The 143962-nt window shown below is 39.7% G+C and overlaps 2 protein-coding genes across 2 annotated transcripts; one reads left to right on the top strand and one right to left on the bottom strand.

Moving 5' to 3' along the window:
- Nucleotides 1–64060: 64060 nt before the first annotated feature.
- ACOX3 (acyl-CoA oxidase 3, pristanoyl) lies at nucleotides 64061–101997 on the bottom strand. Its single transcript, XM_068402981.1, has 18 exons — nucleotides 101972–101997; nucleotides 98371–98549; nucleotides 96515–96748; nucleotides 95389–95460; nucleotides 93828–93917; nucleotides 91689–91832; nucleotides 91387–91475; nucleotides 81739–81835; nucleotides 81142–81324; nucleotides 79625–79747; nucleotides 77874–77994; nucleotides 77252–77371; nucleotides 76468–76581; nucleotides 74669–74784; nucleotides 71828–72002; nucleotides 71281–71348; nucleotides 70501–70587; nucleotides 64061–66370 (listed from the first exon to the last, which is right to left on the bottom strand). Exons 2-18 carry the CDS (start codon nucleotides 98536–98538, stop codon nucleotides 66251–66253), a joined length of 2121 nt encoding a protein of 706 aa, XP_068259082.1. The 5' UTR covers nucleotides 98539–98549; nucleotides 101972–101997; the 3' UTR covers nucleotides 64061–66250.
- Nucleotides 101998–102052: 55 nt separating this feature from the next.
- On the top strand, nucleotides 102053–120720 carry TRMT44 (tRNA methyltransferase 44 homolog). Its single transcript, XM_068403572.1, has 11 exons — nucleotides 102053–102509; nucleotides 105433–105550; nucleotides 106388–106607; nucleotides 107875–107943; nucleotides 110725–110832; nucleotides 112314–112385; nucleotides 115094–115200; nucleotides 115822–116005; nucleotides 116663–117050; nucleotides 117960–118076; nucleotides 120464–120720. The coding sequence occupies exons 1-11, from the start codon at nucleotides 102071–102073 to the stop codon at nucleotides 120694–120696; spliced, it is 2055 nt and encodes a 684-aa protein (XP_068259673.1). The 5' UTR covers nucleotides 102053–102070; the 3' UTR covers nucleotides 120697–120720.
- The last annotated feature ends 23242 nt before the right edge of the window (nucleotides 120721–143962 follow it).

Here is a 143962-nt window from a genome sequence, read left to right as displayed (position 1 = left end):
GCACCTTTCGGCCAGGCATGCCGAAAAGAGCAATGTGCGCATGACTTGCTGGCTGTCTGTGGCTGCAACTATACAGTTGAAAGGTGGATGGGGTATATTCCTCCTAAAAATGAATACTGTTTCTTTCCATCACGTGATTGCCCATGTCTTTAATAACGGTGTGAAACCCATGCTGTCACTAAAAGAAGAGCTGTTTTCACCCCTCCAACAAAAGATGCTTAGTTGTACCTGTTAAGTATTCCATATTCAGAGAGATCAGCTCCTTTCCATTAAGATGCAACCTTAGCATCCAAGCTTGCAGAAAGCAAAAGCATATTCTGAACTTAGGGTAGCCGTGACATGCAGAAGGATGCTGTCATGACTGAAGTCAAGCCTATCCATACATGTGTACCATGTTATGACTACCATTTTACATTTTGTGAGGGGTGTTTGACTCTCTGTGTCTATTGATTAATAATAGACAAGTTAAAATATTGCCATGGGTTTGTTGCTAATTTTTCAGATTTTTGCCCAACAAATTGGTAAGAAGACTCACAGAGTGATTAGCTTCTCTTATTGTGAGAGAAGCTTTTTGGCTTCTAGATAACACTGTAATGATTTTGAAATAAATTGCATAACAACTGTTATTGCAAGAATACTGAATAGAGTCTCAAAGTGACATAGCAGCATTCGAATTAAAGCAATACACTGTTGTTTGTGCTGGCCAAGTGCCTTGGCCTTTTAATTGTGATACTGCATGGAGAGGAAAAAGGCTGTTTCCTTACTCATCAAAAACTGTTGTGTTCTACCAACAGTTCCTTTTTTCTAAGCTTTGTCTGAAAATCTTGTGGAGCTCGCACATCTCAAGAGTCTGCAAGCGCTGTTGCATTGTAGGAGATTTCACTCTGAGGGTCTAAAGGTCAGATGAGGTTCTTTTACAAAGAAAGCATTGTCACTTCCTTTGGCTGCAGGAGTGGCTGTGTCATTTCAGCTGTGGTGTGACCCTTAAGTGCTGAGATACAAGAGTAGACTTTATTAATTGCCACTCATCCCTCTCACATCAGACAGAGCTACAAAGGTTAATTGCTTGGTCTTAAGATAGAGTCAGTATCTACTAGTGCCAGCAGTTATAAGTCTATAACACAACCTTGTTATCTTTTTTTCTTGGCTAAGATAAAATAAAATGGCAGCTGGTGTCCAAAACAAAACATTCAGGCAACTTTTCTGTTATAAGCAGTTATTGGCTGTGTCTCTCAGGCAAAAAAGAAGTAACAGAAGTGTGATCTTGATCTCTCAAAGAAACTGGCAGCTGCAGCTGTTCCAAGTCAAGGTTGGTTCAACAAGATGAATGTTCTTCATATTCATTAGTCTGACCACTCTTTTATTACCACAAAGATTTCTAAAACCTCTTTGTTATTTCTGGAAGGCCTAATCAGCAAAATAAGGAAAGAGATTGCTCAGCAATGACAATACAAAAGATGTGAACATTTCAGGGTGCTTCTACACTGCAGCCCAGCAAGGTCTGCAGTGGGAGCTGTGCAGCTCTGCCAGCAAGCTAACCCCTGCGGGGGAGCTCCCTCTTGCCTGTCCTGCCCACTGGTGCCTGCTGTGGGGCTGAGCATGTTAAAGACAACTTTTTAGGCCCAGTGTTCAGTAGAAGACAGAAATGAGATAACACCATGTGTAATACAGTACCATTCATAAACAGAGATGGTGGCTGTTAGGAAGAAAAGCTATGGGTGAAGCAGAAAACAAGAAAGGGAAACAGCACAGAATAACAAGAAAAATGATATTCTTATGAGATTTTTTTTTAAAGAAGAGAAGATATTTCTATTAGTTTCTTTTGTATAATTAGTTGGGCATGACAATGGGCCAGATTACTGTACAGCTGCTCGAACCAGGTACTTGAAGACCCCTTTCTGCAGGAATGTCATCTTATATTTGTCTCTGTACCCTCAGAGCAGTTTGGGATAGGAGGGATGGGTAAAATCCCAAAACACCAGTGATACTGCGAAAGAGGAATAGGTAATGGAGAGCGAGCCTTTAGGCTGCAGTCAGTGTGGCACCTGATCACCTTCCCTGAGCACCACGTAGCAGCTCCTATGGCTGATTATTTGTGGCTATTTGCTCCACCACTACACAAGTGCTCCGGTAATTGTACCTCTGACACCAGTTCAAAAATATGATGTCACTGGAAAGAGAAGTACTTTCTATTTGCAAGCAAGGAAAACAAAGAAAGATAATTCCTTCCCTTAGAGGGGACCTTGTAAGTTCTGTTGAGGAACTGGACACGAGAGGTGCATGAGTCTTGGTGCTTGCCTACGTGTAAACGGCTGGCAGAGCAAGCCGGTGATTTGCAGGCCATGGCTGTCATGCTGCACAGAGCACGCTCACGGTCCAGCAGTCGTACCTGCTGCAGCTCCAGGAATTTTGGCCTGTGGGGATCTGAAAAGGCTTGAAAAGGCAGCAGAAATCTGAGTTACTGAGGAGTTTCAGTGGTCACACAGAAAATGAGCGCACAGCAGCTCTTCTGTATAACCTGTTCTCTGCCTGCTGTTCTGTATGTTCTGCACAAGCTACTCTGGACAACCACATACCAACCAGCAGGCCCTCCTTTCTGTACATCTCTTGTGACTGCCTCTGCACCAGCTATTCTGTGCAAAGCTCTTCTGCTTGGCTTCTTCCACAGGGGCTGTTTCACGCTTCTGCATTTTGTCCTCCACAGCAGCTGCTCTGTTTGCTCTTCTCCACCGGTTTTGCACCAGCTATTCTACACCACCATATATCCCAGACAGCAGTCTCACACTCTTTTAGTTTTGTTTTGACTGTTTCTTGCTTGAGGCTTTGTTGGTTTAGCAGAAATCCGGAAGAAAGAGGAATTTTTTTTTCTTCCCAGGCTCTGAAGTCTGGAGTGCTGTGCTGAGCATTTCAAGTCCATAGCATAATACTAGGGCAGTGGGTTGATGAAAAGTTTATTTAACCGCAAGACACTGAAGGATATAGAAGGTGGTGCCGCCTCTGTTTAGGCACCACCAGCCAGGAACTGGTGTTCAAAGACATGCAAGATTGAGAGCTTACCCCAGAGGGGGTGTGTATGGATAGTAAGGGTATGCTTTCTGTACCCACACATAGGACTAAAGTCTGAGGATTGCTTTGAAGTAGAAGGAAGACTTAAAAAGGGAAGGGAAAGGGGGTGTAGCATGTTTATTTTATTTTATTCCCCTTATTTACTTGGGTTTCTGTAATCTTCATTTAATTGGACATGCCTGGGGAAAGCATCCAGGTCTGTGTTTGTTCCCATCCCTCTTCCCACAGTAGCAGACTATTTTTGCAACTTTGGTGTTCTGAAAATAGTAGATTTGGTCTTTTATCCAGACCTTCCCAGTGCTTGTGTCAGCAGACACAGCTTGGTGGGGCTTTGCTGTAGAACTTTTCAGGTCATGCCATGGGCTGTAAACCAAGACAGAAAGAACCACCAACAGTTAAGGCAGAGCTGCTTAGAAGACCTTGCTGGCTGGTCCAATTCTCTGTCTTCTGGCAAGCATGCAAGGCAATGTTATATTACATTTTTCTACTAAAAAAATGCTCAACAGTATATTCACTAGCAGTGAACAAATGTTTGGGGAGCACAGAGCGTGGATACAGGAGTGGAGCTTCAGGCTGCAACAGTCACAAACCAAAAAAAAAAAAGAGGAAAAATATATTTATTTTTTCTCTTTTGATTTTTATCCTCTGGGGAGAAAGGTCAGACAGAGCAGGTCTCCCCCCATCCTCCCTTCCTCTTCCCCTCCCTTTCTGTCAAAAGGTTCCCCCGGAGACTGTGAGAATATGTCAATATTAAAAAGCATTTCCCTATAAAGATCTCTGGAGAATAACAGAAGCAACTGCTTGCTCTTTCTTTCTTCAGCAAACACTGGCCAGGCCTTCACAAACAGCCAACTGAGGTATAGTCAGGAAAAAACAAGTTCTTAGAGGAAGAAGTTGCCAAGGAAAATAATTGGGCAGCACGAGAGGTTTGGTGATGCAGCTGCACAGCTGCTAAGTTCAATGACTTCTCGATTGCCTCCATCTGAAGTTGTGTTCCACTATGAAATGATCTTCTCCCTTCGTAACTATAAATAGCCGGGCACAATGATTTGCTGCTTGAAATCCCAGAAGCAGATTGGGAAAAATGCGAAAACCAAACCCTAACAACTAACAAGAAAACAAGAAGCCTTCAACTGTCTTCTCAGTAAGATCCTAAATGTCAAAAAGAGACAGTGAAGCTAGAGATTATAGTGCTAATGCTTTTGAAGATGTCTTTCTAACATCTCAATTGATCAAGATGTGCAGCACTACAGCAGTAGTGCCAACTGGTCTGTTCTGTGGAAGGAAGTCCACCTCAGGGTTGGTGTCGCATAGACTGCTGGTTGTTTCATCTGAGCTAGCTGGCTACACGTCCCTTAGCATCAAGGCGAAGAAACAGTAGCTTTCCTCTTCTCAGAAAACAGAGATTCAAAACAGGTCCAAAAAGTTGTATCCTAAAAATATTTACTATAAAGCCTCCTTCCTGTAAAGAGAGCCTCAGATGACCAGAACTGATGTACACGTCTGCGTTGTACAAATCCCAAGTTAGGTGAGATGACTTTCAACCCTACAATCTTAATCCACTTTCAGAATAATGAAGGTTTTGCCTTTGGTTACTAGCTAAATTTCAATCCTAATTTGGAATAAATGAAAAAAATCTCAACTTTGTCTCATGTCCAGCAGAAATAAGCTATAAAGTTGTGGGGCAGGGGGAGAAATTAACTTTTTTTGAGTGTAGTAATACGTGATATTTCATGGTATTGTCTAGGTTTATCTAGAAAAGCATGGGGTATTTTTTTTCAATTGAAGGTAGCAAAATTATGGATCCCACCTCACTCAAGTGTCAGGGTCACTACACCATGACGTGCCTACCACAGACACCTACCAAAAGTTATCTGGTCAGAGTTTGAAATGCATTAATTACACTTGCCTTTCTAGCTGTTTTACCTCTAAAGCTGTTTCTTTCCTGTCTATAAATCCAGATGCAAGGAACGTAGGAAAATACACCCAAACCACAAAACATGCTCCCAAATACCTTTTTTATGTACATAAAACTATCTGAGCTTGAAAGTCCATCATGTTGGTAGTCTTTGTGGTTAGACACCAGTGCTCTGTTTCCCATTGCAAGTTATGCAGGTCACCTCCTGCAAGCTGTTATATCCTGCTGGAAAACTAGCTATTGCTTACACTAGGGGCACAAAGCTGCCAGTTGTGCCTCTACAGAAAGACTTCGACATCTGAAATATGTTACTCCTCTGGCATTAAATATCGCCATTCTGGTGTACTAAAATACTGCCATTCTGGCCCATAAATCTTACAATGAAATCCCCCATTTAGGGAAAAGCAGAGAAAATTTTGTGGCAGGTTAAGGGAGTCATGATGCTTTCAAAAGCCCTTTGCAGCTTCGCAGTGGTTTGGGATGTTATATGAAGAGGAGAAATCAGTAGGCAGAATCTGAGGAAGTGATGAGAAGTGCAATGAGAAATATATACCATTGTTTCACATTTTTTTCCCCGAAAGGTCTGTACATATGGTCTACGTTTTTGCTGGGTTTGTTGCAGTAAATTTTCTGAGTGCTTCTGAGATTTTTTAAGGAAAAGTTCTCCAATTTCTTGCTAATCAGTGTCATTAGTGTTATGGTATGAGGTTAAACAACCACGAACAGAAATCGAACGTGGTATGAAAGCTGAGGGAGCTGCTTTGGTTGGTTGTTTTTTTTTTTTCTGCACATCTGTAACGGCAGCCGCAAAAAAAGACAGACACATGAGCAAATCCTGACAAACTGAAAAATAGTAGCCTCTGAAAGCAGCCTGGCAAACTTCTGTAACTCACCACCGCCCCTTTAAAATAAAGCAAGCTTTTCTACAGATTAGTTATACCACTGAAGCAATTTAATATTTGTGTTGAAAAGAAAAATAGTAATCTTTACACATTTTGCATTGGTAGGCATTACAGATTTGCCTTAACTTGGAACAATATTTGCAAAACTTACTTTTTGAGCTGTTTTACCCTAAAAGATGGTAGGTAATTAAATAAAATCAGTATTTGCTTAAGAGAAATGTGAACCTTGACTGAGATTATTTTTTAAATGGGCAGTATTTTCATAACACAACATTTATTTGGCATAGTAGTGAGGAAATTTGACCCAACAGAGTCAACTGCTAATACAGTCAACCCTCATGGCATGGAGTCAGGCTCTGAAATCAAAGACTATGGCGAAGAAGCTCTATAAAGGATACCTGAAAGTTAGCTTGTCAGCTAGCAAAGCCCTTCCGTGGTCTTTGGGGAGGTTTCTGTAATTCTGCAGGCTGCTGCGGGTCAGGCATAATTTGTTTCTGTATGTAACTGTGAAGGCTGTGAGAGTTTGCAGCAATTGCTATTAATTACAACAGCTGGGGAGAAGTTATCTCCCGCAGCTTGCTGATAGCGAAGACCTTCCTTATTTACCTCCATCTGACCAGGTTTGAGAATGTGCTTCTGCAGATGATACATCAGCATAAAATATAGGATTTTCTTTTCTGCAGAAAACTCTGATTCCTGTTTAATGTCACCTACATTCTTCTAACACATAAAGTTTTGCTACAGTTATCATCCTGTTCAGGTCAATGAAGTTTGGTGGGTATCATCCTGTTCAGGTCAATGAAGTTTGGTGGGTAAATGCAAAGAGATGCTTAAGCTTCAGATTGTCAGTGAGGTAGCAAGGACTTGTGCAGTCAAAAAACCCTTAGATTTTGAACAAAAAGAACTGTTGGCATATTTTGATTTTGCATGTGCAGCATGGGTTTGTAGTCACAGATGCACCCTCTGTGAAATCAAGCCCCTGTGGTCCTCTTTTTTTTACAGAAAAAAAGAAAGGAAGAAGTCAAAGAATGAAAAATGAGCTACACGCCATCCCGCTTTCTCTATTAGTATGGAGGAAGAAGAAGCAGAAGTGAAAGGCAATTGCAACCTGAAGCATCAGCTAGCTCTTCCTGGGGTTAGGAGTGGCTGGATGATGCAGAGGTTCATTTAACTGTCTATGTCTTTATACAGTCCCATTCCCATGGCATTTGAGGTCCAGATTCTCCAGAAGGTGTAGGTGGTATGCCATGAATACCTTATAGATTACATGATTCGCTGTGTGTGGCTCATGGGTACTATATTTCCTAGAGACTGACCACAAGACGAAATGTATATGTGTGTGGCAATTTCTGACACCAGAGCACTGGTTTGTGTCCTGATTTAGGGAAGAACAAATTAGAATGTAAACATCTTTCTTGGAGGAAAGATATCCTGCAAGTTCATCTCGACACTTCCAATGACAGTGATACATTTTGATATTCATTTATCTCCCTAAAAACACAGCAATAGCTTAGCCAGAAAGAAAATAATTTACATCACAGAGTACACAGAGAACCTGGATTGAATGTAGGGTGAGAGCAGACATTTTTATTTCACATATTATAAAGTGCAGAAATTTGTTAGTAAGAGGATGATATATCCCGAATCTCACACGCTATGTGAGTATTAGGTAAAGAAATCTTCCCAACATCTGTCAAGCAAAAGACAACCATCACAATCATATTTTGACACTGTACACAATTTTACAGATTTTTAATGGCAGCTATATATATTAATAATAAAGAAAAAAAATTGGGCTTCGCTCTGTAGTAAGAATCTTAAGCTAAAATTGCACCATTTTGAGAATCTGCTTCATGTTCAGGTTTTAAATTTGTACAAAATAGGAAAGAGCTGCATGAAATTAAAGCTTACTGCCTAATGATGTGTAGCAGCAGTCTTTCTGCTGTTAGTACCAAAAATACTTCAGCTCATTCTCACTGATAATTCCCCACCTCTATTTTTGCCAACATTAATAAATAGAAAGTCATATTGATTGTAATGTACTACACAGGGTAGGTTTGGTTTAGATTGTAGTTCTCCCCTAAAAACAGAAAAGAAAAACCCAGTCAGTGTGCTATTTAACTGTCTTGTTGTGTGTGTGTGTGCAGAGATTAGAAGGATTAGAAAAGAGGGTCTTAGCGGTTTAGAGGGTGTTTTTGGGTGAAACCCAAGATCTAATCCCATGGCTGTAGCAATAGTATTTTGAAAAATAATTTTTCAGCTGCTATGGTAAATGTTTCTAAAAACAGAGGAGAGGTTTACAATCTGTTACAACAATGAATCAAAATAACAGCTCATTTTCCATGTTAAGTCTCAAGAGCCTTGGTAAACACCACGTTGGCTCATTGGAAACAGAAGAATGATTGACAAGATAATGCAACCAAAAACCTGAAAGAGAAAACAGGTGATTAATTATCCATTAAATTAATACTCATCTGCTCCTCAGAGTTCTAGTCACCAGAGCTGGGTCTGCTTAACAAATAAACTGTCCATGGGTCCAGCACAAGCAAACCATAGAAACCTAGGGCCTTGTCCTAAAATCTGTGAAGCAAAACATATGTTTGAAGTTAAGCATGTCATTAATACATTGGTGAACATTGAAACCTGGTCTCAACTGGAATTTCTCATGATGTGAATATTAAAACATCCCTCCAGATCTCTGCAAGTTAGTGATCACAAGTAGCCAGTCCAACATGTATTTCATGTGCTATTGGTAGCAACTCCATAGTAGCCCTGATCTTACCAGTGATGATGACATAGCACACAAACCTAATTAACCCCACGTTATATATACTGTAAAGCATACATGATGCATTCACATGTATTCAATTTGCATGCACATATGCAGTCTATATACTTATATCATAGAAAAAGAGAAGTGAATATAAATAATATAAGAATTGTAGAAGTATTCATCAGGGAAATGTGAAGATGAAAGGTTAATTCTGTGGCTAGCAGACGTTAAAAAATCTGACACTGGGAACTTCAAAAGAGCTGCCCTTACTCTTGATCAGTTAAGAACACTGGTGGAAGTATTGGCAATAATGCTTAAAATGTCGTCTAACAGATATTTCCTTCTGTGATACAGAGGTATTATCAAATGAGATAACACCAAATGTGGCAGTCAATTCATGTGATAATGATAACATACTTTCCAGTATAACAGTAGCTCAGGATGAAGTTAGACAGCTGTAGCTAGAGCTAGGCTTTGTTTTTTTCCTCTTTTTTTTCTTTTTTTTCTTTTTTTTTCTTCTTATTTTATCAGGAGGTTCAGATAACTTGTAGCTGTTCTAAAAACTGTCTAAACTGTCTAATAGTTCATATTAGCTTTTGTAAACGTTAGAACAGTGGTGATGCTCCATGAATAGCTTCAAGTGAGACTGGAAGATCTCTGACGTTTTTAAGGTCTTCTAATTTATAAACATGTAAATAAGCATCAAAGGGTAGATTTTGATGGGATTTTTAAGTCCGACTAATAACTTTGCAGCTGATAAAATAAACTGAAATTGGAAATGATAAATGTCTGGAAAAAAAAGAATGATTTTGATTGCATTTTGTGCAAACCACAGGAATGAGAGTCACATGGCAGTAACGGGGTGAGGGAGGAGGTGGCTGTGGTAAATAAGCTCTGACTTTAATACAGATAAAATGTTTTCTGCAACGTATTTGAAAAGTAGGGTGTTTGCAGTTCACATCTGTTCCAGACTGTGATTGATGCTGGACTAGTTGTTCAACTCCTCTGCTTCAGTTCCTGCATCCATTAGATGTAACTAATAGCATTTCCTAACATGGAGCACTGAAATTTCAGTCAAGTAAGACTATACTATCAAATTACAAACACTGTCTCTATGTGATTAAAAATAAATGAGACTCAATGAGCCCATGTGGTCTGCAAGAAGGTAGATATCTAAATGGATATTGCCTCCTCTCTCATGTTCAGCCTCTTCACTGAAACCTTAGTTCATGACTGTGAATATGTGCTTTTATAGATGTCTGAATTCAGTGTCTCAGCAGGGTAAAGGCAACGTGCCCAATTACTCAGGTTGATGTCTCTAAGCATCCTAATGTTTAATTTGGACTGAATTTCAGCTGACAGTTTAAATTTCAATGATTTCTTTTTTTTTTTTTTTTAATCTTGATACATCACCATGCATTCTCCAACATGTTTTGTTTTCCTGGCTCAAATTCATACTCTGTTTCCCCTTTATCAGAATGAATGAGTTTTGGAGGTTTGTTTTTCTTCTTTTATATATGTTTTCTTTGTGTGGCAATTCTCAAATAGAAAATTCCAGTAGGATATTAGGGTTCTTATAATTTAAAGACAGAATAGTAAAAATAAAATTAAAGTATCCCTTAAAACATTTCTTTTTTAACCTCTGTAAAGTAATGCCATACTTTGTATCACAGGAAAAACTCAAAGCTAATATGTCAAACAAGATTAATTCAGCCTTGGCAGAAAATCTTCCACTTTCTTGTAACTTTTTGAGATTAAATGTCCAGTGCTTGAATCAAAACTGGGAGAAGTCAGAGGGCAAGGATGCTCTCTGTATTTATAGGATTTAGAGAGAAAAAAATATCCCAAATTAAATTTGCTTCCAATGGAAAACACTTTGTGAAATGTGACCTGCTGCTCTCTTCATTATAGCATATGAAATATTTGAAGTAACTTATGAAAGATATTTGCATTAATACCTAGGCATATAGGCTCATTAATTTGAAGTGTTATCTTCCAAGACAAAAAAAAAAAAGGCAGCAAGTAAGGGCAGGTTCTTGAAGTCCATGGTATTACTCATGTCTATAAGCTGTATCCAGTTCTTGAAAGGTGATATATCTCCCAAACTGTGTTCAACCAGGTAGAAGTCAGCCCATGGCCAGTAGCTAACTGGCCTGACTGACTCTGCTGTGGAGTAATGCGTTATCGTGCAAAAATTGTGTCTGTGTTGACAGATCTTATCTGCACGATGACAGCAGGAATTTGTCTGAAATGGTCAGTTTTTTGGGAAAAAGCCATCATTATCCACCAGCTGCAATGTAACTCAACATTTGAACAACCAGGAACAGGAAACATCCCCATAAATGTCTTTGCACGTTAACAATGCATTTCATTCTGGAAGGTTTGACACATCTGGGAGCTGTTGGATTGTTTCTGCTATGAAAACCAGCTGAGGGTTTTAAGGTGCGCTAGAAGTGGCTAATTACGAGTCACCTGTCAGCCTCCTTGTACATCTGTTAGAAAGCAGAATATACATAGACTGGCTGGTATTCTCTATTTTTATGCATGGAATAATATAGCAGCAGGTGACTTTAATATAAGGCAAGTTATTTGCGCACATTATACAGCATAAACTCATCAGGCAGCTATTTTGATACTGGCAAGAGTTCTGAGCAAGCCAGTTTTGAGGAGGAAAATAGAAGACAAGATTTATAACAGAAGACAAGAGGTCTCACCACAGTCAGAAAAACCTATCAGGCATATAGCAACCTCTTCCACAAGGAAGAAGAGAAGAGTTTTAGTTGTTGGAGACTTGCTCCTAAAGGGAACTGAGGGCCCCATATGCAGAGCTGACCCTCATCACAGAGAGGTCTTCAGTCTACCTGGAGCCCGAATCAGGGATATCACCAGAAAACTCCCCAACCTGGTGCAGTCGAAAGACTACTACCTGCTGCTGATCTTCCAGACAGGTGGGGAAGAAGCTGCATCCCGTAGTCTGAAAGGGATGAAGAAAGACTTCAAGCCCTTAGGATGGTTGGTGAAAGAGTCTGGGGTGCAAGTTGTTTTCTCCTCCCTCCTCCCATTTTCGGGTGATGACGTGGGATGGAATAGTAGGATTCTCTCTATTAATGCCTGGCTACAAGACTGGTGCTGCAGGCAGGGCTTTGGGTTCTTTGATAATAGCTGGTTTTATAAGACACCAGACCTGACAGTAATACATGGGAAAGGCTTATGTTGTAGGGGCAAAAGGGTTCTGGGACAGGAATTAGCAGGGCTCATTCAGAGAGCTTTAAACTAGATTCGAAGGGGGATGGGGTTGTAGCTGGGCTTGCACCACTGGGGCAACGCTCTAGTATTGATGAAGACCAGGAGGCCTCCCATCCCTCTAGGGTGAAATCGGTGTGCTCAGCTCGCTCCCTGAAATGCCTGTACACCAATGCACGCAGCATGGGGAATAAACAGGAGGAGTTAGAAATCCGTGTTCGGTCGGGGGGCTATGATCTAGTGGCAATTACAGAGACTTGGTGGGACACCTCACATGACTGGAATGTGGTCATGGATGGCTATGTCCTGTTCAGGAAAGACAGGCCACTAAGGAGAGGTGGTGGAGTTGCTCTTTATGTGAGTGAGCAGCTAGAATGTATTGAGTTCTGTCCAGGGGCGGATCAGGAGCGAGTTGAGAGTTTGTGGGTGCGAATTAAGGGGCAGGCTGGCAGGGGTGATACTGTTGTGGGTGTCTATTACAGGCCACCGGATCAGGATGAGGAGGGTGATGAGGCCTTCTACAGGCAGCTGAGAGCAGTCTCGCAATTACAGGACTTCGTTGTCATGGGGGACTTCGACTACCCTGATATTTGCTGGGAGGCCTACTCAGCCAGCCATCCTCAGTCCAGGAGGTTCCTCCAGTGCATTGATGATAACTTTCTGATGCAAATGGTGGATGAGCCAACTAGGAGAGGAGCATTGCTGGATCTTGTTCTCACTAACAAGGAGGGTCTGGTTGAAGAGGTGAAGGTTGAGGGCAGCCTTGGTTGTAGTGACCATGAGATGGTAGAGTTCAGGATGTCATGTGGCAGGAACAGAATAGCTAGCAGAATCACAACCCTGAACTTCAGGAGGGCCAACTTTGGCCTTTTCAAGCAATTGCTAGGGGAAATCCCATGGGACAGGGTACTAGAAGGTAAGGGGGCCCAAGATAGTTGGTTAGCATTCAAGGACTGCTTCTTCCAAGATCAGAGCATCCCAACAGGTAGGAAGTCAAGGAAGGGTACCAGGAGACCTGCATGGTTAAACAGGGAACTGCTGGGCAAACTCAAGTGGAAGAAAAGAGTGTACAGATCATGGAAGGAGGGGCTGGCCACTTGGGAGGAATATAAGTCTGTTGTCAGAGGATGTAGGGAGGCAACTAGGAAAGCTAAGGCCTCCTTGGAATTAAACCTTGCAAGAGAGGTCAAGGACAACAGAAAGGGCTTCTTCAAATACATTGCAGGTAAAACCAACACTAGAGGCAATGTAGACCCACTGATGAATGAGGTGGGTGCCCTGGAGACAGAGGATAGAAAGAAGGCGGAGTTACTGAATGCCTTCTTTGCCTCTGTCTATACTGCTGCAGGCTGCCCTGAGGAGCCCTGGACCCCTGAGGCCCCAGAGGAAGTCAGGATAGAGGAGGAGTCTGTCTTGGTTGATAAGGGCTGGGTCAGGGACCAATTAAGCAATCTGGATGTCCATAAATCCATGGGCCCTGATGGGATGCACCCGCGGGTGCTGAGGGAGCTGGCGGAAGTCATTGCTAGGCCACTCTCCATCATCTTTGCTAAGTCGTGGACAACGGGAGAGGTGCCTGAGGACTGGAGGAAAGTGAATGTCACTCCAGTCTTCAAAAAGGGCAAGAAGGAGGACCGGGGTAACTATAGACCAGTCAGCCTCACCTCCATCCCCAGAAAGGTGATGGAACAACTTGTTCTTGGTGCTGTCTCTAGGCACATCAAGGATAGGGGGATCATTAGGGGCAGTCAACATGGCTTCACCAAGGGGAAGTCATGCTTAACCAACTTGATAGCCTTTTATGAGGACATAACCCGGTGGATAGATGATGGTAGAGCTGTGGATGTGGTCTGTCTCAATTTCAGTGAAGCGTTTGACATAGTCTCCCACAGCATCCTCGCAGCTAAACTGGGGAAGTGTGGTCTGGATGATCGGGTAGTGAGGTGGATTGTGAACTGGAAAGAAGCCAGAGAGCGTGGTGGTCAATGGGACAGAGTCCAGTTGGAGGCCTGTATCTAGCGGAGTCCCTCAAGGGTCAGTACTGGGACCAGTACTATTCAATATATTCATTAATGACTTGGATGAGGGAATACAGTGCACTGTCAGCAAGTTTACTGATGACACCAAACTAGGAGGAGTGGCTGACACACCAGAAGGCTGCGCAGCCATTCAGAGAGACCTAGACAGGCTGGAGAGTTGGGCGGGGAGAAATTTAATGAAATATAAAAAGGGCAAGTGTAGAGTCCTGCATCTGGGCAAGAACAACCCCATGTATGAGTACAAGTTGGGGAAAGACCTGTTGGAGACCAGTGTAGGGTAAAGGGACCTGGGGGTCCTAGTGGACAACAGGATGACCATGAGCCAGCAATGTGCCCTTGTGGCCAAGAAGGCCAATGGCATCCTGGGGTGTATTAGAAGGGGTGTGGTCAGCAGGTCGAGAGAGGTTCTCCTCCCCCTCTACTCTGCCCTGGTGAGGCCGCATCTGGAATATTGTGTCCAGTTCTGGGCCCCTCAGTTCAAGAAGGACAGGGAACTGCTAGAGAGAGTCCAGCGCAGAGCCACGAAGATGATTAAGGGAGTGGAACATCTCCTTTATGAGGAGAGGCTGAGGGAGCTGGGTCTCTTTAGCTTAGAGAAGAGGAGACTGAGGGGTGACCTCATTAATGTTTATAAATATGTAAAGGGCAAGTGTCATGAGGTTGGAGCCAGGCTCTTCTCAGTGACATCTATTGACAGGACAAGGGGCAATGGGTGCAAGCTGGAACACAGGAGGTTCCACATAAATATGAGGAAAAACTTCTTTACGGTGAGGGTGACTGAACACTGGAACAGGCTTCCCAGAGAGGTTGTGGAGTCTCCTTCTCTGGAGACATTCAAAACCCGCCTGGACGCGTTCCTGTGTGATATGGTCTAGGCAATCCTGCTCCAGCAGGGGGATTGGACTAGATGATCTTTCGAGGTCCCTTCCAATCCCTAACATTCTGTGATTCTGTGATTCTCTGATTTATTCCATTTTCTTTGATTCCTCAAGATGCAAGAAGGCATACAGCCTTTTTGCTACTAAAGCATTCAGAAGACCCATTAGGGATCATACTAGAGCTGTATATTATGTGCTTCACCACTCAGGTTAGGTTGTCAAATTAAATAACCTCTAGCTTTGTGATCCCTGTCTTTCTACTCCCACCGATTGCTTTTTGCCAAACTGTCTTTTCCAAATAGTTGCAGCAGACAAGCTTGGGGAAATGTCAGGCAAAGAAAGGGAGGATTTATGAACAGAAAAATCTGAGAAATGCTAACTTTTTAACAAGAGTTCCTACACTGTTACGATCTATATACAATATTGTAAATCAGATGGGGGGATGTAGTGAGACAAGATTTATTCATTAGCTTATCATGAAGTGAAGCTAAATAAGAAATCTTCATTATAGCATGGAAAATAGTAATTTCCTCAAAATAAACTTTTATTTTTTTGTGGAAAAAAAACCCATTATCTGATAAATATTGATGAACTCTATTTCCAGTGGTGACACTGAGAAGCAATATGAAGAAGGCAAAGAGCAAATCCAGACACCAGTCAATCACTTCCATCTTTGTTGCAAATACAGACGAGGTACTAGTCTTTGTGATTACAATTACAAACTGCTGAGAACTGGACTAAGAGCAACGAAGTCCTTTTGCATTTGTCATGAAACAGCTATAATTTTATGTGAAGGAGTGACCTGGATTTGAGCCAAGTGACCAGCTGGAAAATATACAGCCAGTTTTAGGATCTGTATAAATTACTACGTTGACCCCTTCTGAAGACACAAAGCTAAAAGAGTTCAGATCCCTTTGAAACTTTGCAAGAATCAAACTGCAGATACATCAAACCAAATGGAGGAGTCTAGTCCTGTCCTGTCCTGTGCTGTCCTGCCCTTAATGCTGTAATAAATATAAATGTGACTAGGCAGTCGCGAGGTGTTACTCTCTCATGCTCTTCTCAGGGAGTGCATACAGTCAGTAAAAGTAATACAATTATGTAATGGTCTGTAGTTTTTAGCTAAATAAAACAGAGTAAGTTTAACCTCTAGGAAAATGTTGCCCTCAAATCAGAGGAGTTTCACCCTGATGAGGATGAATTCTGGAACAGCTTAGGTGTATCCTGAATTGTAAATATACTTAGGTCAGATATTGACAATTTTGGAGTAAAGGGATTGGGACCTTGAGCTTCATTGAAGTGTGTGATAAGTCAGAGTTGCATCCAAGTTGTCACTGAATAGATGGGCTACAGTATTTTGCACTCCTAAATGAAGAAGGCTTTTAGACTAAATAGATAGCCATTGCTGCTGTTGAAGTGAGAAATATAAAGGCACAAGTAACTGTGGTTACTTGAAAGAGAAACAGAACACACAGTTCCACAGAAATAGCCTAGATGTCATCTTACTTTTTGCCTTGGCTAATGAAGGGGTATCTCAATAATCAAAATCATTACCTTTCTATTAAAATACCAGATCCAATGTAGAATTAGAATAAGAAGCAATAGCAAAATCTGGTCCTAGTCTCTAACACTGTGAGAGTTTGTCGGTCTCCCCCAGATGTATAAATACAGAACTAATAAATTGTCTTTTCAGTACTGATACTGAAGGAGGATAAAATTTGAATCAACGCTAAAGCCAGTTTCATGTTTGTTGTGGAGCTGGATATACTGATAGAAAGATTCAACTTCAGCAATTGCCCTTAGTCTCTTACAGCCTGGAGACACATTTTTTGGTACACAATGAAATTATTCTCCTGACATCTCTTGCAACAGTATCTTATTGTTCAAACAGGATTTGAATATAAGAGATATCTTTTTAACTCTACAAGTTGTGGTAACCATTTCCTTAGAACAGATGTTTTGTTCCTCTGGGAGAATCTCCCGATTAGTGGTGGCCTTCTGTAAGAATGCTTTTTTAAATGAGGCTTCTTACATCTGTGGCTGAAAACTGAAAAAATAACCCATAGCATCTTATTATTGCCTTGAATCTTGAGGCTGTACTTACTTGTGCAATTAGATCAGCTCTTTTTCCATTTACTTTTCTAAATCCATTTATGGTGATGCAGAAGGTAATATGACCAATAATGGAAGATTAAGAAGACTCACATAGAATAGCTTTAATCCGATCCTCAATAGTGTGTAATAAAATTCTATCCTTTAGTAAAGAGTTATCAGATCTCAGAAAATAACCTTTACAGCCCTACTTTCCAGCTCTAAATAAAGTAGACATAGTTCTGATAAGACTATTATTAGGATTTTCCTTTCTGGGGCATAAATGAATTCAAATTCCCCTTTTGAAAACTAGACATCTAACTGCTGCATGTACTGCAGTGCATTGGGTCTCCTTTCCTACTGCGGACTGGAACAACTTCAGAGCAACAACTGACTTCACTCTGTGCATGCACAGCCTGAAGCTTACAGTCAGAGCCCAGCTACTACCGAACTCTAAATAAGTGCATTGACTCACACACTTGCTCTGACTTCACCTGGGTTTGTGGTTTGATAGATTTCCCAAAAGCTTCGAGAATTTAGTCGGAGATTTTTTGCGTGCCTGGCATATGGCTTAACGCACAAGCAAAACTGTGGGAATACACTTTTTTTTCCTACTTCTCCTTCATCAATAGTAAAAGACTTCATCTGTGAAATTTTCTAATGTAGACCAGTGTGCAACAGTGGAGCCACAGAGGTAGAAGTCAGTGAACACAAGTAGTCATGGTCTGAGCAGTTCTGCGATCAGTCCTATGGCTTGCATATAAGCCCTCATCTCCATCTCAGCTTCCCCGATGTTCTGCTGAAGATCTTATCCCAATGTGGGCTAAGAGCAGTATCTGTCAGTCCACCCCATACAGCAGATGTGCTGCAGTCAGCAATGTTCTTACTCACTAAGAGCAAGAAGGGACAGCAATTGCCTCACTTTTGTACTTACTGGAACTCAAACTTTATGGAAAGGGGTTTTTGTTGGTTGGTTGTTTTTTTCCACGTCTTTTATTTCTTCCTTTCCACATAGGAGATGGATTTAGTTCCATTCAGACCAGGTGAGCTTTAAGCTCTCAACAGATCCGTTTCATGAATCACAATAAATATCTTAGATAATTGCACTGGAAGTAAGAATGGGAAAAACTGGAATTTCTTACTCAGTGTCCTGTGAGTAAGGGGAAAAACAAAGACCTGATTGGATTAGATTATGATGACTAGGGTCTGAGAAGCTATCTCAAATAAGTCTTGACTGAGACTGGGTACTGATGTCCAGTATTGCAATATTGAAATGTCTCTCCTCAAGTACCATTGAAGCTAAAAAACATCTAAACTCCAAAGATGTGCATACCTACAGCTGCATCTCTGCATCTATCCTATGTCAGGTGCAGTTGTGATGAGACTAAGTATTGCAGTTAAGCCAAAATCTATGTAGGATGTCGGCGGCTCTGCTCCACAGCTTGCTTTTGTAGGTGTTCCTGAAGGGGTGCTATGCTATGTTATTTTCTGGCTCCTTGTGGTGGTTTCCTCTTTCTTTAAAAAAAACCCAAACAACAAAGACATGTTTAGGAGGGAATATACCCTTCCAAGACAGCATACTTGTGACTCTGCCATTTGCCCAGGAAATGTGGAATCAGGCTTTGATTCTATTCATTGGTTAAGACAGTTCAAACTAACATCTCTCATCTCCTAGTAAATTGGCTTAACTAAGTCACTGTTGGGGAAAATGGCAAAAACTGTACTTCTGTGAGAAAAAGGATTTAAGAGTTGTAATTTCTGAACACGGGCATAGCAACAAGCATGACCTTAGCTTAGTTAGCAGAGTGACCTAGGCTTGGTCCTTGGGTCTTAATGAATAATCTCTATTATCTACCGGCAGTCCTGGTTAACTGGAGAAGTTCCAGCTGACTGGAAATTAACAAATGTAACGCCCATTTACAAGAAGGGTCGGAAGGATGATCCAGGGAACTATAGGCCTGTCAGCCTGACCTCACCAGGCAAGGTGATGGAACGGATCATCCTGAGTGCCATTACACGGCACATGCAGGACAATCGGGGCATCGGGGCCAGCCAACATGGATTCATGAAAGTCAGGTCCTGCTCGACCAACCTGGTCTCCTTCTATGACAAAGTGACCTGCTTAGTAGATGAGGGCAGGTCTGTGGATGTAGTCTATCTAGACTTCAGTAAGGCATTCGACACTGTCTCCCACAGCATCCTCCTAGACAAACTGGCTGCCCGGGGCTTGGATGGGTGGACTCTTAAATGGGTTAAAAACTGGCTGGATGGCCGAGCCCAGAGAGTGGTGGTGAATGGGGCAAAGTCCAACTGGCGGCCGGTCACTAGCGGTGTTCCCCAGGGCTCAGTTCTGGGGCCGGTGCTGTTCAATATCTTTATAGATGATCTAGACATAGGGATTGAGTGCACCCTCAGTAAATTTGCAGATGACACCAAGCTGGGTGGGAGTGTCGATCTGCTGGATGGTAGGAAGGCCCTACAGAGGCATCTGGACAGGTTAGATAGATGGGCCGAGACCAATGGCATGAAGTTCAACAAGAACAAGTGCCGGGTCTTACACTTCGGCCACAACAACCCCATGCAGCGCTACAGGCTGGGGGAAGAGTGGTTAGAGAGCGGCCTGGCAGAAAGAGACCTGGGGGTGCTGATCGACAGCCGGCTAAACATGAGCCAGCAGTGTGCCCAGGTGGCCAAGAAGGCCAATGGCATCCTGGCCTCTATTAGGAATAGTGTAGCCAGCCGGTCTAGGGAAGTGATCGTCCCTCTGTACTCGGCACTGGTGAGGCCGCATCTTGAGTACTGTGTCCAGTTCTGGGCCCCGCACTTCAAGAAAGATGTTGAGGTGTTGGAGTGAGTCCAGAGGAGGGCGACCAAGCTGGTGAAGGGTCTGGAGGGTTTGACGTATGAGGAACGGCTGAGGGAGCTGGGGTTGTTTAGCCCGGAGAAGAGGAGGCTCAGAGGTGACCTTATTGCAGTCTACAACTACCTGAAGGGAGGTTGTAGTGGAGTAGCAGTCGGCCTCTTCTCCTGGGCAACTAGCGCTAGGACAAGAGGGCACAGCCTCAAGCTTCGCCAGGGGAGGTTCAGGTTGGACATTAGGAAGAATTTCTTTTCAGAAAGGGTTATTAGACATTGGAATGGGCTGCCCACGGCGGTGGTGGAGTCACCATCTCTGGATGTGTTTAAGAAAAGACTGGACATGGCATTTAGTGCCATGATCTAGTTGACAGGGTGGTGTCAGGGCAACGGTTAGACTCGATGATCCCTGAGGTCTCTTCCAACCTGGCTGATTCTGTGATGCTGTGATTCTGTAATTTCATCCAAAGACAGTTTTAATGAGATGCTCCTCAGGTGCTTGGGACCCAGCACAGAGTTCTGGACTTGGCTGTGGGAGCAGGTACTGCACAGCAGGTCACCTGGACACAAAGTCCCTGTATTATTGTCAGCTTTAGAGTTCTTTTCCTTTCACCTGATTTTTTTTTTTATTTGTGCTTAGTTATTGGCCATTTTTAGAGAGCCTTCTCTAAAAGCAGTGGAAGTGAGCCCTGAATGGATCAAAGTCTTAAATCAATGTGAAATGCTCTCAGAAAGAGGTTGTTCGTACACATCCTTTCTTCTTTGTGGGTGGCTCCAGAGAATAATGATCCTATTTCTTATACAGAGGCAAAAGAGGAAGACAGGGGAAAAAAGCTGACCCAACTGTAAGCATCACTGTAAGCAGCTCAGGGGGATGAGAGTAATGCAAATACAGTTCCAGAAGATGGAAGTCACTTTATTAAAAGCATCTGGCATGGAGAGAAATAGGATATTTTGGCACCATCAGAAACTTTATCAAGACTTTGCCATGTAAGGCTTCATTGATTGTTATTTATAGCATCAGCTTAGAGGGGGTATGGAAATTATACCAGGAACCTCATTAGTATCAGCATGAGAGCCGTGGCCAATCTCGCTGCTCTAGTGATTGTATTCATTCCATAGCACAGATACAGCAAGGAGCCAGGGAGAAATCTCAGTGCCTTTCAGCCTTATTATGGAGGAAACTTGTAAAAATGGAGAGCAACTACAATACCGACTGGGCAAGACATTTCTGGGACTGTTACCCGTCTTTTATAGAGTCACAGACATATACCAACACCCCACCTGCCTTCCTCTCCAGTGGAAAGCAGATTTCTGTTTTCTTTGGAAATTAAGCCATTGGAAAGGGGAATGTTTCTAGGGATAAAGCTTTAAAAATCAGTGATTGTTTTTTTCAGAGGAGAGTGTAATATAAACTGAAACAGTCAAGGAGTGACATATGCCATTAGCAGATGTGCAAGTTATCTACTGCAAGCATTCAGTGTGGTGAAATCTGGCATGAAACGGGTTTAATTGTAAACCTCTTATCACTTTGAGAACCTTTCAGTCTTGCAGACACTTATTTTCTTTAACTAGGTCACCTGATAGTGAGCTAAGTCAGAGAGATGGCTGATTTATTGTTTAAACTTGGTTTAAACAATTGCTGCCAATTACTAATATTGCCTGTATAATACAAATACCACTATAGGTGTCACAGCTCTGACTTATCCCTAATTTTCAGGCAGTATGTATCTGCTACAGTCTCATTTTGAATGTTTGGTGTGCTCATGGGTTTTGCTTCAAAAAGCCTTTTTCAGGTCTGAGCAGCTAGTATGTCTGTCACACTAGTTCTTGTCAAGGGAAAAGCTGAAAACGGCTTGTTTTTCAAAGGGTTTGAAGTACCGATAAGTATATTTGAGGGCTTTGGTACTCAGCATGTTTGCAGACTGTATCACCAGAGAATTGCAGAGGGGACAGACTGAACTTGAGGGTCTCAGTCTCTATAAAAAACAGAGCTGCAAAAATGTTATTGAAAAGAAAAATCATGGCTTGAAGTGTAGACTTTTCCCTGTGTGCTTACTACTGCTTGTTGTCTGCATTTAATAACATATCCAGATTTTTTAAATTCAAACTCCTATGCAATCTGACTTTAATCTACTAGTTTTATATCAGGTAGATGAGTGGGAAAAGACATGCAACAGCACTATTTTGAACTTCTGCATTCCTGTGGGAGTCTGTTAATTTTCAGAGGTTGCAGTTCAGGCTCTAACTGAACAACTGGGACAGAAGTTAACAGTCTGAGAGTTTTAAGTATTATGCCTTAGCTGAATTGAATTTAAAGGGTTTTTTTAATCAAGGCTTAAATTCTGTGTTGGCCTTAATTGTTTAATTTACTAGATTCTTTATTGATAGTAAACTGAGTGATAAAGCGCACATGAAATACAGCCATGTCAGTAATTGAAAAATATGATTTAACTTGTCTCTCCAGTTTGATGCAGTCATTCCTCTGAACTTTTCTTCTCTGTGGATTAATTACACAGGAAAACTTATCCTGACAGCCTCACTCATATCTGGAGTTACATTACGTTCAACCAGTGCATCCATCCAAATTTTTTCCCTTGGGCTGAATGTCAGTTTAGTACATTCTTTTGTCTTACACTTTGGATATTACAGGAGAATCTGAAATGTCTAGGCCTTGGATATGCTATTTTCAGGTGGGATTTTTATATGCAAATTTGTTTTCTGCTTTTTAGTAATGTTCTAATCTGATCTACCCTTTGCAACAGTTTCCTTCAAGTCCTTATAAGGGCTAATTAGTTCACTACAACATATGTACATCTGAATTGGCACTTTAAAATCTATTCTTCTTAATTCTTTCCCCTCATTGTTAAAAATCAGGTGGAGTAACATCACATATTTTCAAATGACTAAATGGTACCATTTTTCTCATTGCCAGCGCAAAGATCCTTCTTTGTCATTTATCTATGACACTGCTTCCTCTCCTGGATATTATTACATTTGCAGACAAACTTGAGGATTCCTAGTAGGCATTTTTACTGAGAAATTACCTGCAATATGCATTTGTCTGCAACTGAAAGAATGTCTCTTATTTCCTGATAATGTTTTATGCTTCTTCGTTTGAGATTAGGCTTCTGCAATCAGAAACTTCCAAACCCCCAAAGACCTTTTTAACTTATTCTCTTGTAAACTGTCAATTGGTGATTGAAGTTATGTAATCTTGTGTTTTCTGGGCCACAACTGTTGAAAAGGGAATCACCCTGTTATTCTCAAATGAGCTATTAAATAATGATAGAGGATTGCATGGTTTCTGGTAACTGCACTTGAAATGTAGCAGACAGACATTAAACATCCTGTGCCTCCCGTTTATATAAACATTGGTTTGGAAATCACTAGGTTCAGTAGTCTTCAAAATCCTCAGTAACCACCTGGCTACCGTTAGAAATTAAATGTAGAAGCCTAACTTCAGGAGATGAGTGACCACTTGGGAGATGTGAGTTCAGGATCATGCCCAGGCTATGACTAACACCTGAGTTGGTGTGACAGCTGGCAGCCAAAGGGATGCTCTTCACACATCACTTGATAAGGGTAGAGGGAGGGGAGCAAAGCATCAAAAAGTCCAATCACAAGGATCAATGGCAGTGTATTGATACCTTACAAGTCATCACTCCTTTTAGTTCCTTAAAAATTTAGCTGGAATACAGAACTACAAAATAAAGTTTTCTGCTTTCCTAGAAGGAAAGTATGTTTCCTACATGAATGCTTCTAAGGCCTCTGTGTCACATATTTAGGATTGTTTAAGGGTATTCACTATGCCTAGTACCTCTGCCTAAGTTAGAAAAAGCATTATTCTCCACGGACTCTACGGGAAATGAGAGCTTCCTAAGATAGGTACTGATGGCTGAGATATGAATATCTCCCTTTGTAACTTGTTGTTGGGTACCCATTCAAGTGTGGTCATGGAGAAAGCAGCATTATGCTTTAACTTTGGAGTCCAGAAGTAGGAGTTATGGATATGAAATAATTTTAAATATTATGTATAGATTCCCACAGGGATGATGAGAGCCAAGGAGAGAATTTGATAAAGTAGGTAGGGGAGGAAATGCTATTAGGCAAATTGGAAATCTGGGGTAATGTGGTGAAAAGGAACAGCCTGAAGAATAGAGGAGTGTCTGGCAAATGTTATATAACTGAAATTATTCTGGCCAGCTTTGGGTAGAGAAGAGCCAAAACCCAGAGCAGGCTCTGGTAAGGACCGCCCAGAAAGAAGAACTGGAATGGAAAAAACTTGCGAAGCACTTTCCAACTGTCCCAAATTCCTTTGTAAGTAACGCGAAGTGCTCTTTACCGGTTGCCTTGGATGGGGCTGGAGGTGGTGAGGTAGTGTCTAAGCTTTAGCATGTACCTAGAAGCTTTCGTGCATGCGCAAGCTGAACTGCAGGAGAGGAAAGATGAGTCTCCAATATTTCTGCAGAGAAAAAAAGAAGTTCTATTTAATTGCTGAATTTTGCCCAGTTTGCCTACCAGCACTAAGCCATTGTAAGAACACTCAGCTCATTGTCTCCAGAAAAGACGTTACCAGCAGAGCAGCTGTGGTGTTTCAATGAAGCATCTAAAATTAAATCACATGAAGCTGTCTAATTTCTTGTTTTCCCATTCCAGTAAAGCCTGTTTTCTGTTTCAAAAACATATTGAGAGCCCTCAGCTTTTCATGACCTACATTCCATGCATTAGACAGTCTCACCCTGCCCCCACCAGTGACAGACATCCGAGGACAAAATGTCAATAATATTTTCCCAGAAATAGAGATGATGCCTGTCTGAGTCAGGGACAGAGAAACCAAAGGGTGTATAAACAATACAAGCACAGAAAGATGAAAATTATGCAAGAGAATCTGCCGGAATTTGTCGTTTTCATAATTTTACATGAACACCCAGTATATTCAGTATCAAAGTGGTGTTATTTGCCTTTCAAAGTCTTGGAGGTGAAATAATTATTGCTTCGCCATTTTAAAGATATTGTTAATTTAGGCATCTTGGTTTTGTTCTATAATTATCTATCTATCGTGTGAACTGATCTAGGCAATTGTTTTTAATGTGTATACCTCAAATGTGTGATGATGCAATTATAATTTTTTGCCTGGATACTTATTAATGGCATCTATTAGCATGACATATGAGTGTTTTAACTATATATTAGGTATATATTCTTGAAACATGTCTAACCAGTGTTATTACTGAAGTTGTGAAGCAGAGACTCAGAGAGGTTTAAAGAGAACCCAGAACAACCAACAATGTAGTAGCTTGAAGCTGATGACAGCCGGTAAATATGTAGCCTCCTTAAATGACTAAGCCTCCTGTTCTGTTTTGATCCATATGATTAAGATCTCATACTTTGGAATGTTTAGCTTTCTTGATAGTATGGGATTAAAGACTGTGATCCAAATGGGGGTGGGGGTTAATCTGTTGGTTTTTAGAACAAGAACACAGGCGATGAACTTTAAAGGGTACAGAAAAAACAAAGGTCTTTTTAGCCAAGTATCCTGTATTTTTGAGTAGCCAGTAACATCTTATAAAGAAAGAGAGTAAAAACAGGACAAGTAATCAGTGATATGTAGTGCTTGTATTATTTTTCCAGCAAAATATTCCCCTGTGACTTTGGGAATTTGAGCTTCAGGTTGTATCTGCATTTTTGTGTGGAATAATGTTCCCAAAAAGACTTCCCTTTCATTAATTTATCTGATTGCTGTAAGAGGATCAGTCTACATACTCCCTGTTTTAATATATTCCCCCTAAGCATCTGCGGAGTATTCTCGAAGACAAAATGCTAGATTACACAACCAGAGCTGATTCTCCCTTTGGGATGGTGCCTTCCATTCAGCCTTAAGTTGCTTGGCTTCTTTGGTTAGATAGACTCATGGTTGCACAGTTGTAGTCTTCATTCTTGGAGATTTTTAAGACCAGGCTGGACAAAATTACAGGTGGCTTGATCCAGCATTGGTGACCATCCTGCTTTCAGTGGGTGGCTGGACAAGATGACCTCCAGAGTTCCTTTCCAGTTGACATTTCTATGATTTCTATGATTCTGTGATAACTGATGTGGTTGGGGGAGTCTGAAATAGAAATTTCAGTTCTTGCGGTGAGGCATTTGTAACACTTAGGACAGTAATTGGAAAATGTGGATGAAGCCAGTGTAATAGTATTTGTCTCTGTAGTCCTTTTCACATTAAGCAGAAGTGATTATAGATTGAGCTAGTTCATCCACTTGTATTAGCATATCAGTCGGACAGACTTCAGCAGAATATGCTGGATGGCTTCAGTGGTTGGATGGAAAAGTGTTTAATCAGAATTGCAAAGTGGCATCACTCCAGCCAGTGGTTTGCTGTGACTCTGCTACAGAGTGCCTTTATGCCTCCATTTCTGTGTCAAAAAAAATTGTTGTTTCGATTCTGTAATAGGCTTTGTAAATATTCTGCTTGTCACACTAATAAATTGTTTTTCTGTTTTGAGGGAAAGTCTGTGGGCTGTGGATGTTTCGGATAGCCCAAGTAAATGGAGATACCAAATTTTCTTACATACACAGACAGGAAATTTGATGATGTGAGCCTGTCCCATAGGTCTCTGACTTGGTTTTCTAAGAGGACTTTGATGCCTTTAGACACCAGCATTTTTAGTTCATTGACCCTCTGAGTGCAAAAAATAAGTGTGTATGAAGTACATAGGCTCCCTTTGAACAGCAGGGGGAAAATGAGACATCTTGGAAAATACATAACACATGTATTAAGCGAGGAGAAGATTAATGCTAACCAATAGGAAAACCTAAGAACAGGGTTTTATATGTTATGAATACTATCCCTCTCCAGAGCATAGACTCTGGATTGAAGCCTACAGAATGGTGTATCCATCCATTTTAGAGCCTAGGGTGTTCTGTGGCTAGACATTTACATCTGGTTTTTGAAAGAATAATGCTCATGCTTTTCTTTAAAAATAGGACTCCTGAAGATGGAAGCGGTACCCTTGTTTTATATAATATAAATACCCTTGTTTTATATAATATAATATATATTCTTAACCTTTAAGAATGATTTACCAGGGAAAGAGCTGGTCCAGACAGGCACTGAATGTAAGGCATTCAACCATGTTTTTCATACTAGATACCAGTGCCCTGGCCTCCTGGGCTATGCTGTGGAGAACTGGAGCTCTCTCTCTCCACTGTGCCAAAAGGAATCCAAGATCCATCAGGGAACAAAGGCAAAAGGGGTATGCAACTTGTGGCTCATGTGGAGAGGGGAGTCTTGGGTTTTGGTCTGCTCTAGCCCAGCTAAAATTTTCACTGAAAATTCTTTGAACAGAATACGGGAAGAAAACTTGTACTATATATACAAACAATATTCTGTCTTCTTCAGGATTAGGATTTTCTTTAGATTAGGAATCTCTCTAAGTTAGCTGCTTGGACCTCTTTGGGCACAACTGGAGGAATGGTTTGTTCCTGTGTCCTAGGTGGGCACAGGGCAGGCAGCATCCAGCTTGACACATTTGGGCATCGGTACCTTTATTCCACCAAAATCCTCTCTTCATGGTCCAAAAGTTCCTCATTGGCTGTAGCTCTCAGTGGCTTACTTAAATCTATACTGTTTAAACCAAGGACTGAATCCAGATCACCTCAGTCTAGCCTACAGTCTTACTACAAAGCCATTGCTCCTCAAATGCGTAGTACTGCTTTAATAAGCAGCCTGCGGGCTCTTAAGTTTGTGGATGATTTCCTCCTCTGATAATTGTTCTCATATTTCCTCATTTCAGGAAGGTGAAAAGGCTTTCCTAAGAAAACTCCAAACCAGCAGCGCTTCATCAGAATCCTAGCAAGTCATTGAAACCTTTCTGTTGAGGCTTGCAGTATGAAGTCTTGGAAAGCAAAGACAAAATATAAGCTGCTTTAGCTCAAGGTAAGCTTCAACATTTCTGCTGTAGACAAGAGGAAGAATTTAATTCCATGGAGCTGAGTTTTCTGTGTTTGATGCTGAATGAAAAGGAAAGCTTTGCTGGCACTGGTGGACACAAAGTAAAACTGTACAAAGTTAGATGCCAAGCCAAACAGTGGAAAAAAGTGTCTGACTCTTCTTCAGCTCAGCTGAAGGTAAACTAGCACCTTAGGTTTTTCCAACCAAAAAGTCAGAAACCTCTGGTTTTTTTTGGTGTAGTATACAAAACTCAGAAAAAGTATCCAGAACGGTCTGTAATTTTCTACTTTGGTTTCATTAATAAATAACTGAACACTGAACTGAACTCTGGACAGCATAAATTCTGGTACCCAGAATAAAATTTCTTATACCAAGATGAGAGATAAGGAAATCTGGTGTGATGAAAAAAATAATGCACAAGGATCAAATCATATTTTAGGGAATTATATGTGTTGGCACATGCAGAGTCTTTTAAAATGTCACAGGTAAATTTAGAGATCAAAATCGGGCACTGAAATCTTACAAAATAATTCTTCGAGCACAAACATTTTTCTTCCATTGATACCATGCAGCATTTTCCACAGGCCCACTACATCATCATGATACCAAATGAATTAACAAAAGCCTATTTATTATTTTCCACTGACTTCTGAGTTTTGGACTATGTACTATCCAAATACTTTTGTTATTCATTGTGGTTTAGGCCATGTCCTAGCTGGAGATTACTGTTGTTAGGAGTTAAGTGACCAGATTGTGTGAATATTCGTTGTCTGGTTCAGTGCAACATCAGTCAAGTCTGAGCATCTTTCAGCAAAAAGTCACCAGAATTCAAACTGATATGGAGGGGACATTTTTAATCACTTCATCTGGTGATGATGCAGCCACAGGGACAGTTAAATCCACCAGACCAACAATAATCAACTTTTTGTCATAGAGGGCAGTGCCATCTTAAACTACGGTACTAATTTCATTCCTGATTTTCTATTTCTTTTCTTGTAAAGCAAATAGAGGTATTTCATCATATGTCATTGCTGAACTCAGTAGGGTGCTGTCAAGAAGTTAAATAATTTATAGTAGAACTAAATTGACATAATTTATAGAGACCAACTGTGAAAGAGAAAAATGAGCATAGATCACCAACGGGTTTCACAGCTTCTATCTGGCAACAGCAAATGATGAGAATTAGGAAGCTGGGTATCTGTTATGGGCTAAAAAAAGTATGTTATGACTCCCAACTTTTCACTTTGTGTCTCACCTTCTCCAACGTGTTCCTATAACTGCATTGATTCTCCTGGGCTTCTTATTCCATGTAATTCAGCCAGCCCCAGTTCCCATCCTCGAACAAATGTTTAAATCTTTGTTGACTCATTTTCAGAGCATCATTCCCTTCACTGATCTGTCTTTGTCCCCTCTCCCATTCTTAATAGACCATTTCTCCTCTCTGCTTCCTCAAATCCAAGTCCATGTTTCATCTGCATTTACATTGCCTAGTTTTCTGTACCAAAATATCTGTGCCCCAAAAAGGGGGGAATCTGGGAGAGACAGATATCCTATTTCTCATTCTGAAAGTCCAGCACTACAAGAGATGTGAGAAGCTTAAGACTGTTCAGTGAGGATAGAATTGGCGCTGTTTAGCTTTTAAAACAGAAGCTGTTTCTGCTGAGCCCATTTACTCTGTGATTTCATAGAAGTTTATCTTGTAAAACTTTGTCTACATTTGGTGGCAAACAGTGAAAGCATGTTCCCTGTAAGAAACAGTTATTTTAATTGTTTCCAATATGTGTTGTAGCGCAGGCTTCTAGCTTCTCCAAGAAAATGTCTGTGTACTTTTAACATTGAAAAAAAAAGTTTAATTTTCCCAGTTTTGTTCTTGGAGAAAGCTGATCACTTGCACAATTTTGGCTGATACTTTTGTCTCGGTTTAACCCCAGCCGGCAACTAAGCTCCACACAGCCACTCGCTCTCTCCCCCTTGGTGGGATGTGGAGAGAATCAGAAGAGTAAAAGTGAGAAAACTCATGGGTCGAGACAAAGACGGTTTAACAGGTAAAGCAAAAGCTGCGTGCGCAAGCAAAGCAAAACAAGGAATTCATTCACCACTTCCCATCCCCAGGCAGGTGTTCAGCCATCCCCAGGAAAGCAGGGCTCCATCACACGCAACGGTTACTTGGGAAGACAAACGCCATCACTCTGAACATTCCCCCTTCCTTCTTCTTCTCCCAGCGTTATATGCTGAGCATGACATCATATGGTGTGGGATATCCCTTTGGTCAGTTGGGGTCAGCTGTCCCAGCTGTATCCCCTCCCAACTTCTTGTGCACCCCCAGCCTACTCACTGGTGGGGTGATGGGAGAAGTAGAAAAGGCCTTGACTCTGTGTAAGCACTGCTCAGCATAACTAAAACATCCCTGTGCTATCAACACTGTTTCCAGCACAAATCCAAAACACGGCCCCATACCAGCTACTATAAAGAAAAATAACTCGATCCCAGCCAAAACCAGCACAACTTGCCAGTAAAATTCAGCCTAAGGCTAAATTTTCTGAGCAACATGTAAGATTTCAGCCCAAATGGTTCAGGTCTGGCAAAGCTATAAGCTGTTGAATACAGAGTCTTGTAAGATACAGAGTGGATGTGTTAGGAAAGTTTAATAGTAGGCAGCGCTACCAACTCAACCTATAGTATATCTCAAATCTACTATTAGGTCTATAAAGTAGATCGTGCTAAAAGTAATACTAAAACAACAGCAAACTTTTTTTATCAAACCTGAAATGTCATAAAAAGCTTTACAGCCTTAAGCTGAAATATAAATGTAGGTTCTGATCTTGCAATATATCCTAAGCAGAGGCAGAAGTCAATGCTTTTCAGTTGTTGGGTCAGTATTCCCACAACAGTCTATTGGCAAAGCTTCGCTACCTTGATCTGCTAAATAAAATATCTGTGGGAGTTCCTGTACTCTGCAGTTCATGCCCTGAAATCTCTGCTCAGTCATTATAGGGACCAACTCCCACTCAAGTCAAGTTTCCCCAAGAGAGTATTGAGCAATGACTGAATAAGGACCTCTGTGTGTAGAAACATTTTTACTGTAACTCTATCCATGTAGCGTAGTTTCTGTGATGTTTTTATGATAAGGGACAGCAGGATCAGGGTGTACATATAGAGGTGGGAGTAAGAGAGCAGTGTAACAATTAACATCTAGCAGACCTAAATTCCTTCTCAGTTGCTGGAAAGCAGCTGTTAAAGGGATGAAAACAAAGAAGAAAGAGCACAGTTGTTTCAGACAAATAGGTCCACTAATGTTTTCCAACGTTTATGTTGAAACTGTGGTGGGCAAGCAAATGGAGAATGGAATGAAAAGTCAAGGATCAAAATGGTTTTTTTTTGGCAGATAAAGCTGGTGGACGAACGGATGAAAGGATGGGCTTCTCTCTCTCTCTCTTTCTCCCTCCCCTTCTTCTCCCCTCCCTCTCTTTCTTTCTGTCTCCCTCTTTCTTCAAGTCTGGAATTCTCAAAAAAAAGAGATGGAACAAAGAGAATTAAATGTCTTGAAATGCCCATATTATAACCCAGCTCTCATAGCTTCCACGATCAACCAAGATACCCTCCCAACTCTCGTTGCCCCAGGCCTAAAGGAGCCATGTAAAATTGTTACTTCTACCAACTTTAGCTAATCCCCAACCGTCTCTTGAATTCCTAATGTCTTTTCCTCTCTCATGTACCTTCTCCCTTTCCACCTTATGTCCTTGCATAACATTTTTGGTTGCTTTATAAGAATTTATTTTGCCTGCCTAAGGCTCCTGTACTACTTCTGTTATTGCACACAGACAGCTGTAAGCACCAGCTATAAGGTCACAGCAGAAGTATCAGTTTGTTGGATCAAAGTGTATCTATCTGATGAAATTTTGTGCTCGAGATACCCTGGAGTGAGATGACAACTAAGCGTTAGTAACTGAAACAGTTGCTCTTCTTTACCTCTTGCCACTGGTATGGGTTTATTCTGCAGAATCAAAGTTAGAAAATGCAAGAACTCTCCAGCCCCAACATTTGTTGATAACTATTTTTCTCCCCGAAGAAGCTGATTACTGTATTTAGCACTATCTAAAGACTGTCAAACAGCGTGCTTATCCTGTGCAACAACGCTCACAGAAACTGAGGGTAGAAGGAAAGAAGAATACCATTAAGCAGAAAACTTTGCTTGCTAATTTATTCTTATCCTTAGTTATATTTTTTTTTCTTTAAGAAATTACAAGAGATTTCTAATTGCAGTTGTTGTTGGTGACTAGCAGGCTGCTATATGTGCTTTTACTGTAATGCTGCACATCACCAAGATCATGTTAATGTATTTGGGACTCTGGTTCTAGTTCTTCATATCAGTTAGCAGACACTGATTCCTTTTCCTTCCTAAGAGTTGGAGAAAATTTCCCCCTTCTTACTGGTTTAGGGAAGAAGCACATTGATTTGATGGAAATAATTTCTGCCACTGCATTGCACTTTAGACGCTCTTCTGTGGGGTGATGGGTTGTTTGCCCCACTGCAGAGAGGAGGCTTTTTCTTGTCTAGATTCAGAGTTCCTGCACATATGAATCAGATTTTCAGTTGCCTCCACTCCTCTATCAGTAAAGACGAAGGTGGGAAGAAATCAAGGAGAGATGAATTTTCAGTGTGGAGAAGCTCGACCACCTCTCTCGCTGATTATTAGAGTAAGCCTTTTGAGAACAAACACTATTTTAAAAGAAACTTCTGAAAAAGAGGAGGACTTATTCCTTAGAGTACAATGAGACTGTATTGAATAAATCAAGGATAATCATACTAAACTAATTCCCTCTCAGAATGCCAACTTTCCTGAAGGTATTTAGGACACAAATACCGACAGAAGTGAACTATGTTTCTAATAATGCAGATGGATGGAGCCCAGGCTTATGAATTCTTGAGGAAAATGAATAAAGGCAATTTCATGCTGGCTCCTTGGCATAATGATAAAATAGAAGGTCTGTACTGCTGTACATAAAAGGCATATGAGTATTCCTGAAATCTAGAGTAATCTCTTCAACCTGTCAGACCTATTTCCCCTATTCTTGCTGTGCTGGGAATGCTGGTTCTTAACACTCCTTAGGCTTTGTGTTCTCAAAATGACATCTCTGGTAAAATGGAGTGGCAGGATTAATATACAACAGGAATTCAGAACATTTGCTGAATCTGGACTTTATAATAACATGGCATGGAGTCTCATTTCAGAAATGAATTAAAAATGACTTGGATAACTACACTTTCAAGTAGGCTGGCAAGCAGACAAGGGACCATAAATCAAGGTTAATGATAATGGCAATGTACCAATTTGGAAGGGAAGATGAACATAAGGAGCATTGCAAGAATTGGTGCTAGGCCCAGCTTTACTAAAAGCCATTATTTATTTTGTTAATGGAAACTAAAGAACACTGAAGTCAAAGCAGTTGCCAAAAATCTATGGAGGATGGAGAAGACATCTTGCCTAACTTCAGCTCAGTATTACTTGCTTAGAACATTTTAGCTCTCTAAATTCTCCTGAAAAAAATGAAGAGAAAAAGGTAGCTCAAAAAGAAGTGACAAGGCTAAGCGGAAGGATGTACTGTCTAGAAGCACCTTTCTATAGGTTTGGAAAAAGCCCATATGAGCATACTAGTTAAATGACTGAAGTACTTTCAGGACAAATAAATACGATTAAATCTGGAAAAAGGTTAAATTATGTTCCCCATTGGATTTGCTTTGGACTGAGATATACAGCTGGAGAAAGATGTTTTGAAATCTTAGTGTCAATAAAGAAGTTTTAACAGAGATCAAGAAGTAAAAATCAGCTTTTAATATTAAATAGTTCCAGAGTCAAGTGTTTTAGTGCTTCATATGTAAAGCTCAGATAGGCATTAAATAATTTAATTGCAACAATAACAAAGAAAAGTATATTGAATTTGAAGAGTAACAGTATAGAGTGAGAAGTCAAAGGGTTAGTTCAACAAATCATATATTGAAAGTTCAAAAAAAAAAGAATCAAGTTTGGCCAAACGATGACTAAGAAGGAAAAGGAAACCTGCTAGAAGTATTTATTTAAAGATGAAAACAGCAAGGGGAGTGATAGCCCAAGGGGCATGAGTCAGGAGGATGAACTCAGTGTAACTATAAGCTGAGTATTAAAACTATTGCTTAATACTAAATTTCTTCAGTCTCTGAAATATTTTGCAAGAAAGATGATGGAAGCCCAATAACATCAGAGTTGTGCTTTTATTTTTGTTGTTGGTTTGATTATTTTTGATTAGTTTTATAAAACAATGAGAGCAGCTGTGGAGTGTCTTGCTAAGCTAATTATGGCATGGCTAAATTAGAAGTGAAGTGAAATATGAATGTGGCCCTCTAAAGACAGAAGAAAAGAGAGTCTATCAATGGTACTGTTTTGATCACACTCTTAAGGCTTGCCCCAGGAAAAACGAATGAGACAGAAGAAGCAATGAAATCAACACTAATCTAGTGGTTGGGTCCTTTCCCTGAAAGATGCAAACACGCTATTCCAATTTTACTGCATTTAGGAAGTGTGCATCCTATTTCTACAGTATCCATAGTAATTGGACAAGATATTTAAACAGGTCTTGCAAGAAGGACTGGAACCCAAGTCCACACTCGCAAAGGAATTCTTTAAACTGAAAAAAAGAACGTTTATCTCTTGGCCTTGTGAATCTTTTATAAATCCAGGAAATTTGGCTATCTAGAAGGGTGTATGAAGTCATCCTCCAACAGTTCAATGTTTAGATCCCATTCCTGAGACACGTATATTTGATATTCTTTAGGCTAAGAAAACAATCGGAAATACAGGCTGCATGAGTGTTCTGCCCGCTGCATTAGTGGATGACAAACCAGCACTACAACCCCCAAAACCTTTGCTGGCATTTCCATGAAGAACCTTGCTCTGTAATCATGCTGTAAAAATCTTTAATATATAAGAGAGACAGGAGGATATTCATTGTCTTCTGATGTAACTGATGTTCTGGACTTTTCTGCATTGTCAGTGCTAGAGCATATGTGGCTGGTGTGGACTGGGTACATAAGTTACTGGTGAAAATGGAGACATCAAAGGGCCACCATTTTGCAGTTAAGCAGCCTGTGTCACACATCTGAATTTATATTGCTGATTCTGAAAAATATAATATGCTGACAGCAGCAACCGCCTGGAAATTCACTGGAAAGAACAGTCACACAGTCAATAAAAGCTCCAGAGCTGACTTTCAGAAAGCAGGAGTGGAGGACTGGTATCTCTGAAAGCTACCTACTTGCACTACATCACCTCTGTTATTAATCCTGAAAACCTTGTCATTGTCTGGAAACAATTTGCTTTGAATATATCCAGGAGTTCTGGACCTTGTTTCCACCTGCCCCAAAGCAATTCCCTTCATTGCAGGTAGTCCATTAAACAATACAGAATTCCTGTTTAGGGTTTAAAAAAAAAAGGCTTTTGCTTTTTGCAGCTCCATTTGGATTTTTACTGACTGGATGTAGTAGACTATTATGTCACTTGCCCTGTAAAAATACACAAGCCATGAATAACGTCAGTGTCAGAGACAAAAAGGAAAGGCCAAAGTCTGCAAAGGAGCTCAAGGTACTTAAATCCAAAACATAGATCCTTGGAACTTTTTCATACCTTTCAAAGAAAATGAATTCCCATCAGTGCAGATTTCTAGATGTCTACATTTTTAGTGTTGGAAATACAGATTTCCTTCAAAATCCTGATAGTAGATCAGTATCTAAGTTCTCTCAGGGTTCCTAGGCTCCATATGTTTTGTCAGTCATCCTCATGACATCCCTGTCCTCTGGGGCATGCTCTCAGGACATGTTCCAGTTCTGCCCAGAGCAAAGCTTGGAGGAGGAGGTGTAACCTCTCTTTAATCTTTGAGAGAGCAGTGATTAAGATACTCCATGGATGAAAATTCTTCCAGTGTCTAGTCTGGCCCAGACGTTTTTGCTGAGATCTGTATATTTTCACGTAGGTCAATGAAGCCTCTCGCGTCTGTAGCTCCCCTCAGTCCTTGGTGAACACTTTCTATAGAAGAGCAAGTGCATGTCTAAGTGCCCACCAGTCTGCTAGGAGAGGATTCAAACCATTGGGCTGTTGGTGGACAGACTGACTTGGGTGCTCTTGAGGTTTCTTGATGGATTATTTCACTCTGCATAAGCTGTTGAATAATCGCTAAGTCGTGGAGGAAAGTGGTGAAAACTCTCCCTTTTATCATTGGTAAGGCGCTGTGCCCAGTGTGTAGGCAACACAAACCTAGCTCCCCTACCTAGATGAGTGCCCTGATCATGTGGACATTTGGCAGTGAGAGAGATCTGCATCTTTGTTTAAGGTTCTTTGTGAGAAAAGCGCTGGGCTAAACTGGGGCCTTATTCTAGGCAAAAGTTATCCTGGGTCCTAAGAAAGAGGATCAAAACCCTGCATTTTCTGCAACATGGCAAGCAATCCATAGGCCAATGATGGAATAGAAAGCAGAAGATCTGATCTAGGTTCTCTGAAGTTTGGGAAGTTTCAGATCCATGGGACTGAGCAGGATTCACTAACCACCAGTCTAGGGGCTATGCTAGACTGAGTTAAAGCACCCACACAATAGGTTGTGATGCAGAAAAAAATTGGGTCTCTGAGGAGGCTCAGAGCATGGCTCTTACTGATCAGGGAACATGGATGCCTGGGTGGCAATCGCATGAAAACCATCGGGAACATCATAGAAGCAGTTTTCTTGTTTCTTAACTAAGTATACCATTACCTGTATCATAGGTCAGGCCGGGATAGATATTTAGAAAGCCCTTATGCAGGCTTAGATAGCACCTGATAGCTTCAAAATGCTGCAAGCAGACCTTCCACTGTCTGCAGGGTGTGTTGAAAGTGAGGCTGAAGAAGTGGGAATTGAAACCGCATTCTTTGGGTGGGCAGATCTGCTGGTCACCAGCTATTGGCAACGTAGGTGCTGTGTCAGGGCTGTGCTTGCCTTCAAGTTTGCATTTTTAGACAATGTGTTCTCGTCTCAGATCTTCAGATATCCCTGATGTTTCAGGTCATTACTAATGATAAAAATGTCTCTGTCTTTTTTTTTTTTTTTTTTATTAAAGACCTGCTGTCTAGCTCAAACCAGATCTTTGCTTTTCTGAACACTCGCTAAAATCTACCTGGACTACCGTTAAAGTAAAAATCCATTTGCTTCTCTTTAAGTAATGCTGTTCAGATATGGTCTCTGCAAAATGTAATTTCCATCTAATGCTTGAACTAGACCTCATGAAATAAGATGCTGAGAAAGATTTACAAGTCACCAAGGCTCAAGCTAATGTGCCGATAGCTGTGGAATTTCAGATGTTCAAATAGAAGTACTCACAGCTGCAGCAGGAATTTCCTAATTTTCCAAAAGTCCTTAGAAAATAACCCTCCAAACAATGGTAACTGAAGGTTTAAATTATATGTGCGCACTTGATTTTTTAAAAATTTAAATTGTTCTTACAAACAGTAAAAAATAATTATGGAATCATCTTCATATGCAAAAATACTTCTGAGAATGGAACAAGCAAGGAAGAATGAGATGGACCTTTCTGACTGCTCTGCCCCTGGGAATTCTCCTGGGTGCATACACCTGACGGTGCCTGCCCTGCAGATTAGCTGCCGACACATCCAAGGTCCTCTGGGAAGTCTCTTACCGACTCACATTTGATTGAGACTTTCCTCATCTTCGAAACACAACATATACAGCTCCTGCCTTGAATACTAATTTGAAATATTCAGTGATATTAAATGAATGTTTTACTTAGGTAAAGGCTGCAACATCGATTTCATTATTAAAAATAATGGAGGATTTGATGCAATGGAGAGCTGATTTACGAATACATCATATGCTAAATCCAACTTTCAGGTTTTTTTGGTTCGCTTAATGTTATTTCAAGACATTAAATGGACCATACGCTATGTTGTTTTCTGCAGGAAAGATAGAGTGCAATCCACTTTTATATGTTTCATCCTTAAAGTAAGTGTTCAGAAGAGGCATAAAAAGCTGTTTGAGGAGACAGGCGGTGCTTATAATCATGTAGCTGGGATTGCTTAAGAGTGTTATTATTTTTTCCAGTGTATATATGCTGGCATAATGCTGGTTTGGACACAGTTATGAATGTATATTAATAAAAAGTTTTTTACGAGTATAATTCCTTCTCTGGCCAAAATCAGCTATACAAGTGTAAGCGCATGTATGTAAGCGCAACTATGTTTATACCATTACCAGGCACAGCTGAAGCAGGATAGCCTTTTGTCTAGGAGAGCCCAAGTCCTTCATCTCTTCAGAATACACCAAAATGGCACCAACCTTAATGTTTAGAGATTTTTGTGAACAAATTATAAGACATTTTACCCTCCTCTGCATTTGGGGAACAGTCCTTAAGCGAACACGTTTAAAGAGATGTCGTGCTTCCAATAGAGGCATTGGAAACATTCAATTTTTTTGTAGTGTCTTTCAAAAGCTAGTTGCGTCAAGCGTGCCAAGTGTTTGATGTTGGTAGTTGGACACAAGCATGGAGAAATGTGTCGTTTGTGATCTGATTTTGGATAACACAAGCACCGCTGTGCTTTGATGAATCCTTGATGTTTTACTTCTTTAGGGGAAAGACAACAACATCAAACTTCAGCCAAGAAACCTCTATTCTATTTCAGTTGCAGCCAGATATCCAGCTGCAGGGTAATGAAAGCCTAGGACATTTAGATAAAAAACCAAACAACCTGGATGTGGACTGGCTAGCACACACTTTGACTGTTGGTGAGTACCATGCTATGAAAGCACGTTATAAACCCAGTAGTACTTCTGTACTAATACATGAGGTTTATTTAGGACCAGAACCAACAGTTTGTCCAAACTAGTAAAGATACACAGCGGAGAGATGCAGCACAGAGACATCTCAGAAGAATCTGTGTTGATTGAGCTCATTGCCTGTCCATCCATGGCATTAGTTGCAACTCAGATGATCCACTAATGGTTAAGGGAAGTTGACTATGAATGCGTTTATTGGTGAAGAAATACATCTTCTAAAGCAGTGGGAATTTCACTCTTAGTATAGCAAATGATCTTACTTCTGTGCTCAGAAGTGAACGTAAGTTAGATGTAAACGCAGCTAATTGCTTTTTAATTTGTGGGTCATTGGAGAAGAAAAAAGGTAGTACTTTTCAAGGTCTGACCCAAAGTTCATTGAAGTCTGTGGATGCTTCTCTGTTGTTTTTCATGGCCTTTTCTCCAGCCTCTTAGTAAGTCTGTATGTGCAATGCCTGGGCTTCCATGATTCATTATATTGCTCGGATTTCACACTGAGATGGAATGAATGCATGATATCAGTTTGAGGAGAATAAAAGTCATTAGATAATTGTTCCAAAGCCATTTGGGACAACCTATCATAAAATGAGGTTATATATTTTCAGTACTTCTTAATGTAGCCAGTCAGTACGTGTCATTCCGAGAAGAAGCAGTTGAGTTAGGATGATTTCCAGTTCACTGTATGTTTTCAGGAAATTGCTGCAACAAATGAAAAATCAGCCTGTCCTAGGAGGAAGAAGGAGCCTGCTAGACATCACTGGGTGTGTGGACTTGGATGAGCTCTACAAAACAAATATCCTCCAAGGGATCAGCAACATCAGATGCTATTTGAACACTGATAAAACAAACGTGCTAGACACTGGCAGTTTAGAACAGACTAGAGCAAATTTTATACTTTGCAAAACAAGTGTCTTTGCAAGTGCAAATTCAGCATTCAGTCAAAGCGTGTGGTCACAAGGAAGTCATCGGTTTTGTTTTCCCTCGTTCCTTTTTTTTTTCTTGTTAGTTGCATTTATTGAAAACGTCTTTGATATTTTCTAGGAGAGTCTGCTCATTTTCTTGCTATTTTTAAGAAGTATGCTGGTGCAAAAATATTGCTGTGCAAAATGATCTCCTACAGTGTCAAACTTCTATTAATTTTCAATTTGTTTTAAAAATAGTTCTATATTTAAACATTGTCTAGCATAGAAGCACTTAACTATTTTTGTTAACATGGCCTGTATGTGACATAGTGATATATAGGGCTTTATATTTTAATCATTAATTTTATTTCAGAGAGTAGCTGTTTGACGTGCAGCTATTTCAAGCCAATTCTACTTTCTAAAATCCATCTAATCAAATTGGATAATCTTCTGCTATAAATATTTAATTAAAAAAAATCACACTTGTGATAATTTTTATATGTGTTGTAAGTTTCAAACTGTTCTTACATGCACGAAGAAACTGCTGTTACTCTCATATAAACACAAAGACATTAACATTTATCTTCCACCTCCTAGACAGTTTGTGTATACATGCTCTACTACAGTTAAGTAGTTTACTGTTTAGTACTGAGTTTGGATATATGACAATGCTATGTCTGCTCCTGTCTGTAGCTCTAGTAGGAGATTTAAGCCCATATGTAAGAGTAGCTAAATTAAGTCTGAAATCTCAGACTTCCCAATGAATTTATCAAATTTTGGCCATCGCAAAGAGAGAAGCATGGCATTGCCTGTCTCTTAGGGGCTGGGGTCCAACCTCCAGGCATCCCACCTGCTCAGGCATTGACATGTTAGTTAAACGCCTTTGTGTCCAGGACAGGGCTGGAGATGGCGTGCGTTGGGCTGGCACAGCCGAGTGGGGCTCACGATGTGTGACATGTGCCCAGTGCCACAGCCAGGCACCAGGAACTGCTGAGCACCAGAGCCCTTACACGCGGCCTTTCTTGGGAGCCGCACCGGGGCCACCTGGATGTGCTGTCATCCTGTTAGGATGCATCATCTAGACTTCAGACACCCACTCTTTCAAAGACTCAACACAGAGATGGCTTTTAAAGAATAGTTACAGGTAGAGAAGGTTGAGCCAACACTAACTGTTTAGGTCATATCCTAATGATTACATATTGGGATAGGAAATGAGAAAAGTGGGCTGATTTTCTCTTTTCTTTTTTTATTTGCTTGAGGGTTTCCAACTATTCCCGCATCCTAAGAGGGCTCCTGGCTGGGCTTTGCCTCAGGGCTGTTGTGGTGAGGCAAGCATGGATGTGCACATGGGAGACTTTACAGAGAAAAGTGAGCTACCAGTAAAACTTAGCTATTTCCAGGATTAAGAGCAGCTGAACTAGAGTTTTCCAAATCACACATGATTTTAGATTATTAGTCAGTTATAGCTGACTGTTTTGGAGCTAGCCTTTAACCTCTCTGCTGGCCTTTTTATCTGTACTGGGGATATATACCTCCCTCCTTGTACTTCAAAGAGGGGTTTGATATCTATCTTATATTACCACATTCCTTTCATCTTCCCACTAGTGGATGATTGTTCCTGGGAGAAGTACTTAGGATTTTGTGTGGTCCAGCTTCGACAGATTTTGGACACAAGAATCAGCCTCTTTCCTTATGGGACTGCTTCACATCCCACTTTGTTTTAGTGGTAGAAATTGTATTCCAGTTCAAATTTGCCTTTTTCATAACTTCATCTTATGAGAGCCTGTCTAATTATACCAGGCAACTAAGCCAAATTTGGTTCAGCCAAATTGACACTGGCTAAGTTCAGGTTTGATGAGTCTAACTACCCTTCACCATGCACGTGACAGAGTGGTAAAGCAAAGATATTCTTTTAATAGTGTTAATTGGGGTTCCTAAGACCTGAACAACTTCACATCTTGGCATGAGCCTGAGTGAATGGTGACAGCCTGGGCCCACATCTCCACTGTCCATCCAGATTTTCCATCAATTTGGTTTCTTTTTGTACAAGCTGCTAAAACGATTTTTCTACTTACAGAGATAAAATAAATAAAAAAACTGTTTTTCAGCCCACTTCTATTTATCACAAGTGGGACTGAGTCTTATTTCTGTGTTTCCCCTCCCTATTTCACTTCCTGAGTCCAGGCTACAGGTAAATTTGAAATCCTCTGTGGCAGACTGCAGGCCACATGCAACATATGCTCAGCATTTTGAAGGGATTCTGGAAAGAAGTTTAGAGTTTATTAGAAGATGGAAACACATTTGTTTCTAATGTGCAATTAGGGAATTGCAAATCTTTCATGAAAATCTGAATACTTGGGATAAAAAATTCCAACAGCCTAATACTACTTGTAGTGTCCAGGCCTGGCATTTAAATTAAACATCTCTCTCTTTCAAGGTGTGACCCTCTTCACTCTCCCCTCCACGGCCACAAAGCAGCATTTAATGTCAGGTGACTACCACGAAAATTTGCTGCTTCTGCTCTACCAAGGGTTCATGCACCCTTTTCTCCTACCCTTCCCAAAAGCAGGGAAATGGTTGCTTAAGATCTGACAATTAGCTTTGTAAGATAAATTGTTTGATGGGAGTTGGGCCAGGTTTGGATTGCTTCCAAAGCAATTTCTAGAGCAGCAACTGTGAAGGTCCTGTAAAAACACCAGCCTGAATCATTTACTTGCTGTCCTTTGCCATTCCCTTATCTGTGAGCAAACTAAAAATAGAGATGAATTATGGGGCTCCAAGCAACTATGTTGAGTGGAGCATTTGAGATGATGGTGTGTATTTAACAAGAAATGTTTTATAATTGAAACAGAAATAGAAGGAGCTAAATATAGACTTCTTAATTCATTTGGAATCTGCAGTTGGCAGTTCTGTCTTTATGGTATTTGTCCTGATTTCCTTATTTGAACCAATATGAAGTGCCTTTTTTTTTTCCACACTCCAAGCATTTCAGTGATCCAACATTTTTGGTACACATCAGCATGGAATATCTGATAATTACAAGTCAAAATTTAAAATCAGATTTTTTCCCCCTAGACAAAGTTCCTGTGAAGAAGATGTCAAACTGGGCATTAGTGAACCCTCAAAGGGTGACAGAGGGAAACTAAACATTTTTGTCAGATCTACTATTCTTGTTTAACTTTGATAAACAAGTCCGGGGTGGTATTACTTTCACTGTGTTGTAGAGGTACACAAGTTGCTTCCTGCCACACTCATCCCAAGCCAGAAGTGCTCAGAGACACCTGAGTCTGGTGTGCACTATTTATTGCTGCCCAGCCAAGCTAGAAAGTCCTCCTGAGTGATTTCGCTCTTGAAAAGCTCCTGCAGAAATGTCTGTACCACACTTCCCCGCATGTTGTAGATGTTCTCTAAGGTCTCCTTGGCAAATGGGAAGCAGTCTCCTTTTCTGTAGGACAGATGTTGCATACTCAACAAAACGCAAAAGCACGTTGTGTGAGGCATTGCCCATGGATAGCTGGCTATTACTGGGCAATACGATGTGTGGCAGAAAAGCAACCAGTGGAATACAAAGAAAAATACCAAGGTTTCTCAGTCCTTTAATTGGCCAGTAAATGGGCAGTAAGCCACCATGAGCAGTTCTCTCACTTAACTGTAGCTGCCTAATAGTTAGGAGTCTGGTTTCAGTTAATTGTCTCCCTCTATGATCAGGGAGAAAGAGGATTCATTCCATCTTAACACATGATCAGTGCTGCCCATTGGAAGTGTGATACTCTACTGACTACTGAAAAGGCCCAGATGCCAGCTCAGAGTTAAAGAATCCTATCCTAATAACAGAATTACCCACAAAAACTCAAAGATCAATGTGGGCCAATAATTAACTTGAAGGCATCCCTTTATGAGAGATTTTATCCAACTTTTTTTCTTTCCAAAACAAATTATTTGGCTAAAAATACCAGCTCTGCTTCAGTTCAATCTCAACAGAAATACACAAACAAACAAAAAAAGTTTTTCATTAAGGACTGCAATTACTGAATAACAGGATATGACTTTACACCACATCCTATTTCTAGATGCAGGCTTTTTAAAAATGCACCAGCATCCCAGTCGCAGAAGTGGCATTGTTGACTGAGCTTGCTGGTGATGGAGCTTTCCAACGACAGCAAGTTTCATCTTCACCTCTCCATCAGGTCTGCCAGTGGGTGAGTTCAGAATTAAGTCAGGAGGGGCAAAGACATCACTGCATCATTTTTCAGCCCTTCGAAAAAAACAAAGAGCACATACTTGGCAGCACTTTAATTTCTATGGTTACTGATGAATAACAGCACAGCTGGGGAACTGTTGCTACAACCCACTAGCAGAGATAATTTAAGAGGTCACACTCAAGCAGACCCATTACTAAAGCACTGTTTTTTTCAGGAATAATAAAACTGAAGACCGTAGGTTGTACTTTTTGGATTAGTATCAAGTGGACTACCCCGCTAGTCATAAATTTGCCCTCATTACTGTCATTGTTTAGAAAGCAATAAGAGGAAGGATGGCTCTTCATTTCGGACACCAAACAAGGGCTGGTGGATTTGGGACAAAATCTTGACCAGGAACAGGATTTGCTTGGATTTTGTCACAGTCTCAGATGTTGATGCCTTCCATGCTAATGCACGAAAATGCTCCACACAGCTTGGAGAGCCTTTCTGGCCAGGGAGACCTGTATCAAGGCTTTGCTTTCTACCAAGGGGATATTGATACAATTTTCCAGCAAAGTCCGGAAAAAATAATTAAGTAACCATGAATCAGAATGGTTTGGGAGATCTGACACAGACTTCTTGCATGACCTGGGTGAAATGGCTGGTTTGTGATTTCAGTTTTGATCTATACTTCCTTTCTTATCTATTAGGGTACCAGTCATGAAGCCCTGGTAACTTCACTGCAATACAATATATCTTTAAATACTTGATGGAACAGGCTTTAAAAGCCTTTTAGGCAGGGAAAGCCTATTGCTTTGTTTTACACAGTGCCCTATTTAGGAGGGAAGTGAAGGCAAAATTTACCCTTCTTTTTGCCTGCCATGCTCTACCTGTGGGCTCCTCTGAAGAAAATCCATTCCTAAAACAGCCAGGGAAAACAAAGACTTTCAGATTTTTTTTTGAATTTTGCAAATTCAAAAAAGTAGCATGTAGTCAAGGAACGGAACAACTTATTTTTTACGATTGTGGGTAGAATGGTAAAGGATACTGTTAGAAATATAAAACAATTACTAATGTGCTGAACCTGTCAGTTGGCCCACAGAAACAGAATCATAGAATGGTTTGGGTTGGAAGGGACCTTAAAGATCATCTAGTTCCAACCTTCAATGCACTGTTGCTGTCAATGTAAATGTTGTGATTTTACATTTTATTCAGTGTAATGCAGGATTAGTATCAGAAAAGACAAATGAAATCCATGTAAGTCCTTTTGCGAGGCTCTTCTTTCTACATATTGTCTCTACACACACTGGAACAAGCACATAGAGAACAAAACCATTGACATCAGTAGAGCTTCACCTGGGACGGATTTGGCTTACTTTTGCTAATTGCATCATTACCCTCAAGCTACGCTGAACAATTCATTATTGGCAGACAGCTGAATTTCTAAAAGTGTGTGTAACCTAACTCTAAACACCAGCACAGTAGAAATTACTCTCAGTAGCTCCTCTGGGCAACCAAGGACACCATGAGATTGAATAAATAAATATAAACAAAGAATGTTTTTCAATTTGCTCTCCATCTGGAGTACTGGATATTTTTCCAGCTCTGAAACTGAGGCACGTTTGCACACTGTTAAAGACAGTCCTCTTTACCTTCTGCCATGTCTGATGATCCCACTGAATTTAAGAGCTTTTCCATAGATTAGATTTTCCTTACTTTTCACCGCTTTCAAAGAATAATCCAATATGCCATGGGTTGCTTCATTTTTGAAAATTCCTGTTTAAATATTTTTTTTTTTGTAGTCTAAGGCAAATCTGAAAGTCTGATTTTTATTTTTCTTTCTTTCTTCCTAAATGCTTATTTTCACCTACTGGTTACCTTCCTACAAACAATTAGGCAATGCCAGGCGCTACTCCTGGCCATTGGAGCTGAGGTGGCTGTTTGTGGTGTTGAGCTGCCAGAGCCGTGGCTGGGGTGGCCAGGGAGAGCCAGCTCTCCCCAGCAGTTCTCAGGGCCATTCCCCATGGGTGGTGGCCACACACAGCTGCCCTGTCTCGAAGGAGGTGAGCTTGCTAGCAGACAGCTGGCTTGAGTGCCTGACAGCCCTTCTGAACTTGCTCAATTTACCAGCTGAGCTTAACCTCGGAGTCTGCAGAGGTACCCTTCACTGGCAGGTACAGGCTGGGTTCCTTTTTTACTTTTGTCTATACCATCACTTAAAAAGGAATGGTATTGATTCATCCCACTTGTGTTAGACTCAGGATCTGTTCTGTTTCCTACAGAACTTGCAGTTTAACTGATGTGTCCAATATCCAATACAGGATTTAAGTGAATAAATGCCTGCCACCCAAACAATCTTAGATGTCAACTAAAGTTTCATTTCTTGAGACACAAAAAATGAACAGATCTGAAATCTCTCATCTTCTTTCTCTCTCTCTGCCTCATGGTCATTTTTTTTTTGCAGTAACAGTGCTTCAGGAGCGGAGGGACCAGCACTCCATCAGTGGGATACTCTTCCTTCCCCCCATGACGGCTGAAAAGGGCAGAGGCTGTAGGTGGATATTCATGGGTGTGTTTCTGGATCTCACCAGAGCTGGTTGGGTGCAAGTGCAGCAGATCTGGGGACATGTGAATCTAGACTTAAAGGTATCTCCCCTAACAAATATTCCAGTCTGGAAATGAATACCTTTGTGAGTGTCAGCAGAGAATGCTGCTCATCTCACCCTGCCGTAGACCTCTGAAACAGCTGTTATGAACCCTACCCTGTAAGTGCCTGTTTCTATTCAGTGATTGTAAAGGGATTCAAGATGATCACCCCAGCTACACCATTCGGTCAGTATCTAAGGCCAGGAGAGGCTGGTTCAGACATGAACCACCTGTGTTAAATGTAGGTCCAGATGGAGGGTCGCTCATCGTAGCTTGATGAAGTATCACAGATTGTAAGTAATTTCCTCACTCGGGTACTATACACAGAGTAAAAATCTGAGATTAAATCTTCTGTTTCTCCTACATGTCCCTCCACACCCCAATGTATTCAAGGCCCTTTGGCTAATGTCCAGCTTGTAGACTGAGCCCAAGTTTTCCTCCCACCCTGCCTGACTTGTACTTGAGGAAGACCTATTTGTTCATGTCACAGAATTGGCAGTTTTGCATTTTTTTGGGAGCTGGGGATGTGCCCAGTGAAGCACACTGGGGATTGCGTTTGTGAATATTCCTGGTAGATGCTGACTAATGTGCACCTGTGGCTCAAATATGTCCCAGTCAACACACTGGTTGTGGTCTGGGTTTGCTGTTGTCTCAGATGTGCTGATTCATTAGAGCCTCTCCCGTTGCGTGCTGGTGCCGTCTTCCCCTTTCTCCTGGAACTGAGTCCAAACCCTATCAGCTCTAATAGCACAAGGTTCCCAGGAAAACACATCACCCTTCGTAAATCACCTCATAAGGCAGGCATTTAATAGTCCTCCACCTCTGGTGATCTACAGAGGTTCTGTGTAAATAGAGGAACTGAATCATAATTTTCACAAATGTTTAACTCTACCTAGTCTTTTAAAAAAAAAGAGTAATAGTAGAAAAAGATTTTTATAAATATACTGTACATGGCCAGTTTGTCCTGCTGTAGCAAAGTGTAGCCAAAGACTGGAGAGGTGCTGATCAGTAGGTGGAAGAAAGTTTGTTCATTATATGTATCAGTGTGTTCATACATTCTATGTATCTACATTGCTGGTCGAGCAGTTAAGTTTGGGGGCAAAGAAAAGTTCGTTAAGGGCTAAATTAAGCAGCCAGCAGTCTAAAATTTAATTGAGTCCATAAGCAGGTAAGTATGAAGGCAGCTATTGCACAGGAGAGTGTTGTAAATCCCTGCCAAACTTTCTGTGGTGTACCTTTTTCACCAAATGTTATATCTTCATTTAATTAGTGCAATAAATTACGAGTAAAAGTTAATTTGACTCTTGTTTTCTCATCTTCTTTATCTCTATTTCCTTACTTTTCTTGTCCAAAGAATAAAATTGCTGGTGCAAAAGAAGAAACTGCAATGGAAGTTTCTCACTTGGTCTGATTCTAGGAATAAAGACAAACCCATGTCTGATGCTGTCCTTCACCTCCTGCCTGTCCATTCAAACCAGCTGCTCCAAGTCCATCCATTTTAATGCTTTGCTGCATTTAATACCCCTTTGCTAATTTTTAAGCTCTCAAGCAATGTATTACTTTACAGGTGATTAATGAAATGCACAAACCAATATCAGACAGACTGTTCTAACTTTTCTTTTAAACACAAAAACTATCCAGTCTGGTGAATACAAACTGATAGCACTTTGAATTGCAGAAACTGGTGGAGACCCTGGTCAGAAGCGTAGCCTCACTGAAGATGTGATGCAATTATGCAGATGACCACACTCCTGCTCAGCTTCAGCCAAGCAAATCAAGGAAGGTTATGTGCTGGGGGCTTTGCTGGACAGTTTAGATCGGGACAGCAAATGGTTGTCCCACTTAAAGCAGATTTCTTGCTATAACTATTTCAAGGAAATATGTTTGTCTTGTGTGAAACGGCTAAAAGATTTTAGGGCCCATTTAAAAATTATACAGTCCAAGGAGATAAATAGGACAACAGAAAACAAGCTTTTCAAGATTCAAGGAAATGTAGCATGCAGCAATGGTAATTTGGCACAGAGCTTAACCAATAGATTTCTTTTTTTCTTGACAGAACAATAATTGAAATCCAACTTGGCCCCTTAAATAAACCAGTGACAGCTGGGAAAATCAACAGATTGGCCCTTTGTGCCTGTTTATAGTAGATTTTGGCAGCAAGATAGTTGATGTAGTTTCTATAGGACGCAGCTATTATGTCTTCCAGATGTGCATGACCTTTATCTTGGATAAAAAGGCATCTTGCCATAGAAACTACCAATTCATATACTGTTACCCCAAGTCATCAGCTCCTTTAAGATGCTGAAAAAACCCTCTTGTGATGGTTATGCTTCCATTGCCATTCAGTGTCTAACTTGCGAGTGCTTGGATTTTTCAATCGTGAGTACGTAATTTCAGCTCAATGTGCCTGTAGAGCTCCTAATATGAGGAAGATCTGTAATACAGTAAGGGTTGCTCAGTACTCACAGAGGGACATTTATGAGGTCCTTCCTTGGTTAGCTACTCACAGTGGGTGGAAGTAGGAAGAAAAATGTCAATAGCTTCTCCATGGGTTGCATTTTATTATTTACTTATGTGTACAGGATGACGCTACTGTTCTCTCTGGCTCCTTGGGGAAACTATATCAAACACAGTTCCCAACAAAGAGTTAAGCTACAGACAGCTTAATGCTAACAGGCCAAGTAGTTGAGAAGAGCATGGGCCACCTTGTACACACTGACTCTAGGGGACATGAGCAGGAGTCCTACCAATGCCATGCCTTTGTCAGTGTAAATTGTCCCACTGGCAAAACCCCAGAGCCAGGAAAGAAAGAAAAGGAACCTCTGGCTGTAAATGCACTTGAGTCAAAGGAGGATTTCCAGTATGTTAATTTGATTGTGTCAAAAAATATGGTGGCACGCAGATAGAGTGGCACAAGAATAGAGTGAATGTCATATGTGAATGTTTATGGGGAGGATAATTAGGACATAGTGGAGTAGAGAATAGGGGAAATGGGTAGAGTGCTGTGGGATGACAGGGGAGCAGTGGGCGTCCTGGGCTTGGCTTGGTGGCAGAGAGGGAGAGGTTGAGAGAGTCACATCGGGCTGAAGAGATGACTTGTTTTGATGAGAAATAAAGCAAGGCAAGACATTGAAGGACTTGTACTTGCTGTCATATGCTCCAGCCTCTGGGCTGGTAGCTGAAGAGCCATGGCTCCCTGCCTCCCAATGGTTTTGTGGCATCCGTGTAGATTGGTTAACCCTATGGTGACTGAATTTCTTGCTTTTCCCTTTCATATAGGTCAGATGTGAGACCTCCTGAGACAGAATACAAGTTCAAGTACAGGAAACCAGGGTGACACACTAGCCCAGAGCGCCATGCATCCTGGTGAGTGCATCTCAGACACCCTCAGTGCAGCACTGCAAATCTTCTACAACCCCCATACATTCCTGTCATGAGCACATCAGCCAGTATGTCTTGGCCTCCTGTGACCAGGCAGGTTCATAGATGTGTATCTCTCACCTGATCTGAGGCATAAGGTTCTCACAGGGTCACTTCATTAGGTGAATTTGTATACAGATGCCTCATATTGGGAATTTAAAGGCTGGATGGAGGTGCGACAGGGTGGACTAAGGTTACGGAAGAAGAAACCTGGTTGAAAGAAAGACTAGAGCCAAGATGTATGAGCCATTGGCTCACCAGTATGGTGCACTGACAACAACGATGGATGCAACTCTGCCCTTTACATAGCCGTAGGACAGGAAGGTAAGCTTATAGAAAGGTGGAGGTATACACACAATGAAGGGAAGAGACAAGAGAGGGGCTGAACAACATTCTCTCACGTCTGCATTTTACCCAGAGGTAAAGCTTTTGAGATCTTGTGACCCAACAGTAGGCCAGTTTCAAAGGAGTAGGAGGATTCTGGAATGTAGTTTCTGAAAGCTCATGTAGCAGCGTTTCTGCAACTGATTTTCTGAGGAGTTGTTTGTGGGAAATTAAAAAATAAACAAACCCATGGTAATTGTTCAAATTGGACCAAAATTGTGCACAAATAAAAAATCTTGCTTGTTAGCCTTCGTGGCTGTCTTATGGCTCTTCTACTGAGACAAAAATGCCAGCTGGCAACACATGGACGGTGGTGAGATGATGTTTCCTGGAGATAGGAATATTTTTAGGAGAGATGATAGGCAAGGCAGAACTTTGCTTCATCATACTGAGCCGCTGGTGTAAAGTCGTTGGAGGGCATTACTTAGTTTTGCAAAGTGGCAGCTTTCTTCCTGTGTTTAGCAGAGCCCCCTGAAAGGTATTAATTCTGTCTATAGATCCCTGTTTCTTTCACCATTGAGGAAGATGTAATGGCACACATGCCAATTTATCCATATTTCGGACTTTAATCATTTCACAGTATCTTTAAACCATGAGGAAAATTAGGGAAGGTAGTAAAGCAGTAAGGTAAAATGTATTTCATCAAAATAACCAAAATGTCCAAATAGCCAAAAATAAAATGGAATTTGACAAGTGGGAGGAGAAGACAGCTGTGACAGATGTTACTTTGCTGTGTAAACAATTTAATGCAATTATAAATCTGCTTCTGGTCACACTGTAGCATAGATCAAAAAGTTTTTCACATACACTCTTCCTCTGCTTTCATCAGAAGTCCTCTTGAATCATATGCTACTTCGGTAATTTGGTAACATATGGTAATCTGTTTATGGAGTGATGTGCAGATGTTTCAGCCCGAGCCTCTGCAGATGCTGTTCTTGTCTGGACCACTGGGGATGGGCAGGTGCTGTCAAACCGCATGGCCACAGGCGCTGGGGTCAGGCCATGCCTTATGCTTTATGTTTGCTGCTAGGAGGAAAACCACAGCTTGTTTTCTTAGTACTCCCCTTGCAACCCTTCCAAAATGCACACCGTTGCTGCTCAGATTTAACTCATACCTGTGACCTTTGCCAGATTTAACCAGTTTTACACCCCATCACTTACTTCATGAAGTTTGAGGACAAAGAAACAAAAGACCTGGAGCACCTCTCCTATGAAGACAGGCTGAGAGAGTTGGGGCTGTTCAGCCTGGAGAAGAGAAGGCTCCAGGGAGACCTCATAGCAGCCTTCCAGTACCTGAAGGGGGCCTACAGGAAAGTGGCAGAGGGACTTTTTACAAGGGCAGGTAGTGACAGGACGAGGGGGAATGGTTTTGAACTGAAAGAGGGTAGATTTAGATCAGATATCAGGAAGAAGTTCTTTACTGTGAGGGTGGTGAGACACTGGAACAGGTTGCCCAGAGAAGCTGTGGATACCCCCTCCCTGGCAGTGTTCAAGGCCAGGCTGGATGAGGCTTTGAGCAACCTGGTCTAGAGGAAGGTGTCCCTGCCTGTGGAAGGCGGGGGTTGGAACTAGATGATCTTTAAGGTCCCTTCCAACCAAAACCATTCTAGGATTCTATGACATTTCCCAACTGTTAGACCAGCAGATGATGCATGAATGTGGCCTCTCCGCATGCTGTGGCTCAGCTAGAGGATAACAAAGTTCTGCTTTCATGGAGCTGTTGTTGTGAGTCTTCTGCCCCCCAGGTTCCCAGGAGCATGGGGTCAGCCAGTGCACACCCCTGGTGCTGTGGTGGCAGCTTCCTATGAACCAGGGGGGCTGCTTGCTTCTTCTTAAAGTCCTTGGACCCTTCATAAGCTGAAAACCTTTGGCTCAGGGTCCACCACTTACTATAGACTATTCAGTGGTGGGGCTTTTTTTTGTGTGGTTTAAACGCTGACTTGCTTGCTTTGCCACACACACGAACTGGAACCTGCATGAGACATGGCAGAGTTTGTATAGGTGCACTGTGTAGGGAAATTCATAAGGACGGGCTTTAGACAGAGTTTGCCTTTGAAGTGTGGAAATAGTACAATGTAATCATTTAAAACACATTGCTTAAGCAATTAGAGAGGGTGTATTGATCAAAATGTAGTTTGCGTTAAACCTTCAAGCTTTTCAAAGCATCTATAGTTTACATAGCTGTATGCTAATCCACAGACAATCTATCGTCCTGAATATTCTCGTAGCAACCACAGATCAACAAATGGTTTCCCTGGGCTATTTAGGCATACCACTGCTATTAGGTCCTCTGATTTTTAATTAAAAAGAAATAGCTCTAAACATCTTGAGGTAATTCAAACGATAATATCTTCTGTAGCATGCATTTGTTAAAGTAACAGTAATTCCCCTACGTGGCTTTATTACTCAAAAATATAACTGCAACTTTATTAGACAAATGAGATTAACCAGTTTTTTCGGTTAACTTAAAATGTAAAATATACTCGCATTTCTGCTGCAATTCTTGAATGTAATAATTCCCTCTCCCACATTTTACAGTGTAACTCTTGAGATAATCATCTTCTTAACCTTCATTATCATTCTAATTAATATACCATATCACAAATAGTTCCTTATTATCTCTTTGCCATTCATAATGCTTTCATAAGGAGTTGATTACTGTGGTAATGTTATGACTCTGTATTAAAAAAATACACACACATACCTAGATTTACACATTCATTTCTCTCTGAATCCTGGCAAAAAGAAGCAACAGCCAGAGGGAAAACTATTTGACTAAGCCTGCTTAAAAATTGTTCATTATTTTTTACATCTGAACACACACGCATGGATTGAGTCTTGTAAATAGGTGTGTGTCTGTGTGTGTCTGTGCCTGAGTGTGTGAAATTCAATTTGGTTGAATGTTTGTGGGTGAAGATCAGGGGGAAGGTCGGCAGGGCAGACATTACGGAGGGGGTCTGTTACAGACCACCCAACCAGGATGAGCAGGTGGACGAGGCGTTTTACAAGCGGCTGTCAGAAGCCGCCCGGTCGCCGGCCCTTGTACTCGTGGGCGACTTCAACTTGTCGGATGTCTGCTGGAAATACAACATGGCAGAGAGGAAGCAATCTAGGAGATTCCTTGAATGTGTGGAGGACAACTTCCTCATGCAAGTGGTAAAAGAGCCAACTAGAGGAGGGGCCCTGCTTGACCTGTTGCTTGTGAACAGAGAAGGACTAGTGGGAGATGTGAGGGTCAGTGGCCGTCTTGGGAGTAGCGACCACGGAATGTTAGAGTTTTCGATAGTGGGGGAAGTAAGGAGGGGCAAGAGTAGAACTTCTGCCTTAGGTTTCCGGCGGGCTGACTTTAGCCTGTTTAAGAGGCTGGTGGACCGAGTGCCTTGGGAGTCGGTCCTGAAGGGCAAAGGAGTCCAGGAAGGCTGGACATGCTTCAAAAGGGAATTGCTAAATATTCTGGAGCAGGCTGTCCCGGTGTGTAGGAAGGCAAGCCGTCGGGGAAAAAGACCGGCCTGGTCAAACAGGGAACTTAGACTAGAACTTAAGGAAAAAAAGAGAGCCTACTTGCTCTGGAAGAAGGGTCAGATAACTTGGGAGTCTATAGGGACGTGGCCAGGTCATGTAGGGAGAAGATTAGAAGGGCCAAAGCTCAATTAGAGCTCGATTTGGCTGCTACAGTCAAAGATAACAAAAAAAGCTTTTACAAATACATCAACAGCAAAAGGAGGGTCAAGGAGAGCCTCCACCACTTGCTGAATGAGGAGGGTAGTGTAGTGTCAGGGGATGAGGAAAAGGCAGAGGTGCTCAATGCCTCCTTTGCCTCGGTCTTTAATGTCAAGACTGGTTGTCCTCAGGAGACTCAGCCTCCAGAGCCTGAAGTTAGGGACGGGGGGCTGTGTGAACCTCCCGTAATCCAGGAGGAGATGGTTAGTGACCTGCTGTGCCAGTTGGACACCCACAGGGCTATGGGCCCAGATGGGATTCACCCCAGAGTAATGAAGGAACTGGCAAACGAACTTGCCAAACCACTCTCTATTATCTACCAGCAGTCCTGGTTAACTGGAGAAGTTCCAGCTGACTGGAAATTAGCAAATGTAACACCCATCTACAAGAAGGGTCGGAAGGACGATCCAGGGAACTATAGGCCTGTCAGCCTGACCTCGGTACCAGGCAAGGTGATGGAACAGATCATCCTGAGTGCCATTACACGGCACATGCAGGACAATCAGGGCATCGGGGCCAGCCAACATGGATTCATGAAAGGCAGGTCCTGCTCGACCAACCTGATCTCCTTCTATGACAAAGTGACCTGCTTAGTAGATGAGGGCAGGGCTGTGGATGTAGTCTATCTAGACTTCAGTAAGGCATTCGACACTGTCTCCCACAGCGTCCTCCTAGACAAACTGGCTGCCCGGGGCTTGGATGGGGGACTCTTTGATGGGTTAAAAACTGGCTGGATGGCCGAGCCCAGAGAGTGGTGGTGAATAGGGCAAAGTCCAACTGGCGGCCGGTCACTAGCGGTGTTCCCCAGGGCTCAGTTCTGGGGCCGGTGCTGTTCAATATCTTTATAGATGATCTAGACGTAGGGATTGAGTGCACCCTCAGTAAATTTGCAGATGACACCAAGCTGGGTGGGAGTGTCGATCTGCTGGAGGGTAGGAAGGCCCTACAGAGGGATTTGGACAGGTTAGATAGATGGGCCGAGACCAACGGCATGAGGTTCAACAAGAACAAGTGCCGGGTCTTACACTTCGGCCACAACAACCCCATGCAGCGCTACAGGCTGGGGGAAGAGTGGTTAGAGAGCAGCCTGGCAGAAAGAGACCTGGGGGTGCTGATCGACAGCCAGCTAAACATGAGCCAGCAGTGTGCCCAGGTGGCCAAGAAGGCCAATGGCATCCTGGCCTCTATTAGGAATAGTGTAGCCAGCCGGTCTAGGGAAGTGATCGTCCCTCTGTACTCGGCACTGGTGAGGCCGCATCAAGTACATCTTGAGTACTGTGTCCAGTTCTGGGCCCCGCACTTCAAGAAAGATGTTGAGGTGTTGGAGTGAGTCCAGAGGAGGGTGACCAAGCTGGTGAAGGGTCTGGAGGGTCTGTCCTACGAGGAATGGCTGAGAGAGCTGGGGTTGTTTAGCCTGGAGAAGAGGAGGCTCAGAGGTGACCTTATTGCAGTCTACAACTACCTGAAGGGAGGTTGTAGTGAAGTGGGAGTCAGCCTCTTCTCCCAGGCAACTAGCGATAGGACAAGAGGGCACAGACTCAAGCTTCGCCAGGGGAGGTTCAGGTTGGACATTAGGAAGAATTTCTTTTCAGAAAGGGTTATTAGACATTGGAATGGGCTGCCCAGGGAGGTGGTGGAGTCACCATCTCTGGATGTGTTTAAGAAAAGACTGGACATGGCACTTAGTGCCATGGTCTAGTTGACAGGATGGTGTCAGGGCAACGGTTGGACTCGATGATCCCTGAGGTCACTTCCAACGTGATTGATTCTGTGATTCTGTGAAATTCGTATCTTTAAAACGAAAATGTTGCAACATGTTGCAATGAACTACTGGATTTTAGAAGTTTTTAGAGAATAATATTATTCCAGGTGTTGCCTAGATACATATGGAAGCAAAAAATAACTGAACAAAAATTGCAACAGATGTAATTACTTAAAGTAGTGGTTTAAGGGGCGACTTCCACTATGGATGAAAACTTACTGTCAGTCAGTCTGGTCCTTATGTCCAAGCTATCTCTAAATTTTAAAACTCCCTTGAGTTTTCTGCAAAAACTATTGACTTCCCTCTCTCTCATACAGTAAAACTTACTCATGAAACTATGTACCCATTCTCTGTCCTTGGCAAATTCACCTCTGTCCTTATCAATTCCGTGCCAAATACAAGATATTATTTGCAGTTTCTCTTAGCACAGGACCTTGGCACTGTCCCTTGCTTTCTGTGTCTTTCCACTGTCTTTTATATCAGATTAAGTGTAAATTCCTGGTCTTTACTCCCAAGGCTCATCATAGATAATCCTAATTTTGAAATCTTTTATTCACTGATAGGATATTTACTCCTGCCTCCATGAGGGCATCCTTGATGCCAAGTGCTGGCTACCTGTTTTCTCATAAGATTCCTTTCCAAATTAGGAAGCGCTCAGAAATTTCCAGATAAGTTTCCCATTATCTTCTTTTACACCTCACCCTTAAACTCCCCTGACAACACATTTATAAAAAATTTGGCTAACAATGGCAACTGGAACATTGAGATTGCTGCACATAGTGCTATCCTGTACTGACATATTAATTTGTTCATCATAGTGCATTATTTCTTGTCTTCTATTTAAATTGCAAGGTTTTGGAGATATATTTGTGAGAGCTTTGTACAGCACTCCGGATGGTGGGGCCCTGATCTGTGATTTCATCTCTCATGCATTACAGTAAGCCTTCCTCCTCCCTCCACCAAGAATCTACAAAACATGTGATGAAAAAATACTAGATTTCTAGTATAACAGCCATGCCTGACTGTTCCAGTACATTAATTACAATTTAACACTGAATCTGTATTCAAGAAAATGTCAGATTTAAGGACTAACATAGATATAGTTAGTTTTGTCTTGAAGAACTGCATTTGACCAGATGACATCTTGAGCCACCTCAACTCTTGTGATGTAGGAACATCTATGAATGAGTCTGTATGGGACCTTTTAATTGTTTTTCTTGAACTGTTGTTGCCTCCCTGAATGGGAATTTGAATACATATGAGAGAATCATTCTGGTAATTCATAGGTAACGTGATGGTTCTGAGAAGTGGTAAGACACACCTCACTACCAATGATGATGCTACCATGTTCCTCTCAAATAAAACAAATCGTAATCGATCATGTTGCAAATTGAACATCTAAGGAATTGTACCTTTCTGTAGCGGTTTTTGCTCTCTAACCTCAATTGAAGCAAAATACAGCATGAATCTTTCGACTCTGAGCTTTCTGAGGTCAAAATTTAAAAAAAAAAAAAACAAGAAAAGATTTTTTTTCATTAAACATCTAAAATCCTATCTTGTGAGATTAGCTGGTGAATCAAGTTTTGGATAATATTATGGGAGAAGTCAAGCAAACAGAAAGATGACTCAAACGGTTTAGTGCCAGGACTATTTCTTAACACAGAGGAAAATCATCTTCTGGTCGCATATGGAATCCTCCCACAATGAACGGGGAGCCTGGCAACAGAAATAAAACTGCAAATGCTCCAACTTTTGCTGTGGATCAGGCCTCACAGCTGCAGTATAATGAGGAGACACCAGAAAAACGGACACTGAGGAGGAGAAACCATAACACGGCTAAGTAATGTTGCACCTATTTCAAAACAGACAACCTGGTAGATAGAAAAGTAAAATTTTCTTTATTTCTCCCTCCCTGTCAAAGAAACCCAAATGCAACCCAAAACAAAAAGTGAGCCAAAACATAAAAGGAAATTCCCTGAACATGTGCTCTCACTATAACTACGATGGACTATGCAGGCTAAGAGTGGATTTCTTCTGCTCAGGTCGAGTACAGCAGGACAGCACTGCACCACCTCCAAAGTATCATCTGCTGACTGTCGTGGGGCTGCCCTGGAACAGAGCCCACCAGTGAGACCAAAGAGTGGCTCCGACTGGATCCATGCTGATGGGTTGTGCCTTGGATGAACAATGCTCGGTGCAACTAACTGCTGTGAAAAAAATATATGGTTTTCATCTGCCCTAGAGCATAGCTCAACCGCCTGAATTATTTGTGTTGAGGGAAGAACTGGGCTGCCACTTGCTCAGTGTCTTAGGCACTTGGGCCTTTATTCCTTTTTATGATCTCGTCAAAGATTGGATGGCGGTACCCTTCCTCAGGTGGGAACGGTAGTTTTTCTACAGAAACACTTTGTGAAAATTGTGCTTCCACTGCCCCGCGCTTCTGGCTGTGGGACTTATCCACAGCTTTAGGACTGGAACAGGATAGGCAGTTTCTGTGGAGCTGGAAGACATTCTTTTAATAAGAATTTGTAAAGAGATCAAAACAAGCACAGAAACCCAATTCCACCCTATACATGTCAAAAGTAAATTTACAACTGGGAATACTCCCCAGGAGATATGTTTTTCCTGGCTCCTCCATCACACTAGTGAAATACAGCCAGTGCTCAGTTCTGGACCTTGCAAACACTCATCATTGATAAACTATATGGAAAAAGCCAAGTGTTTGTGTGGGCTTAAAAAAAAAAATCATTATTTAATGACAACCAAAGAAGTACTTTCTTGGAGGGCGGTTCAAATGGCACCAGCTGTTCTGAAAAGGAGATTTAAAAGATCTTGGTACAGCATATAACAAAACCATAGATGGTTGTTTGGTCATCCCAAATAATGTGCGTATATGCACACACTTTCCTTGAAAGTAAACCATTTCCTTAAATCTCTCCCTAGTAATCAGACACAAATTAGATTTGTTTTGACATTCAACATTTTCTTCCACTTTTGGACAAGCCGATAATACTGTAATCGCATTATATTTTAAGCTCCTCTTTGACATGCTAAACATTGAGTTCGTGCAGTTTCCTGTCGTACCATGCTTTTCTCCAGCTTTGAAGTCAATACTGTTGCTCTTTTTTTGCATCCTTTGCTGGTTTCTGCCCTGAGGAAGCAGTAGTCTGGCACCCGGTTTCTGTGAGCACAGAGACAGAATTACTCGTAGAAATGTTCACTTCCCACAACACAGTTTCCATTTCCCAGGCAGGCCTGCGTTTTTACGGGTCTAACTTTGGATCAGGCTTTTTTAAAACTAGGGCTGGACAGGAAACAATTCTCTGATCATTTCAAGGTTGTAAGGATCTCATGTTTTCTTACTCCTCGTGTGACACTCCTGTAACCTTTTAAAAAAAATGTAAAACGCATCATTCTCTCCCAAATACATCAAGCCAGGTCAGTTGTTGATGAGAGCAATCAGCCAGTGCAGAGAGGAAAGCATTCACCTCCTCTCAGCTCTGACCTAGAATGACAAAATCTCTCTTTATCCCTGTATTTTTGAAGGAGCTGTTGCATACTTGGGTCAGCAAAACTGGCTGGTTTACACTTATTAAGCATTTAAGACTATGCTGTATGCCAAGTCTGTTTTCACCTTTATTTACCATTCCACCAATTACCCACCTTTTAATAAAACAGATTTTACAATTACTTCCACCTCGCCAAGGAAAATAATAAGCCGTGGCAGGTCTAGGATTATCCTTAACAACATCCCTGAAGCACACACAATGATTTCTCCACTGATGGCTTCCTGAGACCTCATCAGTCAGGAAGTTCCTAATCCAATTAAAGCATGTTTTACTGATAGATAGAATGCTTATTTTTTACTCAACAGTGTCATGTAATACTCACTTTGAGGTCTTAGAGATAAATGTGTACATTGCATGTCACATATATTCAAAAAACACAGTTTGTGAATACCTGGGAACTCCTCCAAGAATGAAATTAGCTTTGTCTGACAAAGTCTATTTTCTATAAAATTTCTGATTGATATTTATTGTATTTCTATGTAATTACTTTATTAGTTGAATCCTCCTTCAGATTTTCCATTATTTTGCTTGTGATTGATAGAATCATGTTCACCGCTACTCTGTCCTTTCAAAATTTTGGTATAAGATCCAGCAAACTCTGTTCTGCTGGAATTTCTTTGATGCTCTTAAATATAACAGAAACGAGTATGAGTAGGCCAGTCAAGTCTTCCTAGTCAAGCCTTCACAATCTTTTGTTACCAATTATATGGGTCTGCTGATTTTAAAGTGTTTACCATAGTACATGTTGCTTAATATCCTCCTGGGTTACTAAGGGACTGGAAAGTATTTTATCACATCCCGGTGATAAAAGCACGTAAATATAGTGCAGAACTACTTGTTGAGTACTTTTTTTCCCTCATTATAAACAATTTTATCATCACAGCTTGTATTTTTGCTATAGGGAACTATGTCTGTCTATAGATTCCTGGTTTGATTCTTACATTTTACAAAAATAATGTATTGCACAGTTAAAAGAGGTTTCATTCTCAGGCAATAGTTTTCCATTCCTAAGGTACAGGCTGCCCCAAAACACCTTGTGGAGGTGGTAGGGCCAGTGCAGTATATGTTGTACGGCACACTGACAGTAGAGTTGCTTTTCTCTGGATGCCTTAGATGGTGTCCTGGCCCATGGATCACCTGTTGAAAGCACGAAGGGCATCGCTATCACAGTCACAGGTCTGACCAAACTAGAGCTCCATGTTGATTCTTCCACGGGCTGTTTTCCAACTCCTGGTTATCTCTCCATGGCAAATACACCGCAAGAAACTGCCCATCTAAACCAAATTGTTATTATGAGTTGAGGCATGCTGTGGAGTCTCCTTCTCTGGAGACATTCAAAACCTGCCTGGATGCATTCCTGTGTGACATGATCTAGGTAATCCTGCTCCAGCAGGGGGATTGGACTAGACGATCTTTTGAGGTCCCTTCCCATCCCTAACATTATGTGATTCTGTGATTCTGTGAGGCATTTTCTCTATCAAAGAACTTACAATTTAAAAATATTCTTTGCACAAAAGGAGGAATAACAATGGATATTTTATGATTTGGCAAAAATGTGTTTTTAGCAAAGCTGTGAGTACAGAGAAGATGACAAGCAAGTGAAATGAGTTGGGGAGGACACTCTGCAGGAGGATGGAAGGACGTGGGCAGGTGAAGGGGTCTATTCCCCACTGACACTGGGTCTTTGGAGTCTTCTGCAAATCTCAGTTGACCATAGCTCCTAAATAAAAATGTAAAAAAAAAAAAAAGGGTAAATTTGCTTCAGAAAATCCACTGGGAATTGTTCTAGTCACACACTTGCTGGTCTGTCCTTTGACAAACACAGTGAAGAAAATCCTAATGGAAGATGCATTTATTGAAGAGAGGTTCATGCTGTGGGAATGTTGAACAAATGCAACCAGACTGCAAAAATTTGGGAAAGAAAAAGGCAAGGTAGTCAGCAGAACTGTTGCTCTCAGCAAAAACTGCATTTGTTATCTCTGCCTCTGAAAGGAAATTATGTGAAATGCTCTGCTTGTATTTGATAAACCCGAGACTCTACTTGCTTGGAGAAGAGTGAAGCTTTATGCTTCCGTTCCCCCTGACAGTGTTGTGGGCAGCCTGCTGGGGTCACAGCTGACCTTCCCTTGGCTGGATCTGTCTGTCTCAGATTATGCTATCACATGGATGTCTCATGCAGCGAGCTCCCCTTTGCTTATGGTGCTCCTTAGGCCAGTGAACCGAGCTAAAGTGATCTGGAGCCTTACCCTGATCTCAGGCTAATGAGAAGTGGGAATAACAAAACATTGCTAAGGCCCATGGAGTTACAGTGCTACAGGAGGAAACACAGGCCTCCATGCTGTCCATATGGTTGCACCTAAGAGAGAGACCGGTCACGCTGACAGCATGTGCTAGTATTAAATCACCGCTCAGGTTTGAAAACACGTTAAGTCAGTAAAGAAAATACATGAATAAAGGCAGACAGAAGAGAAACTTGCTACCCTGCAGAACACATAAAAAATCATTTATTACAGTGGGAAAGAGGCTTTCAGACAGAAATGGCAGCGTATGAATCTGCTTATCTCTGCAGAAAACAAGCACCTCTGGGAAACCCGTATCCACAAACTGCAGCTGTAAAGATGGTAGGGCTTCCATCAGGCTCTTTAAGCCCTTCTCCTGACACCATCGCTCTTACAAAAGGTGATGTGAAATATTCATGTATTTATCTTGCCACATCACCAAGGGAGGTGTGTGCACTCAGTGTCCTAATGCACATGAACAATTTGTTTTTTTTCTGATAGCAAAGAGATTTTTTGCTTTAACTGAGTCCCATCAGCACAAATACCACATCACAGAGGAAATCAGTTAGAAATACCCTTGGCAGGTAGGTGGTTTGACAAAGTCAGAAAGAATGCAAATGCCACTATCGAGGAAACAAGTCATCAGGGCACAGGGGAAGCTGTAGGTTGGGGCTCTTTCAGGCCTACTTGGATTCAACTTTCTGGTGACAGATTTAGCTGCCTTCATGTGGCAGCTTGACACGACAGATTCCCATGGCCAAATTATTTTGGACTGAACCTACCTGACAGCCTTTGACCCAGCTCCCTAACCAAGTTAAAGTGACATATCCAACTTTATTTGGCATTTGAACTGTGAGGGAAATGACTTTTCTGTTCTGCCAGAGGCCTCTTATATTTAATGTCCTGTAAAGAGGAACAAACTGCATATAATAATGACATCTTGTGGTACTTGTTGAATTATTGCCCTATGATTTAGTAGATAATTGGTTGACAAATTTCATGACATCTTTCTCCCTCCATGCTGCAGCTCTGCAAGTTCACACTTACAATTTCTGCTGCTCTCAGAAGCTGGATGTAGAAGACCTCTAGAACCTTTGGCTTATTGTTGACTTCAGAGGAAAAGGATAATTTGGTCATTTGATTACACAGGTCTGGCTTAACATACAGGTCAGAAATTCATAGTCATAACTGATTAAAGAATGGTTATCCAGATATTCATACAGAAAATACTGGAGTTTTGGTAATACTGAGTGCAGAGTGTCTCTGGCCCATAGAACGAGCTTGCCTTTGCTGCACCGTGGCTTCGTACTCGGTGTGAGAGTAAACGGGGATAGCCTTTGCTGGCAGCATATGAAGCCCAACAGCTGCTGAACACCTGCACCGAGCTTGCAAACAGTTCTGGTGAGCAGCCGCCATCACCCCCAACAGCGGGTGGTACAGAGATGTGTGGTGTTATAGAGCAAATCCCCAAGGCCTCACGGTACCCCTGCTTTGCTTGTACTTATTTCAGCTTTGGAACTCAGGTCTCTAACTCCTGCCATTGACTGTGTGGGTACCCAAGGATCCCATGAAGCTCTAAGCTTAGTGCAAGCTGTGTGACAGTTCATATTAGTATCCATAATCATGACACTTTACTGAGTATCCCATTTTGCCTGCCCATAATCGTGTTCTTGTTGATGCACTCTCTGCAGTGCTTGCTCTAGTCGAAGTTAGAACCTTTTCAGAACAAGCAGCACACTTTCCTGCCAGTTTGTACAGTTCTTATCAGCACGGAGGGGCTCAGCTTTTATCAGGGAGTTTGGATGTTGACCAAATAGTCATAATAAATAAGATTAGCAGGAACAGGTTAGGCATAGATTCCTACAGAGGTGTCTTTATCCTGTCATGTGTTTGGTGAGTACCGTTGGGGCTCACCAGGTCTTCAGTTCTGTTGCATTGTGGCATAGCTGATTTCTCAGTGGTTGTTTTTGGATGAAAGTGGGCCTAAGCTACATGCCAAACACCTTTGTGTTTTCTTCTGGCCTACAAGACCTCATAAGCAGGCTTATAGTTTACATGCAAGATTTACATACAGCTCTGTTTCCCAGCTGTGAGGAAGGAGGCAGGAAAAGACTGTATCACTTATGAAGAGGTCAGAGGTGATGGTGAAATTGCACATGTGTAAGACAGTGAAATAATGCTGCTGATCAATTGATAGTACAGAATGTGGAGTGACAGATCAATGCTACTGCTCTCTCCATTTTATGTGGCAGGGCATCTCTTACCCATGTGCCCCTTTCACTGTCAGAGATCCTGGTGTTCACACTGGATATCAGGCATAATGTGCTCTGCCTACTTCCTTCAGGTCTGCACAATGCAAGCAGTACAGACTTGCTAGATTCCCTAGAGATACAGAAAACAGATGAAGATAATCATGAGACTCCATGATTACATAATATCTAATGACAGGTATTCAGCTGTATTGATCTGTTATTTTTTTCCATGGGATGATGCCACCTATTGGACATTATTAAAAGAGGCAAAACAGTTCAAAGGAAGTACTTTGTACTGGTTTTTTTTTCAGCAAAGGCGGCTAAACTTTTGACTGTTTCCTACAGTTCAAGAGCTAGACAAAGAGCTTCTATTGGGACATCCTGAATTATGGTACCTCATTAGAAAAGAAGAAAGAATAGAGGCAGAAAAAACACAGGCAAGACTGACTAGCTCTGGCAAAGAAAATGAAGTTCAGAAAAAACCCCACAGGTAAAGTTTAACAAGACAGTTTTTATCCATTTTTCCAACAGGACTATAAACAACAGTTTCAGCATTTTGGGATTTTCGTTTGTTTGCTTGGGTTTTTTTCTTTTTTTTTTTTTTTTACTGAAGTGTGTTGAGGGTGATCATCTTTAAATGACCTTGAACTTGTGGTGGTAAAATTATTAATATTTAAGATTGAGAGGTCTGGCTAAGCAGTTATCTTTACTAAAAGAACATTCCTTTCAACTAAAATCTAACAGTCTGTGATTGTTTCCAACTTCCCACTTCTGAGCTAAGATAACACAGGGTGTGCCACTACTACAGACTCCACCAAGAGCCATGTCTTCATATTTTCATGTTAGTTACTGTTTGATTCATTAGAATTGTGGCAGTTAGCAAGCTACCCAAGGAGCCCATGCCCGCAGGGATGGATGCCTGGCTTTGTTAACATTGAAATGATTGCTTTTCCTCACCTTGTTCTTTCTTTTTTCTGAAAGGGTATATAGCTTGGGTCTCTGCAATCACTTGGCTGAGAACAGGGGAGCAGAGGGGAAGATGCTCTCTGAATGTTCCCTCACTACAATCATAGTTAATAATGCTTCCGTCTGGCCTGTCCTAAATTGTACTTGGGAGTCCTCAGATTCTCCGATAAACTGCTCTTAAAAATACAAACAAAAACTTCTAAAAAAAAAAAACTGTTTAGTAAATAAATGTACCTTGAGGTACTCTTGTGAAATCTTTTTAACACTGGACTTACAATGCATTCTCCAGACATGAAATGTTTCCTGAGCTGTCAGATTTAGATGGAACCAAAGAAGCCTCTGTAAGGCAGGCTGTAAGGATTTACAAACTTTCATATACTGACACTGCAAGAAGAGATGAAATTATAAAACCCCACAAGGACAACGGTCTGATTCTGCTCAAGTAGAATTCAACACACAAGTATTGAACTCGCATTTATGTAATAGCCCAAACCATAATTCATCCCTCATTAGCCATAAATAATAATAAATTTTTTAACTTATAAAGTAATCTCTTTGGCTTAATAGGATTGCTCACAACAGTAAGGGCAACAGGAATTAGGTTTTAACAGTACTTCAGTACATAGATACAACAAAGGGAAAAATGAATTTGTTTTTCACAGCATATCTAAAGCATAAAATATTCTGAATTTTCAAAACTTTGTGTCTCTTCCATTTGTGAATAAAAATATTTGATAGTTAATATAGCTGAAAGAGAAATATTCTAATATGTTCAATAATGCCTACCACTGTCATGTGTTCTTATAACACCATATTTATAATAATTCTTTTGAGTATATTCTGGTCTAAAACATAGATGCAGTTTCTATGTGTGTCAACGCATTCCAGGCTTGATACTGGTTTTGAAGTACTGAAAACATTGTAACCAAGAATAATTCTACGACCTACAAGTTTGCATTACCATACATTTCTTAAAAAAAGTCGTATAAATGAGTTGCTTTCAATTAATTTTATCTACAATTATACACAATTCAAAACCAGATTATCTAAAATCCCAGTCCTCTCCCGCATTGAAAGAGCAATCAAGTTTGAGGGACATATGAAGTAAATCAGAATCACAGACTTCAAAGCGGCTGTCCAGAATCATTCCCATCCCTTAATACACGTTTATCGCTCTTGGTGTTCTTGATACCTTTTTTCTTCAAATTCTCTTTTATTTTGCTTTTGTTCAGTTTATTCATAATCCCTGGTGGGAATTGTTTTTAATTATTTAACTTCTGTAATATGACAGTAAAGTCACGAGACTGATTGGAACATTTCTTTTATAGAAACTTTGCAAAGCAGTGATCATGATGAATCTTCATTTTTTTGTATTTAAATGAGTAAATACGAATAGTGTGCAGACGTGTTGGTCTTGCTCCTGTCATTATTATGTTAACAGTCCCTGAGACCAACTTGGACTTGATTTCAAAGTTCTTTTAAAACTTGGCACTTCTCTATGAAAATCTCTTTCATTTTCAGTTTGACATATGGTCTCATTTCCTCCTGATGTTTGAAATATGGTATCCATCTCAGGCCCGTCCAGCCTCTTCCAAGTTGTTTGGTTTACAATCTTGACCTCAGCCTGCCTGTAACAGGTTTATTAATACAAAATTCTGCCCACCATGAAGGTCTGTTCAGAGCTTTGCTGCCTTGAAGGATCTCTGCCCACATATTTTTATATAACTGCAAAATAATAATAAAAAATGATTAATTCATACAGAAAATAAAACAAACTTCTGCAAGATAAATTAACCTGTCGGTTGAAACGAGATTGTGATTGAATTTCTAGATAACAAAGGTGAATAATTATGTACAGGCAAGAATAAACACAAAGATAAAGCATAAAATTTCGAAGTACCGTAAACATCAGATATCAGTGTAAATCATTTAGACCATCCTTGACGTAAGAGCAGGAAACCAGTAACCTTTATAATTTCTTGTTTTCAACTTGACACGAGCTGGTATTATCAAAGGTAGAAATTTGGAAACAAGGTTATATTAAGCTAACCTTTGTTCTGTCCAAACCTAAAGACTCTGTCTGAAAGCAGTCGTGCACGTCTGTTTTTACCTTTATTTCAACACATTTCTGGAAAGTAACATAACTTCTCTCCCAGATGTGAACTGTTCAATCTGTGCATAAGAAATTCCTCTCTCATAAGCAGATTGTTAATTCAACATCTTCATCAATTTGCAATTTTATGAGGAATGGTTAAAAAAAAAGTACATGGGAAGTAAATTCTGCAAAAGTGTAATTTTAGCAATATTTGGCAGTTCATAATTAACTGAAGCTTAAAACTTTAAATAACATTATAGAAAGATGAGGAAAGGAAGGCCTTATTTTCAGCAGTAAGTTCGAATACAGTATAATACAACATTAACATAGCATAAAAGCAGTCAGCGATGTAGAGAGAAAAGCCTTTCTTCTACATCAAAAGATGGCTTGGCCCTATATATTTGTGATGATTTAAATGAATATTGAAATATATTTAATATTAAATATATTTTTACCTTGATTACGTGGGCTAGTGTTAACTATTTATTCCACTCTAAGTTTGATTTAATGTTGTCTAACAATTTTTAATTAATCTTGAAATAAATGTGGCGATAACTTCACATACTTAAACTGAGATTGTCAAAGCTTCTATGGCGAAATGATGACCACACCATCAAACTTGCTTTCAAAGAGAAACTGAATTCTCATTTAGTGCTTAAAGCCACCCATAACAAATTTAGAAACTCTTCTTCTGCTCTGATGATGATCTGTGGCTGGTGGTGCAAGGCACTCTACTGCAGTACAATATAGGTTATAGAATCACAGAATTGTTTGGGTTGGAAGGGACCTTAAAGATCATCTAGTTCCAATCCCCCTGCCATGGGCAAGGACACCTTTCACTAGACCAGGTTGCTCAAAGCCTCATCCAACCTGGCCTTGAACACTGCCAGGGAGGGGGCACCCACAGCTTCTCTGGGCAACCTGTCCCAGTGTCTCACCACCCTCACAGTAAAGAACTTCTTCCTGATATCTGATCTAAATCTACCCTCTTTCAGTTTAAAACCATTCCCCCTCGTCCTATCACTCCCTCCTCTTGTAAAAAGCCCCTCTCCAGCTTTCCTGTAGGCCCCTTTCAGGTACCGGAAGGCTCCTATAAGGTCTCCCTGGAGCCTTCTCTTCTCCAGGCTGAACAACCCAAATTATACCGAATTAAATTTATTTTCCTGTTATGCTTCAATAATGTATTCTTTATCATACTGTAATTTTTACTAAAATGTTTGCATTGGTTTTTAGAAGTTGCAAAGATAGCAATGAATAGAGAATTAGACAGTCAGGAGACAAGGAACTTTATTAAGTATTTTCTTTGAGTGATGGATTGGCAGCCTTTTTCGAATTTCAGTTGAAAATATTTACACAAGTTGAAAACCACAGACTTAGACGCAACTCAGAAAACCTTCCTGAATTCTGCAGAACATGGGTCGGATATCACTGCTTGAAATTATTTTCTCAATATGACTCAATGAATTTACAAAAAACTTACCAAATATTGAGTACACAATTAAGTCAGTAGTGTTGAGAGTCCTATCTGCATGTCTCACATATTATATTCCTCATATTAATAAACCTCTGAGGCTTCTGTATTTGTGTGAGCTAAGAGCTAGCCAAAGAGGAGCTAGCCAAATCCATTACATGACAAGTTTATTAGCTGCTGATAAGAAACCTCTAGCTGACTGCTAGAAAGGGGGTAGTATTCTAGGAGTGGATCACTGTGTGCTTGGACCATATTTTATATTCCTGCCTATAGCATCTGCTTACAGCTTCTGTTAGAGACATAATAATGGGTGAAAATGGGCTTTTGGCCAATACAGATATGCTTAACATTCTTACAGATGATGTTCCTTCTCTTAGAGTTATGTTTGGAGCTTCCCTCCCATGACCTCTTTCACTAATTTAATCCTCTAAAACCTACAGAAAGGGAAACAAAGTTTCTAGTGATGATTATAGTCCTCCTGTTGAGAGGCTGGATACCTAGAGCTAGCCTTCCCTCCTTTATTTGTAGAGACTATGTTACCAAAGTAATCATTCTGTTAGGTCAGTGTCTCCTCAGAAACGTCTGGGCTGCCTTCTGTATTGCTTAATCACCATGGGAACAATGGACAACTTTAGATATGGAGACACAGAGAATATTGAAAAGCATTGAGTACACTTGACTCAGCAATCCTGTCAAACTTCATGGCAGTCTCCAGTGATTCTCTACAGGGTCTATCCACAGTAAACCAAGCTACCATACTGTGACTGTCTCTACATAAGAGTTATCCCACAGCTTGGCCCTGCTGAGTAGGGTTGGCCAGTAAGCAAGAACTTTGATCTGCCAAGAGTTTGGAAATAAAATACAGCTCTTAATATGTCAGCGAAAAAAAAGCAGAGAGGGACCATAACCTAAGTATAGCCAAATCCATGGCATGAGATCTCTCTTAAACCACCAACTGCCAACAGTTGAGACACCAGGGAAAGAACACCTCAATACTTCATCTGTTTCATACAGTGTTCTCCTTGGTCACTGTAAGTTACAGAGTATTCTGTGAACTGGATCCAGTATGGCCATTCATGCTCTTGATTCAACTCCTGCTTTGTATAATTTAGACTACACAAAAGAATCCTTCTCAGCCTTAACAAGGATGGATTATATTCTCATTAAAGCAAGGAGAGGTGCTAACAAAACATCATTCTTCAAGTCTGTATTAAGATTACCGAGATCCATTGGGTAACGCTGTACCTTGCACTGGTGAGTACAAGATACTCCGTCATATCCTAGAATTCCCACTGGATAAACAGAATTCTCAAAGAATTGTGCAGCTTCTGATATAATTTTTAACCAGAACAAGTTTTAAATTTTCCTTTCCCTTATTAAAATAAAAAAAATTATGAAAAGTTAAAAAAAAGAATTAATTTCTACACCATTTATATACACATCACACAAACTGGGTGTACTGTGAATACCAATACAGGCAGCAGAAATCCTAGGCAGAGAAGAAATAGACCTTACTACCTCTCCAAGGTATTAAGCTATATACTAAAGACATGTTACTCCTTAAGCAATCTTAGCAGATGGTATAATGTATTTTTTTGTTGTTCAGCAGCACAGATGCCCACAAGAGCAAACTAGAGCAATACTGTATGAGTTTCCCAGTGAAGCTTATCTCCAGTAAACACAAAATGCCGTTTTCTACTGACATCAATTTAACTCTGGTACTTTCCACTGAAAAAGTGTCCTCCTTTTCTTTTGTAGCTGTGAAGTTGTCTACATTTAGCCCACACCCAGAGCTAAACAGTAACAGTTTTTCTCTCACCCAATGTCTCTTCCCCAACCGAGGAAAGGAATTGTGAAAAGGAGAGAGACTCGTGGGTTAAAATTAAAAACAGATTTAATAAAATAAAGAAACTAATATAAATGATAATACAAACCACACAAAATTATACTTAGCTACAAAGCTGCAGCAAGATGCTCCAGTAATAGCAATCATTGTGAATGAGAAAGAGGAAGGCTAGAAAAGAGGAGAACAAAAAAAGCCCTACTTCTCCCCCCTAAGCCCTCCCTTTTATAGTGAACTTGATGTTAATGATATAGAATACACCTGTGGGCCAGCCTGGGTCAGCTGCCCTGGATTTAACTGCTAAGGGCCTTGATCAGGGTGGCTGGCCTCAAACTGAAACCAAATTGCAATGAAACCAGGACAGAAGTGTATTGAATATGTTATGGCTATTTACAGGCAATAACCTTCTTGATTAAACTTAGACATTTTAAAATGGGTTTTCTTACCTCTCCACTAGCTTTACCAATAGGAGAGTTGAGAATGAAGTCAGGAGGAGCAAAGACATCAACCAGGGCAACTGCATCATCTTTCAACTGTTTAAAAACAAAAGGCGCATATTTGGCAGCTTCTGTAGTTGTCTATGGCTACCTATGAACTACAGAGCAGCATAAAGATTATTTTCATAAAGTACCAGCTGTTGGTAACTTAATAGAAATTCACAATAAGGAGTCTAGATTTATTTTACTTTTTTCCTTCCAGGGTAATTGCTAAAAGAGACTGTATTTTAAGTATTTTAATTGTTTTCCTCTTTTGCTTATAGGTTTCAAAACACAATTTATCCAAGATGGTACTGTTTACAAACATAAAACCACATATTTATGAACTTTAAAAACATAATGTCCAGATTCTTCTTTGAAATTTTGCTTACCTGCGAATAATATAATCCAGTTTGAAAAGCTTTTGTGTTGAGAAAAAAAATTCATGAGCTAACACAATAATAAAATAAATAGAACTGGACTGCAGTATTTCACTGGCTTTCCAATGAAGATTGCAAGGCCACAAATGATAGAGTGTTATTTTGTAATATATATTGGGGTTTTTTTTGGTAAATAAACTAGGACTAGATTCAGGGTCAATGAGTTACTAAACAGGAAGTTATTCAGAAACTATTAATGTAATATCCTGCTGATTTACCCCTTGAAGTACAGAATAACTGATATATCTCTTTTTTAGTATTTGTATGCTATATTATTATTTAATCTCAACAAACAATATTGAGGGCTTACCCTGTAGCAGAGCTCCAGAATAGCATTCTGAATAAATCTACCAGCTTGTTCACCTGAAGCATAGCCACCTGCAAATACATTCACAAAGAAGCTTATACTAGTTAAGATTACACTGATACAATCCTTTTACAAAGGAGTTTATCAGTTCAGCATTCAAGACACTAAATAGATGCTCCTGTGTAATTGGATTGACTGTCTTTCATTAATGAGTTGGCTGCAAAACCGTTGATCTAAGACATTTGGAACCTTTTGCCTTAACAAGCTACACTACACCGTTTTGATGCCTACCCTCCCTCCTCTCCCCCAAGCACTGGACCATAGCAAAACTTGTGAGCCCTCCATCTTCTCTGAGCTAAGAGAGAGTCTTTTGGGTTAATTTGTCACTCCAGATTCCTGCTCCTGAAAATTTTGTCCAGAATGATTGTTTTATATTACACAGGAAGTAAGAAAATGCTCTAGTCTAAATCCTAATTAGGATTCCTTCCCCCTGTCAACTTAGGACTTTTATAAAGTGACATGCACAATACATTCAGAGAGCTGATCTCACCTTGGTAGAGCACAGCCAGATGTTTACTTAAAGACCAGAGTCCATACAGAGCACTGAGATTCTTAAGCACTGGCTGCAGAGTAGATGGTATGTTGGGATCATGAGTGTAGTCACGATATCTTTGTAAGACCGTTTGTTCAATAAAAGCAATGGCTAATGATCGACAGTAGTATACCTTAGGAAACAGAAAAGGACACTGAGTAACAAAGTACATGGAACCAATCCTCAGCTGGTGCAAAATGGCATTGCTCTGGCATCTGGAGATGAGAAGAAATCTGGAGATTTCTTGATTTAGATCTGCTGATCTATCTTGAGATTAATACCTTGAGATTAAAGAAAGTCTAAGAAGAAACTCTGGGAGAAAACTCTTTCTACAATGTTTTTGTAAAGGTTAGTCATGAAACGCCTCATGAAATGCCTCTTAGAAATAAGTTCCTAATTTTCCACTGTGTTCCAGTTTGGGTACTCTCTTATACCACTCCAAAGGGTACTCTCTTATACCACTCCAATATGCCTATTACCAGCGTAATTTGGCAGTTGCACCCAGACTGTATGGGATCAAGTATCTACATCAGAGAGAAGATCATGCAAAATCAGGTTTGCTGACTTTAGGATCATTAACAAACCCATGTAACTCTAAGAAGATAAAGGTAGGTTTACATTTATTTAATATTATGCAGAGTTTTATAAAGAGGATAAAATCTTCAAAGTGGTTCAGTAACCTGTTGAAAACTTGTAACAGTCCCTTCAAATAATAAATAAAAAATCTGATCATGTTAGCATGAGTGGGTTCTATTTATGGATTGCAATAGACTGCAATATGTTTTGAAAGAACTATCCAACTAATCTTTGCCAACTATCTGATCAGAAAGGCAAGTCACCAGTTACTGTTAATACAGAGTATAAAACCTTAAGTGATGATTGTACTCACATAGGAACACTTGTCTACTTTTATATACTTCACCTTTGCTGTATCATGGCATATGTCCTACCATGAAATAGCCTGCTGACTGAAAACATTCGAGTTGGCTAACAGAAGGGGAATTTGAAACCATTGCTGTTGTGGCTGATTCATTGCAATGCTGTAAACTGGTGTTTCTTTTTAGCCCATTGGTTCGGGTTTTTTTTTTTCATTTAGAATTAGTTGATTAGTTTTTCTTTTTTCTTTACTTGCATCATCTTTGCATTTAAATCCACTGTGGCATTTAAAAAAAGGCATATTCCAAAGATTACTGTCTCTTTCTTGATAGCTGTTCAGTGGCATACTTACACCCAAGCTCATATACAAGTATGAACTGCAAAATACACATCTATTCTCTGCAGGTTTAGGGAGCACTTCCCCCTTATTAGATGGACTTTTTTAGATATGAATGTCAATTCCCTAGTCAGAATGAAATAAGTCTTAACATCGCAAATGAAGCATGAAGAATTAATTCCCTATTCTTCTCCCCTATAATTCTATTTCCTTCTTTACTTTTGCTTGCCCTTCCGTATTGTTTCTATCAAGCTATCCCCAAACCAAAATAACCTAGGGATAGGCTAGGAATCTCTTCCAGATCTCCCATAGCAAGAACAAATATTATATATTAGTCAGTCACTGAGCTGACAGAACAGTGCTTCTTCATGCCCAGAAAGTTTTAAATCAAATATGTACATGTCTTTAAAGTACAGCTTTAAATCATTATCAGATGTTTTTGAGTCATGCCATTTAAAATAAAAAATCCTGCTTTCCTGAAGATGAATTGTACGGAGAAAAGAAAACCTAATGACCTAAGGTATATCAATGCCTATGTCAAAAGCAGTTTTGTGCCTAAGCATCTTTAAATTAGCACATTTGAACATAAAAGGGAAGAGAACTTTCACACTTCTGAGCAAACCGTTCTCTCTAACGTACTGGCTCCAGCACCAGCCTCCCAAGAGCTGGCCAACTGACAGGCAATCAGACTTGAATTTCTTGCAGTTCCCATTCTAAATTTGACCCTGAAGAGTTTCTCTAATAAGCTGCTTCTAGGGCAAAACCAGGAAAGATTTCCTCCACTCTACCAATGGTTTCATACAGACCATCCCCTGCTGAAGCTAGGCTGGCTCTTTCTAGGTGCAGAGTTGCATATTCCTTCCCGATTTTTTTAATGAGCTTTGCAGATAAGGTGAATGACACTGGCCATCTTCAGGAAACAGATCTCTCTCCTCAGTGACAAATGACAAGTGTTCTTTCCTTGGATGAGAGCCAGTTTTCTCATGGAGGTAAGGGAAGAATTTGGAGAGCTTGGGGATATACACTGAAATTTGGAGTTAAGCCATTCCTAACTGTTAAAACTCTCTGGTGAGAGAGTGGACCTGCTATATGTAGATTGTCAATGTTTCCTTTTCAGGTTCCAATGCTGTCAGTCTGGTATCTTTCACGAGTACTTTGCACTATAGAAACTAGAGATAGAAAAGACCTATTAGGTCATCTAGTTTACCTACCTGCCAGAGTAAGATTCTTTCCTACAGTATGTATTTGGCCACAAGAGCAGATGGAGATGTAATCATCAGATGCTGTAGTATATTTAATAGTAGTAGATTTAGTCTTCAGAAGTTGTGCTATCAAAATTACAGACATCACCCAGCACATGCCTGCAACTTTTCTGAAGGGAGATATATCCTGGGAGACTTCTGCTGATGGTAACTGTCCTTCTGCTATCATGTTCAATACAATGCACATGGACAGGTATTACATTTGACTTGCTGCTTTATGCTTGAGGAAATTGTACTTCATGACACAAGAACATAAAACTAACAGGATCTGACAAACTTGGATGAAAATAAGTAAATAAGATAAGAAAGCTGTGTAAGTATTACCTGACAGTTGTTTTTTGCCTCAAAATCACTTTGCCCAGACTGCTTCTCCTTGCTCAGCTTTAGGTCACTTTCTCGGAGCAGGTAGCAAACCAGCCATTTATATGCTGCTAAAGGAACTGTGAAAAAGAGAAAACCAAAATTCTTAACATTCACATTTATAATGCAAGAAGTCACATGCAGATTCTACTGTAGTCTCAGTTTTTGTTATTCAAGGTGAAAAGTGAAAGTGTTAATCAATCCATTAACATGACACTTTGCCCATTACTGTAGATGCAATAAATAACATCTGGGTAAGATAGTCAGATTGTAACTGTACAGTGAAGACATACCATGCCTGACCATACACTAGCTCAAACTGTCCCCAAGCTAAAAGACAAGGTATATCCACAGCTCAGTTTAGTCTTCTGACTCGATCACATTTTTTCAGCTTGTTATTTTCTTCCCATATTAAGACCTAGGTCTGCAAGGTACTCAGTCTCTTCTGAGAATGTAAGAACAGAAGACAGTCCGCATTTCCTGGAAGTACATTACTTCTAACATTGCAAAGGTGGTTGAATGTAACCGCATTTGAATGACCTGCTTTGTACATAGGTGTGTTATATTTTTAGAGCAGCCTGGAACCAATTAGGAAAAAAGTACTTCAGCACAAAGTCCTTGTATGAATCCTGCTTGCTTGTGTCTTAGCTTAAGATTTAATGTAGAAGATTATTTAGGCAATTGTCAGTGTTCCCATGCTGCCTAAATTTAGGTACCTAAATTAACTGTCCAGTTCCTAACAGAATGGAACAATAAACAGATTCAGATATTTTTAAAACTATAGTCTGGTTCAGTAGGTGTTACAAAAGAGGAGAGGACATAGGCTTAGGTATCAGTTTGTGCTCTGCTTGATCTCACAGGTTGGAGACATAAAACAAAGAAGAAAGCAAGCAGTTGTTCTGAACTAGTCTTTTTCTTATAAGCCTTTGTATTTTGAAGTTATTCCTATTTTACCCCATAGCTGTTATGATACTATCTCACTTGGTACTACGCATCACTATCCGAAGTTCAGCTTTTTTGCAATTATTTGAGCACTGACCTGGTTACTGAATTCTAGGAATCAACTCGATTGCCCTTTATATATTAAGACTGGAGTTTCTTCCCCCAGAATGTTCTCAGTTTCATTTTTGCTCAATGCCCTGTCACTATTTCATTATCTGCTCATTTCTTTGTTAATTTTTGCCTCCAAGGGCCAATCTGGGCTCACAGTGATACAAAAGTGGGAGTGGCAGCTAATGTCATACTTGATCTGATTATAGCAGAGAAAGCCAGGAAAACTGCAGGGAATTTTCTTTCACCATTACTCATTTTTCTCTATGCAACCAAAAGCAACTGCCAAAAGCACACACAATTAAAGCCTTTCAACGGATTTCTAAATCACTTGTATGGTTTTCTAAAATAAGATATTTTAGTGATATAAGGTAGCGGCAATCAATGCCCCTTACAACAGTTTCACTTGAAAACAACAATACAGTGGCAAAAACCCCCTAGATCACAAATGGTATTTTAGAGGAACGAAAATGGAAGAAAAATATCTGATGCTATCCTCCATTCCAGAATTGAAGCTGGGGACAATCGGATATATTTCGAAATGCAAACTATGTTCTTAGTAAATTGAAATGCATATAATACAAAGAAAGTCAGCAAATAGTAATGTGACAAATATCTAGTAAGTAGCAAAGTTTGAATTTCAAATCTCTGGATCCTTTCCTCTGGAAAGGAATTTAAGATTCTAAATCTGTTTAACAACAGCAGAAGGCTACCTGAGGAGTCCATGCAGTCTTCAACACTAATCGCTGTGAATTTCCAGCCAAGGATATGATGGTAGTCTTGCAAAAAGCTTATTGTTCCAAAAGGGGATTCAAAAGGAGCTTTATCTGAAATACCAAAGAAAATAAAAATGATCTATGAGAAAAGAAATCAGACTCTCTATAACTAAAAGCCTATTACAGAGACGTGCATACACTTGATAGGCCAGATGCAATTAGGCCATAGCATTTATTTTATTACGGCCTAGTCCAGTCAAATGAGGACTGGTGGACAAGTGCTGAAAAACCTGACATCACTGCCTATAAGCCCCATAAGATTCAACTTCTACTGCTGAGTTTTCCAGTTCTGTAAGATGCTGGTGAAGCTCACTGCTAGAAAATTGAAATAAAATCTAGAGAACTACAAAATGTACTGATGGATGTTGCTACCAAGTTAGGTGGTATGAACTGTTTCACAGTACAACGAGCAGAGGGCACCCAGACTTACAATGACTTCAGGAGTAGTTCCATTGAATTAAACTGAACTTCCCAGATACTACTTAACCTGATTAGGGATGGCAAAAATTCTAGCTAGCTTCTGCAAGACAGTTGAAAGAATATTTCTTGCAGCACATATCTGTGTATTGTGAATGTATCATATGATGGAGTCTGTAGCACATTATTTATGCTCTACAAAATGACTAAATGACTGTCAATTGCTTTCAGTATGAAATTACCTCCTAATTCCATTAGCTACACACTGTTGGGTCCAGCATAGGATTCCACAATGAAAACTTACCTCTTATGTAATTCATCCAGCTCATTAAGTAGTTGCTGGTTTGCTGAAGCAGGACGTTGTTATCTCCCTCATATGTGCAGTTTGGATCATTGTCATTTCGGATTTCACCCAGACGATTCACTTAATAACAACAAGTGCACAATTTAATATATTGCAATGTGTTAATGGAAGTTAAGAGGGATTAAAGAATTATTCTGTGACAAAATGCAAGAGATTTGTCTGTATGTGTATATATATATACATATATAGCTATCGCTACCAACAGATGAGCTTGAAAGTTCACTGTTTAGCTTGTGAAAATTAATATACTGGAAAGATTTTAGAAAAGCGTGGCATTCACCTTACAAGGGAAATTTTAATCTATAAAATCTGCATCTTTATTTTTGGAACTGAGACTGAATCACATGTACAGTCTGTCCAAATGCTGGTGCAGATGCTGCACAGGTTTAGGGGTTTTTTGTGGTATCAGGTATGAAATGAACTTTAAAGATATGGACATGAGGAAAAACCCCTTTCTAAACTTATTGCTAAAATTCAGACACCATGACACAGCAACAGCCAAAGAACACATAAGCATAGTCATTCTCTTTCTGATCAGTGTATGCGGTATTCTGTAACTTACTGGCAAGGTAACCATGTCCTCCACAAGCTTCTCGGCACTCCTGGGCTGCCTGCTGAGCAGTCCAAGAAGCCAGTGGTTTGCTCGCAGCAGATAAGGCATGAATCTCACGTCCCAAATCAGCCTTTGTGAAAAACAAGTTACAAGTGCGTAATAACTTTTACACAAAGTAAGTTTGTGACCAGTTAAAAGCCATAGCTACATGTACTGCTTTGTAATGAAGAAAATAGTAACTGGCAATATATACATAAAATTTTCTGCGATCTATGTAAGGGCGGAGCATATTTTTTGCTGCCACAAAAAAACCCTGCCATAACTGAAAAACATTCAGCACTAACTTTTATATATGGGAGAGCAACAATATGTGCCGGGTGATAGACACATGGGTACATCTTAGCTCAGATGTGCCAGTTGACATGGCGTTGAACGGAATAGTTCACTGCTTGCCAACCTTTTCCTCCCAAAGATGGAGAGGCAGGTGGATGAAGGTGAAATGTCCAAGGAAAGCTCCTGTCCCCTCTGTGACATAAGCAATCCCTCTCTCCCCAGTCATCAAGGGGGTATTTATATTTACTGCCTTACATGGTTTTCACTGATCTTTCAAGCATGAACTTTGCAAAGAGTAGGAAAACTTAATTGTACCCCCTCAATTTCCAGAGAATCACAGTAGCCTGCATTTACACTAACTCTGTTGGCCCTTCTTTGAAAATGTGTTTGGAATTTCAGTTTCTGGAGATAGTGGGTTGATACTACCAAAACTTGTTTAAGAGTAACTCCCTGGTTGTGTTTTTTTGGTTTCTTTTTTTTTTTTTTTTTTAGATCTCCTGTAGAACAAAAGGAATTCATAAGGATTATGAATACATTCTTAACATTGTCAACAATCAGATTTTTATCTATCATGATTTTTTTTCTGATAGCCACTGTTTTGCCTAAGATTAGTAACTGCACTGGAGACCTCCAGAGATAAAATATCAGATTAAAAAAAACCAAACAGATTCTTCTGTGGTTTGTGCAAAGAGGAGAAATTAGAATACACAGCCATTAGTACACAAATCTTTCACAAGCTTTATTTTAGCTGAAAAAAGCCTGAGCGTTTAAGTGAGATCTGAGCAAAACACAGCCAGTGTGTAGGCCCTAACAATTAATACTTTAATTTAAAAAAAAAATAAATAAAATGTATATGCTAAAAAAAACCATAGTGAAGTTATTTTCGTTGAGAATCAGTCCTTGCACAGAGGCAGATAGATCAAAATATTTCCTCTGTAAAGGGGTGAATTCCAATGGTCTGATTGTGGATGAGAAATTCAGCATTAAGACTCAAAAGTCTTAACTTTTTTCTCCAAAAATATTTATCCTAATGCATGAATATGAATTGCAAACTCAAGCCAGACTCACAGAGTCTGTGCAGGAATAAAGAACAGTATCAGTTCAGAAAGCCTTTGATATATGCCCCCTGCAGTATCATTTACAACAGTGATAAGCTGAATTTGCATTATCATCATATATTTATGATAAACAATTCTGCAAGGGAACATAACCTTAAATCCCACAGAAATCAATAAAACTTAAACCACTCCATCAAAACTAATTTGGATAGTTTTCTGAATGCAACTTGAATCATTACTTTGTATGTCCCATATTTCTGAGACATTGCTCTAGCATTCTTGATTGTAGGATGGCCTAAGACTTCTATGTAGGTCCTTCATTTAATAATTCCCAGTTTATTATAGTAAGGAAATTTGTAAATATCTTACCTGTCTCTGACTCCTTTGCTTTGTCAATAAGCCTGCATAAAATTCTACAAAGTTCTCAAACAGGGATTTGGAGAAATAATCTAAGGCATATGCAGCAGCCAGGTAAGGAAGAAGACGCCATTGCTAGAATAAAAATTAAACAGATTTGACTGCAAATTGATATATATTTTTATAGTTATATATGTGTAACTATCTTATAATATTGAACTAACCCATTCGTTTTTGCTTTGTTCAAATTGGAAAACCGTTTTATGGAGAAGATAACTTAACAATAACCATCTATAAACATAATTAAGTGTAACTACTCTATACACAAGTCACAGTTATGTCATTCTAGTTCATGCATTTTATGAATTTGTGATAAATATTCTGTTAAACCAGTGCAAAAGTTCACTGAAGCTTTGGGGACCAATGACATATTTTTGCCTTGTGTTTATACAATGTCTGGCATGCCAGGGCCAGTCATGATTCATGTGTTTCTTCAGTACCAACATGACAGAGGTTGTAACTGTTTCACTTGCTTGTTCATTGCTGAATGTACATTAGTGCTGGTTGCATTCTGTGACAAAAAAAAAAACAGGGCTGGGAAGCAGAGAAAAAAAGCATCTTTGCTGCTCCATGCAACTTGGAGACCATGAAGGAAAAGAGAAACTGCTTGAGGAAGCCTTTGTGGTAGAGCAAGAAGGGAATGAGAGGTTCAGCAAGCAGAGCCCACAGAACAAGCCAAAACTGAGAAAAATTGAGAGACTCAAAGAATAGTGGGAAGCTGACCCTGGCTTATTCCTAAGAGGTGGAAAGAAGGCAGCTTTCACCGGTTTGCAGAAACCCATGAAATCTTTCAAAGTTGCAAGACGAAGTGCAAATCCGGAAAAACGCTCCCATTTTGCAAGGACAAACTGGGCAGGTTTGTTTTCAGCACTTCTTATATATTAACCTATCTCTTTCACCAGATCTGAGTTTTCTCTATTTCCCAGTTACCCTACACACTCCTGCTCTATTTTTTCAGAGCAAAAGGTGTTTTTCATCCGCAAAATCTGCAGAAAAACATTGGTTATATTCCTCTCAAAATTAGTGCTAGCTTGAGACTTCACCACAATTAATGATGTAATTGATTTCTATACTTTCAAAACATAAAGGCTAAAAAAAGAGAAAATTAGCATAGCAGCAAAAGAGGCACTGACATTTAAAAACAAATACTAGTTTCTACATCTGCAGTACTTTCACGTGTGCAACCTCTGAAAAGGTTACTATTTTAAAAGACAAATGTTTCTAGGTGCTTCAGAGAAACATGAATATTTTGGGTTTTGCTATTCCAAGAACTTCTGTCAAAAGCCTGATCATGCCAGGAGAAGGTCTTGAGTTGGAGTGAACACTCCCAACTGCACTAGAATGACACTTCAGATGACACAGACAACTCTAATTTCACGGACTTCAGTGTTGCTATTTTGAGCTGCAGTAGCTCTGAATCTGAGTTTCATTATATAAAATTCTGTAGATGTGAATTCCAAAGTATTTACCTGTGTTTGGTATTCAAGAACAGGTATTTCTTCATCATCAGTTGGTCCAAACTGACGTCGAGCTGCTGAGAAGCGAATGGCTATTGATAAGGCAAGCTTTAAATTGGTTGTGGAAACTGCCGTGATCAGAATTCTGCCAGTGGACAAGGATCCCAGAGCTGCACTAAAACGCTCTTTAACATCCTGAATGAATAAAAGGTACAGACTCAGTGGGGAGTTTAACTTCTCATTTACATCCCTGGTAAAGACACAACTCTGGCAGCATGATCAGAAGCCCAGAGGATTGGCCAGTTTTGTTTCTTGACACATTCAGATAAGGCATTCAGGCAAGACTCAAAAGTAATTTCTCTAAACTACTTTGGGATCAGTAGGGCACTGTAAAGAGCAAGAAGTCAGTAAAATTGGTGAGTTGAAACATCTCTGAAAGGCAATTAAAAAAACAGCATTCTGACTATCTCATGTGAAATCGTCAACAGCCTTATTTAAGTCCAGGTATCTAGTACTTCCCAACATAAGGCCTGTGCTCTATCTCTTAACCTACTTATACCTTTGTATTTTTAATGAACTGTATTAAAGAAACAAAACATTGATTCATACCTTGATTGAACTTGAGTACTTCCCCTCAGCTGTGACATCTCCAGCTATATTCAGTATGTTTTCCTTAGGTATCCTGACATTGTGGAACATGGCAAATCTGTTTAAACACATACACAAGCAATGTAAAATCTACCACAACATAGTCTGAAGCGTCTACATTACAGAAAAAAGGTCACAATAAAGACACGATTGCACAATGATCTCAATTGAAAACAGTGCCCATCAAGCCAGGTAGGCAATTTTAGGAGACTATGCCTGGGACAACAAAGACTTTCAGACTCAGGGCAGCAGAGGAAATTCAAGATGGGAAATTATTTGTTATAACTCTTCAGTTTGTTTTTTTAAAAAAAAAGATGGTGCTTGCAAAACAAAAACAAACACCTCATTTGGTAGACTCTACGAGACCATTTCAGCAGCTTCATAAGTAAAGCAGTAAACAACTAATGGAAGGATGAGCAATGTATTCTGTTTGAGGTGAGAGGCAGGTAAAGTTGCTTATTAGAGACCTTATACAGAGGCAGATTGACAGGCACTTTCACCAAGAGCCCAGAAACCTGAACTGATTTCTCAGTCTGCATGAGTATAGGTAAGTGACTTAGCTTGATATCTCAGCTGTTGAAAAGCTTGGGAAGATGAACAACTTCCTTCTCCTGCTTAGAACCTGACTGGGCCATTCTGACTCCTAATAATTCCCTGCCACAAACAATCCTCCTGAACCATGTGCTTTACTGAAGTGTTGTTCAGTCCAGTCTGGAGACTGCTTTGGAATAGAGACATTATATATTTTTATGAGTCTAAAATATAGATCTGTGAGGATCATTCATGTTATTGCAATACAAATGAGGACATAGCTGAAATAGTGCCCTGAGAACGAAATAAATGGAGAATTTTCGTTTGTTTAAACTCAAACTAGGATTTCTGTTCCCTGGAATGTGGCATCTTAAAAAGGAAGAGCAAGATAACCTTTTCTAAATTGTGGCACCCTGGCAGCAATACAAAAGGAAGTTGTTAGAATAGGCAGAATGTCCTGAGTATTCATATTCTTCAGGAAGAAAGTGTATGAACTGTTTCACCCAAATGGGCAATACAGCTTGGCACAATAGCAGGAATATGTGCTCCACTCACGAATATCTCAGTATCTAATAGCACTTGAAAAGCTGTATTTGTAATCAAAGCAAATTCCTTTTTCCTGCCAATACAGGCTGATCTATTTAATAAGGCTCAAGAGAGCCAGGTCTTTCACATTAATAAATTACATAAAGGCTGCATTGCTCCATGTGCTTTAAAATTATGAGTTGTTTCCAAGGAAACATATCTGCATACTGAATTTATTCAGCCTTAGAGACACAGTATTTTCAGACTTAGCCACAGAGAAAAGCATGCTATCCTAACCAAGAACCAGCTGCTTACTGGCTTTAACGATGCTAAAAAGTGCTTTATTAAGTGCCAGTTTCAGTGAGACAACACTACTTTGTAACAGAAGCAAATTCAGTATTTCCAAAAATCTGATTTTCATCTTTGTTAATATTTTTTTTCATATCACTGCAAATAAAAAAATTTAATTCAAAAAAGATTCCTTTGGTTAAATTCACATTCTCTGCTCCCTGTATCCCAAATAAAATCCGTCACAACTAAAACTGTACAGCAAGTCCAATATTTTTAAGCAATAGCATGCATGTTAGACAGAACTTGAGCTTTTTAATTATTATTACTCATTACTTTAATTACAGGGGAGTGTGTGTGGCAAGGTTAAGGTCCCTAGTTTAGCACTCTTCCTAGTTACTCTACACCCATAGAACTACAAGAAGATGCTTCCTCCTAGGAGCTTACAATCCAAGAATAAGGCAAGAAGCTACAAATGTGTTCAAACAAATGGTGAGGCAGAGACTAACTACTGAAGAATACTTTCCTGATATGACACCTGCCACTCACAGCACATTGGTGGCTAAGCATTAGCATTTTTTTATAAGCCATTAGAGAAAATGAGAATTTTAAGGAGGAATATGAGTGATGAAAGTAAGGGAGTTTATAAAGGATCCCTCGCAAGTAGGAAAAGATGCATGGAAGAAAGCAATGGAATGTTATTTTTAAAAGCTATTGAATGGGTGATAAAAACTGGAATCATAAGCCAGACTAAAGGAAGAGTTGACCTAACAGAGAGATGATACAATCTTTGGGGCACAGATTAGGAAGAAAATTCAAAGGGCTTCAGCTCTCGGGCCTTCTCTTTGCAAATGCTTATTTGGAGCATGTTTAGTCCTGTGTGTGATGAATGGTAAGATTTGTGGTAGCAATGATAATGAACAAGACGGCAAACTGACCTTTTGTGTGTTACACTGTAGTGATTAGTTCAATTCATTCAGCAAAGCTGTGCAGTTGCAGAAAATTATTTATATTGATACACGCTTGAAACTCTAGAGTTCTTAAAAAGCAGATTCAAATCTACTAATACATAAATCTATATACTAATAACCTATTTTAGGAAATTCAAGCCTACTAATATTGAACATGTGGCAGACATGAGCCAAACAAAACAGCTCCCAAAATGACCTGAATAGTTTTACCTACTTTCACCTGTTGTGATACAATCCCAAATAGTTAAATCTAGAGGAAGTCTTTTGTTGGAAAGAGCCAGAAATGTTGTAGAAAGTTTTACTATAATCTGTCGGACATAAATATAATGTAACTAATTCTGTACCACATAAAAGATTACCTAGAATTATTTTGATTAAAAATCACATGTATAGCCTTCCTATAATAACTTTTTTCACAGCTAGTGAACCAGAATACTATATTTCCAATCATTATATAACAATCTATTTTCTTAAAATCAAAATTACTTCAAAGAACGGTTTTTGAAAGTTTAGATTTTTCCCTTGATATTGTCCGTTACAGATACATTATTTCCTTCTTTTTCTGTAAGCTGCTATCAAAGTGAACACATATAAGATGGCAAAAACTTTAAGAAGCAAAACATAGAGACAGAACTAGCAATTAAAAATCACACAGAAAATTCCCATGCGTAAAGAAATAAGATATATTGCCTATAAGCACCACCGTTGAAAATAAAAGCAGAATCTTACAGGACCTGGGAGTTAGGCGACCTTGTGAGATCATTGCCAACTGCTGTTATGCTCCTTCTCCAAGAACTTTGCTATTTGAAATTGTTAGACATACTGGCCAATTTGAACTTGATATCGGAACATATTTAAAAGAAATAGTAAGATTTAATGAAGTCAACGATCACATTTCTAATGGTTATTAGCCTAGAAAGCACAGTGAATAGACATGGACCACATCTGTCAACGCATTTAGGGGAAAAATCTCCTTAAAGAATTGAAGAAATATCTTACAATAATGGAACTGTATACACAGTCATGGGGATATCATGTACCAGCAAGTTTGGAAAATGGCTAAATTTCACATGGTGATGACAAGACCATAGGTTTGAAAGCTACCCTACTTAGGGCCTCTTCTGCACAGCAAATAGCGTGACTGAGATTTAAGACCTCTCAGCAAAACAGACAGATAGCTGTCACTTTAAATATATATCACAGGGCTCTATAGCAATGTCCAATTTTGCATCATCTAGCCTGTAAAACACAACCATATCACACAGATTTCTACCTAGATTAGCTGAGCAGAGTGAAGCACTATTCCAATGGTAGCATTCTTGTTTAGGTTCTTTGGCCAGTAGTTTAGGGAACATTTCAAGCAAAGTTAATCTTAGTGACTTTAAATCATGCAATAGTAATTCATCTGGTGTGCAGTAATGCTGACAAAAAAGGAGCAGCTGGAAAAGCTACGAGCTCCTTTTGCCAGTACTAAATTAATAAGCTGTTACCTATAGTACAAATAGCTCAAACATGCTTTGGTGAATTTCAGACTCACTAAAATGCCTTTCCTGTCAGCTTTTGTTATTGAATACGTTAGAGATGGTGCAGTGACAGTTCCTTCAATCCTTCCTGCCAGAAACAGAAAGCAGGTGAATGGTATTGGAAAGCTGTGAGTCAAGTGATCTCATGGCTGTTCATGGGATACAGTAAACCTTGGGAAGAATAACACTTCAGAGGTTTGGTGAAAAACTTGCAGAAGGAAAGAAAACAGCCACATATTCCAGACTGAAACTCACAGAAAGGTTAGAGTTGAGAAGAGTTACAGAGAAGCTGGGGAAAACTGCAGGGCAATATTTTAGCTCTAGTTTCTACAACCAAGGCTCTAATCTAAGAATGCAGCTCTGTAACAGTAATGCTCAATCACAACGATAAAACAACATAGCATTTTATAGGCCACCTAATCCTATCTTAATGGACTTCATGGACACGCAAAGACCTACTCACCCTAAAGTTCTTATAGTCTAAGTGCCAGTCTTGCAAGGAGTTCTGGATGTGCAGACTCCTGCAACTGTTGAGAGCTGACACAGCTCTGCTAAGGAAGAAAAAAGGTTGTTTGAAGTTCACTGCAGATGCGAGGCTCTGTTTCTGTGGGTGATAAAACAAATGTGTGACCAGATCTGAACCCACCTTTCCCCATTAGCACCGTCAAGTGCCTGTCAGTGTGAACTGGCTATGGCTACACAGTTTTGAGATACCTGTGAGTAACAAAAACTAGGGGATAAGGCAGCACTCTTTCGCAATGTGACTACATCTCAGCAATGTGCACAGCACTGCGTGTAGCCATATAGTGTCTAACCTTGACTGCAGAAACTAAGTGGAGAGGGCAAAAGAGGGAAATATCAACGATTCCACTGCAAAAATCACTGTTTCGACTTAAACTGCAAATATGCAAGATGTGTCTTGCAAAATATTTGGTTTAACTGTGAAAATGGCACTTTTCACAAGGACTGAAGGACTGATGATACTGTATTCAGATAATGTAAGTACAGGTACAGGCATTGTTAACACTTATTTTTATTTTATAGCTGCTTCATTACTATTGCAATTGTTCGTGACTCTGGTCAGAGGCTGCAAGACAATAAAAACATTAAACAAGCATAGGCTTGTTTATTTGAGAAGCAGGACTGATTTCTCCACTTGCTTTCTTATTCACATCCCTGTACTGTCCCTTTCTCTGTACTGGAACAGCCTCTTCTTTGGCCTTGCGGTGAACCAGACCTGACAAATGATCTGGTTGAAGACAGCCAAGTTCTGGGGTTTTTTTGTCGGATTAGTTTTCAGGCAGTTCCAGTTCTCTAGCTGAGTCCCCTACACAGCTACACAAATGTTTGTCCCAGCACAAAGAAAAAGGCAGTGTGGGAGTAGAAGTGAACAATCAAAGAAGCTGAGTATGGAAATTATCTTCACCGAGCTACTGCTTCAGATTGTAAGATGAAGCTCCAAGAGACTATTTAGGCTTCAACTATGTATTACAGCTCCTGTCTTTCTAGTGAAATAACTGCTACCATTGCAAAATCTAAATAAAGAGTTAAGAGGATAAATACTAGGAGACAAAAACCCTTTGAAGGACCAGACTTTCATTTGTTCTACCCTTAAACTAGCACTAGCAGAATCTTAATGTATTATTAGCACTGATACTGAAATAGTAACAAAGAAAAAAAATTAATTAACCATTTAAAAGTCATGTGTAAAGGCCTGGAGGTTGTGTGATGTATGCCATCTTTGCCAATATACAAGGAATTCCAGTGAGGGATTTCAGAACCTGAAATCTCTTTCCAGGAGGGATTCTTTTACACCATTTATTGCTTTTCTGCCCAATAAATCCCCTTTACCCACTTACTCTTGGGTTTTTTGTTTTCAGTATCCAGAAAACTGAATCTGGCCTCAGTGATTGCTGAAGAACATGCTGAATGTGTTGGCATGTTGTATGTTCGCAGAGATTGATCACATTTTAATTGTACATGAAAGTTTGTTAAACAGCTAATAAAAAACTTCAGTTTTCCAAGGTCCATCGTTATAAGTAGATAGAGCTAACAATTCTTCTTCCCCCAGAAAGATCCTTTTCTCCCCTATAAAAAACCTCCGTTCAAATAAATAGCTTTCTGTCTGGCAGTGGTTTGCTGTTATCTTTGACGGCTTCATTTCACTAGTTCTTCTCTTAACATAGGTTTTATCTGCTCAGCAAACGGTACACGTTATCAGTGGACACAGCTGAATGAGCTCAGAGCATGTTTTACAAAGACAGGCATGTTAAGCACCACTTCAGAAACATAATTATAACTGATTTTCAAACTCTTCCCCATGCAGATTCAGCTGGGCATCATTTCTATTTCTGGAGTGGGGAAAGCAGCAATTTGCTGCTAGTTACAACTGGACATGAAATTGGTTCATCACCAATTCAGTGGCAATCACTTACTGACGTGCACTGCAGTAATGGGTAATTTTGGTAATGTTACATTAGCCAGGGTAGACAAAAAGAAAACAAAGGGAAGAAACAGAAATGCACATCAGCACTTACCCAAGCGTCCCTCCTCTATGCTTATGTCCCTCCTCTTATGCCTACCATTCATTTTACTGAAAAGCCCCTGGATCCCAAATACTCAAGAGTTTTTTCAGTGGTGTTTTTTTTCCTTAGCTACTTCCATTTTGAAACCTCAGTGAACAGCACATTTCAAAGACTGCCAGAGCACTAGCAACAGGTGGACATTTTTATATTATAAAAATAAAGACTGCAGCACTTGCATCCCCTGGTGGCAGCCTGATTTACTTTTTGGTAACAAAACACAGTCAGTCTAAATTCCCCATGAGAAAAATTTGAGTTCTATTTTTAACCATTTATGTATTGATTACACAAATTGTTGTAAATGATACAGAGAAAGAAAAATATTCTAAAATATTTTAAAGTGACTTTGTCTTTTTTTGTCAGGGTAGCTGAAGTTACAAAGACTTGCAAAACCCATGTGATTTTTGGACATTCTAATTGTGAAGCTATGAGAATTATTTGGAAAGACAGACTTAGAAGGAGCAGGCTAGTCAATTGGATTTACACTGCAAAAATTCCCACATTACTTCTGAAATTCTTTCTCTTACTGAAAACATTACACTGCATTAGCAGGAAACCAGTCTTCAGCCAAACGACCCAAGAGATTAATTGTTTTCCAAAGCCAGAAGGGACAACTGCAGTCACCTACTTTGTTCTCTTACATAGCATAAATCAATGGCATTTTCCAAGGAAGCTCTGGAATTTCTTCCCCATGTCCTACATAAGTGTTCAGGAGCTTAACTCTCTGTACCTATACTGAAAATTAGTAGCATAAACTTCTTGAAGTACAGAAACAAAATCTGACATCTCTGGCAGAGATTTCAGACTCTGATCTTCACTTGTCATTTATCCTGAGTGTAACTACATGGAAATATATCTGATTTACTAAGTGTCTATGGTAGTTGAACCAGACTTCACACATACATTCAAAAAACTGGCAAAGCATGCAGTAGAGACTAACACTTGTAGTCACAGCGTAATGGAATGTTTTTTCATCACCACATACAACAGGCTTCTATACTGCAGGCTGTGCTTTCTCTGGGATAAGCTAGGATAGAAGATTACTAAACTGCTTAGGAGAACACCTTGACAAGGCAGTGTCTGGTGAAAAAGTCTCCCTGTGAATCTTGGCATTTTGCACATCATGCAACCAACAGTCCACTTTCTAGAGTGGCACAGCTTGTCGTCTCTGCAAACAGACGCAGAGCTATGAAGGTACTAGCTCTCCAGTCCCTATCCAGGCCTTCGTGTACCTCTGAGAAGCAACGTGCAAAAGTCCAGACATTTTTGACAGATCAGTGTGAGCAGGAAGGTTGAGAAGTGAAAGCTACTTCTCTAGTTCTTGTGAACAATGTTGGCATCTAGCCTCAGACCTCTCCATAGGAAAGAGCTGAGGTACATCAGGAACACAGGCTCCTAGAGTTTTCAGCTGAATCAAGGGTGTCTATTGGTAACCTTGGGCTCCCTCGTCCCTCTATCTTAATCTGCAGGTGCTGTCTTAAGCTTTCTAGTGCAGGGACTGTCTTAATCCATACTTAAGAGATCTAGATCGATGATTGGGGCTTCTCAGGCACTGCTGTTAGCAGAAAATAATATTTTTTTTCAAAGCAGCATATGCAAAGTAAACAGAAAGATTAGAATGCCCTATCATTGCTTTAAATGACATGTGATGTTGTAACTAAGATAAGGGACTCCATCTGACATTAAGATAGGAAGTCACTGGTATCCCTTATTTACAGTGTATTATGTGGATTATCATTTCAGAGTATTGAGCTATTACCAATATTTTAAGAAATGCTCTATTTTTTCCCAGGAGATGAAAGGATAAATGGATTTTAGAATTATGTGCATTCTGATGTTATGTGACAATCACACTCCTCTCCTTCCTCGTGTTGCACATAAAACTATGATGCAAATTAAGAACAGCAGAATTTGAACATTTTACAGAACTATGAAGCTGAACTACATTTAGATTACTCAGGTCCATGTTGCTGTGCCATCTGGTGGCTACTAGCTTGTAATGCAGATACAGGCAAAAATACCCACCGAAACCCAAATCCCCTTCTTTTCCAGGCCTTCTCTCACATTTTTCCTCTATAAAACTTAATTTTCTGTATGTTTTTTTCTTTATTTCATCTGTGTGTTCAAGCAACAGAGCATCAATAAGAATGAGCTACAGAAACATAAAAGTCAGTGCTATTTCTGTCACTATAGGATATTTAGGTCATCAGGAGGAGGCTAGTATAGACAACAAACTAAAAGCCATTACATTTGAAAACAAGATACCTTAGGATGACTATGCTTTGTTTACTGCAGTGGCATGTTTTGAAGGACAATACATATATCTGTAACAAACTGAATCAACAGAAAGAGGTAAATTTGAGGCATAAAGAAGTGACTCCCCTCCTCCCTTACTATTTTAGGTCTCTGTCTTTACACAGAGCTAGGTAACTAATACAGGGGTTTAAATCATAATTTTTACATAATGGCTGTTTTAATGCAGAAATCTACCTCAACTTTCTCACTGTCTCTCCTCCCCATCAGACGCCTTTAGTTAGTGAAGTAGAGACACAGTAAGGCCATTGAAGTCCATGACTCATAAATGGAGCCCAGGTGTTTTTTTTTTTTATTTCAATTGTACACAAAGAATACAGAAAAAAAACCCTAACCTTCTCCTTCTCTTCTGCAGTGAACAAGATTAGCCCAGAAATCCCATGGTTTAAACAAGATACCTAGTTTCTCTACTGGGTCTCATTAATCTTACACCTTTACTAACAATAAACCTTGTCTGTGGAGCTCCATTAGCCTTCCTGTGGGCCGGAAATCAACAGACAAAATAATTAAGGGCTTACACCCAGATGGGTGGAGAAGCTGATTAAGTTCTTTACTCAGAACTTAATGGATTTTGGTTTTTTTTTTCATTATTATTGTTGCAGAGTCTATGACTGCAAGAATGCTTGGGGATATTCACAGAGTATGAGTGGCACTTCATATTCTAAAAAGTGACAGAAGCAGAAAGATTATGGTTATTCAGATAGAAAATACTGAAATTCAAGATTTTTCAAGATTTTTTTTTTTTAGAAATACCAACAACTTAAACCCACTAGTGAATACCTCATAATTAAAGACAGAACTGATATAGGAGGATATTTGCACCACTATAGCGTGATATAATCTAGAATGTTTCCTCCTTCAAATGGATTGACTTACCCATTATCCAACCCATTCAGCCCAAGTTTCTTTCCTATGTCACCTACCATCACACCTGGCGTTGGTAGGAGAGTTTTTGTATCTCGAATCTGCATAGAAGTGGAATGAAACATTATTTCAGTTGTGGAACAATGAAAGTTATTGGTTGAACTTTTCAAACAGTGAAAATATTCCCAACTTGTATTCTGCTATTAATGCTAAAGAAAGCTCTCTGTCTTTTTCAAGCACATAATCCTGTAGGTCTTTAATTTGAACCCACTCCCCCAAAAAGAAAAAAAAGATTAGCAGTATTTCTACCCTACCTGTACAATAAAGGAATGTAATCCTTGGCACTGTCCATCAGGAGTATAGAGCTGAGCGTACACAACTGCATGAGTGGCATGTTTCCCCATATTGCCAACCCAGAACTTTGCAGCTTCAAAGTCAGGAGTATTGATGATAAATTCCTGTAGCCAGGAAAGAAAGGAGCAAATGCTATAAATCATAAAAATCAACACACGGCTATTTTCTTTTTTTTTTTAAGGCCATGGTAATGATTTGAAAACATCCATTAACTGCCAGGGTTTCATTCTGTACTCCACTCCAACAGCTGAGATCTCTCTTATTGTGCTCAACTTTGGAGAGTATATATGTAGCTAGGAAAAATTTAGAGCTGAAAAAAATCATTACTTCATTGTAAAGCCTGAAATTCAGCCTTTTAGTTGCTCAGTTAAGCATTAAAAAAAAGTAAAGCAAAGTGATGGACTCAGAAGCACTTCCTAGATCTTAGGTTACGCTGAGCTGTGAGTCCATGTGAAGGACTGTGAGAGCTGTTTTAGCTGTGAGAGCTGAAACCTATGCAGGGACCACCTCCTTAGGCAGTTTTGTGTGGTAAGGAAGCCTGGTTGACAGTGTGAAAGGCAGCACACTTCCCATTTGGACAACTGGGGGGACCATGAGTAGTGGGAATTCTGAAGAATACATGTGTCCTGAAATTTAGACATAGTTTCAGCATTCAGATTTTTAGATTGCAAATAGTGAGCTTTCTGGATGTAAAAGAAATCTGAACTCAGAGCTCCATGATCTTAACAAAGATTTAGTCACTTCAGTCACTTTTACTGCAGTGCACTCATCACCAGCATAAAACTCAATTTATTTAAATGGAACTTTTCATGCTGCCAAACTCACAATCTGATCGTCCATGTCGCATAAATGATCACTGAATTGTTTATATATGAAAAAATGCAGACTGGAGTGTTGTCCTACTGAAGAATATAAAATCTTACGTTTCAAATCTATGATTCTCATTTCTCATTCTTTTGAAGCCACTTCAGGACGTATAGATATGAGCGACACTGTCCACAGTAATAGCACCCAGTTCTGTACATTACAGTGCAATAAAATGCCAGAGTCTTTGGGGAAGATGATGAGCGTACCTTCTTGGGACATTAAATAACACATTTTAAATTCAACTTGGCATAAACCAAGCATGTAGATGATAAAGAGAGAGAGAAAGTTCTATTAGCCTCCTCTCTTAACTTCTATTTTCTTCTCCCTTAATGTAAAACTACAATGAGTTCTAGTCATTTACTGAAAAAAATGTTAGGACAGTGAATTTATTTCTGCAGCAGTGTTGATTTCAGAAAACAAATTATGAATAGTAAGCAGTATCCTAATGGAAAGAGCAGTTTATTGTTTTGCTCTTTCAGTCTCGTTAATAGTCTTGTTATCTCTTTTTCGTATTTCTTTTTCTGATCCTCGGGAAACAATCCTTGTTGTCATATAAAAGCTTTCATATTTAAAGTCATAAGACAATTTAATCTGCACATCCAACTGTTCCTTAAGAGACACAACAAAGGAGAAGGATGCTATCCTTATTTTATATGACAACCAGAAGCTAAATTAACTGCTTGTACAAGAAAATGGAAAATTCAGGATTTATTGTAAATATTGATATATGATAGAAAGCCATTTCACTTTCTGGTATTTTGTTCTGCTAGAATGGAATCACTTTCCTCTTTTTTAAAAGTATTCTGTGTACTAAATGCACTGATTTACAGTAGTCAAAAATACTAATGCGAAGACTTTTTCTTTTGAAAACACTGGGAAGTTGTGTGGGAACACACTTATCTGTTGAAATCCCCACATCCACCCTTAACTGTATTCTTTGCAGGAATCCATTTCTTTCTCTTAGAAATAAATGAAGGGGAGAGAGAGCTGTCTCTGAACTGAGGCACCCACAGCACATGAAGTGTGATATGTTTGTCTGTTTTGGTTTTCTTGAACCAGGACTCCCCAAAAACACTCTTCCCTCCAAAGTAAGTATTTGAAATCTTTTTTACATTTGGAGTTGAACTTGATCCTTTCTTGTTAATCAAAGAAATCCTTGAATCGTTCTGTCCTGTTAGGAAATAACAGAGTCTAACAGTGTCAAACGTTATTCCTGTGCATTAAGGACTAACCTGAGTGCTACGATCAAATGTGGCAGTAGTCCGTATGCCTTTGGTATTACTTCCATGGCTGAGTTCAGTCAGAGCAAAACATCCAAAAACCTAAATAAGGAGATATAAGGCACAGTTCAAGACTACTTTATTACAGCAATTAAAATGGTAAGATTTTCAAATGATTGCAAATACAGCTATTGGAAAGTAACTTACAATTGCAAGAAAGCAATCAAATGTAATCCTTTGGTTTTGTGTTGGCTAGGACATCATGCCTGCAGCAGGGTAAGAGGTACTTTTTTCCTTTGCTGATGGCTGACTCATTCAGGCAGGTACAGATTATTGCACCCACTAAGTTTTCAGCTGTCTCAGTTGAAAGAACTGCTGCATGGTGAAAATCAGCAAGTCTGCTTGCATTACAAGCAGTTCTGGGAACTCCCAAATTTCGGAGAAAAACAGAATGAGGCTGTTTATTTTCAAAATTGCAAATAGCCTCCATTATTGAAGGGGATAAATTTATATCAGATCAATGTATGCATACACTTGGTTCTCAGCAGCATTTGGGAACACTGCCTGCTTGAGGCCACACTGAAATGTGCATACTGGAATCCTTTACACTAGACTGGTTTGGCCTGTAGTACATACTCTTCAGTAGCAAACCTCTGAAGAGCAAGTAAGAATAAAAAAAAATAAATAAACCTGAAGACTCAGGCAAAATTATTCTGACAAATACATATCCTCAGGCTTTTGTGTAGACAGAGTCATTAAAAGAATTCATCCTGATGGGGTATCAAATCAGAACTATGTAGCAGTATATTGTTGTCTACGAGCAGACAGATAAATACAGAATTTCAGAAAATTAAATAAGCAAGCAAGGTGAATGGTTGGGAAAAAAAAAAAAGATAAGAAGTGATAAAGAATAACAAAAGCAGCATGAAGCTCAGTTTGGGTGTGCTCAGCACATATATCTTGCAAAATCAAAGAGGGTCAAGCCAGACAGTGAATGTTGCCCATATGGCCAAATGGCACAGACAGGAGAAACTGTTTAGGATTGGCTCTTTCCATATCAGATAGATAGGCTGCACTTATTCTGCCAGTCACTTGGTCCTGAGCCTCCATTGGACTCCATGTGGTGTTTCTGTGGCATTAAGACATTATTATTTTCCATTTTATAGCATCAGAATGGAATATTTATAGCATCGTGACAAGGGTATGTGTTGCACGGTGTATGATGTAGATGTGGGAGGTGGGAGTGTCTGAGCATGCAAAACTTGCTAGGATATACTCTTAAAGGACTGTGAACAGAGACAAAACTGGTGTAGTGTCATCTATATTGCCTTTTGGGAGAAGTCTCCAACCTTCATCTGCATGTTTACTTGGATAGTCTAAAACAGATCCAGGAAGTGGCATAATAGCTAGCAGTGAGGATAGTCAGGGCTCGTTCAGTCTGCTCCTTGGTCTTTTCTTTTCCTATTTAGAAGTCCCTAGGAATGTAAAGAGATCAGAAATAACGCAAGGGTGCAGGTAGTGCCACAGTTCTGACGGTGCCCCTTTCTCACAAGTTATCAAAAAAAAAATTTACCTCCATGCTATAAACCTGTTTCACAAAGTCTGCAAACCTCTTAGAAGCACTCAGAATTGTACCTGCAAACACCTGTAAAAACAAAGAATTATGAATGAAATCAGTGACTCCATGATGGAATGCACAAATTGCACATGCATAATAACTTGTAATAGTGATGTCCATTAAAGAGGCTAGGGAAAGTAGGCTGCACAGTAAACTACTACTTAGACTGTAGCTGGAGGAAGTAAGTCAGGATTTGATCTTGTCAAGGCCTCTTTACAGAGGATTGAAATTTTCACAGCTCTAACCTGCTCAAGCCTTCATTGCAAACTCTTAAAAATCCTTAACAAGCTCACTTTCCACTTGTCCTTACTGCTGTATCCTTGAGTAAAGTAAAACTTTAAGACTATTCTAGTTTGTTTCATTGCAAATGGATGGGGAACTGAAGGTAGCTGCTTCAAGATCAGACAAGAACACTTTTTAAAGGTACCTTCAGCTTCTCTAGATGGATATTCACATAACAAAACTATAATTCCCAGACCCTCTCCTGCCAGGTGAATAGTAATAATTAATTAATTCAGCTAATATTATTTGACCAGCTATGTCAAGTATGCATTCTGAGACTCATCTAGGGAGCAACTGATGAACAGAATCCCAGCCAGTGATGTCAGTGAGAAACTTTACGCTGGTTTCCGTTCCTTCTGGATTCTGCCCTGAATCAGCACACCAAGGGTGAGGCAAGGGAGTTTCTTAAACCTGTATCTGTAGCAAAGACATAGCCACCAAACAGGGCCCAACAATCAAATTCTTTGGCTGCTAATGCCCTAGAGAAGAGGCAGAGGACTGGACAAAAGACAGTGGAACTGTAGGCATCAAAATATCTTTCTGTAGCTCTGTCTATACTGCTCCACCTTTACTTTCCAGGTGGGATTCCAGTGGAGACAGGGCTTAATGACAAAGATCTACTAACTTCATCCCACAGCTCTCTGATTCTTCTAAACATTTAAACTGAATTCCATTTTTGAAAGCAAAGGACTGGGAAAAGATATAGGTTTAATAAAATAGGCAGAAAGCAACAGAATTATGGTATTACAAGACACTTAAATTCAAATACATACCACTATACCCTTTGAACTGTACTTACACCGCAATGTAAGAAATACTGGAGACATGGAGACCAATCGTACATTCCTATACAGATCACCATATTAAATATCTTTAATGGGTTCTCTACGATCTCTTGCTGAGTAAGAAACTCATACTCAAAGAGCCTTTTACAGCGCCGGAATGTCAGCTCCTGGTATTTCTCACGGCACAAATCTTCTCCGGGATGATGTGCAAAGAGAGGATCACTCTCCAGAGCAGAGAAGATTCTGTTCTTGAGGGGGAAAAAACTGACATGAGAATGTTAATCTAAAAGCATTAACAAAACAAGTTAATGTTCTTCTAGGATAATCCTAGGCCTCAAACTACATTCATTTGATAGGAAGGTGTAAATTTATAAAGCCAAAACTCCAGAGAATTAAAAAATATATTTAAAAGGTCTGTCATTATATATACAGTTAATGCAGCTAAATTTTATGAAAGCTCCTTCATCATGAAGTATTAAGTGTGGCACTGATTCACTCTGAATGTAAGAGAACAGTATGGTAAAACTTACTTGCTTTTTATAGAAGCTTCATTATTTCACTATACGAAGCTGCTGGCAGGAGGGCAATGGCCCTCAATCTGACAGTAAAACTTCAGGGGTTACATTCAGTTAGAAATATGCCATAATAGTAAAGCCATTAAGCTACCACAACTGCTTTGTTCCCAGATGAAAGCAAAAATGTACTCCATTTAATGGAACCATCATACGCGGCCATTCAATATGGGGATGTGCTGCTTTTAATGTTTTAATTTGGATCTTTTTTTTTTTCATTAAATGACACACTATGGCATTTTTTAACCTCAGACCTCAGTGTCTTCAAGATATCCACATATTCTTAATTGTCTTTCATGTAATTTAGAAAAAAAATGCAGTGCCTCAGGCAAAATCTTTTAAAAAGGTTTAAAAGTCCTTTCTTCCTCTCTGAAGAGAATGACCCAGTAAGAAGGAAGAAAACCAGAAGATTTCCTGTGCTTTCCTTTGAAAGGTAGGGTCATTCCCCCTCTCTGTATGAAGAAAACTGTTTGCCCACACAGCTTTGAAACTCCCTCAGACGAAGAGCACTTGTGTTTTTTTCTACGCTCTTAAGCGTATCAGTGAGATGCAGAACAAGGCATTTTTGATTTATCTGAGCCACCTTCTAAGATTTTAATAATTATGGTGAATGTTCAAGATCAGCTTAAATCCATGTAAATCTATACCACCTTCAAAGAAGTCAGTTCTTTCTCCTCCTACATCTCCAAGCCATGCATTCCCACACCACTTCTTGTGCTGCAATTAATCTCTTTTTTTGGCAGGGCTAGCTTTCAGAGAGGTAGCCGTGCTGATCTGTCCAACTGCAATGCCACATAAGCATTAGTACAAGCACAGAAGATTGTAGGAAATTATGTCAGGTCAAAGGAAGACAGAAATATTATGTTTGACAGTGGCATGAACTTAGCTCAGCTTAAGCACATTGTAAAACCATGGGATATATGATTTAATGCAAACACTACAGTAAAGAAATATGATAGAATATAGTTCTTTCTCATTTTGAAATGAGCACTGAAGTTCTGTAATGTAGCACATGCTGGTCTCCCCTGTCCTAGTGATCAGTAACAAAATGAGCCTTACAAGACAGCAAAGTTGCTTAAAAGTTCAGTTCTGTTCTGAAAACTGGATGTGCAAAACTAATTTCTTCATGCTCCATATCTACAGAGTATTATAGAATCACAGAATCACAGAATCAGTCAGGTTGGAAGAGACCTCTGGGATCATCGAGTAAATACTCTCCCTTTGAAAATCACATACTTGGTTCTACTGATAAGATATCTCCAAAATTAAAACACACTTACAATTCTTGCAAAGTTTACCTTAAGCTGGATGATATCTTCGCCATCTAGTAACACTGCCATCTCCTTCCAGTTGAAGGAAGCTTTCTTACGATATTGGCAAAGGGGTCCTTTAGGGAAATCTGGTAGCAAAGTATCCCATGAACTTTGGTTGCCAGTGGCTTCTTTCAGATTCAGTGTGGATGCCATTGTTAGCTAAACTGCACCAAACAAGAAAAGATACATCACGAACCGAAACACTGCAGATGTCTAATTTTTAATAATAAAAAGAAATCAAAAGGGTTGTTAATTTAATCCATAGACTTGTTCAAACGTATGAATACAGCAGTGCAGAGCCAACTAAAAGCTTGCCCTTCCATTTATCTAATTCGATTGGCTTGGTACAAGCTAAGAAAAAAAATGCCTTTGATCAAATGTAAATGAATTACATGGTCTTTGTTATTAAAATATGAGCTAAACCTTTTAAAATAAACAAAATATGAAACAGAGACACCACTGGTTAATATTGCATAATGAGAGGGGGGATGAGACAAAAGATCCAGGCAAGAAAATAACATGCCTTAAATAACATAAAGTCAATAATTGTTCTCGCTTCTAACTTAAATGCAAAATAATAAAATATTAAAGCACTCAAACATGCATACAAAGCCCTGTTCAAATGCAGGAGATGCCTGTATTATCTCCACATTACTAGCGAACATTTAAACAACTGCTAAGTAAGTGGAATGTTGGTTATATGTTAAGGATTGCTTTTATATAACTGAAGTAATGAGCCGTTGTTCATGCGTAAACACAAGACAGAAAACACGAGGGAAATGGTAGGAACTCTGCCCTTATCTTCCACTGGTTGAACACATGAAAGGGTAAGTGGCAATAAAATCCTTATTTCACGCACACCAATTGCAAGAAACAAATTTCTGTAAAATCCTGCACATTTACATTTCCTTTGCTTAATTTAATCTTGTCCAGACCTGGGTTAGCTCCCGTCGATACACTTGGCTGGGTGAGCGCTGTGCTACCTGGGTATACCTGCCCAGGCCATTAGACGTATGGTGCAGAAACAAACAGGTGGCTTTACACAGGGGAAACACAAACACCTCCAGCCCTGTATACTGTTCCGTTGCTTTGATACGGCGAACATTTAGAATTGTGAAAGCAGAACAATATCAAAATGTTGTCTGTCACTAGCATTGATTTGAATAGAACAGGCGAATAGGACAAGCAGGAGGCCCTGTCTGCAATGGGTCTGTAAAAGGTACAGATTAAACCTCCACAAATGAAGTCAAATAAAACTATCACAGTAGTGACTTCTACAGAACACATAAAACTATAGGACTTTTCTTCTACAGGGATGATGCAGTTCTGGAAAACCGTAAGCAGGTAGGTATGCACTTCTCTTAAGGGTCATATTGCCATACAAAGTATGAACTTTGCAACCACACTTAAACTTCACTTTTCCTTCTTTCTTCCCTAAAGTCTAGATTTACATTTCTGTTATGTGGTGGCTTATAACATTTTTAGTCTGTCTTTTCACTAAACATTTCTTTCAGAATACACTTTTTTGTGTGCTGAGTTGAACTCAGACTCTTGTGTATGTGATCAAAAGTAGTAAGACCCCATGAAGACCGCTGGCATTTTGTTGTGTGTATCTATGGGTCATGCAAGTGCACTGCAAAACTTCACAGAACCAGCAGAATTTCATTACCAGTAGGTACAACAGCACTGGTTTTGGAGACAAGGGGAACCTCACTTTGTGTTAGAACCCGGCCCAAAGAGTAAAGGCTTATGCCTCTGCTGCTTCCAGAAGCTGATGTCGGAGTGCCCTCTGCTGCTACCTGCTCATATCACACCCAGCAATTTCTGTCACTTCATGTAGATGCGAGAGATGTGTTACACTTGTAAGTTGCAAAAATGATCGGGCAGGGGAACAGAAGCTGGCCATGTTCTAACAACAGGGCTGGCTGGAAGAAGCAATTCTCAAAGGTATTGGAAGGACATCCAGGCCCAGGGCTGACCAAGGGCTCAGTATGGACTATGAACATAATAATAAAGTACAGAAACTACTAGTTTGGCATTCTACTTTTTCCATCCCTTATTTTTCCTCATCATCTTGATGTATCTCCTTGCTAGATTTCTTTCAACCTAATTCTCTCATGGAGGTAATTTTCTAGTTCTGGACAGTACAGACATAGTAGAAGAGGACTGCAGGATAGTATTTCTGCATGTGACTTCCAAATTGGTTCTAGGAAGGTGCAGTTCCAGGATTGAGCAACAGGTTTGGAAAGAAAAGGGAGGGGAAAGGCATTGAGAAAGAGCATTTCAACCTGAAGCCACATAAACAGACACTACTCTTCTAACTGGAAAACAGGTAAATCAGGCAGAAGTTCAAGGTTTCTGGCTCAGAACACAGAAAAATTTACATGACAATATTGCAGTTATTGCATCTAACTTTATTTACATTGCAAATCAACGAGATAGCTCAGATGAGAAAACCTAAGCATTCATAAAAAAGGATCCTGTACTTCAAAAAAATGACAATTTCTCTGTCTTCAAACAATGTTTTAATATAATTTGGCTCCAAGCAAACAGTTTCACAACTGATTGTGAAACCAAAACAGGGAGTTACAATAGGAAAGTAACAAAGGACTGCCCTAAGGAATAACCTCAGTGTTAATTTCAGCCTTGCGCTGATGTTTTGAAATTTGCGTGTGGATGTGGCACTAAAAAGTAACACATTATTTTCAACTTGCTGAGAACTACTGCAGTTTCACCAAGAAATGCTGAGTTGAAACCCTTTTTATGCGGAAGGTGCTCCTGCTAGTAATTCAAATTCACGACTGGGCAACAACAACGGTACGCAAACCATGAGGGAATATTTCAGTTTGCAGTGTATTATCGTCAATTATCTCACGTAACGATGACACAGCTCAGACACTTGGTGGCCCTCAAGAACAATGATATTGTACCCTTATTCTGTCAGAAATACCGTTACTCGCAAATGTGGAGCCGCTAGAAAATAAAACTAGAAACCGGTGATGGCAGCTGTCCGGAGAAAGACAACACCGGAGGGGTCAAAGGCAGGGAAGTAAACCACTTCTGTGAGAGCCCTTTGAGCTTGCATTGCACAACTGCTATTTAACTGCCTAAATGCAGGGCGAGGCCTCGTTTCTGCTCGGAGGGGGAAAAAGAAAAAAAAGACTAAGTAATGTACTGGTTTTTACTACTAAAAATGTACCGAGATTTGTTCCCCTGAAGAGCCGGGCGGCTGGGGGCCTGTCAGGCTGTCAGTCAGCGTTCCCAGTTTCGAGCCCGCTCTCAGAAAGGCGTTTCTGCGCTGAGGCACCGCAGCCGCTGTCACACCGACACAGGCCTCCCCCAGAGAAAGGCTATACATACGGCAGAAATCCCCCAGCCCACGTTTGCTCCCGGGAGCGGGCGGTACCCGCGTCTCTCAGCCGCAGGACGGCCAGCAGCGGCCTCTCACCGCGCCCCACACGGCTGCAGGTGCGGCTGCCCGGGCGGGGCTGACAGGAGCCGCTTCCCGCCCACGGCCGCTGCGCCCTGAGGCCGACAGCCCGCGGCCGCCTCGCTCGGGGCTCCACAGCCCGGGCCCGGTACCTACCTGCGGCCGCTGCCGTCCCCGCCTCAGGAACTGACGCGAGCAGCCTGCGACGCGCTCCGCCTCCTCCCCCGGCGGGCCGGCGGCAGTGGCGGGGCGGCCATGGGGCTGGTGGGGACGGCGGCTGTGCGGGATGGCGGCGCCGCGCTGCCTCACGGCTTCTGGGCGGCGGTGCGCGTCTGGCTGGAGAAGCCGCAGGTGGCGAACAGGCGGCTGTGCGGCGCCGCCATCGAGGCGGAGGGGATGGTGCCCCTCGGGGCGGGCGGGGAAGCATCTCCCTCCCAGGCCGCCGTGCGGGGAGGCGGGAGCGGCGGGGGGCAGGAGGGGCCAGCGGCGTCTGCCGGGGCTGCGGAGCTGGGTCGGCTCTGGAGCGAGGTGCGTGGGCAGCTGCCGGCGGGGCAGGGGCACCTGCCGCCGCCTCTCACGCCCTGGGACGGGCCGGGCCGCCGCTCGGAGCTCCGCGCCCTGCTGAGGACGCTGCTGCCCCGGGGGCGGCCCGGCGGCCCGCTCGCCCCCCCGGCGAGGGAGCTGGCGGTGCAAGGTGAGCGGGAGCCCGGCCCCGGGGCGGTGAGAGGCGGGAGCGCAGCGTTTGGGAGAAGTAAGATAAATAACACTTTTTTCCTACTTATGGGAGTGCAGATGGATTTTTGTCCTTATCGTGTGCTCAGATTTTATCTTTTTCTTTTTTTTTTTGTTGTTGTTCTTGTGCTAGGAAGTGTCAGCAGTTGAAATACAAATGACAGAGGCCAAACGCCTGTAGGACTCTGGTTTAAACAACACCTGCTTCAACCTTAGGAAAGCATCGTAGGGGGAGAGCTAATGTGTTGTGTGTAAGGTACTGCTGAGATGGGAAAAGCACTTAGGGAAGCCAGGCACCCCGCTCCTGAGGAAGAGGTATAGAAAATGCTTCATCTTTTTGTTTTCCTTAAAAAGAAGAGGCAAGAAGGACTGTCATCATGCAAGCCCCCGGCCTGAGTGAGCTGCCCACACAAAAACGCTGCTTGTAGTGCAAACCTAATTACGGGCTTGTAAGGAGTGACGGTAGCCTTTGAAAATGCAGTTAGTGAAAAAACGTAGGCAGCTCTGCCACCTGCCTGGCCAAGTTGAACATTTTATGTTGATTTTTCTATCGTTTAGTATTGCTTAAAAATGAAGCTTGACTTTTTTTTTTTCTTTTTTACATTTTGTGATGGTAAAATGCTGCAGTAAATCCTACTACTATAAAGAAACTTATACAGGGTAGAGGTTGACACCTTTTCAAGATAAATTTTGGAAAAGGTGTTGATGTGGATTAAATTCTAATAGTAATGTTTTGAAAAGAATCAGAATCCCAGAAACAATTAAATTTACAATTCAAAAATACCCATAGTCATTTATGGGGGACAGCTGACTTAAGCTCTTGTGGCCTATGATTCTTATTTTGATGCCTTCAAAAAATTTATGTGTTGCAGTTTTGTTTTATTTTTTTCTTTTGATGTTAGGAGAAGATGTTCCTGAGCTACATCTAGAGAGCCTATCTGTAAGAAAAAGCCTAGGAGAATATTTTTTTTTAATTAATATATTTAAAACAAACAAAAAAATATATTAGAGAGGAGATCAGCTAAGGATGGGCCAAAATAGCAAGACTTCATGTTTGCTCTATTGCTAGTTATTTTTTGCTGTATCACTCAGAAAATTTTGGAGTCCATTGAAATTTGATTACTTAGGTGATATAGCATTCTTAGTTTGAAGATTTGCAGTTCTAAGAATGTTTGTTTTGATGGTAACGGAAAAATAATTTTAAAAAATGAGAACTTAGTAAGTTACTTAGAAGAAGTTGCCACAGATAAACAATAGCTAAGAAGATTTTTGCGTGTGGTTTATAAAGTAATAATCACAGAATGAATCACAGAATGGTTAAGGGTTGGAAGGGACCTCTGGAGATCATCTAGTCCAACCCCCTGCCAAAGCGTTCACCTAGAGCACGTTGCACAGGGTCACGTCCAGGCAGGTTTTGAATATCTCCAGAGAAGGAGACTCCCCACCCTCCCTGGGCAGCCTGTTCCAGTGCTCTGCCACACTCAAAGGTTCCTCCTCATATTCAGATGGAACTTCCCATGTTTCAGCTTGTGCCCGTTGCCCCTTGTCCTGTCACTGGGCACCACTGAGAAGAGTCTGGTCCCCTCCTCTTGACACCCACCCCTAAGGTATTTGTAAGTGTTGATAAGATGCCCTCTCAGAGACCCAGCTCTCTCAGCCTCTCCTCATAAGAGAGATGCTCCAGTGCTCTGATCATCTTTGTAGCCCTTTGCTGGACTTTCTCCAGTAATTCCTTATCTTTCTTGAACTGGGGGGCCCATATCATATGCCATAAGGAATATAGTAAATGCTTTTAGAGTCACTTTATGGGAAGGATATAGGGAATAAATTAAGATATTAAGATTTAAAACAGATCAGTAGCATGTGAGTACTGGGCTTTATCATGCCATTCATATTTCGCTGCAGTTGCCTTTCTTTTTATTTGTAAGTTATTTCAAAAGGATACACTCTCCCTCTCTCTGTTGTTACTTGTGTAGGAGTTAATTATGGTACATGCATGACTGATATTAGAGAGTTAAATGTGACAGAAGTTGCAGAATATCTATGATAAAGGCACTCAAGTGCCTTGCCAGCTGTTCGTCAGCCCATCTCGACTCTTCCAAAATCTCTAGTGTTTGGAATCTGTCACTGGACATAAATGTTTTATTCCACAGGTGATAGATACCATTAAGATCAGTAGCATGGCTGCTGAACATAACTTAATATATTAACATAATACATGTACCTTCACTTAAAATAAGTCTTCTCAGGTAGAGAGAAGGGAGAGTTATGAGATAATAATTTATGGATGGATGATGCATTTTTTTTGCAGTGCTTAGTCCAAGAACTCTAATTGGGAAAACTGCATGACACTAAAAGGGAAGTGTAGCTATACTTAATTATAATCACACAACAGATCCTGTGTTTGAACACAGCAAAATTGGTAGATAATAATATTATTTATTATTTTTTAATATCGCACTGTTTATCTAATACTGGGGTGATATGTAAGTCTGTTCGTTTGGAACTTGCTTCCTAGGACTCTGGATTTACTGTGGGGTAGGGGAAAACAGCAGTTTTGTGCTAGCAAACTCTCATTGTCTAGCTTTTACTTTATTAAAATAGTTAGGTTTAAAGAAAATTAATATTCTTACTGGTCAGCCTTAGATATTTTGGAAACATCATGCAGCAGAATGCTAAATTTTGAGAATTCACACAGTTCCGTAGTTTCAGATGTCAGGCACACTGAGAAACGGATCTGTTCTTAGCATTGTGGTTCTTCCTGTGTTGTCCTAGATCTTGCCTCACTAGTTTGACCTTAACGTTGTAAGGAGATAAAAGTTTATTTTGGTGCTAACCAGGATGGTTTGCATGGAATAATATATCACTATTTACATATCTTTCAGATGTTTACAATGGAACTGTGACCTTTCTGCCTTTGGAGGAAAACAGTGAAGGAAAATACCAGATTAAAACGTGCAATATTTATCAAATTCAACTTACACACATGAAAGATAAGGAATGGTAAGTGCTGGGAGCGAGAGAGGAAGCAAACCCTGAGTTATTGTGAGGATCACATCATGTTTTACTATTGGTATCTAGGCGATTCAGTTGTGTAATTTCCTGCTTGATTAGTAAATGACAGTATGAGTGTGATCTTAGTGCATAGTATTCAGTTAAAAGAAATATCTACAATACACAAAACAAATCTGTTTCAAGTTTGAACGTATTTATTGACTGTACGTGTGTGTAGTCTAGAAAAATTGTGTATTCTGATCACGAGGAACTAGCTATGCCTGTGAGACAGGTCAGGTTCTGTGGGTGTTGGTGAGGTTGAGGGTCAGATTGTAATTTCTGTGAACCTACTGAGCTTCAGTCATTGAAATACAGACCATTGCAGCTTGGTCCTGAGCATCTGAGGGCATAGCTCTAATGAAATCTGAGTAAAATTAGAGATGATGAAATAATGAAATGTGCCAGCTGATATATTTTCCTTCTAAATTTCCTGTTTTTATGAATTCAGTTTTACTAGTTGGTATTTGGATATCTTGCTAAATCAGATTGTTTATCATATGTGAGTCCTCAGTCATTGTATTAAATGCAGCATGGACTCCCATGTACAGGGTTTGAACTGGCAGATAATGAGCTGTCTAACAAAATTCAAGGGAGACTGTTCCATTATTCAGTAACTTCACTATTTTATTTTCCTTTTGGTTTTGTGTATTACATATTTTGTTATTCTCCAGTCTACTTTTATACCTGTTTGATCTGCTGATTTTCTCCACTTAATCGTTGTTTTCTCTCTGAGGTAGCTGAAATAATGAAATACACTGTATTTATACAAAGTTTTTATTTTTAAAGGTCTGTGTCTGTTGTAGCTCTGTTTCCAGAAGATTGGTTTTCAGATGGAATTGCATATCCCAAACTAGCATGGCTTGGAAATGAACTTTTGTGCAAACTAGCTAAATGGTCTGTGGAGCAAAAGCCCAGTGAGTTTAAAAGTACACTCTCGCTCATTTCTGTAGGAAAATACAGCAAGGTTTATCAAGACCTTAAAAAAAAATACAAAGAGATGGTAAAGGTAAGTTTAGCAATAAATTCAGTAATAATGTGCTTTCCTATATTTTTTGTTGTTTGTTTAGTGGAACTGCTTTTTTTCGCTATATTCTTTTTTTAATAAAAGAAGCAATTTAATTGAAATGTATGTTTTATGGTTTAGTGTTTCGGGTTTTTTTTCTGTTTATGTGCGGAAGAAAACAATTTGGTATTTGGAAGAACTGAACTGGAAAAGCAAGATTTGAAGCCAAATACTAAATATCTGGAGGCGTTAAGTATTTTCCAGAATGTATCCCTTCTGATAAGAAGTAAACAGTAGGTCAGTGGATGTAAATACTAAGTCATCCACATTAGAAGGCATAAACAAAGCACCTCCTTCCCAAAAACCTGAAGGAGTCTGGAAACAGCACTGGTTAGCAAGTAGGTTGAATTTCCTATTAATCTTCTAAAATTTGGATGCTACATTAGTATGTGTTTGAGTTAGAGGAGCGGTGTTGTGAAATTGTTTTATCCTGGGGATCCTGAAAAACGACAGTGATCATCTTAAGTGCTGTATGAAGTAATGCCTATATCCTTATACACCAGACTCAAGCTACAAGCAAAAAAAAATGGTAAATGCTTTCATAAAACATATTGTGAAAATGTTGAAAGGTTTTATTGTTGATATTTCTGTACTAATAGAAAGATATATATGAGAGGAAAATTGGACTTGTGGGAAAGGTAATGGTTCAGTCTTCAGCTCTGCAGCAGATTTAGTGCAGTGTTGAACATTTTAATCTTTGTTTCAATTCCTCCTCTACAAAATAGGGGTGATACTTCCACTTTCTGTCTTGCAACTTCAAATTTTGATTCTTTGTGTTCTGTTGTCCCAGGATAATCCTATGCCTGTTATGTTGTGAAAATGCTCATGTTATCTATGTTGCACATAACAGGAATAACATAAGCATTTTTCTTCTGAGTTAAGCAAAAGGATACATGCACTGTTACAGAACAGATGGAGCAGTTTACTTGTTGTGATCTGCACATATAGAACCATAATGTTCTTGGAAACTTCATTGACTGGATGACAGCAGACATTCTTTATGCCATGATTCTTCTGTGTGACTCACAAAATCAAACAGTCTTCATTTATATTCTTTGTGTGTATTTTTAATGAGGTTAAAATGCAAACTTTGTGAAGTGCAGAAGCGTATTGAAGTGGATGAGTATCCAGATCCCTCTAACTGAGCACTCTTTGAAGTAATTTCAGATGCTGCAGAAAATATTTTTTCCTCTATTTTTTTTTTTTGAAGGTGTGGCCTGAAGTAACAGATCCTGAGAAATTTGTTTATGAAGATGTTGCCATTGCCACTTACTTGCTGGTAGGGAGCTGCTTTGCCTAATAATATTCTATAAGGTTCTATTTCCTAATAATAGAAGCTGTGAAGAAAATCAGTATTTTCGTTTTATAGTTGTTGCATTTTTTAAAATAGAATGACCTGAAGTTATTACAAGCATATGAGGCAGAAGGAAGGGGATAGGAGAAAGGGTGTGGGTTTTCTGGGTTTTGAGGGTGATTGTGGTTGGGTTTTTTTTTTTGTCTTTTGCTCTCATTTAAGCAGAGAGACAAAGTTGTTGTTACAATGTTTTCAAGTGTAACTTAAACTGAAAGTGGAATTCATGTCTATAAGTCTGTTCAAGTTGCGTTTGTATTCTGATCATCTTTGGTAATACTCAACAGCATTTCAGGGATTTACATATAAGCAATTACAGAAGGTAGGCATTTATAACAGAATTGTAAAACAAAATAATGTGACAAAGCAAAGGGAAAATCAGTTGATTTGTTTTTTTCTACTGCCCTAAACCGCAAAAATCAGCACAATAACAATGAAAATTAAGTTTAGAGGGATACTAAAACTTCTTTGTGAAGATATGATAAAAATTTGCAGTCCTTTGTCACAGGAAGTTTATGACCTACACAGACGAGATGAATTTTTTTTGAGTGATAAAGCAAAAAGCACTGATGTAGCAGAAAAATAGTGGTTAGATGGAATGATTTGGAGGTCAGAAGTTATTGTTTTATACCTTTTTCTACCACTTGTTAATTTTATGCTAAAGGTTTTTCACTGCTATGCCTTTCTATGATAAAAGTTCAGCTGAAATCCCATCTTCAAATGCAATAAGCCAACTGTAGATGCTAGGAATGCAGATAAATCCTTGGTACAGTTTTCTAAGGCACCTACCTACCAAAGAATCTATGAAAATTCTGCCACCTGCAGTCACTAGAAACTTCAGGATTTTAAACAGCATCAAAATTTGTTACTATGTAGGCACATAAATAATTTTGACTGCTATTCAGAGTGCGGTAAGAGTATGTCTACCTTGAAGTATAATGTAGATACCTCTTGTGTCTTCTCTAAATCAGTAAGTTAGCTCATTTACAGAACAGATTGAGGACTAATTTATTTTGATAATTGACTGTTTAAACTTAGAACCCTAGTTTCTTCTCCCATGAAGATTTAAAAAATTTCCTGAGGAAGCCCAACTGAAATAGGCTACTTTCAAAATCTTGATTGTCACGTTTGATGTGGCAGAACCTTTTACATCAGAGAAATGATCATGATGACATGGTCATTGTAGGCTGAACTATTCTAATCTATGATACTGGATTGTGGAAAGAGCTATATAATAGACTTATATTTTACCGTTTTTACCACTGTGATGATATCAGATGTTGAAAATTAGAAAATTAGTTATAGCCACAAGAAAATTCTGTAATGACAGAATTCTTATGCACATGAGTGTTGGTTTACAGCGTTAATGTGTTTTAGCTGAAGTAGCAGTAGTTTTCAAAAAGTTATTAAAGTCATCCAGTAAGTGGCTTATATAAATGAAAGCTTAAAGTATGATATTAATAACCTAACCTCCTTGCAGAATTTTCAGGTATCTGTATGATGGTCTATAATAACTCATTATTTAAAAATACATTAAACAGGTAGTTAAGAGAAGGTAGGTCCAGTGTTAAATTGTTATGGATTTACAGCATCTCCATCTGACCTCATTTTACTCTGCAGTCATGTTAAGGTCGCCTACTGTCTAGGCACATGCTCAAAGAAGCAGCTATTCAGTTTGCATAGTGAGAAACTCAGCAGGAGACAGAGGATAGGTGTGATCTGTGTAGGAGGTGATTAGGGATTTTTGGAATACAGCCTAGAGTGCAAAAGTGCAACGATTGGTACATTTCAAAATGTAAACACAGCTTGATAATCTCAGGGGTTATCTGCTGCTTCTTTCTGTCTAGCAAAACTGACAAATTAACAAACAGGAATGTTACAAATACTAATTTTTGTGGTTAAATACTCTGGATGTTTTTGTTAGTCATAGTAAAAAATAAGTGTGCAGAGTTGATGAATTTGTCTTCTGTAGCTTCTCATTGAAGGAAAAAGCGTTTGACAGTGATAGAAAGAGATGAATCCATGCCCTGCAGATAAGTGTGTAAAAGTAACTCCTTATGTACAGAGCAGGGACTAGAACTGGGCTAAAACCTTTGCGGTCCCATTAGCTTATGTAGAATTTGGGCCAGCTGACTGTTGCTAGGTAAGTTACACTTTGTTCAGTAGATAGTGGTGTTACGTGTACCAATATATAGCCAGCTGATTACAAAGAACATTTTGGTTTTTATTTTCAGCTCTGCCACCAATTCTTTAATACAGTGGACATAAATGCCTCTGTGGTTACTTGCAGAGGCACTGTTGAAGTTTACTTGCTACTTCCCTTGCTTCTTCTGGTCATCTCATGCACCCTTTGTTTTAGCAGCTTGTTTTACATTTATACTTACTCTAGCCCAGGGTTGTATAGTCTTGATTAATTTCAACTTCTAGTGACTCAGAAGGGAGTGGAGGATGTGCTTAGCACTTAGAAAATGATTGATATTTTGCAACATAATTCCTGCCCCTCTCCATAAACAGTTTTAGTGTTTTTTTGGTTTTGTTGTTGTTTTTTTTTTCTCCTCTCAAGTTATTTTCTCTGTGAGTACATGGGATGTCTTCTGTCACATCTGCATTCTCTCCCAGCTTGCTTCTTTCATTTCCAATAACCTTTGCTGCTTTCTTACAAGGAAACTTGAGAGCAGAAGTCTAAAATGTTTTCTTTTCTTGTCTTAGATTCTTTGGGAAGAAGAGAGAAAGGAAAAAGGATTGACCAAGAAACAGTCATTTGTAGATCTTGGATGTGGAAATGGTCTACTGGTTCATATTCTAAATAATGAAGGGGTAAATAGAGTGTTTTTTTAAAATAATAATTAAAAAATAGCGATAGTCAATATTATTCTTATGTTTTCCTTTTATCTGGCATGCAAATAGCCAAGATTCAGTTAATTCATGTTGCTAAAATAGCATTTTGTCACTCTAGTTACCAGGAAAAAATCCTAGCAGAACTTCAGAAACCTTTCACTTATTTATCTATTTTTATTAGTGGAATTCATTTCAATTCGAGGCTATTTTTCCGAGGTGAGAAACTAAGAGGGAAAAGAAAAAGTAATAGTGTAATTTAGTTATGCTGTAGACAAAGCAAAAAAGGAATGGGGAATCTTAACGCAGAGATTCTCTTTCACAAGAGCCTTTAAATGAGATGTTTTTCATAAACTTAATTTTATTGAAGTTGAATTCTACTTGTCATGTCATGAAAATGTTTTTCTATATCTTTAAAACAATCCTGGGATTTGTTAATTGTGGAAATGCCTAACAACATAGTGTACTTTTGGGAGTGAAAATGTGGCAACAGCAAAATTCAGTTTCTTGAGGCATAGTTTCTGAAACAACAACACATGTCAGTGAGATTGAACAAAACCCGGTGAAGTTAGGACTGTCTGTTTCAGAAAATTGTATTTTCCAATTTTGGGAGAACATGGTGAAATTTGTAGAGGAAATTAATCTCTCCTATTAGATCAATAGATGTCATTGGGGGGAAAAAAAATGTCCCAAGTTCTCCTAATACAAGCTCTATCCTTGTGTGGCCAGAAAAAATTGATCTAATACAAGATGCTGTTTTCCCTGTAGATGTTTCTTTTTGTACATCATTAGGTCATCACTGCTGTAGCCCTGAAAACATCGTTGACTGTCAAAAAATCATGTGTGTGAGAGTTTTATACGGCTTTTTTAGTAATTGATTTTGATTTGTTCTGCAGAGGGTTCTTGAGGTTCAAATACTATTGCTTCAGCATTCTGTATTTCTTGCTTGTTTCCAGTCCTATTTCCTCTTCCCATCAGTTTGCACAGGGAAAATTTGTTTGGATTCCAACAGCCTATTGACTTCGGTAGTTGAAAGGTAATTTTCCCAGCAAGGACTGCTTAGAATAGCACTCTTCTTTGAGCCTTGTGGGTGCTATAGTAGTACTCGCCTTTTTTGAAAGGTTTTAATAATTTAAAAGCAAACAAACAAAAAACAATACTCTGCTTTTACTTTTGTAGAGATTCAGATTTTCAAGAGCAGTCTCAATAGGTGTGCCCAGGTAAAATTTCAAACCAGATATATTCTTAATGTTTCCTAGTCTTTCCCTTCATATTTAGAAGGGGAAGAGGGGATTAAAAGTATTCAGCTTCTGCCTGAAATGGTGAAGCTATATTTCATTATGTGTCTAAATTTTAGCATGAATGAAATAATCAGTGTTAATACATACTTTTAGTGAGCTTGTTTGACAATTTCTGCTAAAAGTAGTACTTAAAAATGATAACTTGTTGTTCTAATATTTCAGCATTCAGGTAGAGGAATTGATGTGAGGAGAAGAAAAATATGGGACATGTATGGACCAGAAACTCATTTAGAGGTATTATGCAAATGTATGTCAATCTTATTGATTTGTAACTTTATTCATTTGTTCATTGATTCATTTGTGTTGATACAAATGTAATCAAACATCCAGGTTACACACAGTTGTCTAAAGTGATCTGTGGGTTTGGTATGATGGCACCCATATGTCTTGTGGGACTATAAACTAGATTGTAAAGGGGATTATGAGAGCAATGCTGTATCATACTCTTGCATATTTGCAACTTATTTTTTTAGGTGAGAAGACTAGCGGGATTTCTTATTCTCTAGTCTTCTAAAATTTCTCACTCCATTATCTCAAAAATTGTTAGCTTCCAATATATTAAAAGAATTTTCTGCCTGTAGTTATTCTCTAGTAGTTTTGTTTAAAGGTTAATTCAACATATCTTTGAATGCTGACAACTTACATTAAATCAACGAAAGAACAGCAGTTTTCACAGATGGGAGGTGGACCTTTCAGTCTTGTGCAGCCTTCTCTTTGCCACCCTGCCATTTTGGGTACAAATTGCCAAAACTGCCAGATTCCTTTGCTGCAGTCTGCAACCAAATCTTACTGAAAAGCTTCAAGAAACAATCCATAACATCAAGCTGTGGTGCTCCTTCATTCCTGTTGTACTACATAAGGCACTTCTAATCATACCAAAGACCATCTTCTTTTTTCCTTCATGTTATATATTCCTTTTTCTGCCTCTGTTTCTGTATTGTGGAATCTTTGATTTTTGTACATTCATTTCATATTAAGGTCTCCTGCTTACAGTTTTTCAGGTTTCTTGACTCTTAGAGAAACTTCTGAGCATCAGCTGTCCCTCTTTGCAGCATGAGGGAACAAAGTAGAAAAGAATGGGGTTTATTTGTCTTTTTTAAAAGAAAAAAAAAGAGTTCACAGAGAACACTTGAAAAAGCCAGACAGAAACAACAAAAATATCCAAAATATGCATATAAGGAAAGGACTAATTTATGCGGAAAGGATTTATATAATGAACAGGAAGGGTGAAATGATTTTGCAAGGCTCCTGTAGCTACAGGAGAAAGCATCTGCTCATAGCCTTTTATTACCCTCGAAGCTAATTTTGTTTTGATCTTTACTTAAAGCATGAGTTACAGGATGAATATTGCCATCTGTGGTATTCAGTGCCAATACTAACAATATAAATGAATGTAACAGGTGGCACTCTGCATTGCCAAACTGCTGTCAGACATGGTGATTACAAATTTGATTATGGGTGACTGTCAAAATGTGGTGTACCACACTGATAATTCATGCTATGCCTAAATTAATTGATCAAAACTGAAATGTAACGTAGGAGCAACTTGTTTAATCAACCATAAGAAAACACTTATCAAACACTTGGTTTAACCTGCCAAAAAGAAATTTGTTATATAAATTGTCTGGAAATGTGTATACATAACTAAAAATGGTCAGAGACAATAGTATTTAAAGTGAACAATAATACACCATACTGATACTTAAAACACCTGACACAGTGCTTTCTGAAGAAGGGGCTTGGAATATAATAGAGATACTCTGAGATTTCTGAAATTCCCTGTTAAGTGCTGGGGATTCTTAGTCCCTATATAGATACTATTTTACATGTGAATTTTGACTTCATAAAACATGCATTTTGTATATAAAATGAGAGTATGGGCATAATTTTCAGGGCTTTTCCTAAAACCTGTGGAGATTAAAATTTAAAACTTTTTTTCAAATTTGTCCAACAATTCTTCTGAGATTCATATATGTTTTTAGAGAAGAGTATCAACATCTTTAAGTGCTTTCTTTGCTGAACTTAGTTCTAGGTGAGAAAACGTGTGTGTGAGAGACAAATATTAAAGGGACTTTAGAACTTGAAGAATTCATCATGTTTGGTGTTTTTTTTTTTTTGTTTGTTTTGTGGTGTTTTTTTTAAGAATATCAGGATAGGGTATTCTTGAGACTAATAACTACTCTGTGAGTCTATGTTGTGGTGGGAAGACTTCTGTGCTGATATTTCCTCAATCCATATATACTGAATTTTCACGAGGCAAAATGCTATTCTGAAGGCCAACAAAGAAGCATTCTTCCTCTAGCCTATTGTTTCCTGGGTTTGCTCCTGATTTTTCAGGTGTCATAAGGTAGTCTTGACACAACTTGAAAGGAGTTGGAATGGCAACATAGACAAGAGGGAAAGTGTTAGGCTGGATTAGGTTTATTATACGTGAATGACAGGGTGTGAAGAGTGGCATTCTGTATATTAGGATTTGATTTGGGAAGAGTATGTGAAAGAAGAGAAGATAGTAGTGAAGCTGTGTTCTGATTAATTGCTGTGTGAGTCCCAGGACTGTAATACATAGCAAATTAAGAGGCTTTGTGAAAAATTGAGCCCAGACATACATATGACAGAAGGAGAATGGCAAGAAATCATAATCCAATGTATGGTATTGGTTTACAAATATTTAGAGTGCCAGATATCTTAGTCAGAATTGTTATTCTACTCTTTGACCAATATTTTGTGTGTAGCTGTTGCTAAATTACTTCTTTGTGGCTATAAAAAATTACTGCCTGGCAAAAGTACAGATTGTGGAAAACATTGTTGGTGTTTGTGGTTCTCATTCACCTTGTATTTGTCAGTTTGTATGATTTTGTTATTGCTTAGTGCTTTATTAACAAATAAAATGCATTTCAAGAAACCTGTAATAAAATTCACTGAATGTATTCTTTGGTTTTTAGGAATCTACAATCATGCCAGGTGACAGTCATCTCTTTCCAGATACTGACTGGCTCATAGGAAACCATTCAGATGAGTTAACACCATGGATACCTGTAATTGCAGCTAGGTATTTGCAGGGGGAGGGGAGTGAGAGGGAAACAATTTAAAAAAAAAAAAACAAAACACCACACCACCACACCCCACCATAATTACCTGTGTGTGCTTGGTGAAAACAGTCACTTTTGCAGCCACACCTGCTGTCCTTGCAGGACTTTGTGCTTTTGATGCCAATTGGTTATTTTTACAAAATGCTTCTCTTCCTGTGGAGAATCACAGACGTAGTATTTACTTTCTCATAGAATTCAGTACCGCATTTTGCTTTTGAAGTTCAAAAACCAGAACTTATTTTTATTCTTTAGATGTGAATCTGTTGTTTGATTTTTTTTTAAATAAAATTGCTGTTGGTTCTGCCTTTCCTTGAACCAATGTGCTCTTCACAACCAGCTGCAATAGTTTAATATCTAGACATCTAGTCCTGCTAACCAAGTCAACACAGTAATATAGCAAATACTTTGTGAAATAGTATTTTTGATAATGCTCATAGATCTACTGAAAGAGGAACATATAAATATTATTTCATTAAGCTCTTAATAAAAATTTCCATTATTGCTTGTATCTTATGGGTTATTTGTTAAACTGGTGTGTTCTCTGAAATAACTTTCCATTCAGGAGTTTATCCTTCTCGTAGGTCTTCCTATTCATGTTGCTACTTTGTGCTGCCATGTTGCTTCTTTGATTTCCGTGGAAAATACAGCCGAAGACAAAGCAAGAAAACTCAGTACAGAGAATATCTCGATTTTGTTTCCCAAGTGGGATTTGTATGCGGCTTTCATGTGGAAGAAGATTGCCTTAGAATTCCATCAACAAAAAGGGTAATTTTGGACTGTGTAGGGCTTTTGTCTTTTTTTTTTTTTTTTTTAAAGCTGCTAGCTGTCTGAAGCATATGGATGTTTGTTCATTATTATTATTGTAAGATCAGACTATAGTCAGTTGCATTATGTGGGACAATATACTCTGAAAAGAGACTAAAAATACATATTGTTTTCTTGGGCAATCTGTTCTTAACGTCATAGGTACAATACTAAAGACAAGAAAGGATGGAAGGTTTTATGGTTATTTCTTATGCCACCCTATAGGATGGAAAACTTATAAAACTCATTTTTTGCCTTAATTTTTCCAGCTGACTATGTTGCTTGTTTGTACTTAATTTTGCTGGTTTTCAGGTCCCGTGAAATTTGAAGTGGAATGTTCTAGGAGTAGGCAGAGGTGTCCAGCTTTAATTTTGTAAATAATCTGAGGATCAGGAACAATCTTTTTGTTCTGTGCTTGTATGGCATGATGAATTTGATTACTGGATTTCTTCTGTGACACCAATATTTGAAAAAAACTTCTCAGACGTTAATGAGCATTGGGTTTGAATGGAGATCTCCTGTAGGTAGATTTAGAAGCCTGCATAAGACGTGCAAGCTGTGGGGCTGTGTGTAAGTATGGAACTCTATAAATAGTGATTTCTGTTTCTACTAAAATAGGTGTGCCTTATTGGAAAAAATAGGACCTATCCACCTACAGAATGTGCTCTGATTGACAAGCAGATAACACAGTATATTAATAATCATCAGACCTGTGCTGTGGTCACGTGTGACAGAAGAGTTGGATTTAATCCTAAGGACCGCTCTGGTGTATGCAAAGAAGCAGGCTCAGAACTTTCTGAAAATGAGACTGAGACTGCTGGTGCAATTTGGATGCCTGCATTTCAACCCAGAGAAAAAGTAGAACAAATCAGAAATTGTGCTTCCCTCCCTCGGGATTTTGTAGATGATGTGGTTCTCAGTGTGGCAAATTTGCTGTTAAATGCAACCCCACAAAAATCATGTTCTAATATTCACGGTGGAAATACGAATACCTGGAATCAAGGAGGTGAGGTTGTCTTCCCTTCACATTACGTTTGCTTTTGTTGTAGATTTAGTAAGTGAGATAGATAGATAGATAGATAGATTTTAGGAAATACCAAGAACAGTACAGTAGCAATCAAGGGCTTTTTTTCCCACTATGTTTTATTGCACACTGGGATGGAAATAAAACATGTAAGAATATTTTGAAATTGGGGTGGGTTTTTTTTTTTCCCTCTACACTTAAATACTAGGACAGAATAAATTTTTATTAAAAAAAGGCAAACGAAAACAAACACAGAACTCCTCCCCATTTACCAAAACAGAACACTCTTCATCTGTTTGGGGAGAATATTAAGTTTCTTTTTGGATAGTCATGTAATAATTAGCTATAATTCTGTAAGAATTCTGTAAGAAGTGCTTTGAAGTGCCATTTGGTGCAGCATGATTAGGAATTTTTAGTTTAGTCTTAAGAATAAAAAGAAGTTGCTGTTATTTTATAAACATTCAGTTAGTTCTCCCTATACCATCTTTCCATTTTCCTCTATCCATTTTAATTATTTACTTATTGTAGTTTGTCATATGTTACTCTTGCAGGACATCCTTTGAGTCATTCTCTCTTTGCTATAACTACAGGCATGTAAACAGTGTTTATCACAGTGAGGGTTATGTGCTACTGTAAAAAAAAAAGCAGGGAAAATAAATGTGTCTTACTCTGAAAATTCTGACTTGAGTCCTGTAGAATGAAAGCTGCTACTTTGCAGACAATACACATATAAAATATATATCACACATGATAATTAGGAGTACAAAGTCACTGCAGTACTGGTAGATAATTCATAGATTCTGCTCATAATAATTAATTTATATAGAAGTTAAATTTTCTTAGGATTTTATATATATACATTTTTAACAGCTACATCATTATTTATTGCAGAAAGCCTTTCCTTGAAAGAAGTAGCAGAACATCTAAATAAAGAGACTTTAAAAAGGCTAAAGAGTGAGTATGGAGGCCTGCAGACGCTACTCAAGAACAATCATCAAGTATTTGAAGGTAAAGAAGGGGTTTGGAGTTTTTTGTTTTGTTTTTATTTAATCATCTATTTTATTTCTTCTGTATACAGTTAAACTCAATTGAAAAATTACTATGGTGGTGGTTTTTTAACTGCTTTCTATACCTTTGTGGAAAACTGAATATTCTTTGTGTCCATTGCTATAAGGTACTGTTAGTAATACTCTTTTGAATGAGATTGGTAAGGCATCTTTCAGCAAAGAGTTGTTCTAGACTGACTGTATCTGAAAAGACAACCCTTTAGTTAAAGTGGCAAATTTAATGTTATTGTTTGACTTAGAGAATTTTTATTTTTCCTATAGAGAATTGATGATTTTGGGGCCGTCAAATGCAGAACAAGTTCACTAAAGCATTTAACTGAGACTTAGTCTGGCCTTACCAAGCCCCTCAGTCTAAATGCCAACACAAAATAAAACTAGTCTCCATAAGAGCCTGTAACTGTGAGGCTTGATGTGTTTATATAGCCTGTGGGAGCATGGCAGAAAGAACTCGGTAACAAGTTTCTGTGGTTGGCTGGGTTTGTTGATAGCTGTTTTTTGATTTGTTTTTTTTTCCCTGTTGTAATGTGGTGGTGGTGGTGTGTTTTGTTTGGTTGGTTTTTGTGTTTTGTCAGTGTGGAGTTTTGCAAAAGTAAGGTCTAGCTTTGCAGTAATACAAGATTTTAAAGGTTTTATCAGTATTTAAGGCTGCTTCAAATTTGGAAGTGTGTTAACAATTCTACATCAGCTGTAAAATGTTGATCAACTAATCCATGGCAATCCTGAGTATGCAGCCTGGTTGCTGCCAGTGGTTAACTTAGCCAAGTTTAGCATCCACCTAGGATTTCTGTACACTTGGCAATTACAAAATGAGAAGCCATACTGAAATCCTTTTGAACTACCATCCATTGAAAAGAGTTGGTAACATTGCATTGATTGTGTCTGAATTTGATTCCCTGTCATTAGGGACAGGTGGAGTAGATTTACAACCTCTTGCATGGAATGAGCATTTTAATTTGGCATGGATGCTGTCTGCACATTACCTCTGAGGAAAGACTAGGGTTAAGGCCAAATCTTTCTCAGTAATTTACATGACATGGAAAGTCTCTGGAGCTCTCAGTACAGACCATTTGATTTGATTCTTTCCTTCAGAAGCATGTCACCGTAACAAGGGACTTTTACCAGCAGGTGGTCTGGAAGGACATTGCTCATGCCAAAGAGGACAGAGAAGAACATGGCTACAGCTGTTTTTTCATCCTTACTCAAGTGTTTTTCTTTTAAAGACCTGGAAAATGGATATACACACACAAAAGAAGGGGCTTAGAGTAACTGATCTGTGGCAGTTTCTTTTGATCAGGCATCTTGTCCAATATAAGACTTATTTTTCTAGAAAAAATTATGCTTGGTCATAAATAGCACTGTATCTGCTCATTTTTCTTCATCTTGAGAGAGATTTTAAAGCTCTGCTGAACCCATTTCTGAATTGACTTTGAGTTCAGTTCTATTTGTGTATCACAAGGAAACCTGAAGGGATGAATTCATCCAGGCCTGAATGTATGATATTAAGCTTTCACTGCACTCGTTACCTTTTGAGTAGCAATTATCAGAATGCAGAATGGTATCTGTTCACTATGCCAAGCTACAAGTGTGTGATACAGAAGGTATGATTGAAGCAGAATATGAAAATAAAGCATAGCAACTTAGAAATGGCAGATTCTTCCTTCTTCATTTTCACTGTTGCTTTTCCATCTACATTTTCTTTCTCTCTTACTAACGTCCTTTTATTCTGTTTTGTTTAAGGAGTTGACAGAGGTTCACAAATGTATGTGTGCAGTTTGGTCCTAACACAGCAAATGAATTTCAAAAGCAAAGTGCCGAATCTTTATTAACCAACGATAGTTCACTGTTGATTCATATGAAGGATTAGACTTATCTTTTTGATGCAGTGTATTTTTAGGTCAGTTAACCATTGTCTTTGTAAGAGCATTTCCATGTAGTGAAAGTAGGAGAAGACTTACTAGAATTTTGCTGGTTTGTCAGGACTTGCAATCTAAATTCAGAGGATTTTAGTCTAAATAATCCTAACTGCTGTATTTAAATCAAACAAACCGTCCCCTACAAAGATGATACAAAGGTGCCTCAAATTATTCAGCATCACAGTAAGACAGCTCACAGGGAAATCAGTCAATTCTTCTTTAGACCTTGTCTATATTATCTTGGTTTGTTGTGCACTTCTTTCTGTTTCTGTACAAATGGCACATTTGGTCTTGCCTGAGTGATCCATTTGTAGAACATGTATTTTTTTCACAGAATGTCACTGTGCATTTTTTCCACTATAATTCCCATGGCTGTCTATTAACAGCTGCATTTTTGTTTGTTTTTAAATCTTAGTTCTAAATGGGAATGTTCATATTCGTGACTGGAGAAAAGAGAAACCATCAAAGAAAACTAAGCCTGAAGTGAAACGCCGCCTTTCAGCTGAAGCATTTAAAACACGTCTCTGCTGGTTTTTTATTCATCATCCTGATGGTTGTTCTTTGCCTTCTGAATCTTGCCCATATGCTCATGGAACTGAGGAGCTAAGGCAGTCTCAGGTTATTAAAAAGACAAAACATACACAGTAATAAAAAGCTGCCTCTTGTATTTAAGCTTGTGTACGTAACTGAATCTATGATTGACTTCGGGACTGCCTAGTGCATGAAGATCTGTACAATACGGAGGGTTTTTCCCCATTCCTATGCATCTTATTTTCCAGTTGGTTTACAAGTCCTCCTGTATTTTTAATTCTTTGGGTTTTTTATTAACACGGAAAAGGTATGGTAAAGTGCGTATACACTTTTGGATTTGCCATGGCTTGTCTAGCATGCATTTTTAGAAGAGTTTGAAAACTTAGTTTCCTTTTCGTAGGACACTCTTCATCATCCTCGATCAGATCAAATATATGTGATGCAGCATTTTCAAACCCTGAAAATTAGCTGTTTTGTTCCAAATTTTCCAGGAGGATTTATGGTTTCTTATGACTCAACAGTGTCTCTGGTAGTCAGAAGTTGGAGAGATTTCACTCTTCCCTGACCTGGCAGCTTCCTCTCCATGTTACTATGGAGTAATACTATGTATTAGCCTTCCTTTCTTAGTCAGACCCTAGTCCTCCTTTCCTTCTTTTTTGTACTGATTCAGAATGCGTGTTGGTTTGAAGAATAACTTTCTGGAAAATTACTGTGGAAGTCTTCACATGTAGGTGTAGGTTTTTAGGTCTCTGTAGGCCATACTGTCCTTTCCCTCTTTTTTTAAAGGAAGGAATAACAGTAGAAAATGTATTTAATAATATTAGAATGGTAGGGTTTCTGCTTATCAGGTAACAAAGGAGTGTCTTAGCACCTTGAGCAGGTTATGATTTTCTTTGTTAGACTATTATTTTCTTTAAAAGATTTAACTTTTAAAGTTAAATGTGCATCCAAAGAAGGACAACGAAGCTGGTGAAGGGTCTAGAGCACATGCCTTACGAGGAGCGGCTGGAGAAAAGGAGGCTGAGGGGAGACCTTATCGCTCTCTACAACTGCCTGAAAGGAGCTTGTAGTGAGGTGGGTGTCAGTCTCTTCTCCCAAGTAACAAACGATAGGATGAGAGGAAACAGCCTCAAGTAGTGCCAGGGGAGGTTTAGATTGGATATTAGGAAAAATTTCTTCACCGAAAGGATTATCAAGCATTGGAACAGGCTGCTCAGGGAAGTGGTGGAGTCACCATCCCGGGAGGTATTTAAAAGACATACAGATGTGGTGTTTAGGGACATGGTTTAGTGGTGGACTTGGCAGTGTTGGGTTAATGGTTGGACTTGATGATCTTGAAGGTTTTTTCCAACCTAAACAATTCTATGATTCTATGAACTTAGCAGAAATCCTAATTATTACTCAGTGACCATCAACTAGTGTCATAACTCTTATCTGTCAGCTGCTAAGGGCTTGTAAAGTTCAGTATCTGCTGTACAAGCTCTGAGACAAGGAATCATGTTAGTTCTGTCCTAGCTTGTATACTGATTGTGTGGAAACTCTGCTCTGATCTACTGAGACAAGACTTTGATCCCAAATCCTACTGAAGAAAGGTCAAGATGTAAAAAAAAAATAAAAAAGCTCCTAAAGAAGAAATGTGGAGGTGTGAGCAATGACATAGAAACTGATTACAGGATGAAGAGGTCTAGGGGTAAGAGTGAATAAGCCATGTGAGAAGTCTCTAAGAGCTCAGGGAACTTAAAGATCGAAGGAAGGAAATAAAGACAAAGCAGAGGAAAAATGAAAGATGAAACTCTGGAAACACTTTTCTCACACCCTAACTTTAAGCCAACAGGTTGCAGTCCATTGCATGCAGAATAAGGAGGGTCTAAATCTACTGACAGGGTAGGAACAAAGAATTGACTGAAGCGGTGTATGTTCCCCCTTCTCCCTTTACATTTGTCTTCTGATCCTGGATGAAGCAGCTCTTACTAGAAAACAATGACCCTGATGATTGCAGCAGCGCCTTGCTCATGGATCATGTACCACATTATCCAATATGCCACATAGTACTGCTACCTGGCCTACCTCTAAAAGGAGCTATAGTGGGCTCTGAGCCTTCCCCCATGCCTCTGGTCTGCAGTGTTGTATACCACGTCCTGAATTTAGCGCTAATCAGTGCTGTGTGACAGTCATTACAGAATTTAAACATTTTAAAAAGAGATATCCTCAGGTGAATCACATTCTAAGGGGCAAGTTGTATGTAGTTCTATTATGGTTACTGGCCTAAGGGGAAGAATAGTATAAGCTTGGTAAACTGCAACTCTTGTGATGCAGGGCAGCACAGTAATGGGACGCAGTTGATAGTGTAGTTACTGTTGTAAGAATCTCAGAAAAATATTTAGCTTATTGAGGGGACAAGAGACAAGAGTTGAGAAAAGCAATGGAATTGTATAAACTTGCATGTAATCAAGTGATGATGTGGCTGTAGTTAGCTTTTGGCTGCGTGCAGACTAAGAAGAGTTCCCCAAGATGTTTATTTACTGTGGTAAACATACTGATATTTGAGGAGGAGGAGGCCCCTGTAAAATTAAGTTCATGCTATCTCCATATGGAGATTGTTTCCAGATGGTGCAAAGAGCAAAAACAGCCTTTCAATTCTTTTCCAGTCCCTGGTGTCTTCCCTAATAATTCACCTTGGGGTAGGATGTGTTGGACTTGAAACAGGTGATTTCCTGAGTTAAGAGTTCACCTGTGGAGCCCCTCAGATGGGCTTGCAGGAAGTCAGGGTTAAGAAGCTGGAAGAAGGTTGGTTGTATTTTGATGTAGTTTGGTGGGTTTTTTTCCTTCTTTCCAGTAAATGGGGAATGAAATACCTGTTTGGCTCATTGAAGTCACAAATATACACGATACAACTAGTGAATTAGTTTTAAAACTACCTTTTTTATTATTTGTGCAATGCTATGATAACTAGCATAGCGTACTGTATTACTGTAGTACATGGCCACCTTTGTATTGACTTTGTTTCTGAACTCACCAGCGTGCAGATGTGTCACAGGTACATGATGGCTGTTCCCCTTGCTGTTTGGCATCACTGCAGGTGGCAAGCCAGCCAGCAAATCTCCATAATTACAGAAACTTCCCTGTTGTTTGGAGAAGTGGTAAGAGAACATTTTTGCATACAAATGCCAGCCTTATATAATTCTGCATTTAAATATGAAGGTAACTGCTGAAGGCATAAAATAGCTCTACTTTATCTAAATTCTGTATATTGTTGCTTTCTCTGTGATCTACAGTCTTAAAATGGCATTAATACCATATTCAGCTTTGGCAATGGATGAAGCACTATACAAAGTAAGAATCAGTTTCACTCTTTAAAAAAGCTCTTGCTCTGCAAGGGACTCAAGCATGAAGTCTCAATTGTTCAGGTGACACTGACGTTTTACTCCTTAATTTATTAACATCACTACCAATTAGTTAAATTGGCTTTATTTGAAGGCTATTTTATAGAGGGAAAATACATGCTGTTGTAGATACCTCACACAAGTCAGCATATAAAGAGAAGTTAGATGTCAGATTGCAATCAGAAATGCTGGGATCTAGAGACTTTGTATTTCCATCTGTAGATGAGCTACAGCTTCGTGAAGTCTATAGAAGTATTCTAAATTAAATAAGAACAAAAAAATCTGTGTTTATGTTCTCCCTTAAACCACAGTAAAGGACTGAATTTTAGTTTTTCGTCAGATCCCTAAAACTGAAAAAAAACCCACAAGATAATATTTGTACTTATGGAATGTCTATATATAGCTTCAGAACAGTCTATTTTCTGGCACATTTCAAACCAGGAAAATTTTCTGTGTATGCATCATTTGGATTGTCCATTTATGGTACTACTGTCACTACTTCATGTTATAAATTATTAGCCTAGATTTAAAGGAATTCCTAGAGGAAGTCTTACAGCTTGTCTGACAGCAAATATAGGCCTCTAGGTATGCTTTGTAATAAAGTTAGGCTGCTTCTTATGGTTTTGGGGCTTTGTTCAGATTCAAAGTCTTAAATGATAATTAACTCTTTCTCTTTGGTGATCTTAGCATGTTTTTATGAGCTGGAATCTAGCTTTAGCAATATAAAGTAGGCAAGAGTGAGCAATCAATAGCTTTGCTTAGGACATTATAATGGCAAATATTTCAGAATGAACAGAGATGAAATATAAAATCTGTAATAGTCCTACTAAGTGACAGCTAAAGCAAATATTGAGACAGGTGTCCACTAAAGTGTCTAAACATTTGGCATCAACTGAAGTCAGGCATAATGTTTTGTTATTGCTGGTAACTTCTGTTTATATAATTGAAAGAGTATTTTCATGCAAAAATTGCAACTAATTGGGCATTCACCCAGAGTGTAGAGTGTAATGCCAACATGTTACTACAAGGAATACCTTTCACAGTCATCTTTTTCTGCTGTTGTATTGTGCTGGACCTGTGAGTAGCATCTTAAGATTTCCCCTGGGGTGTTGGTGCGTTTCCTGTTGCAGAAGCCCGTTGCAGCAGCACTGTGTGTATGTGGCAATGGTTTCATAACTGGGCTTTGTGTTTTGTGAGAAGTTTTTAGTGAATGCTGTTATTTGGACCTGCTGAATTTATGTATTTCAGTTGTATTATAACAATGTTCATATTTATCAGGTAGAAATACATAACTACTCATTTACCATCTTCTTATAAGCGCTACTTTAAGCCGCTTCTAACTGGGTGCTACTACAATACTGCCAGATGAAATCTGCTTAGCAGTTGCAACCCAGCTCCTTTCTTCTCTCTACAATTTTATTAGAACAGGTTTCAACAGCTCTAAATGGGTGAGTGTGGCTTCGGATTCCTTTGTGGCAGGAGCATCACGGCAAATTTTTGTTCAGAGATCAGTGGATCCGTCTGCATTAATTTCTCGATGAGCCACCCCATGCTTCACACAAAGCTGTGTATCCAGCCCTTCCCAGGTATGTGCTGCTGTGCATGCTCAAGGGCAGGCGTTGGCTGCTGAAGCTGAGTGCGCTTGCGACGCCGTGAAAACACTCTCGTTCAAGCTGCCAGTCAGTCTTGTCTGACAGCTAGTCAGACACTGTTTACAAAATGAAAACAATCTTCTCCCGGAGAGCCTGCCTTGAATTTTGAATACTTTGGTAATTGCTTCACTGTAGTAGCAAAAAAGAAACTGTCCTCACTGCTAATTGACACTGTGAGTGGGGTGTACACAGAGATACAGCAGCTGTGAAATGAGTCTTTTTGCTTTGGATTGTAGGCTTCATGTTAGTAGTTTTTAATCCAGTGAATAAACATGGAACTGAGAGAGGAAGGGAAAATTATTTGCACTTTCCTCAAGTACAAAATATTGAGAGCACAGAGTTTTCAAGTTGCCTCTCTTTTTTCCAGTCCATCGTGCTTTTTTTTGTTCTCTTTGAATGTGTAGCCTTCCCAGGGGCAATGCTTTTACTCTGCAGCACCATGGTGTCTTCACTGGCCTTTGAGGAAATCCATCCAGTACAGGCATTGCTATCCTTATCTCTGTTATATTGTGGAACACTATGGACATAATAATTTTGGTTTTAATGTTTGTTTTGTCAGATTGTTTCAGAGACTTTAAATCCCATAGTCAACACATCACCTGTTAGCAAGTTATCTGATAATGCTGTGAACGTAAATATTGACCCTTTCCATTGAGTTTAGCCCAGCAGTCATATTCTTTCTTGTATTTGGAATCTAAGCAGATAGGGAATGCTTTCAAGTGAGAGAAGTCTTCTGTTTTTTGAAAAGCTTTAATAATCAGGTATTTTTGCCCTTTCTTTCATTGTTATTTTTACTAGGATGTCTCATCATAGATGCTGATCCCACATTTACCAGTAAAAAAAAAATGGAGAGAAACTTCATAATGGCCTGTGGAAGTACCTCGGTGTGAGGGCAGAATCACTTGAGTCAAGTATTTTCATATAATGAAATATATTAGTGCTGTGCTGCTTTCCAGTGTGGCCAGCAGGTGGGGAAAGTGAAAAAGCTGCAGAGAGGCAACTCCAGCAGCAGCTGCATATCCCCCAGTTCAACCAGTCCTGGGGCTGCTTCTCCAGTGCTGGGGAAAGTGGGCTGGCAGCTGCAATGCATTTCATTAGACGTTGTAGCAGTTGCTTCTTGCATCATTCTTCCAGGGTGTTCCTGTATTTTTCCCTTGGAAAGATAACCTGCTTTTACTTCTCCCTAGTATCTTCCTTCTGTATAAATATAACTGCCTAAATGAAGTAACTGAAGTATATTACAAGTGGTGTTATTTTGTTAGTTGCCCTGATTAGATGAAAGAGACTAGATTATTTCAAGTCATTTTTTGGCAAGCTGAAATGCAAATTATTATTAAGAAGCTGGGTATTTAAGTAATGTTGCACTTTTTTTTTTTTTTCCTCCGAAAGATTCCTTTCTTTTCTAAAAATGCCTGTAGTGTTCTAGTTCTTTCAGTGGATGGGAAAGAAGAGCAGTTTTTGCCAGCTCTCCTGTTCTGGTAAGTTAGAAGGTCCTGAATTGTCCTGATATGTCCTGATAAATAGACAGAGATGTCACAGTCTTTCATTTTCAAAGGCTTCTTGGAATCTCTGTACCTGCAGTGGCCAAAACAACAAACCAGGAAAATGCTGCACAGTAGTACAAATTAATGTCTCCTAGGAATCCTTATGTGAAGAAGTGTCTTTATGGTACAGTTAAGTGCCTTTGTGAACTCTTTTCATTTTTTTTTTTCTCGATAGTCAACTTTTGGAGGTAAAATGACCATTGCAATAGGAAAAGGGGTTTAAAGGTATTTATGAACTTCATGCCCTCAAAAGAGTAGTATAAAACTAAATGAGTAGCTAACTACTAAACCTCAAGTGTCTCAGTAAAAATAAGAAACGTGCTGGTTTGCTTACAGATGTTCAACAAGAAAGGGTGATGAGCAAGGTGCTGGCTGAGCACAGCCAAAGTTACCTTGTTAAAGTGTGTCTCAGGTGTGTAATTACTGGTAGCTCAACTTACTGCGTAAGAGAGCTTGTCGTCTTTCTTGCTTTTTGCCGCCAGATATTTAACATCAATTTGCATGTGACACAGAGCTTGCAAAGCTGATTAGTGTGGTGTCTCAGTCACTGAAACAATCCCCTTGTTTAAACATTGATGCTTTCCTTGGAAAATATTTATTCTCTGGATTTATATAGGGAATTCCTTCAGTTTGTACTACCATGGTTTGTTTCTTACTTTGATGATACAGCGTCATATTTTATGGCTGCAAAGCCTTTGGAAAGGGTCATAAAGAGATTAAGAAGCATTAATGTGATGACGAGAGTGAAAGAAAATGGGTGATGTTGATGTTGGCTACCATAAGAACAGCCAACCAAGCAATAGCAGTCCTGGAGAAGGAACTTCCATGGATAGCCATTTAGCAAAAGAGTGACTTCTCAGTAAAGAGATTCTAGCTTTAATAATAAGAAATGCTTTAAGCCAGTATAAATGGCACTTGATGGTCATGAAAGAAAGTTCCAGTGCTGATCTATCGCATCACTGTCAACCTGGAGACAGGTCCATGGAGCCATACTTCAGTGCATCACAGTTGGAATCTGCCCCTTGGTCATCACTTTGACGACAGGGCAGAGGTACCTCTGCAGCTGGATGGGAAACCCCAGTACTTGCCTCATTTATTTACAGCCAGATTCTAGTGTTATGGAAAAAGAGAAAATCGCATCTTTTCTCCTCTGGGTCCAGAAGAGGGCCCTTTATTAAGGCCCTGCAAAGGCAATAAGCTATTTTCTGTTAACTTAACTTTGAGATACGGGATCAAGTCTTGATGCAGGTTCAGGTTCTTTTGAATACCTTTGCTGCCATTACTCATCTATCACAGCACTCCACCTCTGCACTTTGGTAGATTATGGGCTTAATTTTGTAAAACCCAGACTTATTTTGTAATTTTGTCAACAGGCAATCAGCTTTGGCTGGAAGTACTATTTTAAATGTGTGCACTTAATGGGAAATGGCTTTTTATGTGTGTTTCCTCCACAAATGATGATTGTCAATGTTTAATCAGTGATGGAACAGAATCTGGCAGCTTCACACCATTTTGATGAATAGGAGACTGATGTTTCTGATGAAAGAAACAGGTTATGCCCCAGCTAGTTCTCTGAAGTACTTTCCTCTGTGGATCATTAGACCTTCTGTAGGGTCAGGATAAGTTTGCTGCTCTTTCCTCAGTAACTAATTTCTGCCAAACATTGTGACATTTTGCAGATAGCAATGTCTACATCTGTGGAGAGGGAATCAGCTGTATGTTCTTGGCAGAGAAACCTATAGGTTATGTTTCCTCCTCCAAGTGGGTGTTGAAGAGAAAGGGAGATGAGATAGGTCCCAGCAGGTGAGCACAACCAAAGGTTTTTAAAGAGAATGAAAAGCAGGATTGCAATTGTATTCCTTGGATCTTTCTGAAAGAAATAATTACTGCCTACACTGCACAGTGTATGTCCTCATGAGTAGTTCTGGCTGGCTGACACTGAAAAAAGACTGCACTTTTTGTCACTGAATATGTCAATCATTTCAGCATTTTCCCCTAACAAGTGGAAGGTGTGCAGGCAGCAATGAGATCTGTGTGTGCTCAGTTCTTTTTAAAACTTTTTTTTAGCATAAGTCAAGCAGCTTTGAACAATTCTCCTTTGATTCATTGTCAAAAGCAATTGTACATGGGAGGAATAAAACTGTCTTTCAGAAAAGAAGAGGATAGCTGCAATATAGTCTTCCTCTGTATGGAAGCATCCTTCACATGAATCCAGGCTTATACGTAAGCAGGCACTGACACATTACATGACATATTTATAATAAGACAGGGAGACAAATAAAGAATAATTCAGTTGCCTAAACATGAAGTGCCATTTGAGATATCATTGTCTCATCTCATCTCCTGGTATCTCACCACGTCTCCAGCTTCTGGCCCAGGGAAATATAAGGCCTCCGTTAAGTCCTTTATCATATCTTGTGTGAATGTATCACCTGTCCTAGGATATCTCAAATGCCACAAGATACTTATGCTTAGACTAAGGAATTAAGACCACATAGATGAAAATAGCATGAAGTTTGTTCCTAGCTGGTTCGAATACAACCTCTAGAGACACATTAAGGCTGAAGGATGCATTGAGTCCTTATGCACAAGGTGCTAGTTTTAGAATCCTAATCTGTAATTTTTTATAAAATGTGGATGATGGAATGAAGGTTATGCTTATTACATTTTCAGACTGTGCCACATTGAAGATACTGTGAGCATTTTGGAGTGGATGGTGGTAAATGAGTGCTTAAAATGGAGAAGGGAAAGGTTTTTAATGTGAATTTTGGCAACTGTCTTAATAACAAGAATGAATAATTCAAGGTAGGGATGAGCAAAAATGGGTGAAAGGCTTCAATTAAATGTGTGCTTTTCACGAGATGGTTAGAATCGCTGTGTGTGTGAATACTTCAGGTCAGAAGCAGGATTGATAAATGTTCAGTACCAAAACATATTATGTAGGTGGGTTTATAATACACAATGCAGTGGTATGTATGTTATGAAAGAGGAAACTCAATCTTAAAATCTTTGATTTTTAGCTTTGGTATAGCGAGTCCCAAGGTGGCTGTATAGCCAGCAGGATGCCAATGTTGTGCTACTTGTTACATTCCTGGAATGAAATTATTTTGATGCAGAACTGGGTTTGTAGTTAGAAAGGAGAGTCCCTGGCTCGCAGGAGGCAGTTCCTGGAGGAAGAATGAAAGGGAGAGACAAAATTGTAATTCAAAATTATCTTGATTAATGGCATAAGTGATTTGAAATCCGTGAGATGAAATCCAGTAAGTTCAAGTGCTAAATACATGGGGAGAGATGTGTGTTTTTAGGCAGGGAGGGGGCATTATTAATACAACATGGGGAGTTACTGACTGGGTGATGATATTATAATGGATCACAAACTGAGTAGGGTTCAATGGTGTTTTCTGCAAAAGAGGGATAAATCTAATTCTGGGATTTATGAACGGGAAGATGATGCATAGGAAGCAGGAGGTAAAGACCGCAGGTGAAATAGAAGGTCTGGTTCTGTACACCATGACTTAAGAAAGATGTACATACATTAAAAGAAGGCTGCAGGAGATCCATAAAAATTATTAGATATTTAAAAATCAAAGGGCATGATCTTAAGGTAATATAAATCACTTCAGGCTCAGTAACTCCCAAAGAACTAAGCTGATTCACACCAGCTGAGGAGCTGATTAAAAGAGTTATTTTTTAGATTTTCTTTCTAATCTAACCTTAACAGTGGCAATTTACATTAACTTCTCAGTGCCATCAAGTTTTCCCCAAGGCTCACAGGAAAGAATTATTTGAGTGTCATAATTTAACTCTCTCTTTTGTTTCATTTTTATTTTAAACTGAGCTATAGTTTTTTTTCAGTTTCTATTTTAGCGTTATTTAAAAATGAACACAGTTAAAACGGAAAAAAAGGGAAGGACTTTTTAAATACAAGGCACAATTAACCTCTGAACCCTACTGTCTCTTGATATCATTGCTGCCAGAAGCTTAATAGGATCAAAAAAGGGTAATAGGTAATGAGAAAATCTCCTGACATATTAGAAGAGATTAAAATAAAAAAAAACTTGAGGGGGGAAAAAAAAAAAGGACAAAAAACTACATGCTTCAGGACATAAGACAGCCTTTATATATCTGAATGGAGGAAGCTGGTTTCTCAAAGAGCGTGATGTCCTATAGTTGCCTTTAGAGGGCTTGTCTTACTTCGAAACATCTGTTACCCCTTGTCAGATGGAGGATAATGAAGCAGATGGACACAGCTCTCAACACATCTGGAGATCATACTTTTTCCTAATTTGAATTCTGTGCAAAATTCTGTGCTTCTGCAGCTAACCTCTTTGTGATGTGTAAAGGTGACTTGAAAGGGCTATTGAAAAAAACAGCAAAGGCAAGCTTCTTTTTTTGCCTGTGTATTCATGTCTGTCTGCATATTCATAACATACTCATCCTCACCACCATGTTACTTCAACATCCTTTATGTACCTATGTGTTTAATTTTTATCAGAGGCTGGATCAGTGGGATGAAGAAAGGTTTTTCCAAGGGTTGATCTAGGAAAAGGTGGACAGCAATAAAGAAAAGCAACAAAGGAAGAATGTAAAAACATTGCTTGGGTACTTAGGGACAAAATTATAAATGACAAAGCCCAGCTGCAGCTAAAACTAGTGGAGAACACTGAAGATGGTAAGAATGGATTCCAAAAATGTGCTAGCTACCAAAGGGAGTTTAGGAAAAAATGTATCGGTGAATGAGAGCCTAGTGATAGACAACAGGGAGAAAATTGGAATTCTCAAGACCTTTTTTTCCTCACTGTTCATAGGCAAGCTTGCTCCTTGACTTCTTCATGTAATTCTGCAGTTTGGGAAGGAGATGGCAACCAACAGAGGGGAGCAACAGGTTAGAGACTATTCAGAAAGGCTGGATTTCTTAAAATCTGCGGAGGTGGTTGGGATTCACCTGACGGTGTTGGTGCAGTGACTACGAGGCTGCTGTCTGTCATTTACCAAAACTCATGGCAGTCAAGGAAGCAAGACTGGGTACCCCCACCCTGCGTTTGCAATGGATAGCTTTCTCAGCAAAGGTTTGTGCTAGTCTGCTTGCGTGGATCCTGAACTGAGTGATTTAATACCATGATTAATTTTTTTGTAGTTCTTTTCTTCCCCCAAGCCTACGTACTGCTCTTTGGATTTGTCAGTGACTCATTCCTAATAGCCTAACACTGTAGGAGCTATATTCTAGTGACGAGATATATGAGCTTTGGTTGATTTCTAACATTGGGTAGATCTAGGAAATGTTATCTTTTGAAGGGAGAGACTGAATTTTCACCCTTGCTGGTTCTTTTCAGTGCTCCTCCTTAGATCCTTCCTTAGAATTAACAAATTACTGTAAGAGTTGAATAGCCAAAATGGGATGTTGAGAAGAGATTTTGTTCCTGCACTTTTTAACATGCAAGTTAAACATCAGATGTGCGGTGTTTCTGATGTAATCTGGGCCTTATGGAAACAAGAAGTGGTTAACTGAGTTGGACTATTTGGTCAAATTAATAGAACCTATATGCATTTAAAACCTTTCCATAGCTCCTTTCATACTTACTTACCTGGAAAGCCTTTTCCAAGCCACTTGAACAGCATCACAAAATCTTTTTACAGCATCTTGCAACTATTTGAGGAATATGTTCATGCTCCTTCTAGGTTGTGTGAAAATCATGCTTGACAAAACCTTGATTTGGGGAATTGCATCATTTCCTGTGAGACTGAGCCAAAACAATGTGCCTACAATGATTTATGTTAACAGAGGATCTGGCCTAATATGTGTATTTCTGGCATACACAGAGTAGAGGCTGTGTGTCCTTTATGCTGTGGTCTGACTGCCGTCTTTACTTAACACTCTTTCCAAATAAATTCCCCAAACCAGAGGAAAGAATGGGCTGAGCTGAAGAAAGCGAACCTTCTGTTTCAATTTCAAGTGTTACTTTAAATGTTTAAAAACTTCGTAAATGTCACAGTTTTTCTTTTTATGGTCCTTAGCTCAATGGGAAAAGTCTTCAGATGGCAATGAGCTTCAAGCTGGATCCCTATTACCTTTGATTGCTTGTTCATTAAGCTATAATAGATTGATAGAACTAAGAGCTGTAAAAGGTCTGTGACTTGCTTCCAAAGATATACTCTGTCTTGATTTGAAGGTCTCAGTGGTTAATCACTCTTGCAGTTGAAACTTCTTTCCAATTTGAATTTGTTCAACTTGACCTCTCTAACACTTCTTCTTGGTTTGCCGCTGCTTGATGACAAATCCTGCTCTGACTCAGCATCCTTGTAGGCCTCTTCTTGAGAAGGTAGGCAATATAAGCTTTTAATTCTTTCATGTTTGTGTCTCTTCCGTTTTTGCCTTCTTTGCCTCTGTCTATGCTGCTGGAGGCTGTCCTGAGGAGCCCCGGACCCTTGCGGCCCCAGAAGAAGTCAGGATAGAGGAGGAATCTGTCTTGGTAGATGAGGGCTGGGTCAGGGACCAATTAAGCAATCTGGACGTCCATAAATCCATGGGCCCTGATGGGATGCACCCGCGGGTGCTGAGGGAGCTGGCGGAAGTCATTGCTAGGCCACTCTCCATCATCTTTGCTAAGTCGTGGGCAACGGGAGAGGTGCCTGAGGACTGGAGGAAAGCGAATGTCACTCCAGTCTTCAAAAAGGGCAAGAAGGAGGACCCGGGTAACTATAGACCGGTCAGCCTCACCTCCATCCCCGGTAAAGGTGATGGAACAACTTGTTCTTGGTGCTGTCTCTAGGCACATCAAGGATAGGGGGATCATTAGGGGCACTCAGCATGGCTTCACCAACGGGAAGTCATGCTTAACCAACTTGATAGCCTTTTATGAGGATGTTACCTGGTGGATAGATGATGGTAAAGCTGTGGATGTGGTCTATCTCGATTTCAGTAAAGCGTTTGACACGGTCTCCCGCAGCATCCTCGCAGCTAAACTGAGGAAGTGTGGTCTGGATGATCGGGTAGTGAGGTGGATTGTGAACTGGCTGAAGGAAAGAAGCCAGAGAGTGGTGGCCAATGGGACTGAGTCCAGTTGGAGGCCTGTGTCTAGCGGAGTCCCTCAAGGGTCGGTACTGGGACCAGTGCTATTCAATATATTCATTAATGACTTGGATGAGGGAATAGAGTGCACTGTCAGCAAGTTCGCTGATGACACCAAACTGGGAGGAGTGGCTGACACAACGGAAGGCTGCGCAGCCATTCAGAGAGACCTAGACAGGCTGGAGAGTTGGGCGGGGAGAAATTTAATGAAATACAATAAGGGCAAGTGTAGAGTCCTGCATCTGGGCAAGAACAACCCCATGTACCAGTACAAGTTGGGGGCAGACCTGTTGGAGACCAGCGTAGGGGAAAGGGACCTGGGGGTCCTAGTGGACAGCAGGATGACCATGAGCCAGCAGTGTGCCCTTGTGGCCAAGAAGGCCAATGGCATCCTGGGGTGTATTAGAAGGGGTGTGATTAGCAGGTCGAGAGAGGTTCTCCTCCCCCTCTACTCTGCCCTGGTGAGGCCGCATCTGGAATATTGTGTCCAGTTCTGGGCCCCTCAGTTCAAGAAGGACAGGAAACTGCTAGAGAGAGTCCAGCGCAGAGCCACGAAGATGATTAAGGGAGTGGAACATCTCCCTTATGAGGAGAGGCTGAGGGAGCTGGGTCTCTTTAGCTTAGAGAAGAGGAGACTGAGGGGTGACCTCATTAATGTTTATAAATATGTAAAGGGCAAGTGTCATGAGGTTGGAGCCAGGCTCTTCTCAGTGACATCTATTGACAGGACAAGGGGCAATGGGTGCAAGCTGGAACACAGGAGGTTCCACATAAATATGAGGAAAACCTTCTTTACGGTGGGGGTGACAGAACACTGGAACAGGCTGCCCAGAGAGGTTGTGGAGTCTCCTTCTCTGGAGACATTCAAAACCCGCCTGGACGCATTCCTGTGTGATATGGTCTAGGCAATCCTGCTCCGGCAGGAGGATTGGACTAGATGATCTTTCGAGGTCCCTTCCATTCCCTAACATTCTGTGATTCTGTGATTTGTGCCATGATTTTCCAAATGTGGACACCAGAATTGGAAGCAGCTTTTCTGTTTCAGTGCTATCAATAAACGCGCTGAAGTCAAATGTTACTTTTACCAGGTTCATATACTGAAGGAACATATTAGCGTTTCTTGTGTCTTGGTAATACTCAGAGACTAATGATAAAATAATTCCATTTATCATTTGTTTGTCCACTTTGACTTAAAATGAATCTACAGTTACTGCTTTGCCAGTACACCCTCCATTCTGTAGGTATGATTTGCACTTTTCTTTCTGGAGGTATAATGTTAATGTGATTTTATTAAAATACTTTGTGGGCTTAATTGTTTCATATGCTGAATTACTTCAGATCATTCTATATAACTGTTCCATCTTTGCTCTTTATCATTCCGCCTGTTTTTGTCATCTGTAATTGTTTCAAGATTGCATTAGCCTTATTTCAAAGTCATTTATGACAATGTTATATATTCCGAAGTCCAGTGCCAATCCTGAGGAATCATATTAAAATTACTTGGGTTCCACGGTGTTTTCCTTTTTGTGACTATTTCTAGGTATTGGTGGGCCATTTTTTAATTCACTTAATGTGTGCTTTATTAATAATGTATAGTGTTAATTTTTAGATCAGATAATCATATGCTTATGCATAAGTCAAATGCCTTATAGAAGTCTAAATATATCCTAACAGTTATCTTTTTTTTTAAAGAAAATTGTGACCTCATTAAATAATTAAATAAGATCTGCTTTCTGTAAAATCATTATCACTGGCTGTAATTATATTCCAGCACTTATTTTGTAATAGATAAACTGATACAGGATTTAATTGAGAATTTGCCCATGTTAGATTAATTGGCTTGTAGTCATGCTGACTGTCCTGCTTGCCTTTCTTGAAGGTATGTGCACCAATTACCAATCTTCTGAATTTGTTAAAAATATACAACAGAGGCAGCTATCTCCTCAGGTAGCTGTAGCTTGTCATTGACATGTAGAGAAGTTTTGAACATGTCATCAAAATGTGTTATCATTAAAAGAGGCTAATCTGGAGAAATTATTTTTGTCATATGAGACCTTTTTTATTTTAATACTGTTTTCAATGGAAGAAAAAAAAATGAACCAAAGTACTATTAGTTAGTAGTTAATGTGTTGCTTAATACCGACTTACCCAAAGCATCTCCTCCTCTAAATGAAATTCTTTGTCTTGTGTAAATAAAAAACATTAAACTATATTTAGTTTACAGTTTAACTGGTAAAGGCAACATAACAAAACATGGAGCAGGAGGATGATATAATTATTATTTTTGTCCGTATTTTCATGCCCCTTCGAAGTCAAATCAACCTGTATGTAATTGAAATTCAGAGCATGTGTCCTTGATTCAAGGGTAGACTGAACAGCTGGTAAGAGCGGCAGCCTCAGTCTTTGTATTGGCAGAAAACAAAACTGAATCGGCTTTAACCAGAAAGGGGCTGTGAAAATCAACTGTTTATGACTGAGAACTGAAGAGACAGCAGGGAGAAATCCAAATCTGAGCCCTTCTGAGGCATTGTCAGAGGCAGGTGAGAGGCAGCCTGGAATTGAGGGGAAATGGGCATTCCCCAGAGATGAACGGATTTGAGCTGCAGCTGTCATGCAGGTGGAGGAGGAATTATCTAAGACAAGAGATTTGGTGCTTTATCAAGGAAAAAAGAGCACTGAAGAGAAATCCTTAAAAAAAAACAACCTAGAAAAGGCAGAGGAACAGCATGGCAGACACATGTGTTGGCAAGATGAACTCAGAGCTCTTGCAGATCTGGGAAGGGGAAATGAAAGTATGGATAGAGTATGAAACCACAGGTTTCATTTGATGTTAACACAAAATTAATCTGGCTAAAACTCTTGATGGAGGCTTCCCAGCAGGAAGAGGACCAACCACAAGCAGGTCACCTGTGTCCACCAGAACAAGAAGAAAGCTCTGATGGTGGTGGACTGTGTACTTTGAATGCCAGGATACGGGCACAAATATGAAGCTGTCATGCTGGCATCAGGAAATGGTGTTGTCCAAGACAGCTCGTATAGCAGCCTGACCCTAAGAAGAATCCACAGCAGAGAAGGAGGAATGGTTGAAGTACATTTTACTTTATCTTCTGTGTTGCTATATGAGCTCCAGAAACAGGCAAACATATTTCTGTATGCCAATAATTATAATGTTTGTTTTCTCATTAGTGATGCAGGACCAAAGTTTTTGAAGTATGTTAACACTTAATTCTCTTGTAAATTGAGGGGTTTATGAAGGGATTTTGCTGTCTCGATACCTTTAAAAATCTGTTTTTTCAGCTAAAATTTGTTGAAGTGGACAGGCCTGTTTCTGTTTACTTCAGTGAACTTTGAATTGGGCCTAAGTTCATCTGCTTGATTATCTATTTTAGCAATTTTAGCATGCAGGACTTTTTTTTTTTAAGTCAAATATCAAAACCAGTATTTTATTCTATTCAGTGCTCAAGGTAATTTGATGACAGATAACACCACTGTTTGAGAACTGACATGTATCTACTCCTGCTTCAAAGAGAAGAATCTCTGTCAACTCTGCAAAGTTGCTAGGACAACACGAGGGAACTTATGAATTCTTCTCCTCGAGGAGGAGCACTTTTCTTGCTGCTACATTAATTACATTACTCTATATTTATCGCAGTTCAGGAGAAAAGTGACAATTAAGCTATGACACTTCTCTGGATAATTGCCATTTTATTTAGAAACAGCGTGAAGTTGGGGGCGCATAATCAAAATGAAGTGGAGACCCTTGCCACACTGTGCTATCAATCATACTTTAGATAAAGAGATTTTTCCATCAGTGCCCAATTTAGGAATTAATGTAGCTTTTGGATTAGAAGTGATAGGAGAAGTTTGGGCAACACCAAGTTTGGTTTTAAACAGAGCACAAGAATCAGAAGTAAAGAGTTACCTAAATTGTATGCTTGTGCAGGGAAGTGTAGGATAAGTTCCTACTGCCAGGGATACTTTAAAATGTTCTTTGAACTTCTTGTTCTCCCATCGTAAAGTGACAGTTTGTCAAAACTGTGGGAAATTCTTCAAGAACAACCTTTTCCAAGTTGAAAAATATATATACCTTTTCATGATTTATCAAAATATCCTGTTTCACTTACTTGATTTCTGAAATCAGCTCCTTGATTTATTTGACTTTTTTTGCAGAAGAATGATTTATTTCACCTCAGACATCTTTATGATAGTGTTTTGGATAGACCAAATATGAAATATTCTGTATGTCTCAAAGGAGGTTTCAGGTGATTAGTTGGAGAAAATGTGTAGATTCTCAACTTTCTGCCCAATGTGGAAGGGAGGACAAAATCCTGTGGGTAGGTAAACCCACGTTGCTGACAACCTTGCCCCTCTCAGTCTGTAGGCAGTCCTGTCTAAGCTAAGGAATCATGCTGTCTGATTGCTGAAAGTCATCCCTAAGGTGTGCACAGGTGGTGCTCTGTAATGCACTTAATTGAAGGTTGTATATGCACCTGCTTACTGTCTTTCTGGAGCAGTGTGGCAAGGAAGCAATCTTCAGAACTGTTGTGACAGTAGAGGGGTACCTTAATTTATTGCTGGGCTAGGCTGGCAGATAACTCCCTCTTCACAGGAAGCAAGGAGAAAGCAGAGAAGGATGTGCATTTAGATGCTTCCAGAACTAATCTTCTAAAACTTGAAGCATTAAAGCAATTAAACTCACTTCTATCCTGTTTGATCATAATTGAAGTAGCTGTGAAAAGAATTAAAAGTAACATTTTTTTTTTAACCTGAAGCATTGATAATCTGGTACTTACAAAAAGAAAGGGCATCAAGCAGAGGACTTGAGCAGCAGCATCAGTCAGAACAAGCTATTTTTTTCCTCAGAATCTTGCTCTGTTTTCTCTACAGTGCTTATGAGATAGCACTGAATATACTGAAAGGGCTATCACGGTATCCATGTGCACTATTACTTTTTGAATGTTTGATCTTATTTAATTGCTGTCATATGCTAGTGTATCTAGAATTGCTTCAGTGCTAATTGTGTAGAGGGAGGTGATAGGATGTCACAAATGTCTAGAACGGTCAAATACATGCATGATCCATGAAGATCAATACAGCTTTGTGAACAGATTCTAGTTTACATTTTTGGACTATTTCATCGCAAAATGAGCTCAGTTACATTTTCCCAGTTAACAACAGGAGAAAAAAATCAGCAGCATGCAAATATACTTCTGCAACTAGGGTAGTCCTGTGGAAATAGAAGTAAAATAACCTTTGTCTCTAATTTACTTCAAGACAAAATTGATTTTGTTTCCTTATGTCTTCAACTTGCATTATGAAATCAGATGACAACACAAATTTGTCCTGGTTTCATTGGGATGTTGTTTCAGTTTGTGGCCAGCCATGGTGATAAGGGCCATTAGCAGTTAAATCCAGGGCAGCTGACCCAGGCTGGCCCACAGGCGTATTCTGTATCATTAACATCAAGCTCACTATAAAAGGGAGGGCTTGCTGGGGATAGGTGAGGCTGTTTTTGCTCTCCTCTCTTCTGGTCTCCCTTTTTTCCTTATGGCTAACAATTGCTATTCCTGGACAACCTGCTGCAACTCTGTAGCTAAGTATACTTTTGTGTGTTTTGTGTTAGCATTTATATTGGTTTCTTTATTTTATTAAATCTGTTTAATTTTAATGCATGAGTCTCTCTTTTTCCCAGATTTCTTTCCTCAGTTGGGAAAGGGACATTGGGAGAAAGAAAAAACTGTTATTGTTTAGCCCTGGGTGCAGGCTAAACAAGGACAAAATTATACATGAATAATAAACTTCACAAATCAGAAACCTAAAATAATATCTTGGGGTCATATATAAAGTTTCATACAGACATTTGAAACTAGTTTTGTTTTTGTGCTCTTAGTTTTGCCTTACCAATGTGTGACACAGGACAGAGACATTTCAAAGACCACTTCAAAATAAGTAAGATTTGTGCTGCTTAGTTTGGCATTTGAGAATCATAGACTTTGAAAGAAGACCAAGCTACAATAAATGACATTGGATTCGCTAAGTAAATGTACTTTCAATATTTACAAGGTTTCTGGCCTTAAATTCTTTGAACATATGTGCTGATTAGTTTAATGCATTACTCTTTAGAAGCTTTGGATATTCTTATATCATGAAATAATTTCAAGAGATGGTTAATGTGTGACCCCAAAATTTCAGTGGGTGTCAGCAAAGATGTGCTAGATTAGGTTTATCCTTGACTTAAACCCACTGAGTCAGGTCTTGCCAGGTAAGAAATGGGCCTGTGTAATCTACCCAGTTGTGGTGTTCCTATCAACAATTTCGGTCCATCCAGTATTCCTCTGTAGTACCACAAATAATTTTGATCAGTGATGTATTGCAAATAGCTTTCAGTGAAAAAATTGAATCACTTATTTTATGTGTTCCTCTTCAAAGACATGTACTTCTATCCTGGATTTTTTATAAATAAAAAGGAAATGTGCAATAATAATGATATTTGTGGATAACACGAAATTTGAAAGAGTATTGAAAGCGATGGAGAAATAAGTCAAACCGGAAAACAAGAGCAGTTCGGGTATCTGCAGAAGATAGCCAAGAGCTGATTCCACATGGTCAAATGCAAGAGGAAAAACAAATAGTGCAAACAGTGCAAAACTCAGTGGTAGGGAGAAATTTTACACTAAACACTGAACGGCAGAGTAGCAAGTGTAGTTATTTAGCTATTAGATTTCTGTAATGATTTTCATATCAGTATTAATGCAACTCCAAAGCAGTAGATAACTTATCCTCATAATACATTGTGTTATAACACTGTGGTGTTATTTTATAAATTGTACAGCTGAGAAGCTGGCACACATGTAGATGTGTCCTTCAGAGAGCAGAGCATTCTCAAAAGAAGCATTTTTCTGGCTTAAACCAGACAAGCTGTTCCAAGAGGCATTCATCAGGTGAAGCCATGATATTTCTTCCAGACTGAAGCACATAAAGGTCCTCTCTGGCACATCAGGAAAACCAGTCATGTTACTTCAGTCCTGATATGAATTTTAACCATAGAACTGTTCAGCCTTTCCAAAAAAAATGGAGTGGTCAGTGAATTATAAGGAGAAAGATCTTTTTATGTATTTCCAGTAGTAAGACATGAGGATATTTAACCCTGGATTGAGAAGATATGCCTCCTCTTTCTGTGACTTCTTGGGACCAGAAGAATTCTGTTTTCAATTTTGGACATCACGATACCAAAAATAGGCAGTCCATTTTGCAGTAATTAAAGGGAAAAAAAGTTGGAAATCAGCAGAAGAGATGAAAAATAATTATGCTAAGAAGATTTCATGCTACTTTGCAGCTAAATAAAAGGTACAATGTCCTGGTTTGGCCTAAACCAGGCCAATTTTCCTTTCAGTGATTTTTGCTTTCAGCTAAGTCTCCTCTAAGTAACTGCACTTTCTGAAACTAACTGCATGTTTGCAGACAGTGTCTGCCTCCAGGACTGATAACGCCCGAAGTTTGTAGTTATCGCTGAGGCACCGGTAGGGATGTTGTGCAGTAAGGCTCTTGCTGTACTTATTCTTAGAGAAACCAAGGTCACTGCTGAATTCCTCACTGCTTATGAGTGAAGAGCCAAAGGGGGGTCGCAGCTGCAGGGGGGAGCAGACAGGGCAGGTGACCCAAAATTGACCAACGAGGGTATTCCATCCCACACACGTCATTCTCGGTATAAAGGGGGGGGATCACGAGGGTCTCGCTCTCTTTCTGCTATGGCCGGTGTCCAAGGAGGACTCCGACTGTTTTCCTGCTGCCCCCGATCCCGATCCGTGCATCCCTGAATCCAGCTCTCAACCGTCGCTAGGCCCAGCCTGGGCCTTCCCGGAGCCTGTCCTGCAGTGCCGGTGGTGACGTGGCTGACTTCAGGGGAGCTCAATCTTGGTTTTGTATATATATTTGTGTATATTTGATTATTTCTATTATTATTATTATACTCTTTTTCATTATTATAGTTTATTAAAACTGTTTTAACTTTCCAACCCGGAAGTCTCTCTCCCATTTCCCTTTCCCTTTGGGGGGAGGGGGAGGGATAACAGAGGGCATCTGCCACAGGTTTAATAGCTGGCCCAGCTTTAAACCGTGACATACATTTTTTGAAGTTGTTAAATACCCAAAATCTCCTATTCATAAGCCTAATGTAATAGTGGTTTCTTATCATTATTGTTATTCAGTTTCAGTGAAAGGGTTGCCACAGACTTTAAGGCAGCCAAGATTTCAGCTGCATAGTTAGCAGGAAAAGGCATTTACCCAAGGAAGAGGCGACAGCTTTCTGGCTAGAGCACTTTTTAGGCACATGTGTGACCTGACCTGGTATGTCCAGTTTGGAGCAGAAACTTGAACCAAAATCTGCTTTGTTGTAGGAGTGGGGTGACTGAGCCATCTTTCTACAGGTATTCTTTCTGTCAGTATTTCTTCTTGGTGTTTTTGAGCTAAACTTCAGCTCATAGTTTAGGACTAAACTATCCAAAGGAATGCCTTAGTGATACGCAGAACAATTGTGGACAAGGGCCATTTTGTGCCCTCAGGCACCGCTCAGGAACACAAATTGCACTGTCCTAGAAATAGCCCAGAGCTGCCCCATAGCGTATCTCCCTTCCCCAGAAGCTGGTCCCCCACCTTCAGAAACCTTCCTCAGCAGGGAGAGCCCTGGGCAATGCTTCTGCAATCACTACTTGCATTTTGCAAGGAGAGTGATTATTGTCTGTTTGCTTTTTCAGTCAGCATTTCAAAATCTTTTGTTGCCTTAAAGAAAGGCAAAGGAGCAGAATAAAAATTTTCCCCAGGTGGCAACCTCACAGATGAGAAGGTGCTACCTTTTCTCACTTTCTGATTTGTTGAAAGCTTCCTACGTTTTTGCTGCTTTAATTTCATCTTCGTGGTATGTTCCCAGTGAACCTGTTTTCCCCATATGTGAATACTCTTTTTTCTAAACCAAGGTAACACTGTTGGCAAATGTCCCTGGATGTAAAGGGCTCGTTTCTTTTTCTGTTGTGATCAATAGTACTTGTTTTATCTATCAAACATATTTTTATGTGCAGTCCCTCAAAAGGCCAATATAAAAGCATCATGTTATTTGACCGCGTTGTTCTTGTGCATAGTCACTCATCAAGGATCGTTCCTTGCATCTAGGGCAAATGGTAAGTGTAGTTCACATCCCTTGTCTTTACAAGGCTTCAAGATAATAGATGTATTCCCACATTCCTTAGATGAATTTTTCACCTGTTTTTATGTATAACTGGGCTATTGCCAGACGATGGGTATGCATCATGGTGTCTGCTTATTTATACGAATAAAGGAAAAAGAATTAAAGTTTATCCCATTCTACATAGGATGAAGGAAGACACAGAGAAAGTAAAGGCTATTTTCCCACAGATATTTATCTTTTGCAGGACTGAACTTCTAGATTGCCTGTTGCCTGGTAAAGAGGGTCTGGCACAGTGCAGAATACCCAAGGAAAGACAGGCTGACTATGCCTGGTCTAGTAAACAAGTGTGCCAAGGCCTGGGTTGTGGCTTTGACAGCAAATGACATCGCACTGTTTGCATCTGGGTTTTTCACCTCCCCAGAGTGGCCTCATCTATTTCCCAGCCTGGACATTGTCTGGGAGATTAGTAGTTAGCATAAGACAAAGCTGCACTAGAGAAGCCAACAATTCAGCAATATGGTCAACCTTGGTCTGACTTTAAATGATATTTTATT

This window comes from Nyctibius grandis, chromosome 6, assembly GCF_013368605.1.
Source record: "Nyctibius grandis isolate bNycGra1 chromosome 6, bNycGra1.pri, whole genome shotgun sequence".
NCBI lineage: Eukaryota > Metazoa > Chordata > Aves > Nyctibiiformes > Nyctibiidae > Nyctibius > Nyctibius grandis.
Note: the sequence above shows the minus strand (reverse complement) of the source record. Positions and strands in the feature narration are given on the sequence as shown.

Coding starts and splice junctions, on each gene's coding strand:
- ACOX3 (XM_068402981.1), bottom strand. CDS start 98,538: ATGGCATCCACACTGAATCTGAAAGAAGCCACTGGCAACCAAAGTTCA. Junction 96,749..98,370: donor AAGATATCATCCAGCTTAAG/GTAAACTTTGCA, acceptor TTCCCCCTCAAG/AACAGAATCTTCTCTGCTCT. Junction 72,003..74,668: donor AGGCAAAAAACAACTGTCAG/GTAATACTTACA, acceptor CTGTTTCCTAAG/GTATACTACTGTCGATCATT.
- TRMT44 (XM_068403572.1), top strand. CDS start 102,071: ATGGGGCTGGTGGGGACGGCGGCTGTGCGGGATGGCGGCGCCGCGCTG. Junction 102,510..105,432: donor GAGGGAGCTGGCGGTGCAAG/GTGAGCGGGAGC, acceptor CATATCTTTCAG/ATGTTTACAATGGAACTGTG. Junction 106,608..107,874: donor AATACAAAGAGATGGTAAAG/GTAAGTTTAGCA, acceptor TTTTTTTTGAAG/GTGTGGCCTGAAGTAACAGA.